General features: G+C 39.7%; 2 protein-coding genes across 5 annotated transcripts in view; both read right to left on the reverse strand.

Annotated features, from left to right (window-relative positions):
* Window positions 1-958: 958 nt before the first annotated feature.
* Window positions 959-83,607, reverse strand: gpc4 (glypican 4). Its single transcript, XM_062045446.1, has 9 exons — window positions 82,909-83,607; window positions 30,647-30,805; window positions 12,569-12,966; window positions 12,114-12,279; window positions 8,349-8,479; window positions 8,125-8,271; window positions 7,919-8,043; window positions 3,471-3,643; window positions 959-3,389 (listed from the first exon to the last, which is right to left on the reverse strand). The coding sequence occupies exons 1-9, from the start codon at window positions 83,063-83,065 to the stop codon at window positions 3,181-3,183; spliced, it is 1,665 nt and encodes a 554-aa protein (XP_061901430.1). The 5' UTR covers window positions 83,066-83,607; the 3' UTR covers window positions 959-3,180.
* A 32,036-nt stretch (window positions 83,608-115,643) lies between these two features.
* Window positions 115,644-144,179, reverse strand: part of gpc3 (glypican 3) — a 331,966-nt gene continuing 303,430 nt past the window's right edge. For all 4 annotated transcript variants that reach the window (XM_062045445.1, XM_062045441.1, XM_062045443.1 and 1 more), the window contains one exon: window positions 115,644-116,762. In XM_062045445.1, coding sequence (XP_061901429.1) covers window positions 116,709-116,762 — 54 coding nt within the window. In that variant the 3' untranslated portion in view covers window positions 115,644-116,708. The remainder of the gene's footprint in view (window positions 116,763-144,179) is intronic.

Below are 144,179 nucleotides of genomic sequence, written 5' to 3' on the forward strand. Positions count from 1 at the left end.
CAGAGAGGGGTGCAGTGTCCCTTCCTCACCATGAAGAGGCGGGGGCGAAGATGAGCTGGCAGGCGCGTGTGGTAGATGAATTTCAACATATTCACAATATTTTTTTATGATTTACACAATAATTATTGCATTTAATGTCTTTACTATCCCTCCACACTGCTTTTAAACACACTTCCTTCATCGATCAAAATGGAACTAAGAAAACATAAATAGAAAATAATCTTATAGCCCAAAAGTAACTGTTCTTTTCCTGTAGTCTCACATTTCATATCCCTTTGTGTGCAGCTATTTGTTTAAAAAAATAATATAAAAAATTAAAATAAATAAATATATATATATATAAACATGTATATATATATAAACATATACATATATTTATATATACAGTGCTCAATACCAGGGTAGAGCGGAATATACGTTAGGTCAGGAAAAAACACAGACGAGCAGGGAAACCTGCGAAACAGGCTTGTGGGGATGAAATAGCCTGTGTTTTTTCCTGACCTAAGGTATACATACATATATATATATATATATATATATATATATATACACATACACTTATATATATATACATATACACACATTTATATATGTATATATATATACAGTACATACACACATACATAGATTATATATATATATATACATATATATATATATATACACATTTTGCAATATATTTGCTAACGATTCATTTTATTTGCAGGTTAAATGTAATTACTTACAGCAGATGGCGGATGACCTTTACCAAACACGAACAGTTTCAGTGCAGTGTCAATACAGGTAGTCAGTGTGCCGTACACTCCATGTGGAGTCATTTACCCTTTGCTAGGATCTACCATTATGATCAAAATAAATGTTTGATTTGTAGGAAAGCCAGTATGTTCTGCCCACTTTTTCACCTGGAGCCAGTTCAAAGAAAACAACAAAAATGAAGACATTCACAATTAGATAAATATTGGCAGTCTTTATTTTAACAAGACTAAGACATGTTGTTTAATATACATTTTTCTCTTACAATTTAACATCTATCTCATCTTGCTTTTCCATAACATTTAGGAGATACTCTGACAAGTAAAAATCTGGTGTACAGTTACAGCCTCTTTTAGAGACATCTAAAACAGCTGCTCTTTATTTACACTCCTCCTAATTCTTTTCAGTCGTTCACACGCTCTCTCCTCAGAGTCCATTCTGTTTGACGGAAGGCTTTCAAGCGCCTGTCGGGTTCAAATAAACAGCATCCTGCAGCGGGACCGACTCCCGCCGGTCGGAAAACGCTGCTGTGGCCGGCAAGCACAGACATATTTCCCAAAACGGTTACTCTGAAAGTTGCCTTTTTTGGGGCAAGGGGTTGGGGTCTTTACTATACACCACTCTTCTACATGTCATGACGACATGCACAAACCTTGTTGGTGATACTTAAGTGGGGAGTATGAAAGTAAAGCCAAATCATTATCTTAAATTAACAGTTTGCATAGGGGTTCCTTCAAAGTGAGACAACATTCTCACTGGTTCATTCCCAGTCATAATAACTGAACTGCTCACTTATTTTGAAGACATTTTGATGTGAGCTTACAATCAACCCGTCAAATTCAGTGGCAAAAAAAAAATTGTGGCCAAAAAAAAAAAAAAGTTGTAGATTACTTTATGCCCGTCATTACCATGGAGAGATGTGTAAGGTCCACCATTATGAAATAATAAAATGCATATTTTAAATCCCCCCCGAGTATAATACAATCTGTGTGAGGTTGACGTGACAATGAATGCTTGTGGATAGTCCTTAGCCAGTTTTAGAGAATGACAACATAGAAAGACATAAGTTACTGTACAAAGGCTACATGAGGCAGCACCATTTTACAGATGAAATGAAAAAAACAAAACAAAGCCTATTATTGTGCTTTTAGCTGGTAACAAATGTAAAACCCTTGAGGGAAATTCAGCACATGACAGAAGTCATACAACCTACATTCGTTTCACCTTAAGATGTTGCCATTTCTGTACCAAGTTGAAAAACAAGCAAATAAAAAAAAAAACCTAAGATATGAAGCACCACACATGGTATTCATTTTGGTAGCACTTGCGACATTGAAACAGTGAGACTAGGTAGATTCATAAGGCGTCCACTTATACTGAAAAAGGCCATTCATGTGGTACATCCATGGTGCACACTGGCCAGTTCCACCACCCTAAAATTAGCATTTCAAACCCAATGTAGTACCTAAATTATATCTTCATTATCATACCAATAAAAACAGGCTGAAAACTTAACACGAAAACCCTGTATTAAAAAAATCCTCGATTTCATTTGATCAAAGCACTCTTTTGGTTCTCTTGTCTAGTTGAACGTGAAACATCATCTTTCGAACACGCGAGACTGTACAAAGTCCGATCTTCAGTCCTGAACTGAGTTTACAGTACACAAAAGGGGGCATTGGGGACTTGCCAGCATTGCCTTCTTCTTCAGGGGTAACACCAGGGGGAGCCCCTGTCCTTCTCAGCCACATATCACATCTCCATCACACTTTCAGCTCCTGCATATGACTAGATTGCACTGACAAAGAGAATGCATGAGGTATATAACCGCACTACTGAACTGCTGAACAGAGGAAACATGGAAGCCAGGTAACATATTTAGATGAGAAGATGTCCTGTCTTTCCAAAGAAAATATAACAAAAGGCCTTCACTGTTTCTTAACTGACAGAAAAGGAGTGAAGACCCTCTATTTTGCAAATAACGTACTGGTGGATGAAGAGATTCACAGTTTGCACACGGCGTGCTGGATGACTGTTCTGAAATATAACATCTTTGTGGGGACATGAATGATGAGGAAGATGTTATGTGTTAGGTATATAGACGGCAGTCACTGAAGAAGGCACACACTTGAGTTTTAAATTGCCAAAAGAAGACATGTGTTTCTATTGTGTAGCTCCAACATAGCCACGGCGAATAAAAGTTGGACTTTTCTGGGGAAGATTGTTGAACACTGTTGTCCTTAAAACATGCAAATAATTCAAAGTGAAGTTATTGTAATATTAAGAAGAGTCTCACCCCCACCCCACCCCTCCCCTCCCTCGACGACAAACTGTCTGAGGTCCCGAAGGCAGTCCTTTTAAAGTATTTCTGACAGTTTTCCCCTTCACTCCATCGTTCTCAGTCATTCTTTTCTTCTCACGGCACTTTTATCTCAAGTGGGCAAAAAGCAGGGCCAGCCCGCAGAGCGCCAGGGCCACGCTGCCCTGCAGGGCCGCGGCGGCCGATTCACTGTGCACCAGGTTAACCCGGGGGTCGACCGGGTTGGGTGGAGTAGAGAAGTAGATGTCCCGATCCGTGTCGCAGGACGGCGAATCGCAACCGCTGCCGCTCTCCTCTCCCCCGCTGGCTTCCTCGTCTGAAAAAAACAATACAACAAAGAGTGAGGTATTTTTCTAGGACTTGTGATGAAAAAGGAATAGTAGGAAAGCATCCTCACCGTTTTCGATGGAGATGTCCTTGCCGCCGTGCGCAGCTTTGAGCCAGCTCGTCATTTCCTTCAGAACAGCAATCTGACTTCGTATCACAATGTCTGGCTTGGTAATGTCCACGTCCACGTCAGGGTTGGACACTTGATTGGCCAGTCCATTTCCAATCACCACCGACTCATACCTTTGGAAAGTGAGCATCAATATCAGTCAGGATGTTTGGCTTACAATGCAACAGCCTGCTCAGTGGCCTTGTGGTTAGAGTGTCCGCCCTGAGATCGGTAAGTTGTGAGTCATACCAAAGACTAGGCACTCAGCATCAAGGGTTGTCACCAAATCACCAAGTGATTTAACTTTAACACAGCGGTAACTCGCTTTCCCTTAGTAATCCGTTCCAAAATTTCGGGACGAATAAATGAATTGTACGAAAATGTTTCCCATGAGAAATAATATAAATCCAATCCATCTGTTCTAGACCCCAACAAATATGAACACAAAATATTTTAGAATAAATAATTATAGTTATGCATGCAGAAAACCTGAAATACAATAAATGGAATGTATAAATTAACATTTAAAAGACATGAAGGAAAATCGAAGGCCCAGAATGAATTGTAAGTACCGTAAATTCCAGGCTATAACCCGACACTTTTTTCAGTTTATGAAAAAAAGTTCAATTTATGAATTTTTAGTCACTAACGGCAATAATAAAAATATATTTAAAAAAATAAAAATAAATACTACGAGGGTGTTTTATTGTTTGTAGTATGGTGCCATCTTTTGGATGAGTTCGCTCACTGCAGCTGCTGCAGTGTCCTTCCATTTATCGGTAGCCTCAGTCTTCTAGCCGTCCATAGCATTTCTAATCATATGGATTCTTCATTCATCACTCTAAGTAATGTTTGTAAGTTTTACAGTATAACTAAAACTGTTAACACTTACTAAACCATCCCATGTGTGATGTCTGTAGGAGTGTTTTCATGCATATCTGTACGTGCTATTGTAATGTAATGATGCTAGCGTTGTTAGCATTAGGTAATATGCTAACACGTTTACAAATGTCTGTATTAGTATCAATAACTTACATCGGCATTCTTTTTGTATTGCTTTAGTTTCACAAATTTCTCCGTAAACTCAACAAGACGTCACTGTGGAGTTATTAAGTCTGTTTAGCTGATTGGAGAGGTAGCTTCCGCAGCTATTGGGTCCATGGCGATAATTTGATTTGTTTGATCAGCTGTTTTACTTCCGTGTTACAAGCACCGTTCGGAAACAATTAAAGTATGTAAATAAACAATTACAGAATCTTATGGTATATGAATTAATTCACTGCTCTTTCACATTGAAAAACTAAGTCTTAAATATAACTAAAACACCAGAAGAGTCTCTATTCTGAACTAATATTTGCTTGGAACCCTGAAATAAATATTGTCAAACATTGCAACAGCCATTTTTCTGATTTGCCATTGAATTCCAATACCTTCACGCCCAATGTTACAAAGGGTTCCTGCAGAATGGTGGCGAATAAAGCACAATAAAATATTGACTGTGAAAGGGACTGTTAGCATCACTGCAAAAGCTAAATTATTACATTTTGCAATGTTTTCGGCTGTCAGAATAGAATACAACAGAAAAACACATCTACAGTACTACTGTCTGACCAGAGTTGTGAAAAACAAGGAGCGCAGACAGAACAATTGTCTAAAAAGAAAGACGATATTGTAAATTGCAAACCTCAAACTAAATTTGGATCGGAACAATGTGGATAAAATTTACATTTGATCAGCTCATAACTACATTTTCCCTGCTTTTAGTAAATTGTTTGCAAAAATATTTAATATAAAAAATAACTAGTCATTACTTGAACGTCATTTTGTCATGTTAATCTGCTGTATGTGCACTAATAATAGTCATTACACCACACATAAATTAGCATGCATATTGTATGCAATAGTATGATTTTACTGGGAAACATCTCATATGGATCTTCTTTAGCAATTAGCGCCACTTTACCCACATAACGCTCCTTTAAGTCCATCACTGTACAGCTGTGCAGGTGTTTGTGGCGTTTTAACATATTTGACAAAGGCATATCTTGGATTTTCGACTTTTTCATTTTCCTTCCATTCACTTTCGCCGCACTGTTTCCAAGCACTGCCCTCAACGATGGCTCCTGACCCAAATTGTGATGTTGGTAAAAAAAAAAAAGCTCTATACCAGGGGTCTTCAACTGAAATTCAAATAGGTCCAGACTCCAGATACAGAACCTTTCTTTATGCGAAGGTCCGGGAATCCCTGACCCCCCAAAAAGGTGGCCTAAAAATGTACCCTTGGCCGCACTTTGAGAACTACAAATTTACATATCACTATAGGCTTTGCGAGTGCCATATTTTTTTGTGACATCAGTTTAAACATGAGTGTAGGCCTGGGCGATACGGCAAAAAAAATGGTCACGATTAATTTTTTCCTATCATCCGATGGCGATTAATGTCACAATTATATATATTTTTTTAATAAAGGCGGATTAACCCCTTCCAGGGTTATACCTAGTACTGTTGCATCCGTACTGTTCACTACTGCAGTATCTTTTAACAGACATTTCCACCATGTTTGTTCAAGGTAATATATGCTAACAGCTGACAACTGTCATTTTGTTCATAACTATGATTGTGTTTACTCGAGGTGCAATGGTACAGGTAACCCATGCGACGGCCCGTACCTTGGTTTTAGGGCCATGGTTTCGCTTTTTTTCCGGTACGTTTTGTGGGGATAAAGACAATTATTTTTCTCTCAAAGTTATTTTGTTATTTTGCTTGTCATCACAAATTCCATTCTGCAGTAAACAGGGTATCATTGGTGCTCTGAATACTATAAGACTTTTATTTCAAGTTAACATTTGTTAAAAAATACTTTGAAATGGTAAATTATTACTTTTAGTCTTTGATTGCTTGTATACATCAGTACTTCTCACCAGTGCTCGGCAAACAGCAAGCGGTGACCCAGATTGTCAAGTTTTTTTTAACTCCAATACTATAGCTAATATTTATTGTAAAGTGCAGTTTGAATTTGAGATGGTGTAAAATAATGTGTACCAACACATAAAACATGTTGAATGATTATTTCAAGAACAAAATATTTTTCATCCACAAATTCTAAACATTATTTGAACAAAAAGTGTCTGTAGTTATTTAGTACATGTTAAATCAGAGTAGTTCAATCAGAGCAAACACAAACTGATTGGACATCAATTACGTCGTGAGAAGCTTGACTTTCACAATGGAGGACAGGGATGGTTGCGCACATACATTGACACAAACACGTACACATACACATTCACAGACAGGACAAGGGTCAAAAAAGGCGGATTGTTCTGTGCAGGATTAGACTGAGGATCGTTGCTTCCCTCCCTACGAGAAGTGGGAATCTTTGGGCACCTCACGATTCGATTACGATTCAGGAGCTACGGTTCGATTAAAAATTGATTATTGATGCATCTTTAATTTATGTATATTGATGCAGTTTTACATTACTTTTCGTTTCACCAAATAGGCGTTTATCACTTGTAACTTTAAAAAATAGTGCATTTGTAATAAAAAACAGTTAAAATAATTCCCATCACATTTATCTCTCAGTGAAGTGGCTTGCTGCAGACAGTCAAATTTTAGAACTGTCTGCATTACTTTATTTACAATAAATAAATCGATAATCGACGTTTACTAATCGATTTTGTAATTTCACCATGTCCGAAATTCGATGCATCCAAAAAATCGGTTATTCCCCACAAATCTATTCCCTACAAATCTATTCCCTACTGTTTACTACTGCGGTATCTTCTAACAGACATTTCCGCCATGTTTGATCGTAGTAACATATGCCAACAGCTGATCACCGTGATCGAAATGAAATTAATCACGATCATATAACCGCCCAGCTCTACATGAGTGTGTATTTTGGTCGTAATATTTGGGCTTTGTGTCCTAATTTAATTTCACATTACCATGGTTTGTTAGAGCCACAGTCTCTGAACATCAGACAGTCTAGTTTTGTGCTTCCAAAGGAAAGAATGAACATGAATGAGCAGAATTTTTGCTTTCCAGTTTCCTCTTCTTACTGAGCGCAATGTGTATTTATTATTCTGTTGTCTCGACTCTTCACTGACACTCTCGCCCCTTGTCCACCACAGTAGGTGGTCAAGGCGAGAGGGTGTGCGAGCAGGGATGTATCGCTCTTGTATTCCCTCTAACGCTCCCTCGCTCCTGTCTAGTCTAACAAGTCTAACTTGTTTCCTTCTTATTTAAGTGGATTTCACTTGTTTTTCTAGGTCAGTCGTTTCACTTCTTTCGTCTGTCTCTGCATTTAAAGTTGATTTGATTGGCTAAGCAGTGTCATGTAGGCTGGTTTAACTCGCATGGTCAGTGTATTTCCACCATATAGCGAATATAAATGTTAAATCAAATACCTGCTCTTTGCTGTGCCATTCCAGCAATCGTCACCAGGTGCAATTCTCTCTCCCACACACACAGTGTCTGGCAACGTGGACCAGAACTTTTTGGCATGCTTCAGCTTCTTCTTGACATCACTTGTCTGTTGTAAGAAACACACAACTCAATGCACAACGTCCAACTGAGGACACAAGGTTTTCTAGCAGTGTGTCTTAGCCCTTACCAGTCTATCTAAGCTTGTTCCAGCGGCAGTGGTAGGTCTTGCATCAGGACTGTAGGGGCGGAAGCGGGGAGTGAAGCCGGTTTCCTTGACAGAACGTTTGGAGCGGAATGCCATGCTCTGTTTAGGCTGGCCACAGCCATGGAAAACCTGCATGCAAGGTTAAAATGTTAGAACAAGTAAATCTGTGTAGTGCTGCATATTTAAGAGGCGCAGTAGATACTGACTTTCTGTGAAACTTGCATGCTGTTCTCCTGCATGTTCATGATTGCATCGGAAATCTTCACATCAATGGGATCCATGACGGACTCGAAATTGAAGGGACCCTCCAGCCTCTCAGCCAGGCTAAGCATGGCATCTTGGGATTAAAAATACTTAAATCACTCATGGAAAAATAGTCACTTCTGTCTTGATGTTACAACTTGCGTCCAATAGGTGGCAGCAAAATATTAATCCTTGATACCTCCACAGAGTCAGAAAGGCAGCAAACATCTTTTTGTTTGGGTTTGTTTTATAGCAACAGAAACGATACAGAGGAAAAATATGCTCTCTCAGTCGGTTTCAAGAGTTTATGAGGCACTCATGTTGGAGAAAATAACTGTAATTTAAGATTTGACGTCAGGAATTTACACAATAAATGATTATTATAGTGTTGAATGAATAAGTATTGTATGCAATATTATATATTGTACCTATAGTCATAATATTTGTACAATACCTTTTCATCATCATTTTCTATACCATTTATGCACTTCTGTGTCACGGGTAAACTTGAGTAATCCCAGCTGATTTTGGGCCGAGAGGCAAGGTACAACCTAGATTGATTGCACATACAAACAATTACTTAATCTTGCATTCACACCTTGAGACAGTCTCTAAATTAAGATTCATAATTTTGGAGTGTGCGAGGAAGTCACAGTACCCGAAGAATAAGTAGTAATATTGAGGAAGTACGACAATATTTGTTAAATTAATAAATAGAACATATATAAAGTGAAAATTATTACAATTACTGTATGTAAATATGTTATTAATGTATTCATAGAGTAGATCATTCATGTGTTCTGTGTGAGTGACTTCAGTTCGACCTTATATGTTTGTCATGAACAACACTTGTATGTACCACAGTGCAGTATATTGCTTGACAAAAGGCTACACAACATTCAGTCACAAAAATAAGAGTTGTAACTAAGTTGTTTTATGGCTTTGCGGTTATGTTTGTATCTAAATAAATCACCTGTGAACTATCAGTTAATACCAACAGAACTGAAGCAGCAAAATATAAACCAATGTAGCGTTTTGTGTTTATAAAACTAAAGGAACTGCTTTCACCGTGAGGCCACAACATGCAGAGCGCCCTTAAGAATAAAGGGCAAGTATATACACGATGGTGACAGTAAATCTATGGTGTTTCTATGGTGCTAAAATGTAAACAGCCACAGCTAAGCCTGACTCAACCAAGAACTAACCAAGAGCAAAATTAAATGAAATGACAGGCAGCCTCTGCTGGTGTTAGTTTTCCCAACTATGAACCGGTCACATGTGTAAAAACGCCAGCAGATGGAACACACTAAGTAATTGTTTGTTAAGAGATGGAAATAAACACTTTGCCTAAATATAAGCTTTACCTCAAAGGGCATATGTGCATATAGTATCTAACAAAAGTGACAACACTCTAATTTTTATGAGAGTTTTAAGGGGGAATTGTAGAAATAAAGCGTGCATATACTTTGAAGTAGTCAGTAGTGATGGGTCAAACGATAGTGAAGCATCAATGCCTTATGAAACAAGGACTGATACTGTGTCCCTCGATGCATTGATGTGTATTTCACTTGAAGAAAAAAAATCATGTGACTGATATAGATGCTGTGTCATTTGACTGAAGTGCCAAACTGAAAGCATTTCTTCTGGCTCACGAGTGACTGCTTTTACTTGACATCGGTTTTCATCCCCATCATCGGTCTAAATCAGGGGTGTCAAACTCATATCGCATCGTGGGCCACATACGGCCTAGGGAGATGTCAAGTGGGCCGGACCATTAAAATTATACCATACTCTGCTATAAATAACCAAAATATCATGTCTTTCCTTTGTTTTGGTGTAAAGGAGCACAAGAACATTAGGAAAATATTGAAATTTAATGAACTATCCTTTTACAAAACATTTCATGAAACACCTCATATTTCCTTAGACAAATGTGCAATTTACTTTTATCATTCACAAATATGCATTGCAACTGATCCCACTGATTGTACAAAGGCACAAAACTTTAATTGGTACTGAAAAATATAGTAATGCACTTTAAGATTAAATGAGACTTTTAAAGAAAGGAATTTTTAAACCACTTACACATACGCATATAAAATCTAAATGTAATCCCTGCGTACACCTTACAAACTAAGGAGAGTGATTTTAAATGTGAAATGAAGAAAGTGTTCGCCTGTCCTGTAAATCTGTAAACTTCATACATGAAGTTGTCCTTGCAAGCCGTCATATTTTTCGCTGTGATGAGTCTCGCAGTGGCGTCGAATATTATATTCCTTCAATACCGAAACTTGTTGCAAACACACCAAGCACGAAGGTTTTCCGTGCATCTCTGTAAATAAATAGGACGTGGTCCATTTTTCTTTGAAAATTCTACACTCCTTATCTACTTTTCTCCGTTTGGATAACGACATTTTGGCTAATGAGGGTGTAGCGGAGAGGTAGAGACCAAGGTATTAACAACGTCGTAACAAGCAGCAGATGGCGCATTGATACCGTCTGCTGTTTTCAGTCTGTCTCAGTGATGCGGCTTGTCTTCTACTCTGATGGAAAGAGTGCGCCCCTTAGCGGATAATCCATGAATTGCAGCGAATTTAAAATATTAATTCCATGTCTTTTATGCATTTTTCCACTTTCAAATTATCCTGCGGGCCTGATCGAACCTCCTTGGGGGCCGGTTCCGGCCCGCGGGCCGTATGTTTGACACCCCTGGTCTAAATGGAACTTAAAAAGTGTAGGATCATTTTGATATGACAGGGCCAAATTATATAAACGTTCTTGTTTTTCTGTTTACTATTTGGCCCATTGAACAGAGCTGCACGTTTCACATTTCATATAAAACTATGATACTAACTATAAATTGTCTTTGCAGGTCATATGTAGTGGTTTTCTTAAGTTAAAGTCAAAGTTAAAGTACCAATGATTGTCACACACACACTAGGTGGGGTGAAATTTGGCCTCTGCATTTGACCCATCCCCTTGATCACCCCCTGGGGGGTGAGGGGAGCAGTGGGCAGCAGCGAACCGCGCCCGGGAATCATTTTTGGTGATTTAACCCCCAATTCCAACCCTTGATGCTGAGTGTCAAGCAGGGAGGCAATGGGTCCCATTTATATAGTCTTATAGATCTCAGGGCGGACACTCTAACCACTAGATATCTATTATGAAAAACCCACACCGTATCAGTGCAGTGTCAATACAGGTAGCAAGTGTGCCATACACTAAGTTAGGCGTCATTTACCCCTCACTAGTTGTCAGTGCACATCAAATAGAAAAAGTGTCATTTCTATGGGAATTAGAGAGTATTTGCATTGGTTAGGTCTTCAGCATAAAAAATGTTTTAACTGTCTTTTTTTCTCATGTGAAGGCTGGGATAACAGTTTTAGTCTTGGCCTTACAGCAATAACGGTGTACTTTGTTGTGGCTAAAAAAAAGGCCTATTTGCACATTTTTGTCTGCCATGTTGGTAGGATACTTTTTAAAAATGTTTTATATTTGTTCATTATTTACGTATTCTTCAACACGTTTCTATTCAAATCACAACAATTAATGGTAACATTCACTTTCTCCGATAATTTTATCAAAACAAGCACCGAAAATATTTCCATTCTAATGTGAAAACCAGGTATTATAGGCTTTGATATTGTTTTTGTTTTTATTTTTTTAATTCATTTTTTTAAAGAAGGCGCCAGAATTCCCAGGGGGGACTTTTTAATATTGTGACTTACCAAGAAAGTTGTTCCATTCTGTGTCCAAGTCGGCCTGGTTGGCCAAACAGCCCCGCATGACATTCAGACAGTAATTCTGGCAGGGCTTCAGGGCCACTTGGCCCGAGCAGTAGGGGCAGTACAACATCTTCATGGCCGCTCGCACACAGCTGGGAGATGCACTGACCTGCAGGGCAGTTACAAGACAAACATTGACTCAGTAACATACTTTGACTCTGACTATTTAGTTCACAAGCCATTATTTCACAAAACAGTATAATCTAATCATCAATTAATCACTTGGTACAGTGGAAAAACATGTCACAGCAGAGAAAACAAAATGGTTTATGTTTTCAGAGCTTAATGGAGTCGTAGCCAAGGAAGATATGCGGTCAGAAAACACAAGACAGCATTCCGAGAGAAAAGTTTATCACTGACTTGTGGATAATAATGACAAAGGTTAATTTCCTCCTTACCGTTGAAACTTTATTCACCACCTCCGGCATGAGGTTTAGGCCACGCACAAAGGTGCGTGCAGCAATGAAGGCACGTGTCAACTGGATGCGGAGCTTGCGGGGCACGTCGCCAAAGGGTTGCAGCTGCTCTGTGTGGCGGCTGACGCACTCCATGTAGGCATCGCTGAATTCATACTGCACATTGACCAGGCGGAACATCCTCTCCAGGAGGTCGGCCCAGAAGTCAGACAGCATGGATTCCAAGTTGATGGCCGAGCTGCCGGACACGTAGTATCTCGTCAGGGCCTCAAAAAAGTTCTTGAACAGCTCGGCGTTCTGCACGTACATCATGCCGTACGTTCGTACAAACATGTTGTGCAGTGAGAGCTCGGCCTTTTTCAGAAGCTCCCGGAAAAACTCTGCAGAAGACAGGAAGGGAGGAGAGATTTGTGTCATGAATAAAGCTCAAAACGACATTAAGTATCTGCACAATAATTCACGAATAGTTTACTTCATGTTTAAGCTTTCTCTCTTTTTACTTAAAAGGGACATATTATTTTCTACATCTACATAACATGTAATGGTGGTGCTTTGGCCAAAATGTTACATAGATTTTGTTTTACAGACCATCTGCAAGCTGCTTTCTGACTGTTTGTTCAGAATGTGCCATTTAGTGGGCGGACTTATTTACTTACTGAAGCCCTCTCTCCGGCAACTGCATCTCCACCAGTCAGCCATGTTGTAGTTTTTTGCGCTTCCATATCTAGTCCACTGAGAGATATATGTTAAAACTATACGCTGGTTTTTACTAGAAATGATAACAGTATTTAAAGAGTATTTTAGCATTCATGTGCATGTACAAAAAAAGTATGCCCCTCAACAAGAGGATAGACAAAAATAAACTATTGACTACAACTGAAAAAAATTGGTGCAAGGGTAAACCCCAACCACATATGGATATATCTGCTGATGTAACTAAAGCAAAATATGTCACAGAACTTTCAGATTACAAACGGCTGGTTTGGAGCAAATATGGAAAGAGGTAAAAGTGTTTTATAAATATCCCCGCCATGGTTTGGTTTCACATTTTCTGGACATATGGGGATCCTAAATACACCAAAACAGGCACCAATGGGTAAGGAAAGTAGGTTTTGCATAAAGGGTCCTGCACTTTAATCATGTTTTGGAGCAATTAAGGTAAAATAGGGTGCACTACTTGGCTGCAACCATGAAGGCACGGTTGAGTCAATCTTAACTGCTGTAGTTTGCGGTCTAAAGAAGAATAAGCAGACAGTAAAACTGCAGAAGTATTCTGGTCTGTACCATACTGACATCAAAGCAGGAATTCAGAACATTCATGGAAATATTTACAGCTTATTAAATGTCACAAAAAGTAACGTTTAGACCAGGGATGTCAAACATACCGCCGAAAGAGTTTGATAAGTGCAAAAATTAGCTGCATTTTTAAAAGAAAGAAACTGCGTATCCACTAAATGTAGCAAAAGCAATTCTGTTAAGCGAAGGGTTTATACCGTGGCAAGCAAGATGTACACAGTAAATCAGGGCTGTGGCTTCTCCGCCTACAAAAAATGTAAAACCTGCCGTTTTAATGTGTTCTGCTTCAAACACATCATGCTTTGGCACTCTCATTTCCCTAAAATGTCTCTGTCAAAAAAGACAAAACGCAGAGTGCAACGTGTTTCAAAAAAATTATCATCCTCCTATTTATTCACAAAAGTGAATGGAAAGCCACATATCTTTGTGAGCAAGTTTTCTCTGTACTAAGCATCAATAGAACAAAGCTACGCGTCTAAGGCTCACGCACAAGCACTTGAATAACATCCTGAAATTGACTGCCACTCAAGATGTGACACCTGATAATGATGCATTTGTGAAAGCTAAAAGATGCCAGGTTTCAGGAGTAAAATAAACAATTGGTAACCCCATTTAAAATGCTGCATGAGACAAAATATACTAGCTCTGTAAAAATGATTTTCTTCTGTGGAAATTTAAAGAAAGTGAACAGTGCTTAATTTACTGCAATTCTCAATCTCTTAGTTCATACTTTTGGTTTGTTAAAATTGTTCATGCATTGCACAGCTTGTATTTTTCTGTGAATACACAGTGATGTCTATGAGGCAGATAGTAACTTAACCCTCTTAAATAGTTTCTACCTCCGTTTGTATGGTTTGTGGAGTTAGCATAAGATTAATACGTGGAAATGACAAATGAGGTATTTGTTACACAGAAGGGTTTTTGTTATTTATTATCTATTTTGTATTTTGTTCAATACCAGATAGGTTGTGACATAAAGTTTAATGGATTTGTAGATACACTGAGACAAAGTGTAAGATAACTGTGTTCTTCATGGTGTTTTTGCGACTACACCAATTTTTTTGTCATAATTTTCAACTAACTTGAGGCAAGAGAATTATTTGTGATATGTACATGTTCAGAAAGTGCTTGTTCAATTTTGGGCCAAAATAAAACAAAACAATCGGAAGATGCCGTTGTTGTATTTTAAAGTTATTATGTCATGATTTTACCAGCCCGGCCCATGTGGGAATAGATTTACCTCCATGTGGCCCCTGACCTAAAATGAGTTTGAAAACCCTGGTTTAGAAAATCAAGAACATTGAGTAAAAATGTTGTTACTTTCCCTACTATAAACACTATAATAACATCAGTTGCCTGTTTCCACTTCATAAAACTAGATTTTACATTGAAATCCCTCAAATGTATTTGCATATTTGTGTAGCTCCTTAACCCTAATATATACCTTATGTACATTTTCAATAAAAAAAGAAAGAAAAAAAAACCTAATTGTACACTTTAGTCGTGTTCCTGGCTCTTGCCTCAGTCGTGTTACCCTAACACATGTACCCCTTCTGAAAAAAGTCACATGGTCCACAGGAAGTTGCATCAATCACATCCTCTGCAGACCTTAACAAGGCCAAAAGTAAGTTCACTCATTTATGTTTCTGTATATTTAATGATACTTCACCTAAGACTGGGGGGGTTAAAATCTCAGCACAGTCTTGTTAGAAGTTGAATAAGTGTATTATGTGATATAGAGTTGACATAAAAGGTAACAGAGAAACGCAAATTTATGTTAAGAGCGTTACAACAAGCAAATGGTGCTGATTGGGTGGAATGGCCCTTATGGTGTTGTGCGCAGGACATTAATGCCAAGTATCAAGAGGCAGGCGATAGCAGACTAAGATGTAGTCCTGACCAGAAATTGAAAAAATATGAAAAAATAAAGCAAAAGTAATGTTAATTATGTAAAAAGGGAAATAATGCTTAACAATTTGAATTTTGTGCACTGACACTGGTAAAATAATGAAATATTATGTAGAAAGTTCAGTGACACTTATTACCAGAAAGCCAATGATCCAGCTCTTGCAGATCCGTACTGTAACGTCACCTTTTTTGTCAAACTGAACCATTTCCTCACACATTTTATTGGATAAGAACAATGCAGTTGAGTTGATATTAACACGTGGAGCCAAAAGATAAACTCTTGTAATACAAATATCCATCAATGATAAAATTGTGCATGTTGAAAAATGAAGTGCTGAGACGGAGTCCTTCTGTCTGACTCTCTGCTCCTCGTCTCCGCAGACCATTCAGCAGAGATGTCTCACAACATCAAGCCGCTTTACACTGACCATCATCAATGGCATTTTTCTGTTGTCACATTCCATTCGCTTTCCTTTTCTTCGGGCTTCTCTTGGACTGTCCTTCAGAGGCATTTTCAATAGGATTACTGAATAATGAGAACCCTCTCCCCGGCCATATATGGACCTGTACGCCCCCCCACCCATCCCTGAGTCTCCCTCCTTACACTGCTTTCACTTCATCAGTTCCTTCAGAACGCTCTCTTCACTAGACAGGGAACAATGACCTACTTCATCCTGAGGAATGTCCATCACCCTCCTCCTCATCTCACCCTCCAATAATCCAGCCCCCCTTAACCCCCCGACTCTCTTAATCTGAACAAAATGAGAATTCCACAGAGTCACTGAAAAATGCTTCACCTCCAGTCGTGCATGCAAGCGCGCGTATGCTCCGCCCTCTTTCACACATCTCCTTTCTATCCACACACGCTCCTCTCCTCCTGGCTGCTCTGTGCACACAAAACTTCTATCTCGCTAGAGTTTCTCCGGGTGTCCTCTGTTCGCTTTTGAAATGTAAAGTTCCCATGCTCTCACAGAAGGAGACACTAAACGCTCCCTGCCACCAGCATGTGCGCGCACAAACAACCCCCTCATGATGCTGTCACTTCCACTCCAGACTGACACACTAAAAAGAAAAAATGAGGAAAAGGGAAGGGATGAGGGCAGCATGGGGTGGGTTAAATTGAGGGCTTTTTTAACTCCAAATCCCCACTGTGTTGCCAAGGATACCGGAAACACTGCAGCCCCCCAAGTCACTCACAGTCTAACACACACAGCGGAGGACAAGAAACCATGTTCTACTCTTAATTGACTAAAACAAAAAGGTCCACCCCTCCGATGGTGGAATGTTGTTGTGGCAACAAGTTTAAAGTCAGCGAAGAGGGATGAAGAAAATGTAGAGACATGACAGCTTGCATTGTCATTATCGGCTAAGGAACTATGGTGTGGTTGTTGCAAAATGACTGAAAGGTTACACAGGATGTGTAAAATGCAGACCAAAATCTTGTGTCAAAATCTTCACACATGAAGCATAGGAGCCCTAAATTAAGAGTAATGATTTTAATCCATCACAGGAACAGGGCAGCGGAACTCCTCCCACTCCAACCTCCTACTTCCTCTTCCTCGCATGCCCAACTGAGTTCCTTTAAACTCTGCTCCTCCCCATCCCAACCCAAGAAGTAATTGCACCCCTATTTGTGCCAATTAGTCCTCGCTCCTGACTCTTTTCTCATGAGATGTGATTCCGTCCCTCCTGCTGCTGGATCTCAGGCAATGGGTGTCGCTTGTAAGAAGCCTTAATCCGCATGCTTAAGTCCCACATATAGGCCTGCGCTGCTGGACAGGCTGAGGCCATGGCGAACACAGAGGGAAGAGAACTATTTCTGGCTCCTAATTGGCCATGACTTCCAGCTCCAGGCGTACGGTGAGAGCCGGCCTAATCACAGACACCACTTCCTGGGTTTGTTAGTGCGTAAGGCATGGAGTTGTGTCTGTTTTCATTGACATTTGCAGCTGTGTTTATACACGTATGACATCACTGTTCCTGTCATCTTCACCAACAGTTAATAGAAAAAAATGCACTTTGTGTGCCAGCTGCCCTGACAGGAAGCTTTGCTTCTGGGTGTCTTGGCATGTAAAGAGTAAATAATAGCACAGCCACCTGAACATGTCACTATACGCCAGTTCTTCTCAAATAGTTGGGCGGGCCTGTTTAATCAGTATTTTGATTGATTGATTGAAACTTTTATTAGTAGATCGCACAGTGAAGTACATATTCCGTACAATTGACCACTAAATGGTAACACCCGAATAAGTTTTTTAACTTGTTTAAGTCGGGGTCCACTTAAATTGATTCATGATACAGATATATACTATTTTCATAATACAGTCATCACACAAGATAATCATCAGAGTATATACAATAAATTATTTACATTATTTACAATCCGGGGTGTGGGATATGGAGGGGGCGGAGGGTTTAGGATTGGTTGGTATCAACACTTCAGTCATCAACAATTGCATCATCAGAGAAATGGACATTGGAACAGTGTAGGACTGACTTGGTAGGATATGTACAGCAGGTAGTGGACACAGAGAGAGAAATCAGAAAGTATAAGAAAAAGTGTCTACATTTGATTATTTACATTTGATTATTTACAATCCGAAGAGGTATGATGTGGAAGGGAGGGTGTTAGTTTAGGGTTGAAGTTGCCTTGAGGTGTTGTTTTAGTGCGGTTTTGAAGGAGGATAGAGATGCCCTTTCTTTTACACCTGTTGGGAGTGCATTCCACATTGATGTAGCATAGAAAGAGAATGAGTTAAGACCTTTGTTAGATCGGAATCTGGGTTTAACGTGGTTAGTGGAGCTCCCTCTGATGTTGTGGTTATGGTGGTCATTTACGTTAAGGAAGTAGTTTGACATGTACTTCGGTATCAGGGAGGTGTAGCGGATTTTATAGACTAGGCTCAGTGCAAGTTGTTTTACTCTGTCCTCCACCCTGAGCCAGCCCACTTTGGAGAAGTGGGTTGGGGTGAGGTGTGATCTGGGGTGGAGGTCTAAAAGTAACCTGACTAGCTTGTTCAGGGATGTTTGGAGTCTAGATTTGAGGGTTTTGGAGGTGCTAGGGTACCAGGAGGTGCATGCGTAATCGAAAAAGGGTTGAACGAGAGTTCCCGCCAGAATCTTCACGGTTCTTTTGTTGACCAGAGAGGAGATTCTATAGAGAAATCTCGTTCGTTGGTTGACCTTTTTGATTACCTTGGTTGCCATTTTATCACAGGATAAAGCTTCAAACCCCGCTTTGAAAAGCTTTGCACTACAAAACGTGCGTATTGCTTATTGTAGCCATTAATCCTGACTTCCTCATTTTGATGAAAAATACAATCAGCGCTAATTGTTTTGTTTATATTTGTTTTGTAGGTTAAGTGAAGGGTTGCCTTTTAATGTTGATTGTGGCAGCCCATCACAGCAAAAAAAAACCTGCCACACCTTAGAAATAAGGGTTTTTTAATGTAACAAAAATATATAATACATTGTTTTGTAGCCTCCAGAAGAAGTCACAGTGAAGTCCACGCTCTTTTTTAACTTGTATTGGAAATCTTATGCTAACTTCCCAATTCCAACACGTATTCCCTCATTCACAGCCAATCCCCTTTCATGCATGTGTGTTCACGATTATGGGGAAATTAATATCAATAATACATGAACATAGACATTAACACCAGCAGGTTGGTACAGTCATACCAACGACTATAAAAATGAGACCCATTGCCTTCCTGCTTGGCACTCAGCATCAAGGGTTGGAATTGGGGGTTAAATCACCAAATTATTCCAGAGCGCAGCCACCGCTGCTGCTCGCTGCTCCCCTCACCTCCCAGGGGGTGATGGGTCAACTGCAGAGGATATTTCACCACACCTAGTGTGCGTGTGTGTGTGTGTGTGTGTGTGTGTGTGTGTGTGTGTGTGTGTGTGTGTGTGTGTGTGTGTGTGTGTGTGTGTGTGTGTGTGTGTGACTATCGTTGGGACTTTAACTTAACTTTATTTGTTGCGCACTATTGACCAATGATGCACTGCCGAAAAAAGACTATGATCACCAAAACAGCACTGCCAAAACAGAATGTTGTGATGATGTAAGCAATACACACAATATTGTCTGCAGCAGAAGATGCATGTCTGCAATGTGGATATGCAAATTCCAGAGCTTGTAACGGTGGAACGGATTAGGAGCGAATGAGTGAAAAATAAGCATGACTACTAGAAGTTTGGGATCTTACTATGGTTGCTAAGTTTTATTCGACACATCGCTGGTATGCCGATTCAATAATCCCTGAACTCAACAAAAAATAAGGCATATGGTTTCCGCGTTGACGTAACAGAGGACGGAGTCACAGAATTGGCCATCAAAACGAAATCCGTTGTTAAAGGTATCATATCACGGAAATTGACATAAATGTGAGTGAAATGCTGTCAATCTGAGGAGAAGGAACATTTGTTTGATAAAATGTGTTTGATAAAATGTGTTCGGGACCACTCAATCATCCTCTAAACACGCAACCGCCCCATCTTTAACAAGGTTGAGGCGGTCACTTGAAACAGCGACTAAACTACAAAGCTAAAACTAGCAAGAACAATCCACACACTCACAAAGCATGTCATCTGCTTGTGTTGTTATGAACGACATCATCGATGTAACATCAATTTACAAACACGACATCAGTTGCAACTTAAGAGGCACTCTCGCTATTTCATTTAAACAGCTTCAAGTCGCCTCCACACATCAAACTGAGAACAGCAGCACATTTCCCCGCTTCACAATAATAGAGTGGTGCGCTACATCCGGTCTAACTGCGCTAACAAATTGAAGGTTTCAAAAAAGTACCTTGCACAAGCATGATGAACTTAAAGCATGTATTGATACATTTAGTCTACCCCAGGGCAGCTTTGGCTACGAAAGTAGCTTACCACCACCAGGTGTGAATGAATGATGGGTTTTTAACATGTAAAGCGACTTTGGGTACTTAGAAAAGCGCTATATAAATCCCAGGTATTATTATTTACACAATTATCATGCGTTGACCTAAAATACTGGTCAAAAGTGTCTGAAGATATATTGCACCAATAAATGTGAGAGACTTTGTATTTAGTTAACATTCTATTGTGGTAAAATATGTGTAAAAGGTAAAAAATTGAACTAAAAACAATTAAAACATACGTTATTGTTGTTAACAGTCGATCCAACATCAAAACATGTCAAGACACTTTCTCAAACCAATTGCACACTTTTCCGGCTTCAAGATAAAAGCGCTACGGCACTATACATCCGGTTTAACTACATTTATAAAATAAAAATGTCTTTTGTCAATAGAGTTGGGCACCGGATCCGGTACTTTTTTGGCACCGACCGAAACCAGCCGGTACCACTGATTCACATAAGATCTAGCTGTGCCAGGTTTCGGTGCCTGGGTTGAGCGTAACGTCGCTTCTGTTTGAAATTGGCAATTGACACTGGCGAGTACTTGCTAGCACTTGAGAGGAAAACAGGTGATTTCGAAGCGGAAATGCTCTTAGTAATCTTGCAACCCATCAGTGTTTGATGACAAAAACCCAACCATGCCAAAGAGAAAACGCTCAAAAGTGTGGCTCATCTTTTCCAAATGCGAGGCCGATGCAGATTACGCAATATTTGGGACGCCAAAATCAAGGCAAGTGGCGGGAATACTTCTAATCTGAGGAAGCACCTGGATAAACACAGGATTTTTCTCATGGCTGAAGAGTGCAGCCAAGTTAGATGTATGACTGCAATTCCTGAATTTGGCACCTTCAGCAACTCGACAGCAGTCAACAACACAGTGGAGGAAATGGCGTTACCATTTGGTGATGATAACAGCGACATCATCATCCTCTACGTCTGCTCCCGGTAAAAAGCCTACTGTAAAAGAATATGTTAGCTTTGCATTTTAACTTGCAATAGCTTAACCCGCATAACCAGCTCGGTTCCTCGTACTGTACTTAGTAATGTTAATGTAAATATTTACTTCACTTTCATTTGTAATTTGATCATTTTGCAAACAATTTTTTTGTTTTTTATTTTTACTCCTTCCTCTTTTGCTCATTTGTTTTTAACTTAATTGCCTTAATTGCCTCCATGGATCCCCAGCACATATTTTCCAGATGGAAAAGGAAAGGAGTACGTGGAGCCGGGTTTTAATTTGTGCAATACTAAGAAAATAACACTGCATTATTGTAGTTAAGTGTTTTTATGTTGAAGAAATTTGCCAAACAATTGCGAACATGTTACTATACAAATACTTGGATATTGTTTTGATATATTTTATGTTGGATTGAAAAAGAGAAATAAATATTACATTTAAACATTTTAAGATTTCATTATTGCACAAAAAAAAAAACATGTTTTATAACATGAACACACAAAAGTACTGGTATCGATTCCAAGGTACCGGGAAGCGGTAGGAGAGGGGCGGCGTAACAGAAAATAATTGTAAGAGGTGTCAAATGGTGCATGTGGAAGAAAGCACAACAAGCCATTGTAAAGAGATCCCACATCTAACAGTACGGGTAAAACCGCCAACTTCCTACAGTGATGGGGGGTGGCACCACAGGTAAATGAGAAGCAGGCTGCAATTTCACTATCAAATCAGGGCTGCCCCCTTGAGGCCAACTACCAAACTGTAATACACTGTACTTTATAGCTAATTTTGGATGTGGTTAAATATTTACTGTAGCAACATAATTGCACAACAACGACTATTCAAGTGAATTTGGTATAAATGAGTAAAACGCTTATGCGAAAAAATTACTATTTAATACATTTTTCACCATTGACCCTTATGCAAAAAAAAATAAAAAAATCCACAGCTATTTATTTACCTTTTCACTTTTATTATTGTGCTGTAAAGGGTTGTAGTTCAACTAACAACCAGAAAGATAAACACATAACAAATTAAATATAAACTGTTACAAAATTGGTAAATCCTAGAAAATGCATATATACATATATACTGTATATATGCACACATACTGTACACACGCATATATATATATATATATATATATATATATATATATATATATATATATATATATATATATATATATATATATATATATATATATATATATATATATATATATATATATATATATATATATACACACACACACACACACACACACACACATATACATATGTATATGCATACACATAAATATACAGGGTCTCCCCTAGACTGCCAAGATACCTTGGCAGTATACAGTATACATATATATATATACATATATATATATATATATATATATATATATATATATATATATATATATATATATATATATATATATATATATATATATATATATATATATATATATATATATTAGGGCTGCAACTAACAACTCATTTGGTAATCGATGAATCTGTCGATTATTACTTCGATTAATCGATTAATAATCGGATAATAGAGACAAACTACATTTCTATCCTTTCCAGTATTTTATTGAAAAAGAAACAGCATACTGGCACCATACTTATTTTGATTATTGTTTCTCAGCTGTTTGTAAATGTTGCAGTTTATAAATAAAGGTTTATAAAAAAATTAAAAAATTTAAATAAACATAGGCTCTGCGCATGCGCTTAGCATAGATCCAACGAATCGATGACTAAATTAATCGCCAACTATTTTTATCATCGATTTTAATCGATTTAATCGATTAGTTGTTGCAGCCCTAATATATATATACTGTATATATACACACACACACAGGGTTTCCCCTTAATGAAATTGAATGTGGCGGACCGCCATGGCATTTTTATTACCGCCACACCTTGAAAATAAGTTGGGGTATTTTTTTTTACTTGAAAACAAATCAAAGTAATATAATATATTGTAGCCCCTGGAAGAAATCACACAAAGTCTGAAACTATTATTAACTTTATTACCAATGTAATGATAACAAATGCCGCAATTCCAACAGGTTTACCTCCCGTGTACACACTTTCGTCTCCGTGACTTCGCGCTTACCCGCCGGACACACAACAACACTTCCTCATTCTACGCCAATCACCTTTCAGGCATTGACGGTGTGTTTGCAAACATCCGGCATGTTGGTCAGCTTTAGGGGCATGTAGAGTTGGGTGTCATCAGCATAACAGTGAAAGCTAACACCGTATTTGCGTATGATGTCACCTAGCGGCAGCATGTAAATACTAAAGAGTGCAGGGCCAAGAACCGAACACTGGGGAACTCCGCACGTTACCTTAACATAGTCCAAGGTCACATTGTTATGGGAGACACACTGCATCCTGTCAGTAAGATAAGAGTTAAACCAAGACAAGGCTAAGTCTGTCATCCCAATACGCGTTTTGATACGCTCTAATAAAATATTATGATCAACAGTATCGAAAGCGGCGCTAAGATCAAGAAGCAGCAACATAGATGAAGCATCACAATCCATCGTTAGCAATAGATCATTAGTCATTTTTGCGAGGGCTGTCTCCGTAGAGTGATTTGCCCTGAAACCGGATTGAAAAGGTTCACAGAGATTGTTAGACGCTAAGTGTTCATTTAGCTGCTGTGCGACAATTTTTTCGAGGATTTTCGAGATAAACGGAAGATGGGACACTGGCCGGTAGTTTACCAAGAGATCAGGATCGAGGTTAGGTCTTTTGAGTAGAGGATGAATAACCGCTTTTTTGAATGCTAGGGGAACAGTGCCAGAGGAAAGTGATAAGTTTATAATATTTAACACTGATGGACCTAATAATACAAAAAGCTCCTTGATAAGTTTCCCAGGAATTGGGTCAAGTAAACATGTTGTTTGTTTTGTCCCATTTACACATTTTGACAATTCCTCCAATGTTATTTCATCAAAGAGAGACAAACTATTTTGGAGGGCGGTATCCGTCGTATATACAGTCGTATTTGTGTTAATAGAACCCAGTTGTAGCTGAGATGCATTGTCTTTACCGGTAATCTCTTTTCTAATGACTTCAATTTTCTTACTAAAGAAATTCATAAAGTCATCTGCTGAGTGGGTGGAGCTACTGGGAGGAGTCCCTTGTTGGGTTAGCGATGCTACTGTACTAAACAAAAATTTAGGATCATTTTTGTTGAGGTGGATGAGATTTGAGTAATAATTAGCTTTAGCTGAGGTAAGCATGTGTTTATAAGTTATTAAACTATCACACCATATATATATATATATATATATACATATATATATATATATATATACACATATATATATATATATATATATATATATATATATATATATATATATATATATATATATATATATATATATATATATATATATATATATATATATATATATATATATATATATACATATACATATATATATATATATATATATACATATATATATATATATATATATACATATATACATATTGTGTATATATATATACAAACCCTGTTTCCATATGAGTTGGGAAATTGTGTTAGATGTAAATATAAACGGAATACAATGATTTGCAAATCATTTTCAACCCATATTCAGTTGAATATGCTACAAAGACAACATATTTGATGTTCAAACTGATAAACTTTTTTTTTTTGCAAATAATCATTAACTTTAGAATTTTATGCCAGCGACACGTGACAAAGAAGTTGGGAAAGGTGGCAATAAATACTGATAAAGTTGAGGAATGCTCATCAAACACTTATTTGGAACATCCCACAGGTGTGCAGGCTAATTGGGAACAGGTGAGTGCCATGATTGGGTATAAAAACAGCTTCCCAAAAAATGCTCAGTCTTTCACAAGAAAGGATGGGGCGAGGTACTCCCCTTTGTCCACAACTTGCTAGAGCAAATAGTCAAACCGTTTAAGAACAACGTTTCTCAAAGTGCAATTGCAAGAAATTTAGGGATTTCAACATCTACGGTCCATAATATCATCAAAAGGTTCAGAGAATCTGGAGAAATCACTCCACGTAAGCGGCATGGTCGGAAACCAACATTGAATGACCGTGACCTTCGATCCCTCAGACGGCACTGTATCAAAAACAGACATCAATCTCTAAAGGATATCACCACATGGGTTCAGGAACACTTCAGAAAACCACTGTCACTAAATACAGTTTGTCGCTACATCTGTAAGTGCAAGTCTTCTCTGGGCCCAAGATCATCTAAGATGGACTCATGCAAAGTGGAAAAGTGTTCTATGGTCTGACGAGTCCACATTTCAAATTGTTTTTGGAAATATTCGACATTGTGTCATCCGGACCAAAGGGGAAGCCAACCATCCAGACTATTATCGACGCAAAGTTTAAAAGCCAGCATCTGTGATGGTATGGGGTTGCATTAGTGCCCAAGGCATGGGTAACTTACACATCTGTGAAGGCACCATTAATGCTGAAAGGTACATACAGGTTTTGGAACAACATATGCTGCCATCTAAGCGCCGTCTTTTTCATGGACGCCCCTGCTTATTTCAGCAAGACAATGCCAAGCCACATTCAGCACGTGTTACAACAGCGTGGCTTCGTAAAAAAAGAGTGCGGGAACTTTCCTGGCCCGCCTGCAGTCCAGACCTGTCTCCCATCGAAAATGTGTGGCGCATTATGAAGCGTAAAATACGACAGCGGAGACCCCGGACTGTTGAACGACTGAAGCTCTACATAAAACAAGAATGGGAAAGAATTCCACTTTCAAAGCTTCAACGATTACTTTCCTCAGTTCCCAATCATTTATCGAGTGTTGTTAAAAGAAAAGGTGACGTAACACAGTGGTGAACATGCCCTTTCCCAACTACTTTGGCACGTGTTGCAGCCATGAAATTCTAAGTTAATTATTATTTGCAAAAAAAAAATACAGTTTATGAGTTTGAACATCAAATATCTTGTCTTTGTAGTGCATTCAATTGAATATGGGTTGAAAGGGATTTGCAAATCATTGTATTCCGTTTATATTTACATCTAACACAATTTCCCAAATCATATGGAAACGGGGTTTGTACATACATACATACATACATACATACATACATACATACATTCCATTTCACAGTAAAAAAAGATCCAATAACTAAATGAAAAAGTAATGGAAAAGAGGGAATTACTACTAATTTGTATCCCTGTGGTCATTACTGTCCACAAATACTTTCAAATTCTTGAAATTGGGCGCAACAGGTTAGACCAAGTGTCAACCATCACTTCTAGGTTTTGGTGCAAAGCACTTTGTGTTGCCAATTGCCTGTGCATTAAAAGTGTGACATAAAGTTTGGTTGATTGAAGCATGCAGCAAAAGTTTGTCGTCAATTTCTAAGGATTTTACGAAGTCAAATTTCTACAGTTGTCAAAATTACAATAATAATACTTTAATGTGGAGGAATCCATTGTCATTATTATTCTGTTCAAAGTTTTTCATGCAAAAAGAACATTAGCTGCGCAAAATACAGCACGTTCACTCTCTCCGTAGGAAATTTGAGTACCCTCCAAAAAACATGAAACAGTTGACCAACAAAGTTTTATGCGCACTCTGCAGAAAGGAGCTTTCTTTTCACCAAAATACTTCCATCTTAGAATAGCACATTAATAAGACAAAAGGACTAACAAGTCAACATATTTCAGGCATGTGTTCATTTGGTCTTTCACTCTCCTAATGAATAATTACTAGGGATGGATATTGTTTACCTTTTAACTGACGCCAGTACTAAATTGGTACTTGAAAAACACTGTTAGTGTTGTTTAAAGGGAAACTGAACCGCTACTTAAAAATTTAAAACATACTAATTTTTGTGGATGAACAAAACAAAATTTGAAATAATTTTTATTATGTTATTTTGTGACATTCAAATTGAACAGACTAATAATACTTCAATTACATACATTTAATACATAAAAAATATGTAATAACATCCCCAACAAATGGTCATAATTATTGCAGTAATACAGAACATAGAAAACATGCAAAATGTGACTTTTTTAATATTGATGCTCGTAACTATGAGGGTTTGTGAATACAATTTTGCTTTTTGTAACCGTCATTAGTGCAAAATGATGACTCAGAATCAGAATCAGAAATACTTTATTAATCCCTGAGGGGAAATTAAGACTGCTGTGTTGTTGTTGTGGAAACTAGCTATCCTAGCGCTGCAGGACTAGCGGTGTTATGAGGGTTGCTGTTGGCGTTTTGAGAATTGTAATATGATTAAAAAGAGTGTCGGATTCAGTGAGCTTCTATCAGAATGCTAAATTATTTATAAGACCTCACTTTGCAGGTGGCTGAGACTTCTTCTTTTTCCGGTGTGGGTACCACTGCTTCCGTCTGCACTGGTACAATTATTGAACCAGGTTTTGGTGCCCATTCTTACTAATTACAAAAGTTTTCACTTTCCTTTTCTTTGATGCACTGCCATCAGTAGAGTCTGGGACATAATGAAGGGCAACAAGTTAATTAAAAGACTAAAAGTGATGCCCTTCCTCAGTGTAGTGACCCGCGACAACGTATCCTTTCGCCTACGCACTGGTTGTTTTTCTTTCTGTACAGCATTAATAATAGATGGGAGTGTGTCGTAACCATTAAATGTCATAACGCTTAATGTAAAACAAGAACTGCTTGTATATTGTATAATAATACAAATATAAACCTTTGCTGCTCTCAAAGTATTTTACAAATAACACTTGCTAACCTAAGAGCATCTTAGACATGAGAATGAACAAACGGAAAGAGGGAAGGGAAAGGAGTGTTCTGGCAATGTCAGGAAAGGCATGAGATAGGGACAAAGGCCAGCGAGAAGAGAAAGAGAGGGGTGGGACGTAGCGAGCTGCCACTGCATTCCGACACGTCACATTCCTGTTCACATCTGGCTGCAATACACACGCACCCTGTTACTGACAATCCTTTGCTCTCTTTCACAGACACGCAAGATGTAAAGGTCTGTGACCCGCCTATACACAGGCGCGCACATACGACAGACATAATAACACAGACATACCTGCTACACCTATATTTCAACATGACCAGTTTCATCACATCCCATCCCATCCCATCCCATCCATCCATCACATTTGAAATTCAACACTTTCTCTATGCTTTGCTTAAAGGCCTACTGACATGAATTTTTTTTTATTTAAACGGGGATAGCAGATCCATTCTATGTGTCATACTTGATCATTTCGCGATATTGCCATATTTTTGCTGAAAGGATTTAGTTGAGAACATCGACGATAAAGTTCGCAACTTTTGGTCACTGATAAAAAAAGCCTTGCCTGTACCGGAAGTAGCGTGACGTCGCAGGTTGAAAGGCTCCTCACATTTCCCCATTGTTTACACCAGCACCGAGAGCGATTCGGACCGAGAAAGCGACGATTACCCCATTAATTTGAACGGGGATGAAAGATTCGTGGATGAGGAACGTGAGAGTGAAGGACTAGAGTGCAGTGCAGGACGTATCTTTTTTCGCTCTGACCGTATCTTAGGTACAAGGGCTCATTGGATTCCACACTTTCTCCTTTTTCTATTGTGGATCACGGATTTGTATTTTAAACCACCTCGGATACTATATCCTCTTGAAAATGAGAGTCGAGAACGCGAAATGGACATTCACAGTGACTTTTATCTCAATGACAATACATCGGCAAAGCACTTTAGCTACGGAGCTAACGTGATAGCATCGGGCTTAACTGCAGATAGAAACAAAAGAAATAAACCCCTGACTGGAAGGATAGACAGAAAATCAACAATACTATTAAACCATGGACCTGTAACTACACGGTTAATGCTTTCCAGCCTGGCGAAGCTTAACAATGCTGTTGCTAACGACACCATTGAAGCTAACTTAGCTACGGGACCTCACAGAGCTATGCTAAAAACATTAGCTATCCACCTACGCCAGCCAGCCCTCATCTGCTCATCAACACCCGTGCTCACCTGCGTTCCAGCGATCGACGGAGCGACGAAGGACTTTACCCGATCATCGATGCGGTCGGCGGCTAGCGTCGGATAGCGTGTCTGCTATCCAAGTCAAAGTCCTCCTGGTTGTGTTGCTGCAGCCATCTGCTAATACACCGATCCCACCTACAGCTTTCTTCTTTGCAGTCTTCATTGTTCATTAAACAAATTGCAAAAGATTCACCAACACAGATGTCCAGAATACTGTGGAATTTTGCGATGAAAACAGAGCTTTTTGTATTGGATACAATGGTGTCCGAATACTTCCGTTTCAACGATTGACGTCACGTGCATACGTCATCATACATAGACGTTTTCAACCGGAAGTTTCGCGGGAAATTTAAAATGGCACTTTATAAGTTAACCCGGCCGTATTGGCATGTGTTGCAATGTTAATATTTCATCATTGATATATAAACTATCAGACTGTGTGGTCGGTAGTAGTGGGTTTCAGTAGGCCTTTAAACGACTGCCCGTTCTTCAATATCACCAGGTCTCTGTCCATCAGAATCCCAGCAGTCGTTCAGTGGCTCAGCAGACAAAAAGCGACCCTACTTCCTCTGTGATTCAGCAATGTTGCATGTTCCCATGTGCTTCCGCCCTCTACAACTGAAATCTGATCCCACTATTTGCAAGCATACACACATGTGCTCAAACACACAGGAACAGTAAGCACAGGGAAGACTGCATGGGTTGATGTGTGTGGTCCGCCTGCGAGCATGTGTGTCTCTCTAGAGAAGGAAAGCCAGTAGAGGGGGCCGCTGAGGGAGCGAACTTAGATGTTGAGAGACAGGTGGACAGGCCAGTGGTCATAGACTGACTGTCTCCGCTCAGGGCAATGTCCTGGCAGGTGGGAACGTCTGTCAAAAATCAAGCAGCATGTGCGCTACTGTTGTAAATATAGGCACACTCTGTGGCAAATGTAGCTTGAAAGGCGGCTGGTGTTTCCGTGTGATCCTTTGCGTAAGTGTGTTTGCTTACTGTCAAAGTGACCGTGCCTCTGTCGGAAGGTGGACTGTAGATTGGTGCTAAGCCTGGAGACAGGAGCTTTGATCTCATAGTGACTCTGCTGGCTCAGCTTCTCCTCCATCTCCACCGTGCAGCAGGAGTAACCCTGCGGACAAACTTTGAGGGACGCTGCTGAAAGAGATGAGAAAGGAAGTATGTAAGAACAAGACCTTGCATCACACTATTATTGAATCAGAAAAATTCTCACACACTTTGGTGTCAAAAGACCATATGGGTGTTTTTATGTATTTCTTCTTTAAGATAAATGTCTCAATTTCATGTCAAAGCAACAAGTGGCATTGAAGGCACTAATCAGGCAAAACCTCTTAGGCAATTATGTTTTAGAAAAGAAAATACCTTACAATATTTCAGTGTTTGGTAGTGGGTTGCAAGGTTCTACATGACCTCATCAAATGTGCATAACTTGCCATGACACGTGTGCATTTAATGGCATGACAGTTTGTTTTTGATTACCGAGTAAATACATGGTGTAAAACCACTTCAAAGTTCCTGTCTTTCACTTTTAATGCGTATCGCATGGGTATTAGGAGATGAGTCACTATACATACCGCCAACTAACAGCTACCACCAAACTTATTTGTGTCAGTTCAAAAAAGGAATGTATGGGGAACACTGCAATTTGTTCATTAAAAATACCATGCAATAACCCCATCAACTAGAAATTAAGTTCAACACTTAACTCATAAAAGATGAGAATCCAGCCATGATTGAAAGGTGAGAGGATTAGCTATGTAAGGTAATGGAGTCCAGCTAAGTGCATGTTGATGCAAATTAACTTCAAATTGTCACTCTTCACCTAAACCCACAAATCACCAAGAATTCAATTTTAAATAAATGTAAATTCCATGGTGAATCAAGTCTTAGCATCAAAGAAGGAAGCAAGGGTTATTGGTATTTTTGAAGTGATCCTGAAAAGACGTACATTATCTGGGGAACAACTGCCAATGTCAATCGAGTCTATTGACACCTCTGCGAATTATTCACTTCTCATAACACACGTGTAACTTTGACACATCAGAAACTGTCACGTGTACATTTTGACAATAATTACGAAGAAGCAGCAAGGGAAAAAATAATGCAAAGTTGCAGCTGTAATGATGTTTTGTTTCAAATGGTGGCTGCTGGCCTTTTGGAGAACACAGGGCTTCTTTCACGCCAGGTATGCAACAACACTGGTTACTTTTCCGCAACTAGAGTTGTGTGTGCACAGGGTCTTGCAACTTGCATAACTCACATGTCAAGGGTAAGAGCTTTCATTCCAAAAAAAACAACAAAAACATATTGAGAGCTCTGCGATTGCACAGTAATTAAATCATCTTATTTCACATTCTTGCTATTCCCCATTGTGCAAGTCATACTGTAAGTGTTAACTAGATTGAACTGTCTATTAATCTCGCTCAGTGGTCTCCAACACACAGCTCTGGAGCTGCATGCAGCTTTTCTGCCTGCTTGTTGTGGCCCCCTCAGATTTTTTTTAACCCAGAAGTGAGAAAAGTTTGCATTCTTAAAAAAGAGTTCTACAATTTCGGACTGTGAGGCCGTGAATGCACACAGGCTGGGTTTTGAGGTGCAAAGAAGGCAAGAAAAAGAGACTGACAGCATGTGTGTTCAGTTCAGCTTCTTGAGTGTGGAAACCCCTTGGGTAATCAAACCATGAATACTTGCCAAAAAAAATAAGAAAAGGAAAAAGTTTAATTTCACAGATTGCTTTTCCTGTAAAACAAAAAATTAAAAAGATGAACACTTTTAAAAGTTTTTAAGTTGTGTTATATTTTGCAGCTCTATACTATTTTCTTTAGTGGAAGAGGCAGCAAAATGTCTCTTTTGATAGTCAAGGTTGCAGACCTCTGATCTAGCTACTGTTTTAAAAATACTGAAAATAAGAAATTATGTAATAATAGGAATAAGTACTAGTACAAAGTAGCAGAATAGAGTCAGAAGTGACTCACAGACAATTGTTAAAAAGGTAGCGTCCAACAGAAGGATGCACCCTGGCATCATAAACTGAACTTTGTCTGGGATCAAGTCCATATAGGCCTCCGGTGACTTCTCTCATAGTCTTTTCCCCAAACTCATCAGTCTCCAGCCCTTGTCCACCCCAGCAGACCCCCTCCTGTACACACATTGAAATGCGCAAGCAGAGTTGGCAGCCCCAACTTAAACATATTCACACATCACATCACTGTTCAACACATGGCTCTTTGTACCGGTATGATTGGAGGCACTGGGAGCACAGGGTACACACACACTCTGAACTCTTAGGTCTAACTGCCATCCAGGCCCTCCACCCTCCTGCAGGGGCCACACGGCACAGCAGTACAATCAAAAGAGCTATGTCCACATGGAAAATAGCCCTACTTACCAAAGTACACAAATAAAAGTGAGATGGCCGATATTTCACAGGAATGTCTATACAAATGTCGTATTGTTAGCTTGAATACACTCAGAAACCTCGAGATTCTTAGCTCATGCATACTTTGTAGGCCAATTTCTTGGCTTCCTGGTAGAACATACTCCAGACTGAGGCACAACAAAGTGAGAGCCAATTGAAGTCAGCATTATGCTCAACTTTGTGTTTTAGTGTTACTTATTCACCGCTAGCTTGGCCATTCAATTCCCTCCAGTAACTGACATAAATGTAGTCTTTGTCTGATGAGAGAACTTCATGTTTCTTTAAGAGGCCTCTTGACTGTCCAAGTCCAAAAAGACGCAACGCCAGGCTGTAACTCTGAAGGAGAAAACAGCCATTTATGGTGGTCAAAACAAGGGAACAGCACCTTGTAAACAAACATGTGACTGTGTGTCATGGCATTCATCAACACTCCACTACTTCTCCGACTTTCTTTTGTGGGGAGACCACCATCCCCTTTAAATGGCTCATAAAATAAGTCACTTCCCTTTGACATTGTCCTGCCTCTTAAACACTGGTCTCAGAGGAAGGATGGTGGGGGAGGTGAAAACGCCTTACAGACAAAAAACAGATTAGACACCTCGCCGGCCCCTCTGCCTGCCATCATTTGCCCCTGAACCAGACAGACATCAGGGTGAAGCCCCCCCACCCACCCACGGCCTGCATGCCTTCCGCCTCGACCACCACCACCACCCTGCAGGCTTAACCAGCAAGGTCAGGGGTTAACAGCCACTCATCTGAGAAAGGTCCTGTCCTCTGACCACCCCCTTGTCCACCAGCCTGCACATCCACAGTAACCCACCTTTCAAACCTCAATCATCCAATAATAATGCCACTACCATACATTCTTCCAGACATACTGGTAATTAAGAGCCGTAAATGTCGCAAACACATGCAAGAGAGTATAAATAGAAAAGCCTAGTGGTCAATGCAGTAAATCTAAAGACATGATGTCTCTCAAATATTATTTTTTTACTCTCCTGAACTCAGGATATTTCTAAAACTATTTAGCACAGCCGTAAAGGAGGCCATAGTGTAATGCTTGTTGACCGTTTGCTTGCTTTTATGGCTGCTTGGAGCCTTGTGGTTTGATGCAATTTTCAGAACTTCCACACAGTCAACATTTGTAAATGATTAAATGATACACACTGGACTTTGCCTATAAATTATGTACATATTAATTCAGACTACAAAGGATGTTTGTAATGTAAAACTGTGGAAACATGCTAAAAGCTAACACTTAAATTTCAACACATGATGTATGACTATAAAATGACTGGTATGTGAAATACAGCACCAAACATACTTGGTGAAATAAGTGACATGACACGTGAACACAAAGGCTGACTGTCAATTAACATCAGGTGCTCCTTGCTCTAACATGCATAGTATAGTGCTGACAGTCAAGTGAGCGTTACTGCAGCCCTGCAGCCATAACATTCCTCCAAATCTCAATCTACAGAGTAATTTTCCCCGGATTTCCATGTCCTGTGGTGCACAATCCCATGAGCCAAACCTGTTGACTTCTGAAGACTTTGCAGTGCTGCTTTTTAAGACGTGAAGGTTTAATTCATAAGCATGTCATCACAAAGATTTGTGCGCTGCCAGCAGAGTTAAGATTGAGTTTAGCTCAGTAAAGATTTAGGAAACGAAGCGTCATTTTAAGGAGGTAAATAGTCAGCAATTGGCCTCACAAAATAATTTTCTTAGATTATTTCTTGTTCCAGAATGTTAACAAATCATCCAGCTCTTTCTCTGTATCCTTTATTCTCCTAGTGTGGTCTACATCTGTGGTTGGATATTTTGTAAAACTTTAGTCACTAAAATATGTTACAATTGGCATCCAGTCAGTGATTTATGACTGTAGTCATTATTCTGCCCACAAAAAACAACTTGTTTTTAAATACACCATCTCAAAAGGCTTTTCTTAGCAGCTTTTTTAACGATAACTTCGGAAAAGCCATCATTCCATATTTGTTAAGATGTGTCACTTTGAAATTAAATTCAAACATCTGTTGGCCCTGTGATGAGTTGGCGACTTGTCCAGGGTGTACCTCGCCTTCTGCCCGAGTGGAGCTGCGATAAACTCCAGCAGCCCCCGCAACCCAGAGAGGGACAAGCGGTAGAAAATGGATGGATGGATGGATCTTGCAATGAGCAAAATAATAAGATGCTTTGAAGGGCCCTTGATTGTGCAGGGCTTAAAGGGACTCTCCTCTTAGACGAAACTTTGGAGATATTAAAATAAAACTTGTGAAAGTTGTCGGAAATGTTGGAGGCAGGAGCCAAACCCATTCTTAATACCATTTAGTTTGACTATAATATTTGGTGAAGTTCAATACATTATTTCCACAGCATATTGCAAAGAATCCTTTCACTATGTGAGATGAGGGCTTTAGTCTCTACTTTACAACCTTTGGGAGTAGCCGCAGGAGGGGGGAAGGTTACAAACCCCCACATATTCACATCAAGCAGCCACACGGTCCAACCGCAGTCTCTTGCTCGAGGGCACCATGCCAGTCATAGCTGAAGGAGGTAATGTGCCTCTTGTTCACGTTCCCTATCCAGATTTTTTTTTACCGGTCTTCGATGTCAAAGCTGCCCAAAACACAACTTTACATTTTACTTTACACACACACTTTCTGTCCTTGCTGCGGGTTCAACCTTTTAGATGTTACAAAAAACTAGGGCTTCATTGAATGACTACTAGTCAACTAATCATCATACCAACTAGGGTTGTACGGTATACCGGTACTAATAAAGTACCGCGATACTAATTGATTGAAATCGGTCCTTCAACAATCGCTATTTTTTCCGAATCAAAATACATATTCATAGATTACATATAGTTTATTATTTGCGCACTATTGACAAGTGATGCACCCAAAATTTGGTCGTCTTAAATAGACTTCGCTCACCAAAACCGGATGTGCCACTTTCGCTGGCAACTGCATTTTTCCCGGCGCACACGAGTAACGTAGCTCGCCCAAAGCTGACGAAAAACTCACATACGGGTCACTTTTAGGTCGCATTGTGTTTAGACTGAAGTCACATTTGAAAAGATCAGATTCCAATTGGATTCCAATTCCTACCACCTGATGTGGCCTGAATCTGATGCCAAAAAATCAGATTTGAAGCACTTTGGAGTGTTTAGACTGGCAAAAAAAATCAGATCTGTGTCACTTGAGGGCAAAAAAATCAGATTTGATGTGCAATGGAAACGGGGCCATAGACATGTGCTAACAATAAGCACAAGATGATTACTTCATTAATAAATACTTATTGTGTTAATTGTGGTGCTAATTAGGCTGCTACTAAAATAAAACTATTAACAATGTTCATTTAAATGCAAGGACAGGCAAATGCTGATCAAAACAAACTCATGTTTCAACCACAGAATGCAGGTTGAATACAATAGATCGCCATTCCTCTTGATCTTGTTTCGTTCTGACACATTTGCAGCAGTTGAGTTTGGTCTAGTCTTTGATGTTGGCGGTCCACTTTGCTCTGGGCCTCCCTCTTATTCTCTTTCCATCTATTTTGCTTTCTATCAGCTGTCTTTGTATGCCATCTTTTCTGATTATATGGCCAAAATATTTTAGTTTCCATGTTTTAATTGTGTTTAGTAGTAGTTTATTAAATAGCAGCTGTGAAAACAAACAGCAAAACAACAATAAAGTGAAGTGAAGTGAATTACATTTATATAGCGCTTTTTCTCAAGTGACTCAAAGCGCTTTACATTGTGAAACCCAATATCTAAGTTACATTTAAACCAGTGTGGGTGGCACTGGGAGCAGGTGGGTAAAGTGTCTTGCCCAAGGACACAACGGCAGTGACTAGGATGGCGGAAGCGGGAATTGAACCTGCAACCCTCAAGTTGCTGGCACGGCCACTCTACCAACCGAGCTATACCGCCCCACAAAAAGCTACCTAGTTTTCTCAAAAAACATCATTTTGTGATTATGGTGAATTTAGAAAGCTAGACATCTATATACACAAAGTTTAGTTGGTGGACTTTGCCTAAAATAAAAAGAATACAAAGTCTCTCTTTTGTCAGCCAGCTAGGGAACACGCTTACCAAGCGGACCGTATCCTCCAGATGTCTAACATGCATCTCCGCTTTAAAGGCCTACTGAAATGATTTTTTTTTATTTAAACGGGAATAGCAGATCCATTCTATGTGTCATACTTGATCATTTCGCGATATTGCCATATTTTTGCTGAAAAGATTTAGTAGAGAAAATCGACGATAAAGTTCGCAACTTTTGCTCGCTGATAAAAAAAAGCCTTGCCTGTACCGGAAGTAGCGTGACGTCACAGGAGCTAGTATTCCTCACAATTCCCCATTGTTTACAATGGAGCGAGAGAGATTTGGACCGAGAAAGTGACGATTACCCCATTAATTTGAGCGAGGATGAAAGATTCGTAGATGAGGAACGTTACAGTGAAGGACATGAGAGGCAGTGATGGACGTATCTTTTTTCGCTCTGACCGTAACTTATGTACAAGCTGGCTCATTGGATTCCACACTCTCTCCTTTTTCTATTGTAGATCACAGATTTGTATTTTAAACCACCTCAGATACTATATCCTCTTGAAATCGAGAGTCGAGAACGCGAAATGGACATTCACAGTGACTGAACATGTAAATGCACGATTAATAATATTCAGCTTTGCGAAGCTAAAAAAAAATAGAAGCTAACCTAGCTACTTAGCCAACGTGATAGCATCTGTCTCAAATGCAGATAGAAACTAAATTTAAAAAAACCCTGACTGGATGGATAGACAGAAGATAAAAAATACTATTAAACCATGAACATGTAAATACACGATTAATAATATTCAGCTTTGCGAAGCTAAAAAAAAAAAAAGAAGCTAACTTAGCTACGTAGCCAACATGATAGCATCTGTCTCAAATGCAGATAGAAACTAAATTTTAAAAAACCCTGACTGGATGGATGGACAGAAGATAAAAAATACTATTAAACCATGAACATGTAAATACACGATTAATAATATTCAGCTTTTCGAAGCTAAAAAAATAGAAGCTAACCTAGCTACGTAGCCAACTTGATAGCATAGCAGTCTCAAATGCATATAGAAACTAAATTAAAAAAAACCTGACTGGATGGATAGACAGAAGATCAAAAATACTATTAAACCATGAACATGTAAATACACGATTAATAATATTCAGCTTTTCGAAGCCAAAAAAATAGAAGCTAACCTAGCTACGTAGCCAACTTGATAGCATAGCAGTGTCAAATGCAGATAGAAACTAAATTTAAAAAAAACCTGACTGGATGGATAGATAGAAGATCAAAAATACTATTAAACCATGAACATGTAAATACACGATTAATAATATTCAGCTAGGCGAAGCTAAAAAAATAGAAGCTAACTTAGATGCGGCGGCGGGCTTACTCACTGTAGTGCGTCTGCTATCCTGCTCAAAACACAACACAACCTCCTGGTGTTGGTGTTGCTGTAGTCCGCCGCTCCACCGATCGCACCTACAACTTTCTTATTTGCAGTCTCCATTGTCCATTAAAAATGCTGTTGCTAACGACGCTAAGGCTAATTTAGCAACCGGACCTCACAGAACTATGATAAAACATTAGCGCTCCACCTACGCCAGCCAGCCCTCATCTTCCCATCAACAGCCGTGCTCACCTGCGTTCCAGCGATCAACGGCGCGACTAAGGACTTCATCCGTGGGTTTGGTGGCAAGCATCGGCTAGGCGTAGTAAGTAGTCCTTGTTGTGTTGCTGTAAGTATTGTACTTAGCCGCTAATACACAGATCGATCCCACCTACAACATTCTTCTTTGCAGCCTCCATTGTTCATTAAACAAATTGCAAAAGATTCACCAACACAGATGTCCAGAATACTGTGGAATTTTGTCGAAGAAAACAAGAGGCTTTTCTATCGGGTCCGATGGGGTCCAACCACTTCCGTTGCTTTTGTGACGTCACGCGCATAAATCACATCCAAAGGAGTTTTTCAACCGGAAGTGTGGCGGGAATTTTAAAATTGCACTTTATAAGTTAACCCGGCCGTATTGGCATGTGTTGCAATGTTAAGATTTCATCATTGATATATAAACTATCAGACTGTGTGGTTGGTAGTAGTGGCTTTCAGTAGGCCTTTAAATGCCCCCACATCACACATACTGTCATGAAAAGCAAGGTCCGCGTTATACTTTGAGCAAGTTATTCAAGTATTTGACGTGTTTTGGGTGAAATATTCCAATTCTTTTTTTAGAGCCGCAAATAGTGAAAAAGGACACGAAAGATGCTTGGAGGATTATGAGTCATTGTTCATCTAAACGGGAATGGTGACAAGATTATAACAGTCAGCATCCTAGACAGCAGACATTGTACGGTAAGGAATGTTTTATTATGTTTGTTGGCTCTCATAATGTCTGCAGTGAGTTTTAATTAGTGATGTAGTTGGAAAAAAATGAAACGTGATTCCTAAATTGATCAAAATACGGAAATATAAAAAATTATGAATGTTCCCGTTGTCATGTCTTTCATTATGATTGTGAATGATAAGCAAAATCCCCAAAAAGTGCAGTTCCCCTTTCAAAATTGGCAACCACAAATCATGCAGCATTTAATACAATGTCAATAAAGGTTTGTATTCTATTCTAGATTATGGAAGGCTATATGTAATATGTAAAATAATTGTAAACTGTTCTTTGAGTGCAATAAGAAAACATGTGTTTAATGCACCTTTTAATTGTAATCCCAATCTTTTAAAATTGTTCTTGGAGTGCAGTAAGAAACATGCTTAATCATAAGTTTTATCATAAGATTTTCTGTTTAAGTCAATGACATTTTTTTGGGGTCGCCTTTATTTTGAAAAATATAAAAAAAGTATTGAAATACATAACGATATACATTTTGGTGCCAACATATTGGTGCCGGGACAACTCTAGGTGGGACAAACGTGCAAATGTAACTATGTAGTAGCTTACGTGCCCGAACGTAAACTATGCAGTGACGTAGCAAGTGTTGTCTCAATTCCTAGGGAAGATAACAAAGCTGAACACATTGTTTCGTATCGTTTGGCAAGGTGATAAACTGTAAGTAGGTTAGATATAATTACTGAATATGATTAAAATCAACAGTAAGATTACTGATTCAGTGTCAATATTTGAGCCCATGCCCTATTCCAAAGGCTCGCTACCTTGAAAAAAAGGTCAAATTGATGGAACTGATCCATATGAGCATGTCCAATGGACAAGAGGTTAGAGTAAGATGCCACCATTGTCAAAGCCAAACTTGTCTAAAACTGAGCAGTTTTTATATCCATCCATTTTTTATTTTACACTGGTAAAGAATTTCCAAATGCAAAGTCTTTAAGACACATTGTTATGTATGCGAGATGAAGTGAGGGTGCCCTGCCTCATTTCATAAGCAGTTTTCCCTGAAAAAAATAGGCCCATTATTACTTTTAAATACTTTTGATCGCTGTGCTACTTCTCTGACAATAATGCTAATTTATTTGTGTGCTTACCCGTGGCAGCAAGTAAACAAACATGCTTTTTTCCAAAATACTCTAAGTTGTTTGCAGCTTGAAGCTAGCTTAGCTATTGCTAACAGCCTACTAAATACCAAAGTACCTGTGAAACTGAATTAAACATGCTTTGATACAAACTTACCAGGGTGAAAATGCCATGAATACACCAACATGTACCAGGTGATGGCTTTAAAAGTGAAATTTGATTGACTAACGGCTGCTATCCAGGCTATTTATTGTCTCTTTATTAGCTCTCTATCTTGAGTTCCTTGGTTTTGCTTTCACACTGGAAATAAGGAAAAATCTCACCAAATCTTTTATTTTTCCTGAAGCGGTCATGACGATTGTGGCAGTTAATGATGCCGCACGTCCGCGCCAAGTTGTAAACTTGTTGAAGAACAAAACTTTAGTACAGAGTCTTGCATTCAGCCATGTAAATAAGCTATTCATAGGCCCGCAAGATCCACAATGCATTGCATTTACTACGTCACACTTTCAAGCCCTACAGGGAGACAATGTTAACAGCATTATGTTGCAAGTGGACACCATTATTAGAACCTGAGCTGTTCATATGGAGATAATCAGGGCATGGCAAAACTTCTACCTACTTTGTCTCCACATGTCAGCTTCTTACAAAAATAGTGTAATGACAAGTTTATAGCCATAGAGCCAAACCAATAATGGGTTTCAGCCCTCATGAGGAGAGTTTAAAGGAGCAAGAATGTGCTGGAAGGGGACACCTCAATCCGCCTCAAGTATATTGACAAAGCCGCGGGTATCAATGCCAATGCTTGTCCCTTTCTCTGCTTTTGTTAAAGGTCGCAACAACTACTCGCCAAGCATAAATTAATCTAGAGATGAGTGGCTAAAAATGTGGCTTCAGATTTACACGTACCATGACAGATATTAATGATAAGATCTTAAATTAGTGTGAAATTAGCTTCCTGTCTTTATTTGGCATTGAGCAGGAAATTCCATAAAAAAGCTGCAGACTTGCTGACCTGTGTGGGGAACTCATTTTAGTGCACTGATCTAGCTGTCACATGACTCCATACATTACTAGTTAGCATGTCAAGAAAAAACAAAAGGCAGGGGCTTTAAGTTTTGTATAAAAAGGTTTGCACCAACTATAAGAAAAGTCAGGAAACTTGTTGATTGGTCCAAATGTTAATACAAAACAACAAATACATGAAACATATGTGACATCCATTTGGAGTAAGTAAGCCTTTCAAAACAGGGCATACTTCCATATAAATGTCCTTAATGTATTATCCTTGCAATGAAGGGATTTGTCTTTCCATCTACTCTTGCTATTTGAAGATTCATGTAGTGTCTGTAACTAATGACGGGCTTATTATAAGTTGGCTAACGATCAGGAGCAGACTGATCCATGGCTATGACTAAACTCTGTTCCGACCTGGTATCAACTTATGTTCTGAGTGATACAATCACGAGTAGACCGCTTCAAACTAAAGTTACTTGAGAATGCCTTGAGGACATCTTAGACAAAAGACAACTGTTACTACCGAGATGCAAATTGACCACACAACTTAGGTACATTATTCGGCAAATATGTTGTTTAGGGGCGTGACAGTACATGTACTCATAGTTTAGGGGTGTAACAGTACATACATTCGTAATCAGAATTTTTAGGGCGAAACATTAGAAATGGTACAGAGGTGTACCTACTTCTTAAATGGAACAGATTGAGTGAAATGTAACTTTTTTTGAAATGTTGTCTATCTTTCACAATCCCTATCAGAGACAAGAACGCATTTTGTTTTTCTTTTTTTAACCATTCTAACTCATAAACAAACGTTAGCACAAGCCTGCTCACAAAAGAGTCAATTGGAGTCGCGCTATTTTGCCTATTCAGCATTCTAAAAAATAACCAAACAGTTCCAGCAACGTTTTAAATACACACTGTAAGTACATATGTAATGTAATAACAGGCACATTCATAATGACAAGTATTAATTAAGCATTTTGCCCGTTTTAAGCATATGGTGGCGTTTCATAGACGTATCACAACGTTTGTTTTTCCCTCTAACAACAACAACAAACCTACTACTTACAGCATATTTTGTGAGAGACAACAAAGACTACTTTGGGACAAATTATGACCCAGAACCTTATATCTTTTAGCCCGAATATAAGAAGGAAGAGCAACAAGTTTTAGAAGCTGTGTGCTAAACAGATGCAGCTTTAGCAAAAACACTATAAGCAACATGCAGTAGTAGGGATGGGAATCGAAATCGAAAACAGGTTCTTTTCAGAACCCGTTTCCAGTGTATCAATTCCTTGGAATCGTTTGCCATTTTTCCGTTCTCTTTTCGATTCTTTCAGGTGGGGATGAAGTCATTACGCCACATGTGTAGGGATGTCAGATTGCAAAATGGCGCAACATACGCTCTAAAATGGACTGATTGCAACAGCGCTACTTGTAATAATTATAAGGTTGCTAGGTCATCAAGAGAACATACGAGCAATATGCCGTAACATTTGGACACAGCATGCAATAATTATAAATGGAAGTCATGCTTTTAACCGTTCCTATCTAATCCCAGCAGCAGTAATGCTAGCACGTCATCTGAATACATCAGGTATTAACTAACATCTCCTATCATGTTAGCGCTTTTATTTGTTCAATTGAAATGAATGCCTTTATAGTGTAAAAGTCTATTCATGTCAGCAATTAACTTCAAATGTGAAAATCTGTGATATTAACTCATTAAATGCAAAGTGAGATATGTCAAACCTTTATTTCTTATTAGTTTGATCATCATGGCTTACAGTTTTTGAAACCTTATATTTGCTGAAATTTTTAATTTAAAGTTTTCCTAAACTGTAACTCATAATCATCAAAATTATAACCAATAAAGGCTCGACATTTCTCACTTTGCATGTAATAAGTTAGTATCACCTGTTACTAAATGTTACATTCTTGTGTAATTTGCACATGAATAACTTCTACAGAAGAATATTAATGTATTATATTTATTTACAAAAAAGTTTTTTTTTTCCTACGTGCCTCTTGAGACCTCGTTGTCGGCTTTGTAGGGTAATTTTACCTCTAAACTAGGGTTGTCCCGATACCAATAATTTAGTACAGATACCAAAATGTATATTGATACTTTTCCAAATAAAGGAAACTATGAAAAATTTCAATATTGGCTTTATTTTAACAGAAAATCTAACAGCACATTAAAAACTCACAGTCAAAGAACAATTTTACAAGGTTAAAATATAAATTAAAAGGCATTGAAATGGCATCGACCCTGAAGGGAACATCTTCCCTGTGCTCCTCGACGACAGTCTGCACCGGACCGAACAGCAGGACAGGTGTAACAACTACATTTTTACCTGTCAGTTTTTATAACTCCTTGTGCAGATCTGAATGCTTATTATTTAAATGTTCAATTTCATCTGGTTCTCCTCTGTAGTCAACTGCTGTGGTATAGGATCTAGGAGTGATGCACAGTACTGCAATGATATCATTCTGTCGTGTATACTGATCTATCTCCTCTTTGATATTCTCTAGATCGATGTTATCTTGTTGGAACTGTTGGCGCAATGCTGCATTTTGCTCTTACAGGACCTTCAACTCCTGTCTCACTGCTGTGGGGTCCTCCTGTAGGACCTTCACCTCCAGTCTGTGGTGTGCTCTCTGACAATCTTAATTTCATCGCTGAACTTCTTTATTTTATCAAGAAATGCCTTTCTCAATTTGCCATAATGTTCATTTAGTTTCATCTTTGATTGTAAAGCAGTTGTTCTCAAATAGTGGGGCAGGCCCCCATTGCGGCGCGGTGCGATGCCAGAGGGGGCACGTGTGACTTCGGGGAACATGCTTTTTTTGCCGTACTAGAATATGATGAACTGTAACCATGGTGGAAGACAAGGAAAGACCGATATGTTGTTTTCTTTAATGTTAATAAGCTTACAATGATATGCAGAGGTATAGTTATAACAATTTTAGAGACAAATTATACTATTTATAATTATATGCTATAGTCAAAATAGAGAGGGGGGGCGCAAAATATTTTCTTCTTCCTAGGGGGTCCGTAACAGAGAATATTTGAGAAGCGCTGTTGTAGAGCTACTGTATATTATCTAATCATACTATTTCCTGCATGCTTTCAATTTCAAATCTCATAGATGATTTCAGTTATTCTATTGTTCCCATCATTATTCTCATATTCTGCACCAACTGTCTCACATCGTTCCGCAGATGATCTGTTTCTTGAAATTTAATCAGTAGGTACTGGGATGGGAGTTTTGTTCCAAGTGCGTCTCATAGTTGCTAAGCAGCCGACTGAAAGCCGTTAACATTGTTAGCTATGTCGGCTAGTGGCACTTCTAACTTGAGTTGTGTCAGCCTGTTTTGGAGATCTCTGTGTGATCAAAAACGCTTAAAGTCTGTCCAATATTTCAGGGCCTTATCACTGTGTAGTTTTGGGTTGTGAGTAATCTCATTAAAAGGCTAAATAAATATTTTTCATATATTTGAAGACAAATATTTGTGTCATTGTTCATTACTAATATTAACATTTCAGTTGTTTATTACATGAGACATGCCATTAGCTCTTCTATCCATTTTCCGTGGGTGGCCCGTGCATTATCAATTGGACACCCCCGCTTGACCTTATACATTTGATAGTTTTTAGTGTGAAACATGTACTGTATATTAAATGACAAAATACAAAAATATAGCTTTATTTGGTGTAATGATTGTACTCACATGAAATCATTGATGGAATGTCCACAAGGGAAACTATGGTTGTCATCTATCGAACGTGACAAATCTCCACTACCTAAAGTATATAACAGTATGGAGCTAAACTCACTTATGGTGCTGCTGTAAACTGATCATCTCTGTGTTTGGCCAGTGACCTATTAGCACATTTTCACTTTGGTCCTTGGAGGCAAAACGTTTGGGCACCCCTGTTTTAAACAAAAGCAAAGCAGTTGTACATATTGCATTTTCTTTGTTGCACCGGAAAATGAACCGAGGTACATAATGAACTGTGATTACAGTGTGACTTTACATCACTACTGGATGGTAATCAATCACAGGGTGTCTGTGAGACAACCTGTACAGCCCAGGTTAGGGCTGCACGATTATGGCCAAAATAATAATCACGATCATTTTCATCAATATTGAAATCATGATTTTTAGTCACTATTATTTACTGTTATTTCAACATTTTCTGTTACACTTTCTATTTTAAAGAAACTGTATGTGAACTTGGCTTTCATTTCAAAATGAAACTATTAAAATAATGACTAATAAAATAACATGTACAAAAAATAAAGAGCAAAATTAAAGGGGAACTGCACTTTTTGGGGGGGAATTTTATTGATCGTTCACAATCATAAAAGACATGATGACGGATGGATTTTTTTTTAATGCAGTGTTTCCCACACATTCATTTATTTGTGGCGGCCCGCCACGAAAGAATTACGTTCGCCAAAAATATATATCTTTTTTATTTTATTTTTTAAATTTTTTATTTTTTTTTATTTTTGTTGTCCTGTCCAGCTTCTCAGGCAAATCATATAGTTGATGTAGATGCCCATATAGGCTGTTCAGATTTACTTTACAAAAGACAAGTGTAGGATACTTCTCTTGTTGCCTTATTTGTATTTGACCACTACTGTTTTCTGTTTATTTGTTACTGACTGTGGCAGGACACCTCTGCCTCTGTTTCACTTTATGTTGCTGGTAAATAATATGGTTGTAGTAGTAGGCTAAATTTTAATTATTTAGTATGCACTAATTAAAGGGGCAGAGCTTTAAGAGACATTTTAGCTTTTATATTTTATAAGATATATTTTTTGTAAGAACCACAATTAATAAATATATTTCAGTGAATAACTTATTGTTCAAATCTATATATAAATATGTACATAAAGTGTTGTAATTATATTGTAAAATGGATGGATGGATGGATGGATGGATGGATGGATGGATGGATGGATGGATGGATGGATGGATGGACGTTTAAAACAAAACTGTTATTATTAATTAGTAAGTATAAATTTTTTGAGCCTTTTTAGAGAAAATCATATCATTGTAGTAAATTATGCAAATTACTCGATGATGTCATGGTGACCACGCCCATAGCCACGCCCCCACCACCACAGGTATCTTGGCAGTTTATGGGAAACACTGTAATGCATTCTAAATATTACATAAACGTTAATAAAAGTCATCTTACAGCAGAGCCAATCAGAGCTCCACAATTTCGCCCATAAAATTTGATAAATAACCATTCAAAAAGCACCAACAATTACTTACTTAAAATGTTGTGACTTGAATATTAACCAAGTATTGGTGATATTGTTATTGTAAGCGCTAACGCAGGCTAACCATTTATAGCAGTGACGTAATCACTTCCGTTTGTTTCTATGTTTTTCGTATGTTTGTTTATGTATGTCATCGAGTAGTCTGCTGTTTCCTCGCTTCCCTGCTCTCTGCAAGTTTATTGTAGATAATAAACCGTGCCTTTCACCTGGAAAGTAGATGGCTGAGAATATAATCCGACAAGTTGGGACACGGACTACCATTTAGGACCTGGAACTGGCGAGAACGACAAGAAAAGCGCTTGTTCCCCCCGAACCACCACATAATTTCTTCGTGAGGATTATGACACGTTTTTCATCTAAAAGGGGAATATATGAACATTTGATTATGTTTGTTGGCGCTCATAAAGTCTGCACTGAGCAGAAATCAGTGATGAAGAAAAAAAAAGCAAATGAATGAGCAAAAATTGCCCATTACATCATGTATATAAAACCCTAATGGAGGTGTTTGGATGTTTTTAGGGGTTCTATAGCAGAATTGAATGACTCCCATTGGCTCAATTGTAAGCAGACTATTGATCAAATGTATTTAATATTTAGAATGCAATTTTTTTAAATCCATCTGTCGTCATGTCTTTCATAATGATTGTGAACGATAGGCACAATTTCAAAAAAGTGCAGTTCCCCTTTAAATAAATGCCATTGCAGAGTGCAATCGTAAAGTGCAAACACGTGAAAAAATAAGATTATGCACAAAAGACTCATACACAGGAAGATATTTATTGTACTGCTAACAGTCTACATGTGTCTTTGGCCAATTAAAACATTATTAAGATTGTTACTTTGGCGAGTATTTGAGAGGTGGATGTATATTGGGTTCCTCGGTGCACAGTTGATGTTACGGTCGTTCGTATTTTGGGCACCCCCGCTTTTGCAGCTGTTTCTTTGCGCCGGTAGTGTGCGGCCCGCTCTGTTAGCAACCAGCATTACAAGTGCGGGCGAACAATGGCGGTTGAGAAAAGGAGGGAAGTGTTGTTAATGCTTTACGTGTCTCCGCAACACGATAATTTTTTGGAATGTGCACACCAATAAAGCTTTGCCGTGCAACTCGTTGTGGCATTTGTTGTTGGTTCATCCATGCGGGAGCATTTCCGGGTTTCGGGAAACAAGTGGGATTGCATCGAGAATGGCAACGCACGCGGCCGTGTTTCGGGGTTAAAATGTGTGCCTGTGTTGCTACCTCGTGGGTAACTGTGGGAGTGAAGGACAACGGTGCATTTATTTTCCTAATATTTTCAGGAGCTACTGGCTGATCTACTTCCGACCTATGTTGTCTCTCACATGAGTCCACTGTCTATCGGTCGCCCCCTGGTGGTTGGCTGACTGTTGGTGCTTGGTTTGAAATGCAGCCGAGCCCGTTTTTTACATTTTAATATCGCCGACAATCACCCTCATTTAATCGTGATCACAATTAAAATTTGATTAATTGTGCAACCATAGGCCAGGTAAAACTTAAGTTTTGACCATGATACGTTTCTAATTGTTATATTATAATTATATATATTATAATTAGAATCCACAGCCATATGTGGCAATAGAAAGGCTCTTTAAAGCTGCATGCCACATGAGCAAACCATCCACTTATACAGGAAGTAAAGCAGTTAGGCAGAGGTTTGTCTGGAGCGTTGAGTGAATAAGTTCATGGTTTTGGATAATGACTGTAGAAAACTTTCATATCCATCCATTTATTTTCTATACTAAGTTCTTATCCTCAATAGGGTCGCAGGTGTAAAACATTTCCTTAAATAAATTAGAATAAACCCTTCCACAGAGTGATGTGCGATATGACAATATATTTTGTAATACGATAAAAAATGGTATTATACAATATTCTTCTATACTGTTGTATTGTAATTTTACATTTAAGATCTGGCTAATGTAGTTGCAGCACTGATGCTACTTTGTGGTAGCATTGTTACATCACTCGAAATAACTTTACAGCAAGAGTCAGGTGTATAATGGATGTCAACAACATTTCAAAGACGGAGACCACAATGCAAGCTAAACCAACAAAATTCGAAGAGGAATTGATGCCAAATAGAGGAACTCCTTTGTTTAAATTAAAAAAGGCAGACACAATGGTGGTCTAATCTGAAACACATGCCACAAATGAGTCGTTGCTATTAGCAACTTGAACACATGTATTTATTTCTATCACTTGAAGAATAGTATAGAATAGAAACCGTGTTAAAATACAACAAAATACAAACGTAACCTCAATACCACAATGTGAAGAAAAGAAAAACACACCAAACTAGCCTGACTGAGTACAAAGGCAGCCCTGCAAACACTGAGGGATTACAGATGCCATCTCTAAATTCATATGTGTAGACCCGACCCGAGTATACACTGTCAAAATAATACAAACAAGACTTTGATTTTTAATTGTCTTGTTCTTTTTATATATAAAATGGTATGTACTGTAAATAAAAGGAGAAAATATAAGCAAATTTATGATTATCAAGATTATCGATATACTCTATTTCTCCAAACTGGATTTCTGTTTCTATTATCATTAAATAAAGTAAACAAATACATTTACTTCTATTATCTTTTATTCATGTAGTACAAAATGTTCAAATACATGTATTTATATATTACACATTATGTTTTATCAAAACTATTTTTTAACAACAATTCTCTGCTGTTTTTACAGATTTCGGTACTAGCAAGTTTAATACAAAATAAATAGCTTTTTCAGAAATAATAAAGACTTTCAAATTTTTTTTAAATACCTACTTTAATTTAAAAAATTGCTCTTTGCACAGATTTTTGTAGGTTTTTCAATACAATAGCATGTCCCATAAAACTGTCCATGGGGCTTTTTCAGTACAGCCATGTTGGCTAGCAGTCTGTTATGAGTTTGTCTCTACATGTAGCTTCGACAGGCATTTAAAAAATTCGTGATTCAGAAGGAGAAGCAGTCATTTATAAAAATGGATATTTGACTGTCGAAAATGCTCTCTATCCAATAGACAACAAACACAGAGAGATGCGTAACTAAACTTGATGCTGGCAGTTAGGGATGTAACGATAAACAGTAGAGTGATAAACCGTGGTACAACCCCCGATGGTTAGTATTACCGTTTTGAATTAAAATTATCGTAAAACCATGATTGATGACACTATAATAAATTAATGGACCGGTGATACTGCTCTTTTACTAAAGAAGCATTCTTGCTCGCGCAAGCTCATTAGCTATCTTAAATGATAACACAAATACGAGAGACGTTATCGTCTTTCCCCATTGAGAAAACGACATACACCAATATAAACTTGTCTAAACACACTGCTTTCGTAAAAACTAAACTATTGAATTGTACACATTGGGCATACAGACTAGGCTATCTTAGAGTGATCGCTCTGTACTCGAAAGGAATAATAACAGGAAGTGAACTCGCATGATGTCATATAAATCGGAAGTGATGCGCCCAAAACCCCCTTTTTATCTATCATTAGAAAACATTCTAAAACCTTTACAAATTAAAACAGAAGGAGATAAACATATTTTAACATTTTAAATTAAAATATGTCTCTTAAGAAGCCAGAACAATATGCTTGGATAAAACATGGTTCAAAGACTTCAAACGGTTCAAAGAGTGTGTATAAGTAATTTTTGAGCACCTTCAATTAGGGCTAGGCAGTATATTACAGTATTACACTTAATACCGGTATATTTCAGAAAGCGGTATATATTTGAGATGGTACCGCCATACCGGTATCTTTTGATGTGCCTTTGTTACGACCGTTTGCTCTTCTCTGCGCCTGACGGGCAAAGCACAGGACATCCTCTTTGGCTCACCCCCGCCACTTGCGTGTTTATGGAGGCTTCTCTGACGCACTATGATGCGCTCTTGGCTATTGGTGAGTGACTACAGCTTTATTTAAACATACACCAACTTGCTTGAGAACCTAAATCTCTCCTTGTAGCGATTTTATCACTAATCTCATCTGTTTATGTTGTTAACTTCTGTTAGCGACTTAGCACAGCAGCTAACGATAGCTCCTCTCTGCTGCTTGCTCCGTTTGTCAAATGTTTAGCTGCCACTTGTTTAAAGTGCCTCTATTGTAGTATTGTGGCTGGGTGGCTTTAAAGTAGTTTTAAATTCAACAACCAGCGGCTTTCACCGCAGTGAGCGAGTAGAAGCTCCATCTATCGCCACGGCTATAAACCTAACATAATGATCAAAATGAACGAAACATGCTTTGACATAGTAACAGCAAAATGATTACTTTATGAGAAAAAACAACACACAAGGTTACTACTTACAAGAAAAATAATCAGAGTGTTCTCAACACTGCTTATTTAGCCGTAAAACACTTAGGCAACCTTAAGCACTTTACAATTTTTTAAATATACCGGTATATACTGTATGCCGCCATTCGGACTAAAAAGATCGCGGTAGTAAGTTGTCTATATCGCCCAGCCATACCTTCAGTAATACCGTGATAATAATGATAACCGTAATCATTTTGGTCACAACAACCGTGACATTAAATTTTCATATCGTAACATCCCTACTAGCAGACCATTTCCGATTACTAAACCAGTTGTGACCTCTAGCCAATTAAAATTATCCACTTGTGAGTGTTCCAAAATGCTGTCCTCCATGTACTTCTACCTAGAAGCGCCTGGGGAGATTCCACAAAATTGAAGCAGCCTCTTACTCTGTTTGACTCTCCCGTCTTAAGCCCGCATCTACAGCTTTGTCTGCAAGCACAAAAGCTCCCTGGCTACACAACTTCCCAGGTCACTGCTTTGTCAGGGTTTAGACTTGCTCCCCCATTTCCCGAGTGCATTTACACATTCAGAAAAAAAGGCCTACCGCTGCTGTCTGGTTATCATCAAAATGTTTCACAGCTTAGCATTATAAAACTAAATGTTTTATGTTTGACGCCGATTTCTATTTGCAAATTTGGGAATAGGATTTACATGTATTTTAATATTTGAGTGGGAATGACAGGAAGCATCTATAGCTGTGCTATTCTACTGCGGACTGGAGCCACATCCGGCCCGGGAATGACAACAAACTAGACCGTCAGTTCAATTAAAAAAACTTTAAAGAGACTTTATCTTTACAGCAGATTCTTAAAAACACTAGAGCGCTGTTGTATAGAGAATCTTTGACAAGCTATTTGGCAGTAGGCCCTTAAAAAGTGCTTCTGTTGTATAGACAGGGCTATTTTTTCCCAAATTTAGTAAAGCTGACAAAATAGACAAAAATCCGATGTCCATTGCAGAGAAAAGGGTTTCTTAGAAATTATACGAAATAAGAAAAATAGTGAAGAGAAAAGTCCAGCCCCTACGGTCCTAAGCTTTCTGGAAATGGCCTCAAAACTATTTAGGTTATTAGCCCTGATCTATAGTTTTCAAATTACCTTATTTTCCGCACTCTAAGGCGCACCGGATTATAAGGCGCACCTTCAATGAATGGCATATTTCAAAACGTTGTTCATATATAAGGCGCACCGGGTTATAAGGCGCACCTATGCATCCATTAGATGGAGCTGCGCTAAAGGGAATGTCAACAAAACAGTCAGATAGGTCAGTCAAACTTTATTAATAGATTACCAAACCAGCGTTCTGACAACTCTGTTCACTCCCAAAATGAATAAACAGCCGTTTTATTATTTTCCCCGAGGTAAAGTCAGTGACGTGGTGTTTTGTTTATCTTTTAAAAACAGCAAAGTATAACATGTAGTGCAACATTTATATCACATAGTGGAGGGGAACTTTTCCCTGATTCAATAAACACGTAAAAAACAGTGATATTGATACGGTAAATCAAACGTGAGTGCAATCACAATATAGTAACACTCGAAATAGTGCAGAGCAATAACAATATCAATAACTCAACGTTGCTCAAACGTTAATGTCACACAACACACAAAATAAACATGTAAAGCTCACTTTATGAAGTTATTCCTCATCCACGAATCCCTCGAATTCTTCTTCTTCAGTGTCCGAATTAAACACCATTGATTCGTTTATGTTAAATTTTCTCGCTGCTGCTCTATTCCCGTGTTCTACTGCGTGACTGATCGCCTTGAGTTTAAACTCTGCGTCGTAAGCGTGTCTCTAATAGGAGCCATTTTTGGGTTAGAAGCACTTTTTCTACGGGGGAAAAATAACTTGGCGGCTGCTTACCATAGAAGAAGAACTTCTTCTTCTACGGGGGAAAATTAAGTTGGCGGCTGCTTACCGTAGAAGAAGAAGCGCTTCTTCTTCTACGGGGGAAAAAGAAGTTGGCGGCTACTTACCGTAGTTGCGAGACCTAAACTTTATGAAACCGGAGTTTAGGTTTGTTGTGGCTCAATATTGGTCCATATATAAGGCGCACCGCACCGGATTATAAGGCGCACTGTCAGCTTTTGAGAAAATTGAAGGTTTTTAGGTGCGCCTTATAGTGCGGAAAATACGGTATGTTTCTTTACATGTAGGATTACTTACAGTATTAACCAAAATAATGAATGCGTGGGTTCCCTCCGGGTACTCCAGCTTCCTCCCACCGCCAAAGACACGCGCATGGGGATAGGTTGATTGGCAACACTAAATTGGCCCTAGTGTGTGAGTGTGAATGTTGTCTGTCTGTGTTGGCCCTGTGATGAGGTGGCGACTTGTCCAGGGTGTACCCCGCCTACCGCCCGAATGCAGCTGAGATAGGCTCCAACACCCCCCGCGACCCCGAAAGGGATAAGCGGTAGAAAATGGATGGATGGATGATTTTTTTTAATTTATTTTTTTTATAATGTCCTGCCCAGCTTCTCGGGCAAATCATATAGCAGATGTAGATGCCCATATCGGCTGTTCAGATTTACTTTACAAAAGAGAAGTGTAGGATACTTCTCTTGTTGCCTTACTTGTATTTTGACTTTATTAAATGTATTTATATTATCATTTGGTGCAGCCGGGCCGGAGCAGGAGGGGATAGAAAGAGAGAAAAAGGAAGACAGAGGGGGGAATTGTGGGGACAAGAGGGGGATTAGACAGAGAGACAAAAACAACAACAGCAAACACAACAACAACAACAACAACAGAGCAACATCAGCAAATACGACATGTACAAATATGATGGTAAAAGTAATAGCAAATAAGCAGTTAGCGAAAATAAAAAAATAATACAGAAATGACAATGAGCATTATTACACTAAAAATGGAGCAATATGAATACCAATAGAAATAGTGCTATTGATAATAAACAATACCAATACTTTACCTTTATTATCAACAATACAATTGTTCAAATGCAACAATACATATATGTAATGATAACTTGAGATACGAAAGAATGCAGAAAAATGGAGGGGAAGAAAGAGAAGCAACCTACATTAACCTTGTAGATTGTTATAGTAACAATAGGTTAAGCTTTGTCAGTGTGCCATGTGTTATACCCAGTTTACCCTAGGGCAGGGGTCGGCAACCCGCGGCTCCGGAGCCGCATGCGGCTCCTTGACCACTCTGATGCGGCTCAGCTACATACATGCCGACCCCCCCCGATTTTCCCAGGAGATCTCAGTGTCTCTCATAGATTACTCCCAGGGAAAAAATAATCCTATTTACACTCTAATTACTAAATAAAGGGCGTGCCCTAATTGCACTGCAGTAATTGTCCTCTATAGCATTTACATACAGCGTGCCAGTCCAGCCGCATGTTGTTATTACTTGCACACACAGGGGACAGCAAAGCATACTTACTCATCAGCCACACAGCTTACACTGACGGTAGCCGTATCAAACAACTTTAACATTGTTACGTTACAAATATGCGCCACACTGTGAACCCACACCAAAAAAGAATGAAAAATACATTTCTGGAGAACATCCCACCGTAACACAACATAAACACAACACAACCATTACCCAGAATCCCATGCAGCCCTAACTCTTCCGGTCTACATTATACACCCCCGCTACCACCAAATCCCCCCACACATCAACCCCCCCCCCCCCCCCCTTCCGTGCGTTGGTTGAGCGGAAGAGTTAGGGCTGCATGGGATTCTGGGTATTGGTACCGTCAGTGTAAGATGTGTGGCTGCTGAGGTAGTAGCCTTGCTGTCAAATACGTGAGCAAACTGAAGCTGCATTCTATATGTGGTCGAGCAGGTACACTGTTAGGGTAGACCGCATAGGGTGCCAATTACAGTGTCATCACGGCTGATATTCGGGAGTCTCCCGGGATAAATGAGAGGGTTGGCAAGAATAGCATCAAATTTCCACATTAAAGTGCGTGCTGGTGCGTGTGTCTGAGACCCCTGGTTAACATAGCACAAAGCATTTAAGCTTTGTATGCGGTGTTTTTCATTTTAAATTTTAGAAATTTTTTTGTGGCTCCCATTACTTTCTTTAATTTGTGAAACTTGCTAAAATGGCTCTTTGAGTGGTAAAGGTTGCCGACCCCTGCCCTAGGGCAACAACGTTAATATATGTTTGATGAAACGTGATTATGTGCATGAGTGTATGTGTGCATATGTACTTGTATATGTACAGTATGTGTATATGTGTGCATATGTACTTGTATATGTACAGTATGTGTATATGTGTGCTTGTACAGTGAATGTATATTTACAGTATGTGTATATGTGTGCTTGTACAGTGAATGTATATGTACAGTATGTGTATATGTGTGTACAGCGAATGTATATGTACAGTAGGGATGATACTCGAAACCGGTTTTCCCGGTTGTTTGATAAGAAAAGAACAGTGTCCTCGGACTCGAATCCCTTTTTGAGAACCGGTACCCGTTATCGAGACCACTATAGTAAAGGAAAAGAGTTGATTCTTTATTCAAATCCCGTCCCGACCAGAAATGCTCCGTGGGACATCACAAGAATTGACGTCATGTAGCTCAGTCATTAGGCACAGATAGCGAAAGCAGGAAAACAATGGACGGGAAAAAGCGCTCCAAGGTGTAATAAAGTTCAAAACAAAAGCTATCATCCATCGAATAACTTTACTGAGAGATTTTAGCAGGGTAAAACACATGACGAACACTTTTACGACCAACCGGAAACATAGCAACCAGGCTAGCAACGCACCTCCTTTACGGCAGCTGTCGCAACATTCTTAAAACAACCGCAGCACATACATATATATACAACATATCTCCCTTTTTTAACTTTTGTTTTTCTTTCCTTGTAAACAAAACAAAATCACACTGTAGATGTGTTGTCTGTCTAATTATAAATAATGCAGACGAGGCGTGTTGGCTGAGTTCTTGACGTTTACTTTCACAGCGTGGCAACATGCAACACTTTTCGGGGCTACCGCGCATGCTCGTAACTCCCGTTGCATGATGGGTAGTGTAGTTGTTTTATTCTCTCGCTCATAAAATGTTTCCCCCTATAAAGAAATAATGTTAACTAGGGATGATACTCGAAACCGGTTTTCCCGGTTGTTCGATAAGAAAAGAACCGAGTCCTCGGACTCGAATCCCTTTTTAAAAACCGGTACCCGTTATCGAGACCACTATAGTAAAGAAAAAGAGTTGGTTCTTTATTCGAACCCCTCGGAACGAATCCCGTCCCGACCAGAAATGCTCCGTGTGACATCACAAGAAATCAGTCACGTAGCTCGGTCATTAAGCGCAGATAGCGAAAGCAGGAAAAAAATGGACGGGAAAAAGCGCTCCAATGTGTAATAAAGTTCAAAACAAAAGGTATAATCCAATGAATAACTTTACTGGGAGATTTGAGCAGACTACAAACACATGACGAACACTTTTACGACCAACCGGAAACATAGCAACGCACCTCCTTTACGGCAGCTGTCGCAACGTTCTTATAGCAACCGCAGCACATACATATATGACATGATCTCCCTTTTTCAACTTTTGTTTTTCTTTCCTTGTAAACAAAACAAAATCACACTGTATATGTGTTGTCTGTCTAATTATAAATAATGCAGACGAGGCGTGTTGGCTGAGTTCTTGACGTTTACTTTCACGGGTGACGACATACAACAACACTTTTCGGGGCTACCGCGCATGCTCGTCACTCCCGTTGCATGATGGGTAGTGTAGTTGTTATATTCCCTAGCTCATAACATCTTTCCCCCTATAAAGAAATAATGTTAACTCAAAGTGTATTTCTTTTTTTAGCTTTAACTTTTCATTTTTTAGCATTGTAACCACATTTGCAAACAACTTTTCTATTCATAGAATTTTCTTTCAATAAAGAAATAAAGTGCAAAAATGTCAAAGCATCATAACAAACAGTTATGTCAAATAGCAGCAGAATTGCACTTTTTGGAGAGCTGTATTATTTCCAGTTTTGTGCCCAAGGGACTGATTTTATTTAACACTAGTATTATTTATACACCTATAGTGATCACAGAGACAGGTTGTTTTTGTGTTACCTTATATATTTGTTTTTCTGAAAAATCCCACTTAATATACTTTGGGTAACAACAGTCAATATATATATATATATATATATTTTTTTTAGGGGGGCAACAGTCAATATTTATTTATTTTTTAGATTAAATTGTTTTGTTATATAATAAAAGTGAGCTTTTGTTAAATCAAATATTGTGTGTTTTTTTCCATATACAACAACCTATCTGGACTCGATAAGAGAATCGATAAGGAATCGGTTCGATAAGAGGATTCGATAATAGACTCGAACTCGATCATTTCTTATCAAACATCATCCCTAATGTTAACTCAATAAAGTGTATTTCTTTTTTTAGCTTTAACTTTTCATTTTTTAGCATTGTAACCACATTTGCAAAGAACTTTTCTCTTCATAGAATTGTCTTTCAATAAAGAAATAAAGTGCAAAAATGTCAAAGCATCATAACAAACAGTTATGTCAAATAGCAGCAGAAGTGCACTTTTTGGAGAGCTGTATTATTTTCAGTTTTGTGCCCAAGGGACTGATTTTATTTAACACTATATTATTATTTATACACATATAGTGATCACAGAGACAGGTTGTTTTTGTGTTACTGTATATATTTGTTTCTCTGAAAAATCCCACTTAATATACTTTGGGTAACAACAGTCAATATTTATTTATTTTATTTTATTTTATTTTTTTAGGTGGGTAACAGTCAATATTTATTTATTTATTAGATTTAATTTTTTTATTATATAATAAAAGTGAGCTTTTGTTAAACCAAATATTGTGTGTTTTTTTCCATATACAACAACCTATCTGGACTCGATAAGAGAATCGATAAGGAATCGGTTCGATAAGAGGATTCGATAATAGGCTCGAACTTGATAATTCCTTATCAAACATCATCCCTAATGTACAGTATGTGTATACAGTATGTGTGTTTGAACAGTGAATGTATATGTACAGTATGTGTATATGTGTGTTTGTACAGTGAATGTATATGTACAGTATATGTATGTGTGTGTTTGTACAGTGAATGTATATGTGTAGTATGTGTATGTGTGTGTTTGTACAGTGAGTGTATATGTACAGTATGTGTATATGTATGTTTTTACAGTGAATGTATATGTACAGTATGTGTATACAGTATGTTTGTATAATGAATGTGCGTGTGGATGTACGAACTTTGAGTGTGTAAATATGTACTGTATTTATTTGTATATGTATGTGGGAGCGTAGGTACCTATGTATGTATGTGTGTGAGTATATGTGAATTTGCATGTACAATACATTTGACTCCCAGTGTGTGTGGATGGATGATGATTACAAAAGGACATGGGGTTATTCACAAAACAAGATGGCAGAAAAAGAATCACTGAAGGTCAGAGAGGAGCAGATTCAATATTGCACAACATTGTTACTGACCCAGGGCAGCAAATACCGTATTTTTCGGACTATTAGTCGCAGCTTTTTTCATAGTTTGGCCGGGGGTGCGACTTATACTCAGGAGCAACTTATGTGTGAAATTATTAACACATTACCGTAAAATATCAACTAATATTATTTTCACGTAAGAGATTAGACGTATAAGATTTCATCTGATTTAGCGATTAGGAGTGACAGATTGTTTGGTAAACGTATAGCATGTTCTATATGTTATAGTTATTTGAATGACTCTTACCATAATATGTTATGTTAACATACCAGGCACGTTCTCAGTTGATTATTTATGCGTCATATAACGTACACTTATTCAGCCTGTTGTTCACTATTCTTTATTTATTTTAAATTGCCTTTCAAATGTCTATTCTTGGTGTTGGGTTTTATCAAATAAATTTCCCCAAAAAATGTGACTTACCGGTAAATATGTTTTTTTCCTTCTTTATTATGCATTTTCGGCCGGTGCGATTTATATTCCGGAGCGACTTATACTCCGAAAAATACGGTAACAGGAAAGACATAACTCATTGTAACACACAACTCACACTTGAGATTGAAACATTTTTTGCACAGTGTGGTACACATTAACATTTCTCAACAGATGGTTTGGACATGAATGCCCATGTTAGGTATTCCAAGTACTTTCAGCACAAAATAATTCAAACACTGAACTTCGTAAATCATGAGACTTTTCTATCATCACTTCTGCGAAGGAGCATTATCGCGGAGGGGGTGGATGGCGATGATTCATGGTAACAACTGGCCTTATCTTGCACCTTTTTCCACATGTTTCTTTCAGGGTATGTACCTTTTGAGGAGCCGCAAAGTTTTGACTGTTTGATCTGGCGCTTCTGCAATACATTCCATCTTGCCCCTTCACCCAGTCCATGCTTGTAAGCGTGTGAGACAAACATATCGGGGTGAAAGAGAGAGCAAGGCTGTGTTTTGTTCAAGTTTTGTAGAGAGCGGTAGAGGTTTTGTAGACAACTGGAGAGGACATGTTTCAGCACAACTTGATTATGAGCAAAATGAGGACACCTAAGACCTTCCTAGCTTGTCCCGCTAGAGTTCTTCTTAGGCTGTCAGCAGACCCTTGATGCACTAAAGAAAACTTACTTTAAAAGGAAAAAACATATTTACTTTTAGCCAAGTCAGTCAACATAGAGATAACAACCGGTTATTTTCAATACAGTAAATCAAACTCACACTACTATGTCCAGATGTGCCATACAAAAACCCAGAAAAGAGCAAGTTTAGGACCCTTCCTTAGACTACCCAAAAGTATATGTTAAAACAGAGGTATTCAACAAGGGAAATCTTTGGTTGATTAGACTTTTATTTAAAAAATATATTTTTCTATATTCCCCCTGCAAATTTTCCACAAATTTAAATGTCTTTAAATACTCATTAACATTGATCAAATACACTGTAGTGTATCTTAGAAATGACAGTGGCAGTGCCGCCCGACTCACTATAAAAACATGGATAATTGTATTATTGTATTCAAGTTAGCATTTGCCAGCAAACAATCAGGATACTAGTTGTCAGTTACCAATTAGCGCAGCAGTTGCCAGCTAGCGATTAGTGTGCTAGTTGTCAGCTAGGGTATAGTGTGATGGTTATTAGCTGGAGATTAGTGCACTAGTTGCCAACTAGCAATTAGAGTGCCAGTTGTCAACTAGCAAATAGTGCAACAGTTGCCAGCTAATAATTAAAGCGGTAGTTGCCAGCCTGCAATTTGCGCGCCAGTTGCCGGCTAGCGATTAGCATGCTGGTTGTTAGCTAGCGATTAGCATGCTAGTTTTTAGCTAGCGATTCGTGCGCTATTGCCAGCTAACGAGTAGGGTGTTTCTTGCCAGCCAGCGTTTAGTGCGCTAGTTGCCAGCTAGCTATTAGTGGCGCTATACTGTATTATTTGAACATCTTAGTACAGTATTGCGTAATAACTAGGTCCCATTAGGATCAGTTTAATTTAAAACACAATTACAATTTTAGGGGGGGCCCTGCTTCTTCTCTGGGTCAGTTTGGGGGTCGCTTGGCCTGGAAATTGTTGAAGATCCCTGCTTTAAAAAAAAAATTTGAAATACATTTCACAATTACACAATGCCAAGAGCATCATCAATTGAGATAACAAACAGGTCATTTGCAATATAGTAAATCAAATGGACGCCAATATGTCCAGATGAGCCATAATTTTAAAAATATATATATGATCCTTCCTTGGACTGCCCAAATTGTGAAATCACACAATGAAACACACAATAACAATTCCGGGGAGCATTTTGACAATATTTACAAACAACATCCCAAAGCAGCTGAAGTCCACCAGATGTTAGAGCAGGAAAGGGCTCGACAAAGCGCTTTGGGCAGAATGAGGTCAGGTACAAGATTAGGTTTCTGAAGGCTCAAAGCTACAAAGAGCCAATAGAGATTCTGATATACCTGTTGGTCCTTACGACACTGGATACCAGTGGAGGCGGTGGGAAGAGAACCACTCGTCACAGACTGTCAAAGGGACAAGAAAGTCAAAACCTAGCAGCACAAAGGTTTAGTGGCCCAGAGTCATGAACCGTGTAGCGTGTTCAGAATGTTGTGAATCCGTACACAAATCTTAGCTGCTTGCCATTCCAATCATAGACAACAATTAAGGCTAACTAGCATTCCAACTGAAGACATGTTGCTGCCAAAACACATCACTCTCAAGAACACACTGACCAAACAATTTGTAATGATTTGATGGCTTCAAAGCCATCGTTTAACAAAATATTCTTTCATGTGCGAGTTTCTTTTCTCTCTGTCCAGCGGGACGCCAGCCATTGTTTTCATCATGTTCTACATTTCAGCGTTGCTTTAAACATGGCATCAGTTCATGAATCAAACTCAGAAGGGTAAAGCAGCCAAGAACCAGCCTAATGCTGTTTTGTTCAACAATACAAAGGACTTTTAACAAAGATTGAAAAGCCCCAATTGTAATCTACCATAAAACAAGAAGATTTTGCTTCAAACAAATCTGACGGATAGCATTACAAAGGGATGACATAAATATCAGGAAATGTATTCAAATTGTAGTTCAGAAAAGTGAGATAAGCGTGAGCAAGGGCCTCATCAGAGGGAGATTTGATGTAGGATTTGGGAATAATTAGCAGGGATTACAGCTGGTCTGGCCAGCACCCAGCCCCGGGTTTCAACCCAAACACCCAGGCAAATTCTTGGCCCTGCTTCTCTTTTCTCGTAATTTAGGCAAGCCTCAATCAAAACACATAAGTCTGAGTCAATTCAACTGACACACATAATGCCACTGTGGTTTCAGTGAAAATCAATTGGACTTGAAATCATAAGCATATTTCCTTATCACAGTTTACAGCAATGACATGACTTCAGTGGGGAGGTTGAGTCACAGAGGAGGCTCATACTCCACCCTTGCAGTTTGGGATCAGCGCCATGTTGGCAGAGCTCCATAAGCAGAGAGAGGATCAACACCAAGAAGCAGATGCACAAAAGGACTTGAGCAACCAAGAAATAATAAAGAGGTGGTTAAGCTGTAGAGCTGATGTTGAGCTGCACCAGTTATATAGAAATAAAAAGATATGCCTACATGTAGATACAAACCTGGCCAATTATTAAATTAAATTATTAAATAATCTCCAATATAGTCCAAAGGCCATCTGATATTATTTTTATTTTGAAAATAATATTTTGAAAGGTATGCGTCAGAAATATTAAGTAGTTAGGAGGCCAAATGGCAAAGCAAAAATATTTGAAATGTATAAAAAAAATTGTTTTGGACATGCATAAAAAGGCACAGAAAAAACAGTGAGTGATATGTTGTGAAGTGTGCAATATAAGTGAAATGTTACAGGGGCATGGCAGAGCCGTGGCAAAGCTAGGCAGAATGGGTCCCTGTGTGTAAACATCGAAGTTATGAACAACAACATGGCGAACAAAATCCAGCTGGCAGAAAGACTGCAAAGATGAGAGCAAGAAAAGTAGTAAGGAAGGCAGCAAAAGGTAACCAAAAAAGGCAAAAGTAGCAAGGCTGGAACAATAATATGACACGTCCTAGTAACACTCACTAAAGTGCAGCTACTGCGCGTCATTCTGACCACCACTAAAACCCGGAAGTCTTCAAACAGAAGAACAAGCACAATCTCAATATAAATTAAATAAGATTTTCTTACTACGCTTTTTTTTTTAAAACACAGCAATGGTTAAGACGACCCAACTTAATTTTGTTGGGTCGAGTTCAAGAATACTAGCTCTTAGTCTATTCTATTTCTGGGTTGCAATCATGTGACCAAGAGGAACTTCCAGGTTTCTCGAGTCCCATTAGGCTTCCGTTTATCTAACTACATCAGTGCAGTTTTTTTTTTAAAGATTTAGAAGCAAATATACAGTACAAGCGATCATCAAAACATTATATTTAAAATGGAATGGAATGGATTTATAAACATTGTTTTGGAAAGATTTTAACCATTCAGCATCGCCAATATGTTACTGCTCGCTACGACCGCACTTCCATGGACAAACGGATTTAGAGAAGAAAAGATTGGAGGCACATCATGTCTTTACATTTCACACATCTCCACAAATTAAGCATTGATCTGTAAAAGACAATGTTGGACTTATTTGTGCATCGCTAAGTAACGTATTTGATTGACATAACGAGTGCCTTGCTGCTGTGATTGTGACGCTAATGAGAAAAAGGATACATTTGTATGCAGTTAATTTCCTGCTATAAATATTAGTCTCATCTACAATTTATGTCTGCAGTTATTTTTATGATGTGAAGTTTATATTTTGTCTAGCTATAAATTGTTATAAATGTTCAGCAATCGATATCAAGATTCAGGATGCTGTTGAGCCTATGAGAGTTTTTTTCATCTAGTTTATTAATACTATTAAATATATTTTCATGATGCTAAAAAATAGCACCGAAGACGTTATGATGTGGTCATCAGTGTCGAATAAAGAACAGCATTCCTGCACAACAACAACAATTAAGCTTTTAGTTTCTGTTATGAAAATCGACAACGAAAATATGGTGGATTGGACCAACAATCACAATATTTATTACCAGAACTTAACATGACGTTAGTTTATTTGCACAACCAGGTTTTCAAATTTATATTTAGGCATTGTAACCACAAAAGAACAGAAACTAATGCAATCTGTAGTCCTTTTTTACGTTTAGTTCTGCTCTCAAACACTACTAATATAGTAGAGAATAAACTCGATTGCATCACGGAAAGTTTCACATACAAATCATATGTTTAAACAAACATTTTACAAAGTTATAGCTGCAGACAAACGCACAGTTCAATTGTATTCCACAAGATGATGGAAATTATATATTAGGAATTTTCTTTTGACGCATTTTTCTTTTTTCCCTGACTTTACCTTTATGAACCACTTATTTCGGTATTCTATGAAAGCTCTTTATCTCTCTATTTGAACGAATAGAACACCTAAGAACAAAACAGCAATACAGCATTTTCTGTTCAAACTCTACACTCACCCTCACTTGTTTTAATGCTACACTCAAGCTGCTTGACCATCATGTGAATCAAGTCGCAAGGAACAAAAGTGGATATGACTTCATAGTAGGGCTGCAACTAACGATTAATTTGATAATCGATTAATCTGTCGATTATTACTTTGATTAATCGATTAATAATCGGATAAAAGAGACAAACTACATTTCTATCCTTTCCAGTATTTTATTGAAAAAAAAACAGCATACTGGCACCATACTTATTTTGATTATTGTTTCTCAGCTGTTTGTACATGTTGCAGTTTATAAATAAAGGTTTATTTAAAAAAAAAAAAAAAAAAAAAAAATTTATACTGCAGTATAAATTAGGTTACGGTATTAGGGAACTCAAAGTTCCAGATGTATGTAGGAAAAACACAAAACCGCCATGCCAGATCATAAATTCTCACAGGCTGCGGACATCACACAAAGACATTAAGATCCTGAAAATAACACCGTCAGATTGCAATGCGGCCTGTCAGGTAAAAACACTGTACATCTAAGACAGCTGTATATGCGGTCTATGTCAAAGAAAAAGAAAAACGTTTGGCCTGAGTTAGAAAGACTTGCATTAAGCAGTTGCAAAAGTAGATATATGTAGGAACATGCCTGCATGACGAAAGGATGAGTCACAATACAGTACATGCATCCAGTTATGGTGTGCTTCACACACAAACATATGTGCTCCGTCTACCCTGCCCCCCCAACCCCCACAACTCCAAACTTCCCATGTCCCCAGGACACTCAGATCAACTTGCTCTGGTCCAAGCTTTTTCCTGTCAGTCAAAGACCCCACTCTTTCTCTGCATGCCTCAGTCAGTTCCTCTCGTGCTCTTTGTTGCCGTGTGCTCCCAACTCCGGGGTTCACACTGTGTGGGTCTTGGTGGTCCGGTGTGGAATGTGGTGAGATGGGGGGGTAGGCAGGCTGGCCTATAAGGGGGTGCTCAATTGTTCCCACACACAGCATCCACCCCCCACTGATCTATCGCTCACTTGGCCATTTGTAGGGGTCCGGGCTAAAGTGAAAGATGTGGAGAGATAGAATTGCAGGCCCTTAGTGGATACACTGCCCCTGAAATGATGGTACACACTAAGCATATTAAACCAGTTAAGAGGGAAACCTAACATGCCACTGCTCTGTTAAGAATGAATGCTTTCTCATGCCTGAAATAAACAATGTCTCACAAATCCAGACAGATTCTGAAATCAATTAATCCCATGGAATGTTTTCTGTACAATGATTTGCTGCATTGTTTTGGCATTGATAAGTGGTGGCTGACATCCAGAGAACCACTGATGAACCACCGCTTCCCTACAGTTTTCACAGGAAGCTGATAAGAGTGGAAAGACAGAGGAGGCACGTGTTGCACGCCTCCCTGTTTCCTTTGAAAGCCGAAAGCCAAAACCAGGTTTCCCCGTGCCCTGGGTTCACAAGACCTCTGTCTCCTGATAACTAAACTTAATTATCCAGAGGGCTCACCAAGTTACCGAGGATATGGAACAGGAACCATAACATTATCACTGGTTTCCAATGAAATACTATTATACTCCAGAGGGGGTCCCACAAGCAAATCCTCATAATCTTAATTGATATGCCAGTCACAACAACTAGCCAAAACAGTGCTACAGATAAGTCTTACAAAGTCTGTACTTAAACACTTAAACTACAAATCTTATTGCAGAAGACAAATCCTGCTTTCAGAAAGTGTGCAGACCATTGAAATGAAAAGTCCGTATTTGTACCCAATAGTTTAAAATCAGTTGACCGAAGAGCCTGAGAGAATGACAGTTTCGAACTCAGAAGTGCATATCTCAGAAAGAATGCGAATTATGTGACAATTATGCTCAAAATCTTAATCTAAACTCCCACATATATCGTCTCCAAATTTTCCTCAAATTATTCCAAAATGTTATTGTTTAGTCATACTTATTCAGGAATTTAACAAACTCTATGTTTAGAATCCAGGCAACCTTGCAACACTTTGTTAAAGCTGTTTTCAACATGAGAGAACTTGACCGTGTAAATTATTTCAATATTTTTTTGCTAAGTTCTGTTGTGACATGTTATTATTATTAGCTTACTTTGTCTTAACACACAGACTGCTTCAATTGCTTTTGCAATTACAATCATTTTCACATAATTTATATCACTTTTTTTTGTAAATGCCAGAGTAACAGGAAAGCCTGTGTTATGACACTGTACTAAAGGTGCTCTTGCATAGCGTGGAACGTACCTCTCGCCAAAAAAAACTTGCTTTGCGGACTGTTAGGGCTGGGATAGCAGCTTTTAGTGCATTGTTTCCTGTGTGTGTACGACTCATTCAAAGACCATGTAGCGTCATTTCACCAAGAACTTGCAATTTCTGATTTTTGCAAAAAATGGTTTGTCTTGAAATAGTAGACGATTCATTGTATGATTAGGGAGTTGTATGAATCAATTATCAACCTTGAAGTAGAATTGTCAGACATTGAACCTCCCTTCTCCATGGGAGAGGCAAGTTGAGTACCCCCCCACCCCACCCAAGTTCAACGGATGTGTTGGGAGGATGTTGTGAGATGCCACCGGACAGTAGCCTGCCGTCTGATAAGACCGAAGCCCTCCGAACTCACTAGAAATTGGACACAGCGCCATACAGGGCCGAGGTGTAGCTTCGACCAGTTCGCTTGGACAGGAGTCCTCCTTCACTGCTCTCCTTCTGGCAATGGTAGTGATATAATCCTTCTGCAGGTGTACCTATTAAAACCTTGTTATGGCGTTTACTTTCTTTAGATTAGGGGTCTTTAATTAACACTGAGCAAGGTCCGTTGATGAAAATTTTTCATAGCAAAAGTCCGGACTTCATAATGTCTTCTATTACATCAGACTAGGGGTGTCCAAACTTTTTCCACTGTAATTTTGTTCTCATCATATTACAACCATTTGCTCAATTATTCAATTTGTGTTTTTTGTAAGCGTATTCTATGATGTGCTGCAGGCCGTTAAGAACATTTATGCGGGCTGCAAAATGGCCGCACATAGGGCAACCCCTCGGCTAGCCCATATTATCACCATGGTTTCTCCCTACCTGTAGACGATCATAGCGCAACGCCACGACAAATTTACTGACACTACACAAAATAAGTTTTTCATTGTTTTGTTTTTACATGAAAACACTTTTCTTTACATGAAAACACTTTAACATAAAAACAAATTTAGGTGATATGTTGTACGAATGAATATACTGTATATAGTCTATTATTTACATACTATTGGCTATAATACGTTTGGAAAAACAGCTCAAATATCATAAAAACGTTCTTTGTTGCTTTATTTTGAAAAAAAAAAAAACCTGCATCGAAATCGCCTGTCAGCAGCTGGTCGCACACCTAAAAAAGTTGACACCCAGCAAAAGTAAGGAAAGAAAGTTGAAGAGAAAGGTATTTTAAGCAAACTAATGCATTTCGTGTTCAAGGCAGTGTAAACTACCCTAAATCTTTTGATATTACCAACAATAAAGTCTAACTTTACGCCGTGTGCGTCTTCAAATCTCCGTTTACATCGCTGTGTGGAGTGTGCACTTGTCCCCGTGAGTGTGTAGGTTTTCTCCGGGCACTCCAGTATCCTCCCAAATTCCAAAAATATGTATGTTCGGTTCATTGCAAACTGCAAATTGTCCATAGATATGAATGTTAGTTGTAATGATTGTTTATATACAATACCTGTGCCTGCAATTGGCAAATCTAATTTGAGTTAGCTTGTCTATGAGCTAGTCCATTGTACGTTAGCATTAAGCTAGCAGCATTAGAGCTCGAACCTTCATCCTGCATAATTGTATTGCTTATTTCAGTTTATTGCTGTCACGACGTGGACTTTGACGGGGTTTGTTTTCCCGAGATGCAAAGAAATTGGAGCGGACATGGAGTGAAGGTAAGGACATGATTTAATAATAACTATAAAAAGGTACAAACAAAAAAGCGCGCACAAGGCGGAAATGCAAACTTGACTATGAAACAAAAAACTAGCACAAAGGCAAAACTATGGACATGAAATAAACAACACTTACTGTGACCAGAATGAACAGCATGAACTATGATAAACATGAGTATCATGGGTAGCATGGGTAGTAGATGTAACAGAGGTAATGTCGCCAGCACGACCAACAGAAAAAGATAGACTTAAATAACAGTGACATGATTAACACAGGTGCGTGTGTCCAAATGAGCAACAGGCGAAACTAATAAGTTGTCATGGAAACAAAACAAACAAGAGTGCACAAACAGGAACTAAAAAGAGTCCAAAACCCAAACAGAACATAGCCAAACAAGAACCTGATCAACAGACATGACAATTTCAAATTATATTATTAATCTAATGTGGTTCCTACATGTATGTGCACTTCATGTGTATGTATATTGTACTTTCTTTGGTGTGGTTAGTTTTAAAGTGACTTAATTGTGAAGAATATCAACAAAATACCTAAAGTAATTTTTTTCCAAATCCAACTCAAAGGACTGTTCACATATTTAGCAAACTAAATTGCAACATTCAGGGAGAGCAGAATAAAGTGTAGCTTGTGTTACCTTTTACAATAAGCAGCAATTGAAACTGCATTGAACAAAGAGAGCAAAGTCTAACAAGTCAAACTCCTCTTTGTGTTAAAGCTTATTGTGATTCTGATTATATGAGAACGTGTTTTTATAAGAATGATAATATTGATAACTACTAACACTTATTTTTGGTTTTAAATATACATGAACCATTTGTTTAGCCTTTTTAAAGAAAATATATTCATCATTGAAAATCAAAATTACCCTGTCATATATATGATGATGTCATATTGACCACACCAATATGACGCCCCCACTGCCACTTATGTTCATGGTATTGTTGAATGTGCTCAAAAAGTAATTATACACACACTGAAATCTTATTACCGAGTTTTATTCTAAAAATTCCATAAAATTTATACACCAACAATATACTTTCTTGGCAGAAGAAACATTATCCCCATCGTGGGATAAATCAATTCTATCCTATCATATCCTAATATTGTGGTAGTTTCTTAGGATCTTAAAATATTCTGGAAGAATGGACATGCTATTTATTTGTCCAATCATTTACTTTAAATTCCCATCTATGGAGGTTAATTTGCGTCTTTACTAGGAAAGCCTTTATTTAACACTTAATTTATGTAACTTAATTTTTTGCGTTCGAATTTTGCGAACTAAATTGTTTTTTACATCAATTACGCTGACAATTTCACTTTTACTTTTATGCTAGTGTTAGTCATATTTCTTTATTTTTGTTCTTCTGTGCTGCACTTCCAGCTGTGTAAGGGGAAGAGGCACAACACTGATTGGACATTAATTACATTGGGACAAGCCTGACTTTCGCGGCGGTAGAACGGAACAGGTCACGCGTACACTCACACACACATACAAAACACGTTCACACAAACACGGCACGTGCACGTACACAAACACAAACGCACACACAGGATCACGGTCTATAAAGCGGATTGTTCCATGCAGGATTATACCGAGCATGGTTGCTTCCCTACTGTTTACGACTGTGGTATCTTCTAACAGACATTTCCGCCATGTTTGATCGAGGAAATATGACAACAGCTGATCACCGTGATTAAACTGAAATTAATGGCGATCATCGATCATATAATCGCCCAGCTCTAGTAGCATGTCGTTACAACATTGCAAAGTAGATGACATCGTAACTTGCGACATATCTAGCGATTTTTTCTGGTCTTGTTGGACACTTTTGGAAACTACAATGATAGCAAATACCCTGTGGCAAATATCGACTTTTAGCATTCAGATTGACTCTCAGAAAAACACAGACCAGGGTTTCCCCTGTATGTTTCTGATCAGCACCACAGCTAAATTGAAGCCGCCACACCTTAAAATCAAGATTTTTACGTGGAAACAAGTTAACATAACATTTTGTATGAAAGGATAAATAGCCTATTATTTACGCACTATTGACTAGTGATGTGCAGAAAATATGGCCACTGAAAAACTTTAAACAACCTTAAACAAGATACACGCAAGTGTCTGGAGACTCGGCGGTAAGACGAGGCTCGCCCGCACGTTTGCTGAGGCGGCTCTCGAGCTGCGAGATGCACACAGCCCCGCTTCGCACTCCAGCCAGACCCACCCAGTCCTTAAAGCCAATCCTTGTCTTAAAAATATGGATCCGACTTTTCTTATCCGCCTTGTTCTATCTAGCCAGAGCAGTGGCGATTGCTAAAGGTTGCAAGGGAAGTTCAGATTCCCTTAAAATAAAAAAAAAGTGGTCAACTATGACTTTTGTGTTTGCATTTAATTGGCTAAATGCGTTAGGATGCGTTCAACTTTTGTTTGCAATCAGCTAGTTTAGTGCGGCAACCAAACTATACATTGGATAAATGCTCGCCTATGTCCCGCCCACGGACGCTGAGCCACTGAATAAGAGTGATCGAAAGTGGGTCGCCGAGCTTTCGCATGATGATTGGATGACCAGTCTGGACTGAATCCTTTTTTGATTGACAGCAAAATGAGCGAATCAGCAATCTTGAAATATAAAACACTGCCAAAGCATTTTTCAACTTTCATTCCGTTTTTCCTGTTGATAGAGATATTTATAATTTTTAAGTTAAGTTTTTTTAATAAAATCTACCATGTTTGTATCTTTCCATTTACATTTTTAATTACCAAAAAAACTTAATTTATTAATGCATTTTAGGCAACACAGCTTTCTTCCTGGAAACGGAAGCGACACAGCACCGGTGCATGCACACTTGCACCGTTAGACTCGAGAAAAAATGGCGCCCACCACGCGGACTTTCCTCGAGAACTTTGTTAGGGACATGTTCCCTCCAAGTAAATAGAGCATCTTTAACTAACAGTCAATAAAATCTAAGTGCAAATGAAAAAAACAGCTTCACCACTTTAGTCTAACGTTTTACGCTTAAGAAAGTTCTGTATGACAACTTTAGCGACAGACGTTATATGTTTGAGATTGTCATTACTGCCACTAGTGGTGGAAAAGTGTACTTACAACTGAGTATCGCTGAGGCCCATACAGACCACAGCTTAGAAACAGATATGATTTGGCGGGCCATTTGGGGGAGCTCGCGGCCCAATAATGGGCACCGGCCCTATTAAGAAACAATGATCGAGCAAGAGTCTTTAGATAGATAGTACTTTATTGATTCCTTCAGGAGAGTTTATTGCATGTACCGCAGCTCTAAATCAAAACTGCTTGGTACATGTGCATTTCCTAATTGTTTCTGATTTGGAAAAACACACCAGGATTCATTACCATAGGTGTTAAATTACTAAACACTAAATTTATAACCAAGTGCAGCACTGAAACCACTGTTCATGATAAAACATGCTGGGCGGTCACATAAAACAAAGAGAGCCTTTGGAATTTTATGGGATTGACCTTGAGAGGCAAGTAAGACGTTTGGCTGGAAGCTTCATAGTTAACTATTACTGGAGTTACAAAACTTGCCCACCGTTTTTCTAAGGAGAACTGCTAATATCATGACCTTTGAGCAATAAAAGATGTGGCAGGCTTTGTGTGCCCAGGTTTCCTTCTATCGTCTTATCTGCTGTATATCAATGTATTACCATAAACTGTTATTTCCCCAATAGTAATGTAGAACCATTGGCCTTTCGGAAAAGAAAGAGCCCTCGGAATCAAAACATATGTTTTATTAAAAGGCCTTAGGAGGTGTTGGGTACTTTGTATACTTTTGAGGTTTAGGCTAAATAAAAGGGAATTCTTATGACCCTCGTATCTTTAAACTCTGCCTCTTTCCAACACCTGGAACATTACATTAAGCCCAGCAGCAGCCATATTTTTCTTTTCAACACATCGTTAGAGTAGGAGTGAGTTTTTAGCATAGAATTAGCAAGTCCGTTAAATAGAGTAATGTGACATTTATGTTAGTAACATGTTGACACTAAGCAAATTGCAGTGTTTCAGTAAAAACTATGCATTAAAATAGGGCTGGGCGATATATTGCGGGTTTGTCTCTGTGCGATATAGAAAATGACTATATCGTGATATTCGAGTATATGTTCTCACACAGTTGCTTTTAGCTGCGGGCATTACACTGCACGCGTTTCCCACTCTTTCTTGTCTCTGCTTCTCACAGAGACATAAACAAGCTCACTTTCTTACATACGTCACGCGTGCAATGTCACACGCCCTCCCCGAGCAGAGAGGTAGCTACATGGGTAGCATTAGCTGTGATGCTAACGGCGCGTTGCGAGTGGTAATATGAGAGAGAAGGTGCCAATCTGGTAACAAATGAAGGAAGAATTCATTCCCAAGAAAAACAGCACAGGGTGCATCGTCTGGCGGTGGTTTGGCTTCAAGCGGGAATATGTTGAACAATTATGCGGCAAAAGCGTTGCTACAAAAAGTAGCAGCACTGTTATTTGATTTCCTATTATGCAGCTCATTTTTATTTGACACTTATTAAAATATCTTGTGTGACATCATGCACAAAAGTGCACTTTATTTGTTTTAAACTATTGTAGTGGCGTTCTGTACAAAAAGTGCACTTTAATTTAGTGTTGTTTTGATAAGTCATCTTTGTGACATCATGCACAAAAGTGCACTCATAGCTTGTTTTAAAATGTCTCTGACAATCTTGCACTTTCTGTTTTGAAATGACATGAATGTTTGTGCCACTGCTTAAAGGCCTACTGAAACCCACTACTACCGACCACGCAGTCTGATAGTTTATATATAAATGATGAAATCTTAACATTGCAACACATGCCAATACGGCCGGGTTAACTTATAAAGTGCAATTTTAAATTTCCCGCTAAACTTCCGGTTGGAAACGTCTATGTATGATGACGTATGCACGTGACGTCAATCGTTGAAACGGAAGTATTCGGACTCCATTGAATCCAATACAAAAAGCTCTGTTTTCATCTCAAAATTCCACAGTATTCTGGACATCTGTGTTGGTGAACCTTTTGCAATTTGTTTAATGAATAATGAAGACTGCAAAGAAGAAAGTTGTAGGTGGGATCGGTGTATTAGCGGCTGGCTCCAGCAACACAAGCAGGAGGACTTTGGCTTGGATAGCACACGCGCTATCCGACGCTAGCCGCCGACCGCACGGATGATCGGGTGAAGTCCTTCGTCGCACCGTTGATCGCTGGAACGCAGGTGAGCACGGGTGTTGATGAGCAGATGAGGGCTGGCTGGCGTAGGTGGATAGCTAATGTTTTTAGCATAGCTCTGTGAGGTCCCGTTGCTAAGTTAGCTTCAATGGCGTCGTTAGCAACAGCATTGTTAAGCTTCGCCAAGCTGGAAAGCATTAACCGTGTATTTACAGGTCCATGGTTTAATAGTATTGTTGATTTTCTGTCTATCATTCCAGTCAGGGGCTTATTTCTTTTGTTTCTATATGCAGTTAAGCCCGATGCTATCACGTTAGCTCCGTAGCTAAAGTGTTTCGCCGATGTATTGTCGTGGAGATAAAAGTCACTGTGAATGTCCATTTCGCGTTCTCGACTCTCATTTTCAAGAGGATACAGTATCCGAGGTGGTTTAAAATACAAATCCGTGATCCACGATAGAAAAGGGAGAGCGTGTGGAATCCAATGAGCCAGCTTGTACCTAAGTTACGGCCAGAGCGAAAAAAGATACGGCCTGCACTGCACTCTAGTCCTTCACTCTCACGTTCCTGGCTCAAATTAATGGGGAAATTGTCGCTTTCTCGGTCCAAATCGCTCTCGCTGCATTGAAAACAATGGGGAAATGTGAGGAGCCTTTCAACCTGCGACGTCACGCTACTTCCGGTACAGGCAAGGCTTTTTTCATCAGCGACCAAAAGTTGCGAACTTTATCGTCGATGTTCTCTACTAAATCCTTTCAGCAAACATATGGCAATATCGCGAAATGATCAAGTATGACACATAGAATGGATCTGCTATCCCCGTTTAAATTTTAGTAGGCCTTTAATAACTGTTTAATAAATACAGTTTTGGTAAATTGATTTAGTTGTGATTTCCCTCTCTGCATGAAAGCTTAAAATTAGCATATATTAATGCAGTATGAACAAGAATGTTTTAATGTAGACACATAGAATCATCATACTGGTGTGATTATATGCATCAAGTGTTCATTCAAGGCTAAGGCAAAATATTGCGATATATATTGTGTATCGTGACATGGCCCAAAAATATTGAGATATTAATAAAAGGCCATATCGCCCAGCCCTACTTTAAAATTAACAAATAACATTTGAAAAAAATATTTAGGTAAGAGGGCTGTGCTGAGATTTTAACCCCTGTTAGTGATAGTTTAAATATAATCAAATATATACAGAATATATACATGTGACTTGTAAAATAGTCCTTGTTTTTCAGCTGGGTTAATATGTCAGGGTAACAGACCTGACTAACATGGGAATTTTCTGAAATAAAATTAACTTTAAATAGAGAAATAACACATTATGTAACAAAAAATAAAACATTTGAAGGATTTAAATCATATTTCATGGTTAAGTCTTGTTTTACAAAGCAGGGACTGGCAACAGATGTTACTGTTCAATGTGCAGGACACTTAGCTTAATAAAAACAAAAATATAGTTAACACTATTGGGGACACAAATGGCACTGATTCAGTTGAAATGCCCATTTGCAGTGTGATACTTTTCCAAAACAACAACTTCAAATTAAGACAAAAGGAAACAAAACGTGTTATTTACCACTCCTAACAAGAAGAATGTGTCCACATTAGCACTACAAGTGTCCCATTTCCCATTGAACTGAGGTGTGTAACCACAGGCATGACTCACCAAACAGCAGATGAGAAAGTTAGAAAGTAGTTCTTGATAGAATGAGACTGATCGTATGTGATCAACAAGGAATTCACAATCTGATACTGCTGTCACTGTCCATCACTTAATTTGGTCTACACTGAAGCAATCAGGGTTTCCATTTTAGTTTTACTGCATGACAACATCTTTATTGTACCTCTTGTCAGACCTCGACAAAGCCCCCAGAGTAACATTAACGTTAACAAACATCCCCACTGCTGTGCTGTGCCAACAATAACACAAGACGCTCATGGTTGTAAAAAGGCAGGTTTTTTGATTCTTTGTATCCTAAAGAGTCATGTTCCTCTAGTCTGATTTACTATCAGAATAGGAGTGACAGTAAATATCTCCAGAAGTACTTAACCAGCACCTGGCAAAGACATTGTCTCTCCAAATAAAAAGGAAGTGAAGTTATTGTGGAATAAACATTATGACCTTTGGTCAAATTTAGCAAAATGTATACATTTACATTTTACCAGTCTGTGAATATGTCTGTGACCTTGAATCCAGGTGGTTGCTGTTAGGATACAAGCATTGTTGGAAGAAACATAACTTACTGTATCTATGAACCATTGCTCAACTGGTTGCAAGGACTCCAAACTCACTTTTAACGACAGTGGACTTTGAGACCATGAACTTTTCAATGTGAATTAACTCACTCTCTACCAATGACAAAGGGGAGCTCATTGAGACTGGCTCTGCCTAAAAGGCCCAGACATACACCAGGAATCTATTGTAAGGAAAAGGCAAGTGTGTAGCACACAATAATACTGGCTTTATTCAGATTCTTCTTTCAAATCCCCGGGATGCAACACAATTAAATGTGACTAGTGTGGACATGTTGGGGTACTCTTAATGACATTTTGCATCACAAAGACATACAAAGAGAGAAAACAAAGCCTATAGACTTGTATGAAATGCAGGAAAAGGTAAGTACTCTACTTATTTGACAGTTACACCCCACTCCAATCATGGTAATAAGACTAAAAAAATGCAAATGCCTTACTATTCCAAAATATACTCCAAATAAAAAGGGACTACAGTGTGAACGCATGCAAATTGGCCACCTTTGTTACTAGTAATCCTGTTAAGAAGAGTTTGAGCAAATATGTTTTTGACTTCCTTTTGTCAAAAGTGAAGAAAGGGTAAACAGATTTATTTAAAACCATTGGTAAATAACATTTAGATGAGTAAACATGTGACATTAAAACAACAGCGGCATGCTTGTTAGAACAACATCTTTAAAAGGGAATTGCTAAGCCGCAAGAGCAATGCCTAACTGGAAATCAAACTGGGCATAAATCAGGGCTCTGGGTTAGTGTGCATATTCATTTAACCACCATAAAAAGGAAATGAGAGAATGGAGGGATTTGAAGTATGCAGGGCACAGTGGAATTTCAAACCCCAACCCCCCACCCTCACTGTAAAAGTCCCCTCCATTTGTTTCCATTACTTGGGTTTAACTCACAATTACCTGTACCAAGGGGATGTGTTGTTGCTGGCTTTAATTTGTTTGTCTGGTGGCCCATTAATCTGCAGGTCCACAGATACGCAGCCCAGATATTATAAGCATGCAGATGGTAAGCTTGTTATAATGTTGAAGGTTGATTAGCTTAACAAAACTTTTCTTTACCGCATATGTCAGAGGTTTTTGTTTGCTAAATGGTCGTCAGTTGTGCGTTGACCTTGTCTTGGATATCATTGGCATATAATAAATGTGCTTAAAACCTGTTTTACTGATCCAGAATGCTAACTAAATCCTTGCTAGCGTCACCACAATGGGAGTTTTACTGAGGAAGCTCAGAAATAAACACAGGCTGGCTTCTTTCAGCAGGGAGCCGACTATGTGTGTTGATTATACCTCTCCATTGTTATGAATTGCCTTCAAGTATTTCCTAAATTAATACTATATTTACTGTCTGAAGCACTGAAGTATTGCCATACATGAATCAAAGTCCCTTTATTTACCTTAAGATGGACTAAAGTATGTTGGATGATACCATATTGGTAAATGCTGTAAATTCAAGAAAGGAATGATTTAATGCTTATTTTTGAGACTTCTAGCAGGTGTGTCCAAAGTGTGGCCTGAGACACATTCTAAAAACACAATTTAACAACTATGAAAAAACAACAACAAATGGAGGAAAAAGCAGCCATTATTTTACAAAAATAAAGTTGTAATATGAGCAGGGAAATTTTCATTTAGAAAGATTGAGTTAACATCTTAGAGAAAAAAATATATGAACTATAAGAAGAATACAAAGAACAAAAGAAACAAACAAAACTAAAACACAGTTGCTGTTTTTTTGTGGAAAAAATTAGATTGGGAAACGATCATGCTAGGGATAAAGTCACAATATGATGAGAGAAAGAACAATATATGAGAAGAAATTTAAAAAATCAACAGTGCTAGTGGAAAAAAAGAGCAAGATGGGTTATGTAAGGAAACAAGTTCATATAAACACAATATGTGTTGTCAACACAAAGCTGAAATGTAGGTATTGTTTTCTTTTATTTATGAATATAAATAACTTCTTACCATACCTTAATGGGTTGGTTAACAAAATATAAAAATATCAAAGCAGCACCCGCGTTCTTTGGTTTGTCAGTCAGTATGCAGCTCTGGGTGGCAAAAGTTTAGACACCCTGCCCATAAACAAATAATTAACCTCTCTCAGCCATCTAGTTAGTTACGCTAACTTTGCTATCTGCTAAGTCAGGGGGGTTTAAACACATTTCTTTTGAAAAGATGTTGATGCAATAAAGAGGCTAAAACTCTTTCAATATAAATTGTGATGTATCATGTTGTATGCTTGCATGTTCGAAATAAACTCAAACTCATAAAGGTCAATGTATGCCAGAGGTGTCCAAAGTGCATCCCGCAGCTAATTTTTTTACGGCCTACAGCACATTCGAAAAATAATATTACAAAAAAAAGTGTAATAAAAGAGCATACAGATTAAATGTCACGAGAAAAAGTTGCAATGTTGATTCAAATAACATAAAGCTGTTTCTTTAAAACGGACATTCATCAAAATAATGAAACAAAAATCAATATTGTTATAAATTACTGACCTTTTGAAGGCTCAAATTCTTTCACATCAAATATTTATTGGGGAAAAATAATGCATATTTTGTGTGCTTGCTAAAAAAAAAAGTGTACTATGACCAAAATAAATAAAACAAAATAAAAAAAGTGTGACTCTTTTTTTAACACTGTATGTGTGTATATACAGTCGCGATCAAAAGTTTACATACACTTGTAAAGAACATAATGTCATGGCTGTCTTGAGTTTCCAATACTTTCTACAGCTCTTATTTTTTTGTGATAGAGTGATTGGAGCACATACTTGTTGGTCACAAAAAACATTCATGAAGTTTGGTTCTTTTATGAATTTATTATGGGTCTACTGAAAATGTGACCAAATCTGCTGGGTCAAAAGTATACATACAGCAATGTTAATATTTGGTTACATGTCCCTTGGCAAGTTTCACTGCAGTAAGGTGCTTTTGGTAGCCATTCACAAGCTTCTGGCAAGCTTCTGGTTGAAGTTTTGACCACTCCTCTTCACAAAATTGGTGCAGTTCAGCTAAATTTGTTGGTTTTCTGACATGGACTTGTTTCTTCAGCATTGTCCACACGTTTAAGTCTAGGCTTTGGGAAGGCCATTCTAAAACCTTAACTCTAGCCTGATTTAGTCATTCCTTTACCACTTTTGACGTGTGTTTGGGGTCATTGTCCTGTTGGAACACCCAACTGCGCCCAAGACCCAACCTCCAGGCTGATGATTTTAGGTTGTCCTGAAGAATTTGGAGGTAATCCTCCTTCTTAATTGTCCCATTTAAAGCACCAGTTCCATTGGCAGCAAAACAGGCCCAGAGCATAATACTACCAACACCATGCTTGACGGTAGGCTTGGTGTTCCTGGTATTAAAGGCCTCACCTTTTCTCCTCCAACCATATTGCTGGGTATTTTGGCCAAATAGCTAAATTTCTGTTTCATCTGACATAATAATGATAAATGGGTTATACTTGTATAGCGCTTTTCTACCTTCAAGGTACTCAAAGCGCTTTGACAGTATTTCTACATTCACCCATTCACACACACATTCACACACTGATGGCGGGAGCTGCCATGCTAGGCGCTAACCAGCACCCATCAGGAGCAAGGGTGAAGTGTCATGCCCAAGGACACAACGGACGTGACTAGGATGGTAGAAGGTGGGGATTGAACCCAAGTAACCAGCAACCCTCCGATTGCTGGCACGACCACTCTACCAACTTCGCCACGCCGTCCCTCATCACATCACATGGAAAAAGATAAGACCTACTGGAGGAAAGCTCTGTGGTCAGATGAAACAAAAATTAAGCTGTTTGGCCACAATACCCAGCAATATGTAAAGACATGCACCTGGGGATAGGTTGATTGGCAACACTAAATTGACCCTAGTGTGTGAATGTGAGTGTGAATGTTGTCTGTCTATCTGTATTGGCACTGCGATTGATTGATTGATTGATTGAGACTTTTATTAGTAGGTTGCACAGTGAAGTACATATTCCGTACAATTGACCACTAAATGGTAACACCCGAATAAGTTTTTCAACTTGTTTAAGTCGGGGTCCACTTAAATTGATTCATGATACAGATATATACTATCATATATACTATCATCATAATACAGTCATCACACAAGATAATCACAATGAATTATTTACATTATTTACAACCAGGGGTGTGGAGGGGGGGTGGGGGGGTTAGGATATGGACATCAAATAGTGGACATAGAGAGAGAGAGAGAGAGAGAGAGAGAGAGAGAGAGAGAGAGAGAGAGAGATCAGAAGGCATAAGAAAAAGTATCTGCATTTGATTGTTTACATTTGATTGTTAGCAATCCGGGAGGGTGTTAGTTTAGGGTTGTAGCTGCCTGGAGGTGAACTTTTATTGCGGTTTTGAAGAATGATAGAGATGCCCTTTCTTTTATACCTGTTGGGAGCGCATTCCACATTGATGTGGCATAGAAAGAGAATGAGTTTGAAGGATGATAGAGATGCCCTTTCTTTTATACCTGTTGGGAGTGCATTCCACATTGATGTGGCATAGAAAGAGAATGAGTTAAGACCTTTGTTAGTTCGGAATTTGGGTTTAACGTGGTTAGTGGAGCTCCCCCTGGTCTTGTGGTTATGGCGGTCATTTACGTTAAGGAAGTAGTTTGACATGTACTTCGGTATCAGGGAGGTGTAGCGGATTTTATAGACTAGGCTCAGTGCTAGTTGTTTAACTCTGTCCTCCACCTTGAGCCAGCCCACTTTAGAGAAGTGGGTAGGAGTGAGGTGGGATCTGGGGTGGAGGTCTAGCAGTAACCTGACTAGCTTGTTCTGAGATGTTTGGAGTTTAGATTTGAGGGTTTTGGAGGTGCTAGGGTACCAGGAGGTGCATGCGTAATCGAAAAAGGGTTGAAGGAGAGTTCCCGCCAGAATCCTCAAGGTGCTTTTGTTGACCAGAGAGGAGATTCTGTAGAGAAATCTCGTTCGTTGGTTAACCTTTTTGATTACCTTGGTTGCCATTTTATCACAGGAAACGTTAGCCTCTAGAATGGAACCTAGGTAGGTGACCTCATCTTTCCTGGTGATAACAATGTCACCCACTTTTATGGTGAAGTCATTGACTTTCTTGAGGTTGATGTGGGACCCAAACAGGATGGATTCTGTTTTACCCAAGTGTATGGATAGCTTGTTGTCAGCGAGCCCTGTGCAAGTTCTACAGAGCTCAGCACTGAGGATTTTCTCCACCTGTGACTTGTCCTTGCCGGATACCAGCAGGGCAGAGTCATCCGCAAACAAAAACAATTCACAGTCGCATGCCGATGACATGTCGTTTATGTATATTAGGAACAGTAAAGGTCACAATATACTGCCTTGGGGGACTCCACAGCTCACCGAGAGGGGGGGGGGACACGGTGCCGTTCACCTCTACCACCTGCTCCCTCCCCTCCAAGTAAGATTGCATCCAGCTCCATGAGGTGGCGACTTGTCCAGGGTGTACACCGCCTTCCACCCGATTGTAGCTGAGATAGTCTCCAGCGCCCCCCGCGACCCCGAAGGGAATAAGCGGTAGAAAATGGATGGTTGGATGGATGTTTGGAGGAGAAAAGGTGAAGCCTTTGGTGGTGGTAGTATTATGCTCTGGGCCTGTTTTGCTGCCAATGGGACTGGTGCTTTACAGAGAGTAAATGGGACAATGAAAAAAAAAAAAGTAGCAATGATTGTCACACACACTAGGTGTGGCAAAATTATTCTCTGCATTTGACCCATCACCCTTGATCACCCCCTGGGAGGTGAGGGGAGCAGTGAGCAGCAGCGGTGGCCGCGCCCGGGAATCATTTTTGGTGATTTAATCCCCAATTCCAACCCTTGATGCTGAGTGCCAAGCAGGGAGGTAATGGGTCCCATTTTTATAGTCTTTGGTATGACTCGGTCGGGGTTGGAACTCACGACCTACCGATCTCAGGGCGGACAGGATTACCTCCAAATTCTTCAGGACAACCCAAAATCATCAGCCCGGAGGTTGGGTCTTGGGCACAGTTGGGTGTTCCAACAGGACAATGACCCCAAACACACGTCAAAAGTGGTAAAGGAATGGCTAAATCAGGCTAGAATTAAGGTTTTAAAATGGCCTTCCCAAAGTCCTGACTTAAATGTGTGGACAATAAAGGGACAGCGTGGCGAAGTTGGTAGAGTGGCTGTGCCAGCAATCGGAGGGTTGCTGGTTACCGGGGTTCAATCCCCGCCTTCTACCATCCTAGTTACGTCTGTTGTGTCCTTGGGCAAGACACTTCACCCTTTGCTCCTGATGGCTGCTGGTTAGCGCCTTGCATGGCAGCTCCCGCCATCAGTGTGTGAATGTGTTTGTGAATGGGTGAATGTGGAAATACTGTCAAAGCGCTTTGAGTACCTTGAAGGTAGAAAAGCGCTATACAAGTATAACCCATTTGTCATTTAATGCCGAAGAAACAAGTCCATGTCAGAAAACCAACAAATGTAGCTGAACTCCACCAATTTTGTCAAGAGGAGTGGTCAAACCTTCAACCAGAAGCTTACCAGCTTGTGGATGGCTACCAAAAGCGCCTTATTGCTGTGAAACTTGACAAGGGACATGTATCCAAATATTAGCATTGCTGTATGTATACTTTTGACTCAGCAGATTTGGTCACATTTTCAGTAGACCCATAATAAATTCATGAAAGAACCAAACTTCATGAATGTTTTTTGTGACCAACAAGTATGTGCTCCAATCACTCTATCACAAAAAAATAAGAGTTGTAGAAAGTATTGGAGACTCAAGACAGCCATGACATTATGTTCTTTACAAGTGTATGTGAACTTTTGATCGCGACTGTATATATTGTATTAGTTTTGATAGTGAAAAATGTCAAAATGGCCCCCGCATGCTTTGATTGTTCAGTGTGCGACCCTTGGTGGAAAAAGTTAGGACACCCCCTATATATGCTAAGCTTTCTAAATAAATGTAATCTCGGTGTAATATGCAATAATGTATAATCATCGAGTAATTCATTTTATTTGTAGAATACGCCAAAGGACAATAAAATACTTTTAAAAAAACTAGCTGCGGTCCAAAATGGCCCCCGTACCGCACTTTGAACACCACTATGCAAATCTTATCATTGGACCATTAGCCTGTCTCTCTATGGGCCCTAGTGTTGAGAAACAATGGCAAGTGTATAACAAGTGAATAAAACGGCAATAGTTACTCACCGTTTACTCCTTTGTTGGGAACATCGTTGACGTTGAAGCCTTTGGAGCTGTAAGCAGCCCGAACTTCGTTGCAGTTTGTCAACTTTTGCTCCGCCGTGGCAGACAAACACAACACGACCAGCGTGCTGAGCACACACAGCGACAACAGCGTCTTCATTTTGTGTCAACTTCAGACAGTGAAACACAGGGAAAAAAACAATAGCGGCAGAAAAAGTGTCCAGGTGTGTAAACTAAGTGTGAGCCACGCCGAGTTTCCTCATGGAGACTTGTTGCTTCCTGCAGCTCAACACACGCTTCATTCACACAAGTACAAGAAATAAAACACAATCCCTCAAACAGCACGAGTGTTTAAGACAATACCGAGTTCCCCGAGGACGACACCAAACACAACTTTTACGAGAGAGAAAAAACTTTTTTGCACCGCTGGCAAGAATCCCAGGAGTGGACTTCGGGGTTCCGAAGACGGTGAGAACCACAAACAGGGAGAAGGCGTCAAAGTCGGATTCTTGTTTTTTGTTTTGTTTTTTGCTTTCTGTCCACGAGCGTGGTTCCTGTGGGTCGGGACTGGGGACTGCAAGCTTGTCCTACAGGGATCCAGATGCGAGCTGACGGCGCTGGTAGACACCCAGGAGAGAGGAGCGGTTCCGGGGACAAAGAGGGTGGAGAGTAGCAACACCAGGGGTGGAGCATGGAGCAGGACCTCTTAAGACTGGAGCTCTTTAGGTGGACTTTGTCTGGACTTTAGCTGGTGCCGGCACTAAAATAGAACAGGTAAAGCCCTAATGACTGCAGGGGCCTCCAAAGTGTGGCCTGGGGGCCATCTTTGGCGTGTGGGTCGCTTTTGAACAGAGTTGGGCAAATCATTTGACCATGAATTGATTATTGATTGATTGATTGATTGATTGATTGAAACTTGTATTAATAGGTTGCACAGTGAAGTACATATTCCGTACAATTGACCACTAAATGGTAACACCCTAATAAGTTTTTCAGGGACGACGTGGCGAAGTTGGTAGAGTGGCCGAGCCAGCAATCGGAGGGTTGCTGGTTACTTGGGTTCAATCCCCACCGTCTACCATCCTAGTCACGTCCGATGTGTCCTTGGGCAAGACACTTCACCCTTGCTCCTGATGGGTGCTGGTTAGCCCATTTATCATTAACTTGTTTAAGTCGGGGTCCACTTAAATTGATTCATGATACAGATATATACTATCAAATATATAGTAATATCATAATACAGTCATCACACAAGATAATCATCAGTATATACTGTACATTGAATTATTTACATTATTTACAATCCGGGGTGTGGGATATAGACGGGGGGTTAGGTTTGGTTGGTATCAAATGGTAAATGGGTCGTACTTGTATAGCGCTTTTCTACCTTTTTAAGGAACTCAAAGCGCTTTGACACTATTTTCCACATTCACCCATTCACACACACACATTCACACATTCACACACTGATGGCGGGAGCTGCCATGCACGGCACTAACCAGTCCCATCAGGACCAAGGGTGAAGTGTCTTGCTCAAGGACACAACGGACATGACTAGGATGGTAGAAGGTGGGGATTGAACCAGTAACCCTCAGATTGCTGGCACGGTCACTCTCCCAACTTCGCCACGCCGCCCCCCATCAACACTTCAGTCATCAACAATCAGCATCTACAATTGCATCATCAGAGAAATGGACATTGAAACAGTGTAGGACTGACTTGGTAGGATATGTACAGCAAGTAGTGGACATAGAGAGAGAGGTCAGAAGGTATAAGAAAAAGTGTCTACATTTGATTATTTACATTTGATTATTTACAATCCGAAGAGGTATTATGTGGAAGGGATGGTGTTAGTTTAGGGTTGAAGTTGCCCGGAGGTGTTCTTTTAGTGCGGTTTTGAAGGAGGATAGAGATGCCCTTTCTTTTACACCTGTTGGGAGTGCATTCCATATTGATGTGGCATAGAAAGAGAATGTTAGTTCGGAATCTGGGTTTAACATGGTTAGTGGAGCTCCCTCTGGTGTTGTGTTAACGTGGACCCCGACTTAAGTTGAAAAACTTATTCGGGTGTTACCATTTAGTGGTCAATTGTACGGAATATGTACTGTACTGTGCAATCTACTAATAAAAGTTTCAATCAATCAATCACGGTCAGGGTTTCATTTGTTTGGGACCTGAGTGAAGGGTACGCGGAGCGGAGTTCGCAAATCCGATGTCCACTAGCTTTGTACGCGCAAAGCTCAAACTTTATGACCGTGCGGGCTATGTTTCTTCCTCACTAGGGCTGCAACTAACAACCATTTTCATAGTCAGCTAGTCACCACCTATTGTAAAGATTAAGGGTGTAACCTCACCCAATCAGGGGACTTCGATTTTGACGGCAAATTGCAATGATTGGTGTTCATGACTGTCAATCACAGACAGCTCTGCTTTGTGTAGCGGTTGTGTTGTTTTTTTCGATTGCTTTTAACGGGGCGCAAACCTTGCACTTTTTTTTTTAGGAATTTTACCTATCGTTCACAATCCTTATGTGTTACGCACGGCGGGGGAAGGAAACGACACAACGACAGGGATCAGTTCAATAGGTTTATTGAAACTGATGATGATGAGGAGTTTGGGTGTGTATGCTACTCTAGGTGAATGGTGCAAGACGATGTGTAGAATTAACCATGTAAATGTTGTATGTGCGTGTTGGATGAATCCTTCGTCAGACCAGAGGGGCGAGGCAAGAAGGCAGTCAGCGGGCAAGCGAGCGGTAGGGGGCTGGAGAGAGGCGACGAGGTCCGTGTCCAAGCGGGGATTGAGGGAAGCAGTCCAGAATCCGGTGAAAGTCGAGGCACACAGCTCGATCACAGGAAAACAGAGGGAACACTGCGGGGAACACAGAGGACATAAGACACGGGCACAGGGAAAGCACAGAGAGAGCAAGTACGTGGAGCATACTTGCCAACCTTGAGACCTCCGAATTCGGGAGACTTGGGGTTGAGGTGGGCGGGGTCGGATGGGCGGGGTCGGGGGGAGGGGTTAAGGGGGGGTGTATATTTATAGCTAGAATTCACTGAAATTCAAGTATTTCTTATATATATATATATATATATATATATATATATATACAGTGTATATATATATATATATAAATAAAATAAATACTTGACTTTTAGTGAATTCTAGCTATATATACATATATATATATATATATATATGTATTTTATTATATACAGTATATATATATATATATATATATATATATATATATATATATATATATATATATATATACACTACCGTTCAAAAGTTTGGGGTCACATTGAAATGTGACCCCAAACTTCGAACTTTTGAACGGTAAAACAGTTTAGCTCGTTATAGAAGCTACAAAACTGACCTTCCTTTGAGCAGACTGAGTTTCTGGAGCATCACATTTGTGGGGTCAATTAAACGCTCAAAATGGCCAGAAAAAGAGAACTTTCATCTGAAACTCGACAGTCTATACTTGTTCTTAGAAATGAAGGCTATTCCACAAAATTGTTTGAGTGACCCCAAACTTTTGAACGGTAGTGTATATATACATATGAATAAAAGAAATACTTGAATTTCAGTGTTCATTTATTTACACATATACACACACACTCCTCTACTCATTGTTGTATTTGAAAGTGCAATGCTTTGCAGCCAGCAGCACAGCCTTTGAAGGCGCATATGTATGGGCAGTGTAATATTCTGGGTTGGAGTCAATAACCAGGCGAGGTGATGAAGTTACGTCTCTTTACTTCATACTTCAGAACCGACTCCCACACTTGCCGTCAGGGTGCGCAATACAACGCAAACCGTTGGCCAACCAAAAAGTAACCACAGAACACTATACCCAACATTCACCAGGAGATAGCAACAAACAACTTAGATCACTCTATTACAGGCAGCATCTGTGAAATTGAACTTGCAGGAAAGGAGTGAGTTTAGGGTTGAATTGTCCATCCTCGTTCTATTCTCTGTCACTCGTCGCCGCCATGACTGTCTCTTCTTCGTCTCCTTCTTGTTGTGTGTGCAGTTGTGCACTCGCCAAAAGCCGTAGATGTTATAACGTGACTGAGCCGGCACGCTATTTATATGAAGGAAAAGCGGACGTGACGACAGGCTGTCCTCACTCAGGTCCGCACGGACCTGGAGGGGGCGTGCCTTAAGTCCGGCTGGAAATCGGGAGAAATTCGGGAGAATGGTTGTCCTGGGAGGTTTTCGGGAGAGGCACTGAATTTCGGGAGTCTCCCGGAAAATTCGGGAGGGTTGGCAAGTATGACGTGGAGCGAAGCCAGAGACGGGATGCTTACTACAAGGAGTGAACTACAGTACGTTCCGGCACTGGATCTTCAGGTACGCTGATCTTTATGCCGTCCGACTTCATCAAACCCAGGTGTGCTGATGGCCGATTGATTGCAGCTGTGCAGGCGCGTGGCCGCAATGCGGTAAGAGCGAGCAGGGGCGTGTCCAGGAGCGTGTCCAGGGGGAGTGTCCCGGCGCGCTTCTAGCGGAGGTGCAGCAGATGACATGTGGGATTGCGCATGCACCGTGACATTATGAGAGACAAGAAGACCTTTTTTTTTTCTTTTCTGTTGTCTAACATATAAATTCAACAATTCTTCATTTACGTTCCATAACCTGTACAATAACCAAACCGTAGCCACATTGTTATTGTAAGAGCGAACACTGAGAAACTCTCTTTCTAGCGTACTAACACATTGGTGTGCTACTTTATTAGCCTAGGAAGCTAACTACAGCAAGAGATAAGCCAGCTTCTACGTCAGCATGAAACACGTTTGAGTTTGTATTGCACAACATAATGCGATAAGACACCAATCTGTACTGACTGAAAAACATGAACAATCATATTACAGTAGCTGTAAAGTATTAGCCCACATTTCATGTTTTGTTTGTACGCAGCTAGCCAGACAGTGTATGTACAGTAGTAATAACACGCATGCCTTATCAATATAAGTTGTGCTGAATATTTAGGGATCTTTAACAACTAGTCCTATTAAGAATACATGTGACTCACTCAATGGACAGTTGTCTGTCTGGTCCAGCTGGCCGGGGACGTTTTTTTTGCGGTTAATTATGGGTAAGCACTCCATTTATGTCAAACTAGCATGGCTTCAAGTTCCACATTTTGCAGCTTCGATTCACTTTCACTTCACTCTCTTGGCTTCCGTCTGCTCCAACATTTCAGTCTTCCTTCGTGCTGGCTTCTACAAGCAGTAGTTCATCCTCCATAAATTCAGATTCAAAAAGATAAGGTGGTGAATCTCTTTTGTCCAAAAATAGTTGTCTTCGTTGTTTGTTACCAAGTCTGCCATGATTAGAACACACTCGCGTGTTTGTATCCGGAAGGGGTTGTTGCCAGAAGTCGGACGTGCATACTATGGAAACGGAAATAAATGCGCCAAATAGTTTTTTCCCGATACCAATATTTTGGTACAGGTACTAAAATGATTTCGATACTTTTCAGGACTTTTTAAAGTAAAAAAAAAAATGCATTATTGGCTTTATTTTAACAAAAAATCTTAGGGTACATTAAACATATGTTTCTTATTGCAAGTTTGTCCTTAAATAAAATAGTGAACATACAAGACAACTTGTCTTTTAGTAGTAAGTAAGCAAACAAAGACTCTTAATTTTACAGTAACATATTGTGTCATTTTCCATTCTATTATTTTGTCAAAATTATTAAGGACAAGTAGTAGAAAATGAATTATTAATCTACTTGTTCATTTACTGTTAATATCTGCTTAATTTCTCTTTTAACATGTTCTACCTACACTTCTGTTAAAATGTAATAATCACTTATTCTTCTGTTGTTTGATGCTTTACATTAGTTTTGAATGATACCACAAATTTGGGTATCAATCCGATACCAAGTAGTTACAGGATCATATATTGGTCATAATCAAAGTCCTCATGTGTCCAGGGACATATTTCCTGAGTTAATAAACGTAATATACATTGTAAAAAAACGAAATAAAATGTTGTGATGCCAAAAAATATCGACGTTATCATAGTAGTAACGACTAGATACGCTACTGTACTTGGTATCATTACAGTGGATGTTAGGTGTAGATCCACCAATGGCGTTTGTTTACATTTTGAGCTACGGTGTGTAGTGAAGCATGTTTAGCTATTCCTTGTCCTGCAGGGATGATACTTGTAAGTGAAGTGTTGATACCAACCAAACCTTAACCTCCCCCCCCACCCCCCTCCTCCATATCCCACACCCCGGATTGTAAATAATGCAAATAATGTAAATAATTCAATGTATATACTCTGATGATTATCTTGTGTGATGACTGTATTATGATGTTAGTATATATTTGATAGTATATATCTGTATCATGAATCAATTTAAGTGGACTTAAACAAGTTGAAAAACGTATTCGGGTGTTACCATTTAAATGGTAAATGGTTGTACTTGTATAGCGCTTTTCTACCCCTTTTTAAGGAGCCCAAAGCGCTTTGACAGTATTTCCACATTCACCCATTCACACACACATTCACACACTGATGGCGGGAGCTGCCATGCAAGGCGCTAACCAGGACCCATCAGGAGCAAGGGTGAAGTGTCTTGCCCAAGGACACAACGGACGTGACTAGGATGGTAGAAGGTGGGGATTGAACCAGTAACCCTCAGATTGCTGGCACGGCCACTCTCCCAACTTCACCACGCCGTGGCGAAGTTGGGAGAGTGGTCAATTGTGGTCAATTGTACGGAATATGTACTTCACTGTGCAACCTACTAATAAAAGTTTCAATCAATCAATCAAGAAACTTACTTTATTTGTCGCCATGAAGGCGAGGATTAGTCATTTAGCTACAACAAGTAGCTACAACACTCCCGACTGGGGCTGGACTTTACCCGATAGCTAGCTAGCCATGTCTTAAAGCACCTCTTTTGGTGGGCGTTTCAGTGTTATAACTTCGCCTTTATCGTTAGTTTTTAAGCCAAAATGCATCCGTTCTCCCTTTTCTGTCTACACACTGTGTCCGTTTGTAAGTACTCTGTGATTGTGTGCTGCCGAACATGCTAGTCTGCTCGTAAACCAGTAATGACACGACGTGACGACGACGGGGGCGCGTGGGGAGTGGCGGACCGGTACTTTTCAGAGGTGGTATAGTACCGAATATGATTCATTAGTACCGCGGTACTATATTAAACAATAATTTGTTTTGGCAATAATTGAAATGACCAAAATACAGTAAATATTGTACATATTACATGTTGTTATGAACGTGTCTGTTACTACATTATATATAGATTTGCAGTGTGTATACAAAATGTTGATGGAGGGTTTGAAGTTGCTTTAGAGGGCTTTGAAGGCTACAACAGTGATTCCCATTAGCCGCATATTCCAAGTGTTTTTTTATCCACCGAAAAAAGACATGTGTGTTCTTGTCTCTCATAATAATTGTAAACGATAGGCAAAATTGTAAAAAAAAAAAAAAAAGTGCAGTTGCCCTTTAAAGGCCAGCGTGCTGATGACAGAGCTAAAAACAGGGAGATTGCCATCACCATATTTGAAGTTGACTGGCCTCTGTAACACAGACATGCATGCGCCAATAGCAAAGGAGTTGTATTCATGAACAAAATAATTTTTTAATAAGTAAAATCATGATTTTTTGTTTTTTAGGGGCGGGAGTGGGGGGACAATAACATGCTCAGCACTGGGGCACCCCCTTAGGTTAAGGCAGCTGAGTGTAACGATTGATCGATAGATCGATTTATATTTCTAATTGCAAGTGTATCGAGCTGTGCTCTGCAAGTTGGCCTTCTGGGAGATAGGTATAGATATAAAATCTATTTAAGAGACAATATAATGATTTTATCGATACTAGAAAGAAAAACATTGGATGTAAGAACGGCAGACTTTATATGAAGTTTAGCACTTTTAATGAAAAGTATATTAAATGTTAAGTCTGTCTGCCCGTCTGTTGCGTCATCAAAACGCCACAAGACAAAATCATTAGCTACAACACAACAACTTTCAGCAACAGCACTATTGTAAAAGCCACAACAACAAATACAAATGACACAACACAATGATATAAAGACACAAATTAACTTTAAACTACTAAGAATGCAATGGACAAAACAAAAGCGACAGTACCGTTCGCCGACGGACAACCTTGAGACGGAAGGTTAAAAACAGTATAATAAACACTCACAGTATATTAGTATTGGTAAAAAGTGAAAAAAAAAAAAAAAGCGGTTTCTTCAATGATACCTAAATAGTTGGAATAACTCTTAACATGTTTTTAACATTCAATGTTTTTAACATGGTCGATGTAAAAGGTTTGAACCCTCATTCCTGACTGTGACATCTCACTTATCAGTCAGGAACTTTAGATAACCAAAAGTCTTCAATCACAGATTTCTCTCCCTCATTCAACCCACTTTTTGGAGGTGGTTTTCTTATCAGTTGTTGCAGTTGGGTGCCGATAACACTGTAGATGATAACAATTAAGACTTAACACACTTTTTAACTCCCCTTAATTGTATTTCATCAGGGGGTACAATTTCTCAATTTCTTTTGGATCAAGACGTGGGATTTTTTCCATAGAGGCTAATTTAAAATTAGAATATACCATAATTGTTTCGTTGAACAACTTTAGAATGTCTATCATAATATGATATTTTGACTTAGTATAACGGTGTGTTTTTGCACGGCAGCAACAATTTGAAAGATTTTGTCGTTCCCATCCAATCACTAAAAACACAATATGAAAAGTCAAGTAAAGGGAGCTGGACACATCGATCCAAGTGGCGATAGTATCGATGCCTATAGAGTATGATCAGTAAATCCAAATAGCATGTAGAGATTGATCTTTTTCAGTTCTCTTTTATGTTTATTTTCACACGTTATTGTTTGCTGTTATGTTTTATTGCTACATTTATACAATATTTTAAACTCAGGCAATCAATTATCGGACAAATGAGGGCTTTTGTGGGAAAAAATCCAAATAATTTGAATTAGAGCTACAACAGTACGTTTTGCTTATGTTTTCCAAAAAAATAAATTAAAGGTAATAATTGTATTATTTTGTCAATTTTGTTACATTGTTTTATGTATTGGAGTTCTAATATTGTTCAATCAGTCACTAATAAAAACAGTTTTTTATGCAAACATCACCAACTACTGACCTAGCAGGCACACTGCAGTGTTATTCAAATAACCATCTGTTGTTCAAAAATGTTGTTTTTCTTGTTAAAAAGCATCGTATTATATTTACAACAGCTTATTGCATTTCAGATTTAATTACGCATCTTGTTCAAAGATGTTTTTTCCACTTTTGTCTGTTACTCAATATGTAGAGCATTGCTTTGTTTAAAATTTTCAGCAGTAAATATGGTGTCAAAATTCCACTTTCCTGGAGTCGTTCTATTTTACACAAACACAGATGAGGCTCTGCATTGGTGCACTTTTTATATCTTGTACGCTATCTGTCAAAATGAATCTACAACAAACTGAGCTTTGAACATGGCAGTGAAATGAATGTACATTACCGTTCAAAGATACAGAAATAACATCAAAACAGTTATGGTCATCACTCATTTATCGCGACTAATTGTTTCCAGGCCTCACCGCGGTAAACACATTTCCTCAAAGTAGGATTATCATTAATACACAAAATATTTTCAGTTAGGCCACAAAAAACTGTTTACGACCTTCTAAAAAAATTTTTTTTTAAACATACACTACCTATCAAAAGTTTGGGGTCACCCAAACAATTTTGTGGAATAGCCTTCATTTCTAAGAACAAGAATTGACTGTCGAGTTTCAGATGAAAGTTCTCTTTTTCTGGCCATTTGGAGCGTTTAATTTACCCCACAAATGTGATGCTCCAGAAACTCAATCTGCTCAAAGGAAGGTCAGTTTTGTAGCTTCTGTAACGAGCTAAACTGTTTTCAGATGTGTGAACATGATTGCACAAGGGTTTTCTAATCATCAATTAGCCTTCTGAGCCAATGAGCAAACACATTGTACCATTAGAACACTGGAGTGATAGTTGCTGGAAATGGGCCTCTATACACCTATGTAGATATTGCACCAAAAACCAGACATTTGCAGCTAGAATAGTCATTTACCACATTAGCAATGTATAGAGTGTATTTCTTTAAAGTTAAGACTAGTTTAAAGTTATCTTCATTGAAAAGTACAGTGCTTTTCCTTCAAAAATAAGGACATTTCAATGTGACCCCAAACTTTTGAATGGTAGTGTACTTAGCGCCTTATAAACATTAAATACCACCCATACTGTATATATATATAGTCACATTTACACTTGTTTCACCCATTACAGTAGTAGCCTTGAGTGTGTTCCACTCTAAATTACAGTACTGTACTTACTCGCCGGTAACACGGAGGATCATCCAAGCTTAATTGCTATTGCCGTCACCCGGCCACTGTAACATGGCCAAGACGTTGAAATACTTTGTCACATCCTGGATAATTCCTCTAAATTACAACTGGGCTTCTATGTGCTGAAATCACTGGCGTAAGTAAGTTGTTATGCAAATACCTGGTCAACTTGATCATCACAGCTATGACCATTAGCTATGTGTTGTTAGCATCCCGTGTTGTTAGCATTGCGCGTCCCGTACATTGCTCACGCCAAAGGCTCACCAATGTCATGTGGAGCTGATTATGATGAAGATAAAGTGAATCAACAGTTAATGTCCACTTTGTATTGAAAGCTGCTGATAACTGATAGCAGTCTTGGTAGCATTAAGTGACGCGTCGAGTCACATCGAGTCCTGTATATCTCGCGTGTCATCTTTTGAAACTGCTCATGTCAAAGGCTCACCAATGTTGAGATGTGTTATTGATGAGGTAGGAGTTGAAGATTAAGTTGGTTCAAAAAGTTGTTCTGCCAAAATTTGGTCAACTTGATTGTGGTGTTAAAGATAGAGTAGCGTTAGGATTAGTCACCGTATTGTTACTGTGCTTAGCCTGGAAACTGAAGTCCCGCTTGGTGAATATCTTTATCATTTGTTTTTTTTGATCTATTGAGACTTTTATTAGTAGGTTGCACAGTGAAGTACATATTCCATACAATTGACCACTAAATGGTAACACCCGAATAAGTTTTTCAACTTGTTTAAGTCGGGGTCCACTTAAATTGATTCATGATACAGATATATACTATCATATATACTATCATCATAATACAGTCATCACACAAGATAATCACAATGAATTATTCACATTATTTACAATCAGGGGTGTGGAGGTGGGGGGGGGGGTTAGGATATGGACATCAAGTAGTGGACATAGAGAGAGAGAGAGAGAGAGAGAGAGAGAGAGAGAGAGAGAGAGAGAGAGAGAGAGAGAGAGAGAGAGAGAGAGAGAGAGAGAGAGAGAGAGAGAGATCAGAAGGCATAAGAAAAAGTATCTGCATTTGATTGTTTACATTTGATTGTTAGCAATCCGGGGAGGGTGTTAGTTTAGGGTTGTAGCTGCCTGGAGGTGAACTTTTATTGCGGTTTTGAAGGAGGATAGAGATGCCCTTTCTTTTATACCTGTTGGGAGCGCATTCCACATTGATGTGGCACAGAAAGAGAATGAGTTAAGACCTTTGTTAGTTCGGAACAACCAAATGATAGAAAAAAAGTTAATCAGTAACGGCGTTACAGTAACGTGTTACAAACACGTTACTGTAACGCCGTTAGTTTCGGCGGTAACTAGTGATCTAACGCGTTATTTTTTATATTCAGTAACTCAGTTACTGTTACTACATAATGTGTTACTGCGTTATTTTACGTTATTTTTTATGTAGTATCGGTTAGAAACAGAAAATCTTAGCGTGTGTTTTATTGGAGCGCTGCAGTGTCTTCCTTCTGATTCTTCTTGTGTCACAAGCCGGAGAAGAGAGACGTGCGCTTTGTGTGTGTCTGGGTGTGGGTGTGGGTGTGGGGAGGGAGGGGCGTGTCTGATCATGGCGGAGCTGCAGTCGAGTTTGTAGATATTTGTAGATAGAGTTTGTAGATATTCTCACTACTTTTCTTTTGTCAAGCACAAAGAAAAGAACATTTTAGTTAAATATAAGTTGTGTCTTGGATCAAAGATCCCATCTACTGCCCAAAACAGCAATTAAAATCTGCTGAAACAGCTACAAAAGCAACATGCTTTGACAAAGCTAGTAAAGAAAGACACAGACTCCGATGCCACTTCCCCTCCACCACTTAAGGATTAACTCTGTCTCTGCTCATCATTCAGCACTGAAGGTACACACACTCTGTCAATTCTCTTATATTCTATTTCATTCTAGACTTCTAGAGTGTTTGATTATCACATCACTCTAAATGTATGGACTATAAAGTTCACAAACATAAAAAGGGATGCTAGTGGGCCAGGCTAGGATATTCTGCGATATTTGAATATTTGAAGTGCGATGTTTCTATTATGTCTTTTCATTTGGTAATTACCAAATCATACATTTTCTTGGAAATTATATGTTTTCTAAAGATTGTAAATGTATCATTCTTTTTAATATTTTGCTCCAGTGGGTTTTTCCTCCATCTTGGGAGACATTTGTCAGCCTGCAGGTCCTGCCCTTGTAGCAGCTTGTTGCTCTTTGAAACTAAACAGATACACAAAGTTTCAAACCCACTGCCTCACACTCTTGAATGAGTGACATTCAAATTCAAATTTCCCAAATTCCTGAGCTACTTCTTGGCTATTATCCGTCTCAAATGTGGTCTCTGTGCATACATTGCAGCACACAATCTTATAATTTAAGAAAAAGTCCCTTAATTAAAAGAAAACAAGCTTATTAAAAAGTTCCACGCCTGAAATTAAACATGTTTAAACAAGCCTGACTTGTGGCGTGTGTGTGTGTGTGTGTGCGTGTGTGTGCGTGTGCGTGCGCTCGTGTGTGTCCATCAGTTTGGGGGGGAGCACTCAGCATAAGGACATTCCTCCTTTTGTGTCCACATTCCTAAACCGGCTGCATTGATTCCGTGTGACTGTGGCGGCTGCAAGGGAAGCCAGAGGTTGCCGAGGAGCAGGAGGAGGATGCTGGAGATGTATGCTTGGGAGAGAGTGGGCCCGGTGCTCCTCTTAATAGGCCAACAAAGGGTACCAAAACGGTGCAGTGCCATGGTAATTAGACATTTATAAGCTCTGGGCAACTTGACACTTCTCCAACGTTTTGCTCAGACAGAAGAATTTCACCATGAAGTTGGATTTTTAATCAGCCTGGACTGCAATCACCTAAATGATTCATACTTTTAATGCTCTAAATCAGGGGTCCCCAACCTTTTTTGCACCAGGAACCGGTTTAATGTAGGCATTATTTTTAGGGACCAGCCTTCCACGTGCGGCGGGTAAATACATGTATAGCAAATAAGTGCATGAAAAATTAATACATGAAAAAACTCACCATAACGTTAAATTAGTGGTAGCCCCTGGCCTTTTCCCTTTGCAAAATAGCTCTCCGTAATCTGTTGTTTTGTACTAATTTTAGCTAGTTTCGGCTTATTTTGGCTTTAGTGTCTGATGGGTTATAGGTGATACATCACATTCACGGACAAGAGCATGGATATATGATAAAGCTAGAAATACTTGCCATTAGTTACAATAGATTTCTATTTTTCAATTTTCTATTTCCATTCTAAAAGTTATGAATTCATATTTTGTGCAATATTTCATTTGTAGATACACTAATGGTAGCTTTTTTTGCTCCACTTTTCCATGCGTAAACACATCTGTTATTGCTAACTACTTTCTGTAATAGGACAATGTGCGATAATACCAGCACTTTAACTTACTAGGCTAAAGAAAATGTGTATTTTCTTCCTTCAGCACAATTACTATATGCAACAATTTAGCACTTCTCCATCTTTAACTGGCAGCACGGTGGCAGAGGGGTTAGTGCGTCTGCCTCACAATACGAAGGTCCTGAGTAGTCGTGAGTTCAATCCCGGGCTCGGGATCTTTCTGTGTGGAGTTTGCATGTCCTCCCTGTGACTGCGTGGGTTCCCTCCGGGTACTCCGGCTTCCTCCCACCTCCAAAGACATGCACCTGGGGATAGGTTGATTGGCAACACTAAATTGGCCCTCGTGTGTGAATGTGAGTGTGAATGTTGTCTGTCTATCTGTGTTGGCCCTGCGATGAGGTGGCGACTTGTCCAGGGTGTACCCCGCCTTCCGCCCGATTGTAGCTGAGATAGGCTCCGGCGCCCCCCAGCGACCCCGAAGGGAATAAGCGGTAGAAAATGGATGGATGGATGGATCCATCTTTAACTACTATGGTCACTTTGTTCCTGATCGGCCCTGATCTTGCGAACTGCAGATTTTGACTACGATTTGACACCTTTTCATTTTATATGTTTATTAATTTGCATTGTCCCATGTAAGAAAAAATTTAACAAATATAGCAAATGACGACTTCCTATCAATAGTTTTCAATCAATCAATCAATCAATGTTTATTTATATAGCCCTAAATCACAAGTGTCTCAAAGGGCTGCACAAGCCACAACGACATCCTGGGTACAGAGCCCACATACGGGCAAGGAAAAACTCACCCCAGTGGGATGTCGATGTGAATGACTATGACAAACCTTGGAGAGGACCGAAAGGGGGAGACCGAAAGCAATGGATGTTGAGTGGGTCTGACATAATATTGTGAAAGTCCAGTCCACATTGGATCCAACATATCAGCAAAAGTCCAGTCCATAGTGGGGCCAGAAGGAAACCAGCCCGAGCGGAGACGGGTCAGCAGCGCAGAGATGTCCCCAACCGATGCACAGGCTAGCGGTCCACCCCGGGTCCCGACTCTGGACAGTCAGCACTTCATCCATGGCCACCGGACCTGTGTAACTCCCCCTCCACAAGGGAGAGGGGAGCAGAGGAGAAAAGAAAAGAAATGGCAGATCAACTGGTCTAAAAAGGGGGTCTATTTAAAGGCTAGAGTATACAAATGAGTTTTAAGAAAAAAGCTAATACATCTATGAACAAGCTAATTGGTGTGTCTGGTGGCACTGACAAAAGTTAAGTTGGGGAAAATACGGTCGTTTATAAATTATTTAATGTCTCTGTGCGGCCCGTTAGCAAATGCGTCACGAACCGGTGCCGGTCCCGGGACCAGTGGTTGGGGACCACTGCTCTAAATCACTTGTGTCCAAATGTTTTCCACTGAAAAATGAAGGAATGCATGTACACTTTGGGCATTAAAATGCTAAAACCATTTCAATGTACATTAAAGGCCTACTGAAATGATTTTTATTTATTTAAACGGGAATAGCAGATCCATTCTATGTGTCATACTTGATCATTTCGCGATATTGCCATATTTTTGCTGAAAGGATTTAGTAGAGAAAATCGACGATAAAGTTCGCAACTTTTGCTTGCTGATAAAAAAAAGCCTTGCCTGTACCGGAAGTAGCGTGACGTCACAGGAGCTAGTATTCCTCACAATTCCCCATTGTTTACAATGGAGCGAGAGAGATTCGGACCGAGAAAGTGACGATTACCCCATTAATTTGAGCGAGGATGAAAGATTCGTAGATGAGGAACGTTACAGTGAAGGACTTGAGAGGCAGTGATGGACGTATCTTTTTTCGCTCTGACCGTAACTTAGGTACAAGCTGGCTCATTGGATTCCACACTCTCCCTTTTCTATTGTGGATCACGGATTTGTATTTTAAACCACCTCGGATACTATATCCTCTTGAAATGAGAGTCGAGCATGCGAAATGGACATTTAAAGTGACTTTTATCTCCAAGACAATACATCGGTGACACACTTAGCTACTGAGCTAACGTGCTAGCATCGTTCTCAAATGAAGATAGAAACAAAATAAATAAACCCCTGACTGGGAAGGATAGACAGAAGACCAACAATGCTATTAAACCATGTACATGTAACTACACGGTTAAAAATTCTCAGCCTGGTAAGGCTTAACTATGCTGTTGCTAACGACGCTAAGGCTAATTTAGCAACTTAGCAACCGGACCTCACAGAACTTGATAAAACATTAGCGCTCCACTTACGGCCAGCCAGCCCTCATCTTCCCATCAACAGCCGTGCTCACCTGCGTATCCAGCGATCAACGGCGCGACGAAGGACTTCATCCGTGGGTTTGGCGGCAAGCATCGGCTAGGCGTAGTAAGTAGTCCTTGTTGTGTTGCTGTAAGTATTGTACTTAGCCGCTAAGACACCGATCGATCCCACCTACAACGTTCTTCTTTGCAGCCTCCATTGTTCATTAAACAAATTGCAAAAGATTCACCAACACAGATGTCCAGAATACTGTGGAATTTTGTCGAAGAAAACAAGAGGCTTTTCTATCGGGTCCGATGGGGTCCAACCACTTCCGTGCTTTTTGTGACGTCACGCGCATAAATCATATCCAAAGGAGTTTTTCAACCGGAAGTGTGGCGGGAATTTTAAAATTGCACTTTATAAGTTAACCCGGCCGTATTGGCATGTGTTGCAATGTTAAGATTTCATCATTGATATATAAACTATCAGACTGCGTGGTTGGTAGTAGTGGCTTTCAGTAGGCCTTTAATATATAGTATTGTAGTTAAAAAACCAAAAATTATTATCTTATGTTTTGTGTTATAAATGACAAAGCAAATAAAGGTCAGTGTTATATCTAATATACCTCATTAAAAATGAATTAATTTAATTCCAACGCACGTCGAGGCCAATAAAAAACTAGGTCTGTGACAAAAATATCACTCTTGCTCCTAACCATAAAATAGTAGTAATAATAATAATAATAATGAATTGCATTGTTACGCACTTTACTTTGTTAAAATCTCAAAGTGCTACAAAGTATTAAAAATAAAAATAGAAAGTAAGAATATATAATAAAAAATTAAAATAGAAATGAATCATGACACACACTAGATAAAACAGAAACATAGATAAAGTAGAAATAAGAGCCTGAAAGCACTGGATAAAAAAACAGATAAGCAAGCAGTGCATTAAAAACAAGAAGGCAGAGAAATTAGATAAAAGCTGTGCTAAAAAGGTGGGTTTTTAGTCCCTTCTTAAAATGGTCGACCGACTGTGGTGCTCTAAGGTGGTCGGGGAGAGCGTTCCAAAGTTCGGGAGCGGTCGAGCAGAAAGCCCGGCGGCCCATAGATTGTAACTTTGTCCTGATGGGTTTGAGGAGGTTAGTGTTTGAGGAGCGGAGGCTGCGGGTAGGGGGTTGAGGGGAAACTAGGTCCCCTTGAGGTAGGAGGGGGCGTTGCCGTAGATGCATTGGTGAGTGAGCAGGTTGATCTTAAATTGGGTCCGGGATGCAATAGGGAGCCAGTGGAGTGATTTGAGGATAGGTGTGATATGATCACGCTTGCGCACTCTCGTCAGGATCCTCGCTGCGCTGTTTTGAATGTACTGGAGCTTTTTGATGCTCTTTTTGGGGACCCTGACGAGGAGTGCGTTGCAGTAATCAAGCCTGGAGGAGATGAAGTACTGATACAAAGAATACTGTTTTGTCATTAAACATGGGGGACTGCTAACTAATGGTAACATCTGTATCAATGGAAGTATCAGTTTCTGATCTACGGTGCATCCGAAAAAGTATTTACAGCGCTTAATTTTTTACCACATTTTGTTATGTTACAGCCTTATTCCAAAATGGAATTAATTAATTTTTACCCTCTAAAAATTGCAGGTAATTTGAACAGTCTTTACAGTTTTGAACACAGAATGATAAGAATTGCTGGGTTGCATATGGCATCATATCCGTTTTTCTTCTTCACGGCCTAATTCACACGATGGTCAAGCCTTTTGAGCGTAGCATTAAAAGAAGTGAGGGTGAGTGTAGAATTTGAGCATAAAATGCCACATTGCTGTTCTGTTCTTGGGTGTACCAGTCGTTCAAATAGAGAGATAAGAAAGGGCTTTCATAGAGTCCCGAAAGAAGTGGATCATAAAGGTAATAAAGTCAAGGAAAAAACTAAAGTATGATGAAGTGGCTCTCAAAAATATCACTTTCATCATCTTGTGGAATACAATCGGACCATGCTTGTGTCTGCAGCGATCACTTTGTAAAATGTTTGTTTGAACATTCGATTTGTTTGATAAACTTTCTGTGATGCAATCAAGTTTATTCTCTACTATAATTGTAGTGTTTGATAGCAGGACTAGAGATCACATTAGTTTCTGTTCTTTTGTGGTTGCTATGCCTAAACATAACTACAAATACCTGGTTGTGCAAATAAACTAACGAAATGTTACGTCTGAGTAATAAATATTGTGACTGTTGGTCTAATCCAACCTATTTTCGTTTTCGATTTTCATGACAGAAACTAAAAGCTTGGTTGTTGTTGTTGTGCAGGAAAGCCAAGTGCTTTATTTTACATAGATGAACACATTATAACGTCTTCAGTGATATTTGTTAACATCAAGAAAATATCCTTGATAATATTAATAAACTAGATGAATAAATCTCTCGTAGGCTCAACAGGACTGAATCGTGATATTGCTAGCATTGCTGAACAGGGACATCTATAGCTAAATAATGTGACACAGTATGAACTTCACACCATAAAAACAACTGCAGACATGAATTGTAGATGAGACTAATATTTGTAGCAGAAAATCAACTGCATACAAACGTATCCTTTTTCTGTTTAGCGTCACAATCACAGAAACACGGCACTTGTTATGTCAATCAAATACGTTACTTAGCGATGCACGAATAAGTCCAACTTTGTCTTTTACTGATAAATGTTTAATTTGCGGACCCCCTACAGATGTAAAAACATGATGTGCCTCCAATCTTTTCTTCTCTAATTACTAGTGAGGTGGTAGCAAGCAGTACCGTCTTGGTGATGATGAATGGTTTAAATCTTTAAAAAGATATTTGTGTTGTAAGTGTATAAATCAATTCCATCCCATTTAATTGATCTCTTTATTAATTTTTTATGATCGCTTGTATATTTGCCTCTAAATCTGCACAGATGCAAGTAAATAAACAGTAGCTTAAAGGCCTACTGAAATGATTTTTTAAAATTTAAACGGGGATAGCAGATCCATTCAATGTGTCATACTTGATAATTTCGCGATATTACCATATTTTTGCTGAAAGGATTTAGTAGAGAACAACGACGATAAAGGTCGCAACTTTTGGTCGCTGATAAAAAAAAGCCTTGCCTGTACCGGAAGTAGCGTGACGTCAAAGGTTGAAAGGCTCCTCACATTTCCCCATTGTTTTCAATGCAGCGAGACCGATTCGGACCGAGAAAGCGACGATTACCCAATTAATTTGAGCCAGGATGAAAGATTTGTGGATGAGGAACGTGAGAGTGAAGGACTAGAGTGCAGTGCAGGACGCATCTTTTTTCGCTCTAACCGTAACTTAGGTACAAGCTGGTTCATTGGATTCCACACTCTCTCCTTTTTCTATTGTGGATCACGGATTTGTATTTTAAACCACCTCGGATACTATATCCCAATGAAAATGAGAGTCGAGAACGTGAAATGGACATTCACAGTGACTTTTATCTCCACGACAATACATCGGCGACACACTTTAGCTACGGAGCTAACGTGATAGCATCGGGCTTAACTGCATATAGAAACAAAAGAAATAAACCCCTGACTGGAAGGATAGACAGAAAATCAACAATACTATTAAACCATGGACCTGTAAATACACAGTTAATGCTTTCCAGCCTGGCGAAGCTTAACAATGCTGTTGCTAACGACGCCATTGAAGCTAACTTAGCAACGGGACCTCACAGAGCTATGCTAAAAACATTAGCTATCCCCCTACGGCAGCCAGCCCTCATCTGCTCATCAACACCCGTGCTCACCTGCGTTCCAGCGATCGACGGTGCGACGAAGGACTTCACCCGATCACCGATGCGGTCGGCGGCTAGCGTCGGATAGCGCGTCTGCTATCCACCTCAAAGTCCTCCTGTTTGTGTTGCTGCAGCCAGCCGCTAATACACCAATCCCACCTACAACTTTCTTCTTTGCAGTCTTCATTGTTCATTAAACAAATTGCAAAAGATTCACCAACACAGATGTCCAGAATACTGTGGAATTTTGAGATGAAAACAGAGCTTTTTGTATTGGATTCAATGGTGTCCGAATACTTCCGTTTCGCATACGTCATCATACATAGACGTTTTCAGCCGGAAGTTTGAAATTGTACTTTATAAGTTAACCCGGCCGTATTGGCATGTGTTGCAATGTTAAGATTTCATCATTGATATATAAACTATCAGACTGCGTGGTCGGTAGTAGTGGATTTCAGTAGGCCTTTAATGGGTCTGTAGACCATCGCCTGAAACTAGGAAGTGCCTTTTAGTCACAATGACAATTTGAAAAGTATTTTTATTTTTAAATATTTCCAATTTTATTACATAAATAAAAAACTAATAAATCACATTTTTATTCACAGCCTTCGCTCAATATTTTGTTGATGCACCTTTGGCAGCAAGCAGTAAAAAGGGTTGGTGATGGCAATACTGTCCTTGTGTACACTTGGTATAGGATTGTTACCAACATTTGCAGTATTGTCCTCCCCTTTACTGACTAACATCAAATTGACCTTTAACTCTCATAATGCGGGCTGTTTGAATATTAGCCTAAGAAAACACATGAACGCTGCATTTCAATAGGCCCGTTTGCCCTTTCTTCAGCCATGCATTAGCATTAAGAGTAACCCCGCCCCCATACACACACACACACACACACACACACACACACACACACACACACACACACACACACACACACACACACACACACACATACACACACTCACACACACACTCATGCACACACACACACACACACACACACACACACACACACCCACACACACACAACAGCACTCATATCTCCCTGTGCTGGCTGCTGTTCTTCCTGCATCCAGCGTTTGCTCTCATCTCCCAGTAATCCGCCTCTGTTTTCCATGTAAAAAGCAGCAATCCAGTTGATGAGAGAAAAGCACAGCTGGAAGATAACGATGCTTTCATCTTGATCTGCAGGGTGTGAAAAGTTGCAGTCAAGCGCTCAGACACAGAAACAGTATTTGTGTTTGCAGTGACGGGCGTGTTGTTGTGTGTTTACCGACTATCAAGATGGAGGTGGCAGTCAGGTCTAATTAACTTTTATTTTGAATCTCTTAATTAGTCTATTTGCTATTAATTATTCAGTATGTTTAGTCTTATCTTATTTACTCATTTTATTTTTGAAATGTTCCTTTATCACTGTTCTGTCATGTTCTCCTACTCCTATTTGCTCACTCAATATTTTATTGAGGTATTTATTTTTACACTTTATCACAGCATCTATTGTAAAATATTATTATATGCACCAATGACCGTTACAGCGAGTAAGGTTGCATCCACGAACTACCAGAAATATGAGTATCAACAAGCAAGTGGTTTATTGCACGCTCTATATGTCCTGTATTGCTGCAATGATTATGACAATTTGTTGTGGATTTTATTTAATATTTTTTAATGTACTTGTTATCATTTAATCTATACATTGGAGTATAATGGGACCTCGATTTAAGAACCACTCATTATACAAACTTTTCAATTTACGAGCCACAGAACGTCTAAAAATGCTTTGGTGTACGAACGTTTCATCTACCCATTAATGTGTCTCACAGCTCAGCCATTTTGTGCCCGGCAGCACATCCATTGTGGGCGGGCTGATCAATCTGCGGTGATCATTCAGTCAGCACAACCATTGTGCTGCTCTTAGCTGCTTTGCTAGTTTGTGTGCTTTTTACATGTCAGGTCATACCTTGTTTTGTTTTTGTTTTGCCTTTTTGTGTGACTGGTGTTTTAGTTCCTGTTCAGCGCTCTTATTTCTAGTTCTGACTTCCTGTTTTTTGACTTCGCTGTTTCTCTCGACTGCTCTTGATTGGCAATCGGTGGACTCACCTGTTCCTGCTCCTTAACCAGTGAAGTGTGAAGTGAATTATATTTATATTGTGCTTTACATAGTGAAACCCATTATCTAAGTTACATTTAAACCAGTGTGCGTGGCACTGGGAGCAGGTAGGTAAAGTATCTTGCCCAAGGACACAACGGCAGTGACTAGGATGGCGGAAGCAGGGATCGAACCTGGAACCCTCAAGTTGCTGGCACGGCCTCTCGACCAACCGACGCTTTGTATGCCAGCTTCACCTGCCTCTTGCTGCTGGTACATTGTTTCTTGTTTGTATGTCTTGCATTTTTTATAGCATACTTTGCTAAACATGCACAATTTCCCTGTGCTTTTTGTGCACTACCAGCTACACTATTTTTTGTGTCTTGTTTATTAAATACAGTTTTACTGTTACAGTTTCCTGTCTTTGAATCTGGGGGCAACAACTATTGCAAACAATGCCTCGAGGTAACATTTACAGCATGTTTCCAGTTTTGCTAGCTCAGTATGAGTCCAAAGAAGGAAATTTGCGGTTTAAAACAATTCAGTTGTTGTTGTCAACACTGCCCGATCCATCTTTCCCCTTCCCTTCCGCTGCACGCAAGATTAACTGACAAGGTAAAGTGGATTTTATTTTGTGTTCCTAATAATTGTAGCAAGCTGTTAAAGTTAAGGAGTTTTGTGATTTCAAACTGTTAGTGCACTACAGGGCTATTGACAGTGTGTGCCTGACAATGTGGACAGTTCAGCGAGTCGTTGGTTTGACTTTGTTATTAAATAGAAAAAGTTAATCCATCACCCCGTTGTTATGTTTGTTTGATATACGGTATTGTATATTGTTTTTATTGTGTTCAAAGTGGACAAATCTTTCCTAAAATATAGACTTCGTCGAAGCTGGAAATCATCATTCATGTTTACATAGTTTCTTATGGAAAACAGCTTCAGTATACAAACATTTGTATTTACTAACCTGGTTCAAAAACCAATTCAGTTCGTTAATCGAGGTTCCACTGTTTAAATTACTAGTTTGTTCAACTTGATTGTAACAAAATTCCATAAAAAAAAAAAAAAAAAAAAAGTTTTTGTTCTGTTACAAAAAAATATTTCAGATTTGTTAAACAACGGGTTAACTGCTTAAGCTCTGACACCGTTTCCAAAGTACCAATTTGGTGCTTGTATCTGTTAAAATGTAAGCGGTACCCATAGGTCTGAGAAGTCGAGCCTTTTATGTAACTTGTTGTCCCAAGCCAAAAAAGCATAAGCATCACTGCTGGGTGTTGGAACCATCTATCACTTGGTTATTCTATACTGGGACATGAATAATGTGCTGGGAGTGAGCAAACACATTCTGAGCATAAACACAGGCCCTTCGTAACTCTTGGAGGATTGAGGCTAATGGGTCCCAGAATTGTGTTAACTTTATGATTCACAGGAGACTTAGAAGTGACTCTTGGGGAGAAAGAAGCACATATGTATATAAGAGTGTCAAAGTAATGTGTTGTATTCTGTTTTTTAAACTAAATAATCAAACCACAATGAATACTGAAATCTGCAAGTAATGAGTCATAAGTCATGGACTCTTGTTACAAAAGAAACTTTGATAATGAAATATGCCATTTGCCCATAGTGTGCAATACAAGAGAGTAAGCAGTGAAAAATTAGCATGTACATTTTGTTAGCCGTTGGGCTGACAAGTAAGTAGTACATGTGATTCAATGTCTTGAGCATCGAACAGGTTTCACTTGTTAAACACAAACTCTTACAGTACGTGTGTAATGGTAATGTGCCATAATGGCTGTGAAATAGAAATGTCCGATAATGGCTTTTTTGCCGATATCCGATATTACGATATTGTCCAAATCTTAATTACAGATTCCGATATCAACCGATACCGATATATACAGTCGTGGAATCAACACATTATTATGCCTAATTTTGTTGTGATGCCCCGCTGGATGCATTAAACAATGTAACAAGGTTTTCCAAAATAAATCAACTCAAGTTATGGAAACAAATGCCAACATGGCACTGCCATATTTATTATTGAAGTCAAGAAGTGCATTATTTTTTTTAACATGTCTCAAAACAGCAGCTTGGAATTCGGGACATGCTCTCCCTGAGAGAGCATGAGGACGTTGAGGTGGGCGGGGTAGGGGGTAGGGGGTTAGGGGGTAGGGGGGGTGTATATTGTAGCGTCCCGGAAGAGTTAGTGCTGCAAGGGGTTCTGGGTATTTGTTCTGTTGTGTTTATGTTGTGTTACGGTGCGGATGTTCTCCCGAAATGTGTTTGTCATTCTTGTTTGGTGTGGGTTCACAGTGTGGCGCATATTTGTAACAGTGTTAAAGTTGTTTATACGGCCACCCTCAGTGTGACCTGTATGGCTGTTGACCAAGTATGCATTGCATTCACTTGTGTGTGTGAAAAGCCGCAGATATAATGTGATTGGGCCGGCACGCAAATGCAGTGCCTTTAAGGCACGCCCCCAATATTGTTGTCTGGGTGGAAATTGGGAGAATGGTTGCCCCTGGAGGTTTTTGGGAGGGGCACTGAAATTTGGGAGTCTCCCGAGAGGGTTGGCAAGTATGACTGGGAGACGCAACTGCTCTGTACTTCTCCCTACGTCCGTGTACCACTCCGTAAAGCGGCGTTTTAAAAAGTCATACATTTTACTTTTTGAAACCGATACCGATAATTTCCTATATTACATTTTAAAGCATTTTTCAGCCGATATTATCGGCAGTCCGATATTATCGGACATCTCTACTGTGAAACCATTCAAATTACAGTCCTGTTTTGAAACCTTCACTCTTCCTTCATGTTGGATTGATTGGAGGAGTTTCTAAGGAATGTGGTTGACAGGATGGTCAGTGGTCACATAACCTTTTGAATATGCACAACAGTTATCATCACAACAAATGTAATCCATTCAGGTGTGTGTGTGTTAGTTCCACGCTTTAAGAGGCTGCTTGCAAAACACAGCGGCTGCCTGCCCTCTTCCTGGTTCGACCATGTTAACCACGCCCACTAATACACGTTAACGTTTTGTTACAAAAGCATGTGTTTTTTTAAACAGCGCATTTTTTTACTCATCGATTGAAAGAGAATTTAGATAGCATTGCATCCATTTTTTAAATCCTCTCCTCAAAAATCTCATTTACGGTCGTCCCTCGCCACATCGCACTTCAGATATTGCGGCTTCACTGTATCGCAGGTATTTTGTATTGAACCATATTCTACATATATTTGCCCAAAATTAAGTGTTAAATTAAGTTTTATTTGTGTCTTTTTGTTTTGTTTTTTTTGTCCTGTCCAGCTTCTCAGGCAAATCATATCGTTGATGTAGATGCCTATATCGGCTGTACAAATGTATTTTACAAAAGAGAAGTGTGGGATATTTCTCGTGTTGCCTTATTTGTATTTTACTTTATTAAATGTATTTATATTAACATTTGGTGCAGCCGGGCCGGAGCAGGAGGGGATAGAATGAGAAAAAAAAGGGGGGGAAATGTGGGGACAAGAGGGGGATAAGACAGAGAGACAAAAACAACAACAGCAAACACAACATTAAAAACAACAACAATGGAGCAACATCAGCAAATACGATATGTACAAATATGATGGTTTTATTTGTGTCTTGTATGTATTGCTGTTCTGAGTGCAGCCATGAATACAATAATAAAAAGGAGTTTAAGTGAGATGAACTGTTGAATTGCTGGTCATTTTATTCACAATAAAATCCATTCACCAGTTTTATGTGAGGGTTACATTTTCTTTTTCATGGAAATATAAAATGTTATATCATGAACGTATATGAAATCATTATAACTGTATTCACATATCGACATACAAGAACATACATATAAAACAAATCCATATTCATTAATTCCTTTTATGTACATTCATTTCAATGAAATGTTTCTAATCAGTGCTTCTTAGCAGGAATTATAAAACCCAGCAGTTTCTGGTTAGCGCCATGATGAACAACACATGTTACTAATGCAAACTTTCAATTGCAGCTTATTAAATGGACAAGACGACTGTTGTTATTTGGGTGGAAAAAACTTAACAGGGCGAGTTTTCACCCTTTAGAAATTCAGCAAGAAGGAAGCTGGATTCCAAAGGTCATTTGAAAATCAAAACAAGGAAATTGAACAAAAATAAAGACAAATTATTAAACTACTAATCATTTTGACGTGTGAGAATAAACACGTACGATTAATAATGACAATCATTCAGAGAGCGTCTACCTCTGCCAAGGCCTAAAAATTTGCCACCAGCCAAAGTGAACTTCTGGCTTTCGCTTTGCGTTCCCTTGTGCCAACTGAATAAACCACCGCAGCTGAAATCTATTAAAGTAGGGATGTTGGTTTGTCTCTACTGTGCCAATAGGAAATACAGGACTATCTTAAAGGGCCAGCGCACCAACAATGGCTCCATTTTAAACGATGGTGCTTTTAAAAAACTGTTCAACCATATTTACAACGAATGCTAACAAAACTCCAAAAAACTTGTTGGAGGTATTTAATGTACACATTTTATACATATTGTATTCCTTCATACATACTCGAGCTCTTCGGTTTACCATGTTTGGTGGTAATGATGCAGGCCCATGGCTTCGACTCCACCTAGGCCAGCGGTGTCCAAAGTGCGGCCCGGGGGCCATGTGCGGCCCGCAGCTAATTGTTTACCGGCCCGCCACACATTCTGGAAATGCTATTGCAAAAATTAAAAAAACATTTAAAAAAGTGGAATGAGGTGAAATCTAACTAGAAAAAGTTGCAATGTTGACACAAAGCTACCATGCAGGCTTTTTTTTTTTCTTTTGTCTATCTTTCTTTTTTCTTTTTTTGCCATTGCTCCAAAAAAAAAAAAAAATCAATGTTATAATGAATTAATGACCTATTCAAGGCTCCAATTATTTCAAATATTTCACTTTAAAATGTTTTATGTGGGAAATATTGCATATATTGTGTGGTTGCCATACAAAAACATCAACATTTTATTTGACAAAAGAGCATAAAACAAACAAAATAATAGGTCAAACGTAAAATCGACAGATATATCTGAAGTTGAGCTCGTAACTTAAGTGTTGAAAGTAAAAAAAACAACATAAAAATGTATCATTTTCTGAGTGGGGCACCTTTTGGATCCCAAATATATTTAATGGGATTTTATTTATCTTTTCACTGTGATTACTCAAAAATATTATTGATATTTTTAAGGCTCTAATTACTTCACATCAAACATTGCTTTCTCAATGTTTTGGGCAGTGGGGGAAATACTGCATATTTCAGTTTTATTATAAAAACCTAAGTTGTCTTTGACAGAAAAGGCATAAAACCTTTTTGTTTTTTTAAACTTTATATCAACCTGAAGATGATATACTGTACAGATTTACTGTAAGCGTTATATAAATAAAAAAAATAATAATTTGACTTGTTTTTAACATTTTAACGACTTAGACCCTTTATGGTCCCCGGGAGCCCTAAAGGTAAAAAACAAACAAAATCCATATATTATGTTATGGTTTGAAAATTAAAAATATCAAAATGACCCCCGCATGCTTTAATTTTTCCGTGTGCGGCCCTCAATGGAAAAAGTTTGGACACCCCTGACCTAGGCGGTTTGTTTAAAAAATAAGCGACTCACTCCAGAACTGGTTTTGTGCAATAGGCGAAATAATATGTTGTCTCTTGTAGCCACACTCAAGAAGAACAAGGTTGTTTTTATTTGTCATTAACGTCAGTTTTAGTGTCAGGAATTGTTCTTTCAATTCATTGTTTTATTTGAAAGGACCCTATCCTGTTCATTTCAGGGGCTTCTAAAACAATGTTGGACGCTAATGGAGGCTTAATCGGCATTCTTCTCCTCTTGGCTGACCACGCCTACTCTGTTGCAATCGGTCAGGGATTGGCTACAGCACCAAGCCTGCCCAGACGACCCCAAACTGCATAAAGACACGCCACCCTTAAGCGGTTATGTTAATGGTCATCAATTGGATATTGATAATAATTGGATGAATATTAAAGATACCGATCTCGAAACAGCTATCTATGAAATAAGGTACGGTACTGGTAATTTTGGTTATGATCCGATGCCGAGTAAATACAAGGCTAGGAATGCCAATACTGATACTTTTGATTTATAATGTCATCATGATCATTGAAATTTGTCATTTTGTGAATTTATTGCGAGTTACACCTCTGAAAAGATTTCATGCAAAAACGCTTTTATTCAGTAACTAAATGCAACATACAGTATGTCACAGTTGTGTCTTGCTACATTGACCTTCAAATGTCGCGGCTTCACTGTATACCAGATTTTTTTTTTTTCTTTTGAAATCTTTTGAAAAAAAAAGCCTATTCTACATGTTTTGACCTAAATCAAAGGTTAAATTAGGTTTTATTCATGTCTTATAGATATAACTGGGCACGGCGTGGCGAAGTTGGTAGAGTGGCCGTGCCAGCAATCGGAAGGTTGCTGGTTACTGGGGTTCAATCCCCACCTTCTACCATCGTAGTCACATCCGTTGTGTCCTTGGGCAAGACACTTCACCCTTGCTCCTGATGGCTGCTGGTTAGCGCCTTGCATGGCAGCTCCCGCCATCAGTGTGTGAATGTGTGTGTGAATGGGTGAATGTGGAAATACTGTCAAAGCGCTTTGAGTACCTTGAAGGTAGAAAAGCGCTATACAAGTATAACCCATTTATAACAGTGCATCATTTTTCTTATTTATTATTATGTTATGGCGATCCATAAAGACTTTTACCAAGTGGTACTGGTGTTTACGTTTCAAAGTTAAAAGTGAACACTACTAAACATCAAAATGATGGCTAATCTTCACCGTGACAATCTCAAATTGACCAACTTTTAGCAGAACAATTTTTTGATGCACTTCATCTTTAACTCTTGCCTCATCAATAACACATCTCCACATTGGTGAGACTCTGGCGTGGGTAATGTCAAAAGACAACAGCGGGATGAAGCATCGGACATTCGGCGCAGCACTGCAGGCTAACTGACAATGTAATTAGTTATCATCTATCATCATGTCCGGTCAAAGTGGAGATGAACTCTGTTGATTCAAGATGCACTTCAACTTCATCTTTGACATCAATAACAAAGACTTTGACGTTGAAGGTGGAATGCTTTGAATCGGTTGAAGAATGGGGGAAATTGTGGAAGTTTGAAAAATGGCCAATTAAAAAAAAAGGAATTATGGGAAATCTGGGAATTTTTTTTAGAATTGTTGAAGTAGAGCACACAATTCCTGAACAGGCTGAATATTTTGAAGTTGGAACAGTTTGAATCAGATGAAAAATTTGGGAATTGTGGAACTTTGAAGAATGTCCCATTGATTTCAATGGGAATTTCAGAATAAATTGGAATTTCGGGAAAAGCGGGAATTTTTTGGAAAATGGTAAAAAAACTTGAATGGTCTCAATGAGTTGAAATGGTTGGTGTTGAAATGTTTTAAATCGGTTGAGAAATGTTGAAGTAGAAACATGTTGAATTGAGAAATGGTATTACGGAATTCTTGGAATTTCGGGAAAACCAGGGTTTTTTTTGTTCAAAAAACAACTTTGTTTTTTGTCCCGATTAAGAGGAATATTTTGACTGTGGAACGGTTGAAATGCATTGAAAGATGTGGAAGGAGTAGTCGCCAGAAAAAAAGGGTGGAAATAGGGCTTTGGAAAAGCAGGAATTCTGGAAAATCCAGGAATTTTTTTTAACTTGGAAAAATTATCATTTAAATTTCCAGAATGGTGGAATGTGTTGAAGGTGGAATGGTTTGAATAGGTTAAAACATGTGGATGTGGTGAAAGTTTGAAAAATGGCCAATTCATTTTGAATGGGAAAAATGTCCTGGAAAACCTGGAATTCTGGGAAATCTGGGAATTTTTGGAATTTGTCAAGGGAAAGCCCGCAATTCCCGAATAGGCTGAACAGTTTGACGTTGAACGGTTTGAATCGGGTGAAAAATGTGGTAGGTAGAGCGTGCCAAAATCTGGAGAAGAAGAAGAAATACGTGTGAATGCTTTTGAGCAGGGGTCCCCAAACTTTTTGACTCGGGGGCCGCATTGGGTTACAAAAATTTGGCCGGGGGCTGGGCTGTGTATATATATATATATATATATATATATATATATATATATATATATATATATATATATATATATATATATATATATATATATATATATATATATATATATACATATATATATATATATATATATATATATATACATATATACATTGTCTTTATATTCCAGCGAGTTAATCCGTTTTGTCATTTAACATCAATTAACATTAATGTTCATCAATATTTAACATTGTCACGTTATCGATGGGAAAATTAATTTTTGGACAATATGATTTGCCTGAGCGGCTAGGAGACACTGAGAGTAACAAGCGGTAGAAAATGGATTAGAAAGGAAAGATAAAAAAATAATAGTAATAATACAAAAATTTTTTTTTTTTACTTGGGACTTCCAGTGGGCCGGATTTTGGATGCTGGGGGGCCGGATCCGGCTCGCGGGCCGTAGTTTGGGGACCCCTGCTTTTGAGCATTCACACAATAAGTTTAAATTGAAAAATAAATAGATGCATGTTGGTGTAGAAAACCATATGTATGCTTTGGAGCATTCACACAGTTATGACAATATTTGATTTAATCCTACTGTGGAAATGTGTTTACCACGGCCATGTCTGGTCTCAATTAACTGTGATAAACGAGGGATGAACGTATTAGCAAAAAATCTATTAAGATGTGCAAAATAACAAAATAATGCACCAATGTAACAAAAATGTAACTTTAAAATGTCAATAAAACAACCAAAATGACTTCAATTGCAGGCAGATGTATGTGAAAAATATGGACAGTAATCTGTTGCACAGGGGGCCAAGTGTGCCTGAGATAGAGAGCGCAGATTAGAAGAGACACTGTTGAACTCTGAGGAAAACTAAGTATTTTGCTAGACGTACGGACGAGAACCTGCAATTAAGGTATCAATTTTAACACACTAGTATTGATCCAATACCTATAGCCATTGTTAGGCAGGTCTCTAGCTCACAGGAAAACTGTTATTGCCTTACTGCGGATAAGATACGCCAACAACAACCGTTACTGAGCAGCTGTCATTAATTAACACCTGGTGTGACGTGAAAAAAAATCAAACACGATTGAGGAAATGCGGTGAAGTTCTCGTACTCGACCGATTAGATTTGATTTAGGAGCAGCACTAACATGAAAGCAGGAATAATTAATGGCACATGAACAAGAATGTAGAAGAAGAGTACAACATTTAAACATGAATATTAAGTCTGAAAAGCTAGAAACCCCCTAATCTTTGTTTTAAAGTTAAAGTTACGCCTCGTTTACACTAAACCGGATAAGGTTATCCAGGGTAAATCCCACCTAACCTTATCTATGTCCACACACAACAATGCCACCGTTTAAGACCCCCTCCACCCTCCGTCCGCCGGCGCAACGCGACCTAGTACGCATGCGCGGAAAAAATGCGCACATCCAGTGTTGCTTTGTGTGCAAGTTCTTAAATGTAACTTATCTGAACAATATCCAGTGTTGTGGTATTTCAATTAACTGGAATCCAGTGTGCTGTGGGGCCCTATTGTAGTGAATCACACCTGAGTCATCATAAATTAATCAAATCTTTAATAAACACGTAAAAGTAAACAATGTGACAAAGAACATTTTACAACACTCAAACTAGGGATCTAGATATCTGGTCAGGACACTCCTCACTCTTTTGCCTTCACCCTCATTGTCCATTCGTTTTTGGTGACTTTATATACTCTGGACCGAGACGTTGAGTCCGCGACATACATAGCGGACAATAACTGATACAGTCTGCTTTGCCAGTCCAAAAGCATTCGCTGTTTTCCGTAGTCTTCCCTCGTCCGCCAGGTAATACAAAGCACACTACCTTTTTTTAATCACATCCACGGGAGCTCACATTCTCGTTGTCTCTCCTTCGACAAATGGACAAAGTTTTTCGTTAAGTAGAATCACAGCTGACCTGGACATTGGAAAGTGCTCTTGCCGTCTGAGAATTGTTGTATCCCAAATAGCTGCAATCGCTTTCTCTTAAGATATTCATGTGGGATTTCCACAAGCGTCTGTACATGTAGAAGATTGAGAAACACGGGCATGTCTGGATGACTCTCCATATTTCCAGTGGTTAGCTCCGAGTTACAAAACCGCTTTATTATGAAGCTGGCTGTGGCGTGTTCTTTCTGACGTCACTTCCTGTGTGGGGCGCAGTCTTTCTGGTGTCACTTCCTCTCCGAACTCACTTTGTAAACGATCAATGAGTCCATACAAAGCTAAGAGCTGGAGATTCAAGAAATAGACGGTGCACTTAACCGTGTAAAAAATTATCCGAGGAGGGGGACCTTGAACGATAGTTTAGCGTGGCTGAAACGCGGCTTAGGCTAAATAATTATTCGTTTAAGGGGTTAAACGACTTAGTGTAGACATGGCCTTAAAGTCCCAACGATAGTCACATCCACATTAGTTGTGGTGAAACTACCCTCTGCATTTGACCCATCCCCATGTTCACCCCCTGGGAGGTGAGGGGAGCAGTGAGCAGCAGCGGTGGCCGCGCTCGGGAATCATAGTGATCTTAGTGAAATCTTAGTGAACATTTTGGTATAATTTCGTTACCAGTTAGGAAAAAAATTATTTACAGAGCATTAGCCAAGGTCCTCCAGTATTTCAACTTCACACAGTATGTGAAATACTGAAACATTTTCTTGCGATCATATTTTCAGAAGAAATAAGTAGGGATGTCCGATAATGGCTTTTTGTCGATATTCCGATATTGTCCAAATCTTAATTACCGATACCGATATATACCGATACGGATATCAACCGATACCGATATATACAGTCGTGGAATTAACACATTATTATGCCTAATTTGGAGATAAGGTCCTTTTTTAAAAAAATAATAAAACAAAATAAGATAAATAAATTAAAAACATTTTCTTAAATAAAAAAGAAAGTAAAACAATATAAACACAGTTACATAGAAACTAGTAATTAATGAAAATGAGTAAAATGAACTGTTAAAGGTTAGTACTATTAGTGGACCAGCAGCACGTACAATCATGTGTGCTTACGAACTGTATCCCTTGCAGACTGTATTGATCTATATTGATATATAGTGTAGGAACCAGAATATTAATAACAGAAAGAAACAACCCTTTTGTGTGAATGGGGGAGGGAGGTTTTTTGGGTTGGTATACTAATTGTAATTGTATCTTGTGTTTTTTATGTTGATTTAATAAAAAAAAAACCAAAAAAACACAAACAAAAAAAAACCGATACCGATAATAAAAAAACTGATACCGATAATTTCCGATATTACATTTAAATGCATTTATCGGCCGATAATATCAGCAGGCCAATATTATCGGACATCTCTAGAAATAAGTTAAAGTTGCAAATAAACCCATTTAGTAAACATGGTACTCTCACCCTAGGACAGAAATGATGTGTCTATTTTTAGCACATGAACAGGAGAGAAATATGAGCCAAGGGAAAGCAGTTATTTTACATTTGGACCAGGCAGGCAGTAATTTAGTGCAGACAGAGAACAGAAGACCACAATGACAGCGCCTGGTAATTGTGGGCGTGGCCAAGATTCTTATTTACATGATGGCAGGTTCATCAGGTGCGCATTAAAAAGAGTTGAAGAAAATGATTCATTTTGAAAGTGTGTGTTTTTTTTTTTTGGAGGATACAAAGCTGACGGTCAGTGGCGACACAGCAGGAGGAAAGAAAGTGTCATGGAAGACGTCAGCACCAGATTGAAGCTGCGTGCTGCAGCCCCGAGTGAGGAGATCCCTCCTTTACCAGCCGGGGACAGTGGTGGGGTCAGAAGCTGCTCCTGGAAGGTGAAGTCATCCATCGCCAGGTTGTCTGCCAGGTCTGAAAGAGCAGCCAGACGGAAACAGAGATGGACGGGAGATAGTGGAGGAGGGTCCAGGGGGGGTGTGTGAAAGAATGAAAAATAGGAAAGGATGGAGATAATTACAACCAACACAGTCAGAAAAGCTAAAAAACATGTGTGCTGTGTCTGCCTTGCGCAGCTGTCACAACAACAGCGTTACACAGCCAAGCTTGCTGTATGACCAGATGTCATGGTGTGTAAGTCTTGAACGCACATGCCGCAGCACACTTACATATTTTACTCACAAGTGTTGAATTGTGAATTCACGCGGTGAGATGAAGAAACCACAATAAACACAAACGCTCAACGCTTTTCTCACGCCAAGTTTCTAAAGTGTTGAGTTCAGTTATATCTTATTTTATGCATGAAGCGACAGTATGGATAAACATTATGTCATCGTTACAGTTTTAGCATACTTTGGGCCTGATCTACCAAAGGTTTACGTGTATTCAGTGGCATGCCGTCAAGGCCAGCAAGGCCTTCTATCCTGGCCTAACATAACCAGAAATCATGATCATAATTAAAGATAAAATAATTTTTTTGACAAGAACAAGAACATTTTATCATATTACGCCTATACTGGCTCACCTGCACTGGCTTCCTGTACTCTGGAATGCCCTTCCGTTAACAGTTAGAGATGCTACCTCAGTAGAAGCATTTAAGACCCATCTTTAAACTCATTTGTATACTCTAGCCTTTAAATAGACCCCCTTTTTAGACCATCTTTTCTGCTCTGCCCCCCTCTCCCTCGTGGAGGGGGGGGCACAGGTTCGGTGGCCACGGATGAAGCGCTGGCTGTCCAAAGTTGGGATCCGGGGTGGACCGCTCGCCTGTGCATCGGTTGGGGACGTCTCTGCGCTGCTGACCTGTCTCCGCTCGGGATGGTTTCCTGCTGGCCCCACTATGGACTGGACTCTCACTATTATGTTAGATCCACTATGGACTGGACTCTCACAATATTATGCTAGATCCACTCGACGTCCATTGCACCGGTCCTCTCTAAGGTTTCTCATTGTCCCATTGGGTTGGGTTTTTCCTTGCCCTGATGTGGGATCTGAACCGAGGATGTCGTTGTGGCTTGTGCAGCCCTTTGAGACACTTGTGATTTAGGGCTATATAAATAAACATTGATTGATTGAATGATATTTTTGAATTTACTTTCCCTAAATATATAAAAGTATTGATATTCTCTTCATGTCATATTATGCTCCTTCCAGCGCTGTTGTTTGTAGGGTTGTAGAGGTTTTTATCCAATCAGAATTCAGCTAGCTTATGTTGCCATGCTGTACCAAATCTGCCCGAGGCCTTAAGAATCAACAATGCATGCGTCCGTGCACTGTACAAGTTTATTCAAGTTTATTATTCTTCGGTCAATCGTCAACAAAATAAACAAACAGTTGTACATTCTTAAATTGAAAATGAAAATGTTGCAGACCGAAAGGGTTTAGACTGAAGTTGAACACTTATTGCGCCTAACCCTATAAACAATGTCAAGTACAAAATAAACTTCCGAAAATTATTGAATGTCCATTGTACAACATATTATAAATACACATTATACATAACATAAACACAGTTCAATTATATACACAGTAAAGGCATGTGAAATATCCTTGTAGACATGTTAAACCTTTGTACCAATTTATATACTATATACAAACAATTGTACTTCCATTATTATTTATAACCCACATTTAGTATTTGAATTAACATTGATCATAGTATTAACTACTGTGTTGATTCTAGAGTGATATATTTTTTCAAGACATTGGTCTTAAAGTGTTTTTTAAATGTGTGAATAGAACTGGAACATTTTAAGGAATAATCCAAGCTGTTCCACAGTTGAACCCCCCTGACAGAAACACATCTACTTTTTAAGCTTGTTCTTATCTTAGCTTTCTGGAAGACAGCTGAACCTCTGAGGTCATAGGGATTCTCTCTGGGTTTAAACCTCTCCTGTAGACACCCAGGCAGCATGTGGTTATGAGCTTTGTACGTCACAATAGCAGTGTTGAGGTCAACAAGATCGTGCAGTTTTAATGTTTTTAATTTAATAAACAGAGCATTGGTATGGTCATGATAATCTGCATAATTTACAATTCTAATCGCTTTCTTTTGAAGTAAGAATATAGATTTAATGTTTGTTTTGTACAATGAACGGACACAAACATTTGACAGACAGTTGCGATAGCCAATCAGATCACGAGTTGTTGTCATTAAGGCCTTCTAGCAGGCAGATATATATTTTGATGTTATGAGCTAGGTAACATAGGAACTCCATTACCCAGCATGCCACAATAGTGAAGCGCATGCGCAGTAGCCCCTTTTAGGTTGTTGAATGCAGCCATGCCGGCAGCTGGATGTTATTGATGAGCACGCTGTGGAGTAAACTTTAAGAACTGAGCCAACACGCCTCATCTGCATCTTTTATGATTATAAAAAACACATATATTTGCAAGGCCATTTTCAAGAAGGATATTTAAAGAGAAACTACATCTTGTGAGATGATGTCGGCCAACCCCGGACGCTAGCTCAGCTGTCCCGGCGATGAAATGTGAGTTCGGATATTTTATTCTTTATTTTTTCACGTTCAATATGTTTTTTGCAATTTTAAAATATTAGACATATTGTCTATTCAGCAATGTCATTTTATTATTTCATAGCTGCTGGAAGACTTATACTATTTAAAACAAATTCAATTGATGCGTTTTGGTGTCCTCAGGTGTTCTTACTTAATGGTGTTAGTTTTTCAATTTAGGGAAAATATTATCATATGTATTATATGGAAAAACGTCTTGCAATAAGCATTTTCTATAGTTTAGATCATTCCACACGCATGAATGCGCTGCACTGTAGTGATGGTCTACTATCTCCGTGCAGAGCGCGCCGTCGGCGCACTACAAATAGTTGCTGTCGTCTATATTGCAATTCTATTTTGCTGAAAAGGTATTACATACTATAGATGTGTGCTGCTTGTTCAAGAATATTGCACAGAGATTTGAGAGCACAATAACATGAATGTGGAAGAAAAAGAGTGTTTCCATGGGCTGATTTTGCCTGTAGTGTCCCCGCAGCGCTCTCCTAAAGGTGGGAATATTTGGGCACGATTGGATTTGATTCAGATTCTTTGGGTGTTGATCCAATTCAGAATTGATTCTCTTTACAACACCCTTTTTGTAATATACAGTATTATTTGGTATATAAACAAACAAATAACAAAACCGCTTCAGAACAGGATAAAGGTTTACAAAAGCTCCTCTTGCATGCTGACATATGACTTATATGCGGAGTTTTGGCCTAAAAACATGTTTAAAAAAACATTTAAAATTAAATTTACAAAAATGACAGAATGTTAATCAATCTAATAAAATAAAATACGGCCACCGTAAACTCTAAACCATCCCAATCAAAGCAACTAAGAAGACATAAATACAATAATTATTAAATACAAAACTAAAAAAAGGAAAACAAAATGTATAAAAGCAACAGTGTCAATAATAATAATAAAAACAATAGTAAATAATAATAATAATAACAATAATAGTTGCCTAATGTTTTAAATTAAATAAATAAAAAAAAAAAGCAAAACAATTTTTTTTTGCAATTAAAAAAAGTGATTCTTTAAAATTATGAATCGAATAAATGAAAATCATGATTTAGATATGAATCGATTTGTTAGTTTTTTTTGAGCACCCTTACTCCCTTCTCCTGTCTGTGTGATGGATGCTAGCTTGTGCAGTACTATAAGTACAGGACAGTACAACGTTACAAACCTTGCTCTCTGATGCCTTAGGAGTCAAAATCGGCGGTACCACTGTACTTACGGTCCGCCTCTAACACAAATATAAAGTCTTTCCTTGAAATATAAACGGTACAGTAACTTATTTGCATATTTTGACCTACGGTAGGTCTTAAACAAATTAGCCACTGCATTTGTTAGTTTTTTCTGTATGTGTATAATGTTTGTAAACTCCTTTTTAATTGTATTTATTTATTTTGTTATTGGAAAAAAATATCTGTAAAGTAAAAAAAAAAAAAAAAAAGCTTGTACACTCCTGAACTAGTAAGTCACCGGCTTCTAGTGCTCCTAATTATTTAAGTTGAAGGTGTATGAGGAATTTGATTGGGTTACAACTGTCAACAACCAGATGTTAGAAATCCACAACTAGTGGTCAAGATAAAGCTACATTTGATACAAAATATGATTCATATTTCCCTTCACCATACATTAACCCTCAGCTCCTGTATTGCACTTCTTCTCCATCTGTTGACTTTGCTGCACAGACTTAAGTCACCTGCTGCTGAGCTCTTACTCACAGCTGCCTCATTGCTACGCGTCCACAGCTGTGTTCCCGCTGACACTGAGCAGAAGCCTCCCCGTGTGTGTGTGCATGTGTGTGTGTGTGTGTGTGTGTGTGTGTGTGTGTGTGTGTGTGTGTGTGTGTGTGTGTGTGTGTGTGTGTGTGCGTGTAAGATACATGCAGCTATGCTTTGTCTGGTGAAAAGCTGTGAGGGGAGACTGCAATAAGAAGGCTGAGTTATGACTGAGGGCGAGAGGATATCAGTAATAAGGAGAGCTGTGGTTCGGCATGCCAACGATGAGCTAGTACCAGATGCATGCACACACACACACGCACACACACACACACACACACACACACACACACACACACACACACACACACACACACACACACACACACACACACACACACACACGCACGCACACAAAGTCACATCTGTGTTCATAAAATAACACATAGCTCCAAACTGACTTAGCAGTCTAATCTGATCTGTGTCCTATGCTCCTGTGTGGGAGGAAGGGCTGGTTTTTAACCACTTGTGTGACCAGAGGAAGCAGTCAGAAGCGGTTTAAGGCCCCGTTTACACTAAGCCGGATAAGGTTATCCAGGGTAAATCACACCTAACCTTATCCGTGTCCACACACAACAATGCCACCGTTTAAGACCCCCGGCCCCCTCCGTCCGCCGGCGCAACGCGACCTAGTACGCATGCGCGGAAAAACAAAAAAATCAATCCACCTGAGCGTCCATCTGCTCCACGCTCTCCAGTAGATGATTTTACTTCACTGTGAAGTTTTTTAAAAGAGCTATATTGTAAATAGTTTGCTGTGCATTTTACATTTGTATGCTGTGTTTTGTGTGCACATTTTTTAATTAAAATGTATCTCCTTTGAACAATATCCAGTGTTGTGCTCTTTCAATGAACTAGAATCCAGTGGGCTATGGGGCCCTATTGTAGTGAATCACACCTGAGACATCATACATGACTCATATCTTTAATCGACATGAAAAAGTAGACAATGCGATAAAGAACTTTTTACAACAATTACAACAATTAATCTAGACAGAGAATACCCAAAGTATTGTTGTTGTGGGTTGACTCCGCCGTTGGGGAATTCTTTCGTGAGATATGGCGTCAGGGGATAAGCTGGGTCACCCAAAATAAAAAAAAGGGACCAGATCTTCATCTTCCAGCAGTTGTTTGGGACACGAGGGGATGGTTCCATCTTTCAGCTGCGCGCTAATGGCGGATTTAGCGAAGATGCGGGCATCATGCACGCTGCCTGGCCATTTCACAGTCACATCCATAAAGCAATATTTGTAGTCACACACTGGCTGTATCACATCCACGGGAGGAAGGGATCAAGTTTTTCAGGAAATAGAATCACAGTTGACCCGGACATTTGAAAGTTCTCTTGCCGTCTGAGAAGTGTTGTAATCGCCCGTTGCCTTCTCTTAAGGTATTGATTTATGATTTCCAAAAGCGTCTATACATGTAGAAGAAGGACAAACACGGCATGTCTGGATGACTAGCCTCCATCTTTGTTATATAGCTGACTACAGCAAGTTCTTTCTGATGTCACTTCCTGTGTGGAGCGCGGCCCTTTCTGGCGTCACTTCCTGTGTGGGCGGGGTCTTTCTGGCGTCACTTCCTAGATCCCTAGATTAATGTTGTAAAATGTTCTTTATCGCATTGTCTACTTTCTCATGTCGATTAAAGATTTGATTCATGCACGATGGCTCAGGTGTATTCACTACAATAGGGGGGCCCCATAGCACACTGGATTCTAGTTCATTGAAATACCACAACACTGGATATTGTTCAAAGGAGATACTGTACATTTTAATTTAAAAACTTGCACACAAAACACAGCAAACTATTTACAATATAGGTCTTTTAAATAACTTCACAGTGAAGTAAAGTCATCTACTGGAGAGATTGGAGCAGATGGACGCTCAGGTGGATTTTTTTTTTCACCGCGCATGCGTACTAGGTTGCGTTGCGCCGGCGGACAGAGGGGGCAGGGGTCTTAAATGCTGGCATTATTGTGTGTGGACTAGTGTTGTAACGATACCAATATTTTGGTACCGGTACTAAAATTATTTCGGTACTTTTCGGTACTTTTCTAAATAAAGGGGACCACAAAAAATTGCATTTTTGGCTTTATTTTACCAAACAATCTTAGGGTACATTAAACATATGTTTCTTATTGCAGTTAAGTCCTTAAATAAAATAGTGAACATACAAGACAACTTGTCTTTTAGTAGTAAGTAAACAAACAGGCTCCTAATTAGTCTGCTGATGTATGCAGTAACATATTGTATCATTTATCATTCTATTATTTTGTCTACATTATTAAGGACAAGTGGTAGAAAATTATTAATTTACTTTCTCATTTACTGTTAATATCTGCTTACTTCCTCTTTTAACATGTTCTGTCTACACTTCTGTTAAAATGTAATAATCACTTATTCTTCTCTTGTTTGATATTTTACATTAGTTTTGGATGATACCACACATTTAGGTATCGATCCGATACCAAGTTGTTACAGGATCATAGATTGGTCATATTCAAAGTCCTCATGTGTCCAGGGACATATTTCCTGAGTTTATAAATAATAACATACATTTTTAAAAAACGAAAGAAGATGTTGTGATGCCAAAAAATCTCAACGTAATCATAGTAGTATCGACTAGAGTGATCTCCATCTTGCTATGGCGTCCCACAATGCACCTGATGTGAACCTGTTTTTATGTTTTTTTTTGTTTTTTTTTATCGTGCTCTGTTTGTGTTGTGTTGTGCTTGCTCGTTTCTCTTGTGTTTTCTTTTAACCTGCCCATTGTACAGCACTTTGGCTACCCCTGTAGCAAATTTTAAATGTGCTTTATAAATAAAGTTGATTTGATTTGATTTGATTTAGATACGTGCCTGTACTTGGTATCATTACAGTGGATGTCGGGTATCGATCCACCAATGTCGTTTGTTTACATTTTGATGCCGGTGAGCTACGGTGTGTAGTGAAACATGTTTAGCTATTCCTCGTCCTGCAGGGATGATACTTGTAAGAAACTTACTTTGTCGCCATGGAAACCGGGATTAGTGATTTAGAAGTAGCTAAAACACTGCCGACGGCGGATGGACGTTAGCCGCTAGCTAGCTAGCCATGTCTTAAAGCACCTCTTCCTGAGGGTGTTTCAGTGTTACAACTTCACCTTTATCGTTAGTTTTTAAGCCAAAATGCGTCCGTTCTCCCTTTTCTGTCTACACGCTGTGTCTGTTTGTAAGTACTCCGTGATTGTGTGCCGCCGAACATGCTCGTCTGCTTGTAAAACCAGCAATGTCACAACGCGACGACGATGCGGGCGCAGGGGGGGGGGGGGGGGGGGGGGGGTGCGGGACCGGTACGTTTCAGAGGCGATATAGTACCGAAAATTATTCATTAGTACTGCGGTACTATACTAATACCGGCATACCGTACAACCCTAGTGTGGACACGGATAAGGTTAGGTGTGATTTACCCTGGATTACCTTATCCGGCTTTTAGTGTAAACGGGGCCTAAAAAGCAACACGTCCTAGTTGAACACACCAGGGTTGGGGAGCAGTGGGAGTCCCTTGGTCCCTTCCCAAACAGAGGGCGCAAATAAATAAACCTCAAAAAGCTAAAAAAAAAAAAAAACTCCTGGGAGTTTCACTGCGATTACATCATCATCTGATCACCGGCCACAGGGACAATTAACTTTTCTTCTCCTCCTGTGTGTGCTTTTCCCTCCTCGCCCCACCCGCCCACTCCCTCCCGACATGGCAGCGGGCAGACATTCATCGGGGCTCTGAAAGAACGATTTGTCACCGTCGACAGCAGTGTACCGTAATGCTGAGCCAATTAAGCTCAAGGTGCAACTGGATACAGCTCCTATACCCTGAGGATAAAGAGGCAGGCTGGGGGCAAGTGTGTTTGTGTCTGAGAACAAGCCTGAGACAAAGTGAGAAAGTATTGTGTTGGAGTGCCTATGAGTGGCAATAATGGAAATGTGTAAAGTGGGAAAAAAAAAGCCATTTAAGAAGCACAAATGGAGGAAAGGGAGTCTTTCTGCTGGTTTAAAGACATGGGCAGGACCACAGAGGGGCCTTGTTCGGCAAGCTTTAAAAACAAGCCCACAGGGACAGAACACCATGCGAGGCTAAATCCCTAACAGTCGTACGTACGCAGGGTTGGGACTAATAATATCCTGGTATAATTAGTGATGGACACCTGTGCCCGTGTTAGCACCAACGTAAAGAAGGAGTAACAAAGAGGAGCTTTTCACCTGTTGGCTCATTCTAAACAGTCAATTAAGCAGGCAGATGGACAGAAATAGAGTCACAATCCCATTTGTGATTAATGTGAACTGTGTGGGCCCTTGAGGCCTCATTCACATCCACGTTAAAAAGATCACTACTGCCAGTTTATTGTGGCCTGGGAGCCAGGGGAGAGGTCAGCAGTGCAGCCATTGATTTGTAACGCCATCGTTCTGCACTACGAAGGAGGCCAGTCACATGCGCCTCAACAGCCGGTGATGCGTTTAAACTGGAACTTTCTGTTGTTTTTAGCCGACAGTCCCCAGGAGGAGGACAGGCTGGGGAACTGTGGGTTTTTCGGGGTGAGCGGATGTTTGTTTGGATCCCTGCTGTGGGTCACAGAGTGGCTGCAGTGTCTGTATATACATGCTTGCATGCTCGTGTGCTTGGCTGTCTGTGCTAAAGGAAATGGGGCTATGGGTGGGAGTCTGGACTTTTTTTTGGCCTCAGGCCTTTTTGTGTACAGTCAAGCAAAACTGAGTACAGAACTTTATGTTATATTGCGCTGACTACAATGCAGACGATCCTCAAAGGTCGAATGAACACAACCAATTTCAGACTCAATTTTCAACTAAGTTCCCCTTAGTTTTTGAACCTGCTCAGTGGCCTTGTGGTTAGAGTATTTGCCCTGAGATCGGTAGGTCGTGAGTTCAAACCCCGGCCGAGTCATACCAAAGACTATAAAAATGGGACCCATTACCTCTCTGCTTGGCACTAAGCATTAAGGGTTGGAATTGGGGGTTAAATCAGCAAAATGATTCCCGAGCGTGGCCACCCCTGCTCCCCTCACCTCCCAGGGGGTGGAAAAAGGGGATGGGTCAAATGCAGAGAGTAATTTCACCACACCTAATGTATGTGTGACTATCAGTGGTACTTTAACTTTAGTTTAGCTCATCGAAAAATACAAGGTCCAACTGACATACAGCTCGTAACAGTTCACAATTTAATGTTTGAAAGGAAGTAGGAAGAAGCAGAGCTTATTAAATCCTACCCCTTCTTCACATCACAATTCATTAGGAAATAATACAGTGGTACCTCGGTTTTCACATGCCCCACTGTTTGTATAATTGTTTTTTTCGCCAAAGTCCCCCTCTCCAGTACACCTGAATAGACCTTACCGGGAAGGTTGAGTGTAATCCCACGATAGTTGGAACACACCCTCAGGTTCCCCTTTTGAAATAGAGGAACCAGCACCTCAGTCTGCCAATCCAGAGGCAACGCCCCCGGTGTCCACGCAATGTTGCAACCACGACAGCCCCACAAGCATCCAGACCCTTAAGGAACTCCGGGAAAATCTCATCCACCCCCGGGCTCTGCCACAGAGGAGCTACTTCACTACCTCGGCAACCTCAGCCCCAGAAATAGAAGAACCCACCACAGATTCCAGAAGCACTGCTTCCTCATTGGAAGACGTGTAGGTGGGATTGAGGAGGTCTTCAAAGTATTTCTTCCACCGATCCACAACCCTGTCGACGTAAGCGGCACACCGTCCCCACTATACACAGTGTTGACAGTGCACTGCTTCCCCCTCCTGAGGCGGCGGATGGTGGTCCAAAATCACTTCGAAGCCATCCGGAAGTTATTCTCCAGAGTGATATTGGTCCTCCCATGTCCGAGCTTTTGCCTCTGCAACCGCCAAAGCCGCACACAGCTTGGCTTGTCAGTACCTGTCTGCTGCCTCCGAAGTCCCAAGAGTGAAAACCCCGATAAGACTCTTTCTTCACCTTGAAGACATCAGCAGGTTCTGAGATTACCGCCACGGCAGGCACTGACCACCTTGCTGCCACAGGTCCGATCGGCTGCCTCGACAATAGAGGCACGGAACATGGTCTACTTGGACTAAATGTAAAGGTACTGGCCCTGTACCTTGTACGGCCCTGATGAGACGGAGGAGGACCCAGGCCCGGACACTCCCCACAGTGCCTGGAACCTCCAAGCACCACCGGCGCAACCCCGGGGCAGACCGTCGGAGGGGGGACGCGTGGCGTGGAGCGCTACCTGGACACAAGTCGAGGGACTGATCACCCTCGGCTGGGTCGCCCGGGAGAGGGTGTTTGATTAAGACCCGAAACACCCTATGACCCCGGGAGAATCACTGATGATGTGTCCAGGTTGCACCGTAAGGTGTATTTATGAAACCAGCGCCTTATTCGTAACATGTTCGAAGTTCTTACGAAGGTGATAATTGAAACTCTCTCTGACGGGAGACTGTGCCAGACATTATCAGCAGACCCTCACTATGCGTTAGAGCCTGCCAGGTCTGTCCGGCATCCTCCCCCACCATCAGGTGCTGATCAGTAGAAAGCTTTTTTTTCTGTTCTAGTTTAAAAATGTTAAAATTGAGAAAACATCTATTCAAACAAGATATTTTGCCCCGCTCCCCCATATATAAAATCTTGTTTAAAGATTCTGCAACATCTTGAAAATGCTTAATTTAAGAATTTGCAAGTTAAATAATGCTTGCTTTCAAAATAAAAAAAGTATTTCTAGCTTAAAAGTCCTGCTAATTACATACAAATCGTATGAAGCAAAATTGTCTGTCCATGCAGCTAGTTAATTTCACTAGTTTTTGGTATTTTTTCTGAAAATCTTGTATTTGTGTCTTATATTTTGACAGTTCTATTTTGCAGTGTATTTTCTGCCATGATGGCGAGGATTTGTATCTTAGAAGCAGCTTCGCACTGTTTGTTGCAGCTTGCGCTCAAATTTTAGCCGGTGTTCTGGCAAGACACGCACCCTCCTGGAATTCATGCAACTCCTGCATATGTGCATGTGGAAAAGTAATTGTGTCTCCTTGAGCGTACATCTTTTTTGAATGAATCTTTCATATGAGTACAATCTTTAGCATGTAAACACTGGGACACAGCCGGAAAATATGGGCCCCAGATCCAATACTATAATCGGGATATTTCTATTAGCCGAGAGACAGTTTGTATCTCCAAATACTTGTAAGTTGAGGTGTAGTAAAACTATTTTCTTATTACGTGAAGGTGAATGGGTGAATGTGAAGTTCAGTAGCCAGATGACATGATAATTATTTGGCCTGGGGTGAACATGTACCTTTATGGTCCAGTACAGTTTATTCACCACATGTGCACTATGCACAAAGCCTTTTTTTTTGGTTAGATAAGTATGCGGAATGTTAAGTCTCCAAACACAGGTGCTTCTTATGAAATCGGAGAGCTGTTTTGGATTGCTGTTACATTGGCAGACGCTGTGTGCACATAACACACTCCGGCGGGTCAAATTTGATCTCGGTTCTCAACAAGAATCATCGGCTTAGGAAACATTGTAGAGTCCAAAGTAAAGCAAATATTTGACCAGAGTGAATGTTGCACTCAGCAAATTTGGAAAGCAATGATTCCTTTACATAAGCAGTCCTTGGACTGCAAACTGGAGGAGGGGGAGTTATAAGAGCTGCACCTGATTGACGGCATGCGTTTTTTTTATGTGGGCCAACCGTTTGTGATTACTGGCTTGTTGTGCAAAGTCACATTCTATTGACCAGACTAATTTGCCCCATGATCATTGCTAATTGAGAACTGGGATGCAACTGAGGGGGCTGTGCGGTGCTTCTGTTTGTGGAATGTGACCGTCTGCCTCCACACCCACAAGCTGACCACAGGGGCGTTCGTAGGGACTGGGAATGTTGGGCCAACACAAACGGGACACCCAGAGGAGGGCATGCCTCGGGCCTATGGAACAGCACTGCCCTATGAGTGCTCTGGCCTTAAAGGCCTACTGAAACCCACTACTACCGACCACGCAGTCTGATAGTTTATATATCAATGATGAAATCTTAACATTGTAACACATGCCAATACGGCTGGGTTAACTTATAAAGTGCAATTTTAAATTTCCCGCTGAACTTCCGGTTGAAAACGTCTTTGGATGATGACGTATGCGCGTGACGTAACCAGTGAAACGCAAGTATCGGTACCCCATTGAATACAATACAATATAGCTCTGTTTTCATCTCATAATTCCACAGTATTCTGGACATCTGTGTTGGTGAATCTTTTGCAATTTGTTTAATGAACAATGAAGACTGCAAAGAAGAAAGTTGTAGGTGGGATCGGTGTATTAGCGGTGGACTACAGCAACACAACCAGGAAGACTTTGACTCGGATAGCAGACGCGCTAGCCGACGCTAGCCACCGACCGCACGGATGATCGTGGTGAAGTCCTTCGTCCTTCCGTCGATCGCTGGAACGCAGATGAGCACGGGTGTTGATGAGCAGATGAGAGCTGGCTGGCGTAGGTGGAGCGCTAATGTTTTTATCATAGCTCTGTGAGTTCCCGTTGCTAAGTTAGCTTCAATGGCATCGTTAGCAACAGAGCGAAAAAAGATATGTCTTGCACTGCATTCTAGTCCTTCACTCTAACGTTCCTCATCCACAAATCGTTCATCCTCGCTCAAATTAATGGGGTAATCGTCGCTTTCTCGGTCCGAATTTCTCTCGCTGCTGGTGTAAACAATAGGAAAATATGAGCAGTCCTTCCTCCGGTGTCGTCACGCTACTTCCGGTAGGGGCAAGGCTTTTTTTTAATCAGAGACCAAAAGTTGCGAACTTTATCGTCGTTGTTCTCTACTAAATCCATCCATCCATCCATCCATCTTCTTCCGCTTATCTGAGGTCGGGTCGCGGGGGCAGCAGCTTAAGCAGGGAAGCCCAGACTTCCCTCTCCCCAGCCACTTCGTCCAGCTCCTCCCGGGGGATCCCGAGGCGTTCCCAGGCCAGCCGGGAGACATAGTCTTCCCAACGTGTCCTGGGTCTTCCCCGTGGCCTCCTACCGGTCGGACGTGCCCTAAACACCTCCATAGGGAGGCGTTCAGGTGGCATCCTGACCAGATGCCCGAATCACCTCATCTGGCTCCTCTCGATGTGGAGGAGCGGCGGCTTTACTTTGAGCTTCCCCCGGATGGCAGAGCTTCTCACCCTATCTCTAAGGGAGAGCCCCGCCACCCGGCGGAGGAAACTCATTTCGGCCGCTTGTACCCGTGATCTTGTCCTTTCGGTCATAACCCAAAGCTCATGACCATAGGTGAGGATGGGAACGTAGATCGACCGGTAAATTGAGAGCTTTGCCTTCCGGCTCAGCTCCTTCTTCACCACAACGGATCGATACAGCGTCCGCATTACTGAAGACGCCGCATCGATCCGCCTGTCGATCTCACGATCCACTCTTCCCTCACTCGTGAACAAGACTCCGAGGTACTTGAACTCCTCCACTTGGGGCAGGGTCTCCTCCGCAACCCGGAGATGGCACTCCACCCTTTTCCGGGCGAGAACCATGGATTCGGACTTGGAGGTGCTGATTCTCATCCCAGTCGCTTCACACTCAACTGCGAACCGATCCAGCGAGAGCTGAAGATCCTGGCCAGATGAAGCCATCAGGACCACATCATCTGCAAAAAGCAGAGACCTAATCCTGCAGCCACCAAACCAGATCCCCTCAACGCCTTGACTGCGCCTAGAAATTCTGTCCATAAAAGTTATGAACAGAATCGGTGACAAAGGGCAGCCTTGGCGGAGTCCAACTCTTACTGGAAACGTGTCCGACTTACTGCCGGCAATGCGGACCAAACTCTGGCACTGATCATACAGGGAGCGGACCGCCACAATCAGACAGTCCGATACCCCATACTCTCTGAGCACTCCCCACAGGACTTCCCGAGGGACACGGTCGAATGCCTTCTCCAAGTCCACAAAACACATGTAGACTGGTTGGGCAAACTCCCATGCACCCTCAAGGACCCTGCCGAGAGTATAGAGCTGGTCCACAGTTCCACGACCAGGACGAAAACCACACTGTTCCTCCTGAATCCGAGGTTCGACTCTCCGGCGTAGCCTCCTCTCCAGCACACCTGAATAGACCTTACCGGGAAGGCTGAGGAGTGTGATCCCCCGATAGTTAGAACACACCCTCCGGTTCCCCTTCTTAAAGAGAGGAACCACCACCCCGGTCTGCCAATCCAGAGGTACCGCCCCCGATGTCCACGCGATGCTGCAGAGTCTTGTCAACCAAGACATCCCCACAGCATCCAGAGCCTTAAGGAACTCTGGGCGGATCTCATCCACCCCCGGGGCCTTGCCACCGAGGAGCTTTTTAACTACCTCAGCAACCTCAGCCCCAGAAATAGGAGAGCCCACCACAGATTCCCCAGGTACTACTTCCTCATAGGAAGACGTGTTGGTGGGATTGAGGAGGTCTTCAAAGTATTCCCTCCACCGATCCACAACATCCGCAGTCGAGGTCAGCAGAACACCATCCTCACCATACACGGTGTTGATAGTGCACTGCTTCCCCTTCCTGAGGTGGCGGATGGTGGTCCAGAATCGCTTCGAAGCCGTCCGGAAGTCGTTTTCCATGGCTTCCCCGAACTCCTCCCATGTCCGAGTTCTTGCCTCCCCGACCGCTGAAGCCGCACACCGATTGGCCTGTCGGTACCTGTCTGCTGCCTCAGGAGTCCTATGAGCCAAAAGAACCCAATAGGACTCCTTCTTCAGCTTGACGGCATCCCTCACCGGCGGTGTCCACCAACGGGTTCTAGAATTACCGCCACGACAGGCACCAACTACCTTGCGGCCACAGCTCCAATCAGCCGCCTCAACAATAGAGGTGCGGAACATGGTCCATTCGGACTCAATGTCCAGCACCTCCCTCGTGACATGTTCAAAGTTCTTCCGGAGGTGGGAATTGAAACTCTCTCTGACAGGAGACTCTGCCAGACGTTCCCAGCAAACCCTCACAATGCGTTTGGGCCTGCCAGGTCTGTCCGGCATCCTCCCCCACCACCGCAGCCAACTCACCACCAGGTGGTGATCGGTAGAAAGCTCCGCCCCTCTCTTCACCCGAGTGTCCAAAACATGAGGCCGCAAATCCGACGACACAACTACAAAGTCGATCATGGAACTGCGGCCTAGGGTGTCCTGGTGCCAAGTGCACATATGGACACCCTTATGTTTGAACATGGTGTTTGTTATGGACAATCTGTGACGGGCACAAAAGTCCAATAACAAAACACCGCTCGGGTTCAGATCCGGGCAGCCATTCTTCCCAATCACGCCTCTCCAGGTTTCACTGTCGCTGCCAACATGAGCATTGAAGTCCCCCAGTAGAACGAGGGAATCACCCGGGGGAGCACTCTCAAGTACTCCCTCGAGTGAATCCAAAAAGGGTGGGTACTCTGAGCTGCGGTTTGGCGCATAAGCGCAAACCACAGTCAGGACCCGTTCCCCCACCCGAAGGCGGAGGGAAGCTACCCTCTCGTCCACCGGGTTGAATTCCAACATGCAGGCTCATGCAGGCTCTGAGCCGGGGGGCAACAAAAATTGCCACCCCAGCCCGTCGCCTCTCACTGCCGGCAACGCCAGAGTAGAAGAGAGTCCAGCCCCTCTCGAGAGAACTGGTTCCAGAGCCCTTGCTGTGCGTCGAAGTGAGTCCGACTATGTCTAGTCGGAACTTCTCCACCTCGCGAACTAGCTCAGGCTCCTTCCCCCCCAGCGAGGTGACGTTCCACGTCCCAAGAGCTAGCTTCTGTAGCCGAGGATCGGACCGCCAAATGCCCTGCCTTCGGCTGCCGCCCAGCTCACATCGCACCCGACCTTTATGACTCCTGCTATGGGTGGTGAGCCCATTGGAGGGGGAACCCACGTTGCCTCTTTGGGCTGTGCCCGGCCGGGCCCCATGGGGACAGGCCCGGCCACCAGGCGCTCGCCTGGTGGTATATATATATATATATACACACAAGGTACAGCCTATCTTGATCTTATGTGTCTTCTACTAAATCCTTTCAGCAAAAATATGGCAATATCGCGAAATGATCAAATATGACACATAGAATGGATCTGCTATCCCCGTTTGAATAAAAAAAAATCCTTTCAGTAGGCCTTTAAAACCTTCACAACATGCAGTGTTATTTGAGGGACCATCACACACACACACACTGAAAAATAAAAGTAGGAAAAGACACAAAGTGCAAAAATGGAGTTGACGCGTCTACGTCGACAAGTGATGGGCGGTAACTACATTTCCGAGTAGCGTAGCGGTAGATTTGCTACTTTTGGAAGCATGCAGTAGCGATTCCAGTAGCTTAGCTATATTTAGATCCATGTAACGTAGTAGCGTCCATAAAAGCTACAAGCTACAAAGAGAAAAAAATGGACTGCAAATCCAGCCATCCATTACTGCTGCTTGCTTGTCCCTCCCGGGGACCTAGCACGGGAAAAACATCCATCCATTTTCTCCCGCTTGTCTCTCTCAAGGTCGCGGGGGTGGCTGGAGCCTATCCCAGCTGCATTCGGACAGACAAGTCGCCACCTCATCACAGTCAACTTAAACCTGATTATGTTATTATTAAAAAAACAACTACAAATGTCAAATGCAGAGGACAAAGTTCACCACACCTAGTGTGTGTGACAATCCTTGGTACTTTAACTTTAACTTTAATAAATACACTACCAGTCAAAAGTTTTACAACACCTTATTTATTGCAATAAGTAAGTATGTTGCAATATTTCACTGGTACTTCGAATTTAACAATGTTTGACAATGGACTTCCTTTGCTGCCAATGTCATTGTTTGTAAACACAGCTACTGTAAGGTTCAAAAGTATTTTGACAGCTACTGTTTTTTATGACTTTGCCTTTTACAGTATATACAGTATACCCCATTCACAATGGAATAGAAATACATCAATGAATAAATACATTGTCATGCAATTCAAGTGTCTACATATACACACACGCATATGTGTATATATATATATATATATATATATATATATATATATATATATATATATATATATATATATATATATATATATATATATATATATATATATATATATATATATATATATATATACACACACATATATATATATGTGTATGTATGAATATATTTTTATTTATTTTATTATTTCATGAACTGTGGAAAAAAACAGTCGTTCCTCACTACAAATATCTCTTCACATTTTTAAAAAGAATAATCTACAAAAATGTTTACCTAAATTAAGCTTTTTCCAGCATAAAATGGCTAAATGACCTAAGTATATCAATACTATAATAGTATTAGTCACAAGATGAGACCAAACAAATCAATATTGTGGCCACTGATTGGCTCAGCCTCAAGCAGCAATACTATACTGGATTAAATGAGTGTAAAGTTGACTAAAGTGGGTTATTTCATGTCTAGAGGGCTCTCATAATGTCGCAAATGTATTTAGAAGGTAGTAAACAGTTTTTTATGCTCTAGCTATGAAATAATAATGATTGCTACTTCTCGGAAATTATTTTATCGTGGTTATGTCTGGAACCAATTAACAGCAATAAACAAGGGATTGCTGCATGTTATTTACAGTTTAGTAATTACAGCTACAAATACAGTAAACTGTAGCATTGAGTATGCCCAAACACAAACTGAAAATATAACCACCCTTTTAACACTGTGTCCAGTATAAGTCCAAAAAAGTATGAGTAGTAAACAAGATAAAGATATTCACGATTATGTCAGAAATTAAAATGAAATAGATATAGTCTACAAACTACATAATGGACCTATAACTGTAATTTATAAAAGGTAAATGCCATTTTTTTTGTCAAACATCTTGAATTGAAGGTGAAACTCAAGACTTTCATCACATACTGATTTATTTATTGATGTATTTATGTCAGACCTTTTGTGTTTGCATATGGTTCTCAAACTTTTTTCATCAAGTACCACCTCAGAAAAAACGTCAATTACCCCGTTACAATACAGTACCGCAGTAGGCCTAAGTATTCATTAAAATTACGGCAGAGGTTTTAACATTTGTATATAATATTTTTGGCCACTTTAACATTACATACAGTTTGAATATAAGAAAATAAACATTGTACATAAATCAAGTGATTCTTTAGTGTATCACTCGATGAAGCCCCGGTACCACAACTGGTACATGTACCACAGTTTCAGATTCCCTGCCGTACTGTAAACTAGACAAAAATCAAGCAAAAAAAATATGTCACTGTCCAAATGCTTTTGGACCTTGCAGCAGTTACCTTACAACATTAATATTGATAGCCAACGATGTAAAAATGGTAAAAAATCAAATGTTTGGACATACTTACCGCAAAATGAGGTGTTGTCACACTTTTGACCGGTAGTGTAAGCACATTTGTAAACTTTTTGCTGTTGCACTTATACCTGTTTTTCTCTATTTTCACTACTGTCTGCTAGTGGAACAGTCATTTCCCCAAGAGCATGCGACCAAGGGATCAATTCAGTTATTGTTGAAATATTGTCAACTTCATCATTATCGCTAAGCAGTATGAAATGACAACAGGGACAAAACATGCACACAGTGACTGCCTGTTCAGTGCAAAGTCAACTTCAAATTAAAAGCATGGCAGTATTCTTAAAAAGCACCCATTTACTGTCCATCCATCCATCCATTTTCTACCGCTTATCCCTTTCGGGGTCGCTGGGGTTGCTGGAGCCTAGCCTATCTCAGCTACAATCGGGCGGAAGGCGGGGTACACCCTGGACAAGTCGCCACCTCATCGCAGGGCCAACACTGATTGACAGACAACACTCACACTCACATTCACACACTAGGGCCAATTTAGTGTTGCCAATCAACCTATCCCCAGGTGCATGTCTTTGGAGGTGGGAGGAAGCCGGATTACCCGGAGGGAACCCACACAGTCACGGGGAGAACATGCAAACTCCACACAAAGATCCTGAGCACAGGATCGAACCCAGGACCTTCGTATTGTGAGGCCGACGCACTAACCCCTGTCCTCCACCGTGCTGCCCATTTACTGTATTTAAAAAATATATTTTTAGCCATCAAATCTACGCATGTACAAAAGCTTAGTGTCAATGTAGTCAAAACATACAACCAGATGACTGCAACAAATTACTGCAGCAGCTAAGAGTCTAAAATATATGAAAACCCCCCAAAAATTTTTATTAAAATAAGCACTAATTGAGGAAAATCATGTCAACAAACTGCTGCAGGTTCCAACATATTTACAAGTGGTGTCATGGTTACAACTTTTTCATTTCCGATACAATACCAGTATTGGAGCCTTGGGTTTTGGTCGATACGGACATCAGCACGAAGCATGCATACTTGTGTTATTTTGTAGTGTGGAATCCTAGAGAAAGTGAAATTAATCAGACAAAGACCAATAGTAGATATGAAAAACACTAACCAATTTGTTACCTGGAATATACTTATGCTGTCTTTAATTACATTTATTAAGTTTAGCACATGACTCTCATGACACAGTAGAATACTGTGGATACATTTGTTACTGGATATTGTCCAAAAGGGGTTTGGAGACTTGTAAAAAGTAAAATTAGTATGCACAATTTGATACTTGTTTATTTCGACAAACATCATATTTTAGACTGCATTCAGGACCCTTATTACATATGTCTCGCTTGTGTGCTCAGCAGTTGTGTAGCTGCTAGGTCCTAGTAGCCTATAGCCTACCATTTCTACCTTTTATAAATGACTTAACTAAAAGGGCCGTGGCTGTCTGGCTTTGTAAACACGCTACAGGATTGCTTGTATCAGAGATTTTAGATGCATGCCGATATCATCCGATACTAGTTCTTTGCTGACACTGGACCAATATCACCCCTAATATTTACAGTCACATGTAAATGTGCATGCAATAGCTATTTTCAGTTATATTGACAACCACTAATGGTAAATGGTAAATGGGTTATACTTGTATAGCGCTTTTCTACCTTTTTAAGGAACTCAAAGCACTTTGACACTATTTCCACATTCACCCATTCACACACTGATGGCGGGAGCTGCCATGCAAGGCGCTAACCAGGACCCATCAGGAGCAAGGGTGAAGTGTCTTGCTCAAGGACACACCGGACGTGACTAGGATTGTAGAAGGTGGGGATTGAACCAGGAACCCTCAGGTTGCTGGCACAGCCACTCTCCCAACTGCGCCACGCCGTGTGTTGACATCAGTCAGCCAGACCGCGGGGTGTCGACATAAACACGTTCCTCAGTAGCAGTAAAGGGAGTCAGGATGAGCCATTGTCCTCTCCATGCATTCACCTTCCAAAAGGAGATTTACTCTGATGTATTTATAGTCTTTCCAGTAAGAGCTAACATGCTCGTACAAATTAGAAAAAAGAGGGCGTTAGAAAAAACATCACATAACTGGAAAGAGAAGCATAAATATGGAGGCGCATGGAGGGTGGAAAGTGTTTGAGTGAAGTAAAAACTATAACAAATCAAAGATACAAAGACTGGATTCTGTGCTGAAGGCACGGCAAGGGGCTCTTGCAAGGTGTGGAGCTCTTGGCTCACAGAGGAGGTTTGTAACCTTCGGCAGCTCAGAGGTTGCTGCAGAGGGAGGGTCAGAGGTTGACTTGGGGGCTTCGGGCTTTTTCTGGAAGGATGGGACAACTGGTTTGTTATCAGGCCGTGATAGAGTAGGGGGGACTAGTGGGTCAGCTTTTGCCCGAAGGAAATGCTGGTGGAAAAAGGGACACATTCCTTCTCATCCAATAATGAGGGGAGCTGGCATCTCACAGATATTTTGGACTCTTCCACTGAAACCCTGCCTTTTGCTCTGATATGAAATGTATTAATCCATCATCAAATTAATTCTAGAATATATATTTTTTACTAAGCAAAGTGGTTTGAACATTGATCTGATTACATATTTAACCCTCAGGACAAAGGCTGACTTTTTTTTGTCCTTTTAATACATTTTTGCTGTATTTTTAAGTTTTGTTGTGTTACTATATTATACATGTTTTTTTCTAAGAGTTTTTTTTTCATGTTCAATTTTAACATTTTAATGTATAATTCTTTCACAGGCACAGGTACAGGGTAAACCCTGGCCGAGTCATACCAAGGACTATAAAAATGGGACCCATTACCTCCCTGCTTGGCACTCAGCATCAAGGGTTGGAATTTGGGGTTAAATCACCAAAATTATTACCGGGCGTGGCCACCGCTGCTTACTGCTCCCCTCAACTCCCAGGGGGTGAGGGCGATGGGTCAAATGCAGAGGATAATCTCGCCACACCTAGTGTGTGTGTAACAATCATTGGTACTTTAACTTATATCTAAAGCAGGGGTGTCAAACTCATTTTAAATCAGGGGCCACAATATTACAGTTTATAAGTCGCTTATTAAAATAACATAAAAAAAGCCCAATATTTGGATGCAAATGCAATTTTACTGTCAGAATGTTATACAAGAGCATTTTTTAAACGTTTTAATTGAATGCACTACAGTTATTTGCTCAAAACTTACCAGTTTTATTTAAAGTCCAATCAGGGTTTAATTTGAAATGAAATTTGGCACCGATCACAACAATCAGAGTCTCCTTACTAATCTTTGCACAGATGTAAGCATTGACCTGCAGGTACGGTAAAGGAGTGTGGTGGTCAAAATAATGTGTGTGATTAATCTACATATACTATGGCCCCCACCATATATATATATATATATATATATATATATATATATATGAAAGGGTGGTAATTTTCTCCAGTATAGACACCTCACTTTATACTTTTTACTGTCTCGTTTTTTTTACATTGCCTCTTAGAGTGGTCTTAGGCCATATTGCATATTGTGTATATTGTGTTGTTTTTGTATATTGTGTGGTTTCTTCTTTTTTGTAAATGCAAAGCACCTAAGGGAAGCAACCTACATTTCGTTGGACCTGTACCTGTACATGCACAATGACAATAAAGATCATTCATTCATTCATTCATTCAAAGGTGGCGTTTTTCCTCAAATCATCAGTGCCATGCCATGTTTTGCTTTTACTTTGTTATTGTCAATAGTGTCGTGCGTGTGTGTGTAAATGCGTGCGTGTATGTTTTCTTCTCTTCTTCTATTATTGTTTTTTTTGCTTGTTTGTTTTGTTTGTACAGCACTATGTGTTTGCCACTTGCCTGTGCATGAAAAGTGCCATATAAATAGTTTGCTCGGATTCGATTTACATGATTATTGTGATTCGTTTTTGTTATTTTCGTTTTGACAGCCGTAATTTACTTTTTTGCTGTATCATTGTAATGTGCTTAAAGGGTCAACATCCCATTAGCATAAAAATCATATTTTATATATTTACTATTCTTAAAACTCATTAATTTTAATTAAATTAGTCATTTTTGGTTTAAGAATCTTGAAATAAAGTTGCTTGGGATGGGGGTATGTGCATTTTAGTAATTGAAAATGCGCATTATCAGATTTTTTTTTTAAAGTTTATTTTGAGAAAGCAAGCAAGTCAATGGCAGCGATTTCCATATCCCACCAAGACGTCAGTGTCGAGAGAGAAACTAGACCTGGCACTTTAGCAAATATGTTTTCCGCCTGCCAAGAACCACGCAGAGTTCTCTTTGTGTCGGTGCCTACTGAAAAGCGGACTAGAATTACAGCGATGAGGGACAACTTGCCTGCACACACACAGACAGATCCAGTTGAGCGCCTTCACTGTCTATTTGGAGCTGCTTCCAGTGGTCAGCCTGCGGTTTCATGCAGCAGCTCGGTCTACGACGGCAGAATGCTGACTGCATCGTTGAATGGCGTTCAGGAATGAGCTGCCCAATCAAAGGCGAGGGCCGCTTGGAAGGAGACACGACTACGTGCGTAAGGGAAGCATTTACAAGATGCGTGTGAGAGCAGAGGGTTAACATGTAAAATGCAAATCACCTAAGCCTTCAACACGTTTTAAAATTATTATTTTTTTATACTCGTTGCCACAAAATGGCTGCAGTGTGTGACTGCGGCAGCGAGCCTCGAGAATGGAGCCGCTGTGTGCGGAGTGTTTGTGGACTGTGGCTGAGCTGATGGACACAACCCAGGAACGGGCCTGGAATCAATTTAGCGCGTCTAAAAGTGCCTGTGAATGTAAATAAAGCTCTTGAGCAAACAAACTCTTTTTCCGAGAGGCACACACAAACACAGAAAAATGCATAAGCCTACAAAAATGAGTCGAGCGCTGGTGGGCCCCCTTAGTGAAGATAATGAGAACCCAGTCAGCTCGTAGTGCTTGTTTCCACAGAAATCAAAACCAGGGCTCTTCTTTTGGCCTTAGGGCTAATCTTAAGGGCTTTTATCCCTGGAATCACTTGAGAAGGCAGCATGGCGGCGGACCAGCAAGGGTCCACTAAGAGGGCAACTTTCTCCTTCTGTTCCTCTCACATCCTTCTCCTCACTGCCATGAGAGGAGACAGAGCGGGTCCAGCGAGAAGCATCTTGCTAGCCTATTTACACAGATGGCGGCAAGCGTCATGGTTTTTGTGCGGAGCGTGGAGGAGGTGAGGACGAAACGGGATTGGCCGACTTTACACAGGCTGTTTACGACTTGAACAAGGGATGGCAGTTCACGACGCCGTGTGGTCCACATGTAAGCCTCCACACCTCCATCTGTCAGCCTTTTTGCTACTCAGCTCCCATCCAGAAAGATGCAGCATTTTAAACACTTTGTGAATTTAGTCCCAAAAATGTCTTGAAGTTAATTTTGAAGTGATAAGTGTAGCTAGTAGTGTTGTCCCGATACCAAAATTATTTTGATACTTTTCGGTACTTTCCGATACTTTTCTAAATAAAGGGGACCACAAAAAATTGTAATATTGGCTTTATTTTAACAAAAAATCTTAGGGTACATTAAACATATGTTTCTTATTGCAAGTGTGTCCTTAATAAAATAGTGAACATACTAGACAACTTGTCTTTTATTAGTAAGTAAGCAAACAAAGGCTCCTAATTAGTCTGCTGACATATGCAGTAACATATTGTGTCATTTATCATTCTATTATTTTTTCAACATTATTGCCTAGTCTATAAAATCCGCTAAACCTCCCTGATACCGAAGTACATGTCAAACTACTTCCTTAACGAAAATGACCGGCCATAACCACAACACCAGGGGGAGCTCCACTAACCACGTTAAACCCAGATTCCGATCTAACAAAGGTCTTAACTCATTCTCTTTCTATGTCACATCAATATGGAATGCGCTCCCAACAGGTGTAAAAGAAAGGGCATCTCTATCCTCCTTCAAAACCGCAATAAAAGTACACCTCCGGGCAACTTCAACCCTAAACTAACACCCTCCCCGGATTGTTAATAATCAAATGTAAACAATCAAATGTAGATACTTTTTCTTATGCTTTCTGATCTCTCTCTCTCTCTCTATGTCCACTACTTGCTGTACATATCCTACCAAGTCATACCTACACTGTTTCAATGTCCATTTCTCTGTTCTCAATTGTTGATGACTGAAGTGATGATAACAACTAGGGATGTTCGATAATGGCTTTTTGCCGATATCCGATATGCCGATATTGTCCAACTCTTTAATTACCGATACCGATATCAACCGATACCGATATCAACCGATATATACAGTCGTGGAATTAACACATTATTATGCCTAATTTGGACAACCAGGTATGGTGAAGATAAGGTACTTTTAAAAAAAATGAATAAAATAAAACAAGATAAATAAATTAAAAACATTTTCTTGAATAAAAAAGAAAGTAAAACAATATAAAAACAGTTACATAGAAACTAGTAATTAATGAAAATTTGTAAAATTAACTGTTAAAGGTTAGTATTATTAGTGGACCAGCAGCACGCACAATCATGTGTGCTTACGGACTGTATCCCTTGCAGACTGTATTGATATATATTGATATATAATGTAAGAACCAGAATATTAATAACAGAAAGAAACAACCCTTTTGTGTGAATGAGTGTGAATGAGTGTAACTGGGGGAGGGAGGTTTTTTGGGTTGGTGCACTAATTGTAAGTGTATCTTGTGTTTTTTATGTGGATTTAATTTAAAAAAAAACAAAAAAAAACCATACCGATAATAAAAAAAACGATACCGATCATTTCAGATATTACATTTTAACGCATTTAGAGATGTCCGATATTATCGGCCGACCGATATTATCGGACGTCTCTAATAACAACCAAACCTAACCACCCCTCCTCCACATCCCACACCCCGAATTGTAAATAATGTAAATAATTCAATGTACAGTATATACCCTCTTGTGTGATGACTGTATTATGATGATATTATATATCTGTATCATGAATCAATTTAAGTGGACCCCGACTTAAACAAGTTGAAAAACTTATTCGGGTGTTACCATTTAGTGGTCAATTGTACGGAATATGTACTTCACTGTGCAATCTACTAATAAAAGTCTCAATCAATCAATCAATCAAAGGACAAGTGGTAGAAAATGACTTATTAATCTACTTGTTCATTTACTGTTAATATCTGCTTACTTTCTCTTTTAACATGTTCTATCTACACTTCTGTTAAAATATAAAAATAATTTATTCTTCTGTTGTTTGCTACTTTACATTAGTTTTGGATGATACCACAAATTTAGGTATCAATCCGATACCAAGTAGTTACAGGATCATACATTGGTCATATTCAAAGTCCTCATGTGTCCAGGGACATATTTACTGAGTTTATAAACATAATATAAATTTAAAAAAAACGAAAGAAGATTTTGTGATGCCAAAAAAATATCGACATAATCATAGTAGCATCGACTAGATACGCTCCTGTACTTGGTATCATTACAGTGGATGTTAGGTGTAGATCCACCAATGGCATTTGTTTACATTTTGATGCCGGTGAGCTACGATGTGTAATGAAACATGTTTAGCTATTCCTCGTACTGCAGAGATGATACTTGTAAGAAACATACTTTATTTGTCGCCATGGAGGCGAGGATTATAAATGATAATGATAAATGGGTTATACTTGTATAGCGCTTTTCTACCTTCAAGGTACTCAAAGCGCTTTGACAGTATTTCAACATTCACCCATTCACACACACATTCACACACTGATGGCGGAAGCTGCCATGCAAGGCGCTAACCAGCAGCCATCAGGAGCAAGGGTGAAGTGTCTTGCCCAAGGACACAACGGACGTGACTAAGATGATAGAAGGTGGGGATTGAACCCCAGTAACCAGCAACCCTCCGATTGCTGGCACGGCCACTCTACCAACTTCGCCACGCCGTCCCTATTAGTGATTTAGAAGTAGCTAAAACACTGCAGACTGCGGCTGGACTTTAGCCTCTGGCTAGCAAGAGTGGGCGTTTCAGTGTTATAGCTTCAGCTTTATCGTTAGTTTTTAAGCCAAAATGTGTTCATTCTCACTTTTCTATCTACACACTGTGTCTGCTCGTAAGTACTCCGTGATTGTGCGCTGCCAAACATGCTCGTCTGCTCGTAAACCAGCAATGAAACGACGTGACGACGACTGGGGGGCAGGGGGTGGTGGACCGGTACTTTTCAGAGGCAGTATAGAACCGAATATAATTCATTAGTATCACGGTACTATACTAATACCGGTATACTGTACAAACCTAGTAGCTAGTGGGTGTAATTCCATCAATCAGGAAAGCTGTCTACAAGGAGAACTGGTCTAAAACACTGCTTTGTACAGTATATCAAAGAATATCATCGCAATCCCCAAATCCGGTGGGAACATGCCACTTATTGGATGTAATCAACATTAGGCGTGACATCAGAACAAAATTGATGATAGATGAAAGGGTAATTAAGTGCTGATGATGTTTTTTTTGTTTTTTTGTCATAAAAAAATACAATCATGTGTGCTTACGGACTGTATCCCTGCAGACTGTATTGATCTATATTGATATATAATGTAGGAACCAGAAATATTAATATTTACATTTTTTTCCGTCTTGTGCGGTCCGGTAC

The sequence above is a fragment of the Entelurus aequoreus genome, linkage group LG04 (genome assembly GCF_033978785.1).
Source record: "Entelurus aequoreus isolate RoL-2023_Sb linkage group LG04, RoL_Eaeq_v1.1, whole genome shotgun sequence".
Lineage (NCBI taxonomy): Eukaryota > Metazoa > Chordata > Actinopteri > Syngnathiformes > Syngnathidae > Entelurus > Entelurus aequoreus.

Coding starts and splice junctions, on each gene's coding strand:
- gpc4 (XM_062045446.1), bottom strand. CDS start 83,065: ATGAAGACGCTGTTGTCGCTGTGTGTGCTCAGCACGCTGGTCGTGTTG. Junction 8,272..8,348: donor GCATGCAAGTTTCACAGAAA/GTCAGTATCTAC, acceptor CCTTGCATGCAG/GTTTTCCATGGCTGTGGCCA. Junction 8,044..8,124: donor GAACAAGCTTAGATAGACTG/GTAAGGGCTAAG, acceptor TTCTTACAACAG/ACAAGTGATGTCAAGAAGAA.